Source organism: Stegostoma tigrinum, chromosome 3 (assembly GCF_030684315.1).
Source record: "Stegostoma tigrinum isolate sSteTig4 chromosome 3, sSteTig4.hap1, whole genome shotgun sequence".
NCBI classification, from domain to species: Eukaryota; Metazoa; Chordata; class Chondrichthyes; order Orectolobiformes; family Stegostomatidae; genus Stegostoma; species Stegostoma tigrinum.
In genome coordinates, this window is record NC_081356.1 from 76,487,791 (window position 1) to 76,631,969 (window position 144,179).

Genomic DNA, 144,179 nt, shown 5'->3' on the forward strand with positions numbered 1-144,179 from the left:
CTGTGAGAGTGTAGGCACCTCAACCAAGCCATGGTTTTATTTCAGTTCCAACATACATATCTCTGGAAAGGATAGCAACCATTACCGAAAGAAAAGCTGTTTCTTTCCAATTCCAACCTCCTTCTTTGCTGCCTTTACTTAAGACCAACTTAAGACCAAGTACTGGATTTGACTTGCCTGATTAGTTTCACAGCGTGTAACTCATGCAGTTATGAAGGGTTAGAAAATTAGAACATTTATTGGACTAAGCAGGTTGAACATTTTAGAAACAAATAAAATTTCTTTCTCGCAGATGCTTCTGATACTTGATTCAGGACTGTAAGAAACTCTGAAACTTTATTCGGTAGCTATTGTTTTTTGTTATTCAGAATATACCATGCTATTTCACCACATGAGGTCTCATGCTGTAAGTCAAAACCCGATCAAACTGAACTGTAGAATGCTGGTCAAATCAAGCTGGTTTCCATGATTCTAGGTTTCTTTATTACAATGATACAGGCTGGTTTGACTTCATACTTTAAAAAGAATCTGTTAAACAGATCACCAACTTGAAAGACACACCAAAACCAAAAGTACAGAATAAAGAAGTGCCACATGTTTGATGGTGCAAACACTTACAATCTCCTGCTTTAATTTGCAGAGGTTCGTGGGTAGATCCTTTGGTGGTCTGAAGCTTCAAACGATAAATCATTATCATCATTACCACCAGAAATGGGAAATTGGAGATTATGCAGTTTGGGCTGGTGATGTCATCATTTTAAAGCTTTTAATGGTTGACCCAGTGGTCTTTGAAGATCAGTGGTTCAGATGGAATGATTTCTCCCATCTTAGGCTTTGTCAATCATATCCAACTCAACCGTGGGAATCGCAACAAATTCCAGTGAGCAGTGGAAAGTTTGACCAATTTTACAAGAATGGCGTATCAGCAAAGCTCCATTGAGGATATCTCTCAGTTTGACTAGTCATTTTTAACTTTATCACTGTCAGTCCTGGAACTGATGGAGTGTCATTTGCAAATTTATTTGAAAACTGTCAAATATTAACCAAAGGTTTTACCATTTTCACAGGGTCATGATGCTCTGCAATCTTATGCAACAGTGAACAAAGGACCATTATTTCACCAATGATCCTTTGTCTATGTCAGGCCATAAATACTTGCAAACACTTCTTTTAATCTGACATAAAAAGACGCCTAAAAGCACAACTAGACGTGTTTGTTAAATAAAGGCTAAAAAGGGGGTTTAGAATTGTTAGTAGAATAATTCATTCAAAGCTTTTATAGAATTTGCTAATTTGTGATATTATTTCAATTTAATAAAAAAACTGCATTCTAAAATGGTTTTAGTTGCTATTAAAAAGGCTACAAATTGTCTCTCATCCTACCTTTAAGAGTGCGTCTTGCCTGGATACGATAGTGCATATCAGCCCAAACAGTAAATGTTTACCTTGGAAAGGACTGGAATGTTATAACTGAGCCTAATCTTGTCACTCAAGATCGATACACATGCATACTTTTTAGTTAGGATCACTGAGCAGTAATCAGACAGAAATCCTGGTCAACATTTCTCGATTCTAGAGGTAATATGCAGCTCTTTAGTTGCTACGTCCACTGAGATCAGCTAACTGAAACCAGGCATAGGACCTGGAGCCTTCCTGTTCTTACTTAATTCCACAATGGGCAATACACTAATCAACTGGCCATCAAAGTTGCTGAGTCCAGGAGGTGCAAGTTTGCTTTTGGTTCCTATAATCTTCAACATACATGATTCATGTTTTACTTTGCATGTGAAGATTTAAATCCTCCGAGGCTCAAGCATCATGTCTGTGAGCAAAGCCTTTAGCTTTACTCCACCTGAATAGCCACTCATAATTTTTTCTTTGTTCTTTTAAGGGAAGTGGGTGTTGCTGGCATGGTCAGTAATTTTTGCCCATCCTTAATTGCCCTGGAACTGAGTGGTTAAACTATTTCAACGGTTAGTTAAAAGTCAACCATATTGCTGTAGACCAAGCCAGGTTAGAACACCAGATTTCCTTCCTTAAAGACATTCACAAAGCAAATTTGCTTTTTATGACCATTGATGATGGTTTCAAAGTCATTGTTACTGAGTTTAGGTCTTAATTCCAGCTTTTATTGTTTGAATTTAAACTCCACCAGCTGACATGATGGGATTTGAGCTCACACCCTCAGACCTGGAGACGCTGAAGAGCCACATAACCATTTCAGTACCATTTCTACTGCTCCCTCCATCTCAACCCCACAACACCACCAGTGTGACATAACAGTTGCAGCAGTAAAACTGAAACTTTCAAAAATAAATACTTGCCATCCCATCAATAGTCTCCTGGATTCGATGGCCCTTCGTCCTACATTGTTTATACCAACCAACAAACACCAAGCTACACTGACCCCATTTAACTGCATTTAGGAATGCTGATTGCTTTACTGGTGTCTAATTTTGTGAATGGTGATACCCTCTGGTATCAAGTCATTATTCCTGTACTAGCCTTAACATAAGGATGCAATTTTGATATTCCTTGGAAATCGTTAAACAGCTGGCCTTAATTTTCTTTTCTACTGAAGTTTATCTCTCTCAGATACTGCGCCATACTGACATTGGACTCTACCATCCTTCCTGAAACTTGCCACACATCCTTAGAGAGCAATTGCAGCATCTAGATTCGGTTCTGCTGTATTACCAACATTTATCTTCCTCTTGTTTGTTCCTGATAGATGCAAGGGGGCTCTCAAAGTATGACTTGCAAAAAACAGAAACTTTCTGATCTTTAATTATTATCAGTTAATCAGCAGAAACTACTGCACATCTCCAGCTTCTTCCAATGACCTTTCAGTCTTGAAAATTGTGTGCGTTGTCACTGCATCGAAGCATCTTGTTTCTGTCATTTACATCCAACTGAATTTGACAACAATCTGAGAATTCTGATGACATATCCCCAAAAAAATTTCCCACAGGTCTCAAAAAACATGTATGCATTGTAAGATATGGTACACACAAAGTGCTTAATGCTAAGGGGCATACCCCCAGATTAGTGACCGTGCTTTCAGGATAAATACAAATGTACTGTCTGAAACATCCATACATTAATCACAGCTTGTAGCCATTACACTTATCTTTACTGACCTTGCAGGGTCATTAAACTTCATTCTAGTCATCAAGAGGTTGCTACTCATTTTGCCACTTCTTTCATATGGAACTAGAAACTCTGAGCACTCAGACCCAACATTGCATCTCCAACTTCCACCCTGTATTAATTTTCAGTTAAGAGGATATTCTTGACTTGTTCATGTTGGAACAAAGCCTTTATTTTACAATGCACTAATTTGAGTTTACAAAACTGCTTCATATGCTGAAGCTCCACCCCCATAAAGGCTTCCTTATTCACATATTTTCTGAACATCTTAGGCACAGTGTTCATTGCTTGGGCACTGGATTTTGATCCAGTCACTAATAAGCTGACCTTGTGGTGGGCCATTTCCAGGGTCAGTGGCAGAAACATTTACCACGCATTAAGTCCTCCTTTCTCTACGATACTTCTGGCAGCAGATCATGAAAATTGGAATGTTAGAGCCCAATAACTAACCAATTGAGCCATCAGTGCAGGATCCCAAAAAAAATGTCCCATTGTTAAAGGCTGGATTTTGGCTGCATTCCTCAAAGGGCTGAAGCGCTAGGGAAATACAAAGCATTCTTTTATATATATTGCAGAGTTTTTCAAATTAAATGGTTTTTTTCCTAAATTTAAGCAGCGTTGAAAGCAGCTATTGTAAAATGTTGTGATTTGTATTTGTCAGGGGAGAAACATCAATCAAATGTAAGAGTAATATGCATTTAGGATAAAAGAGACACATTAGATTTAATGTTTCAAAACATTTTTTCAAGGAATCTGCTGCGCACTCACATTTAGTACCATGCTTGAAAGTCTGATTTGTGCATTTATAACACAATTTGTGGATTTACCATTTCATGGTGCAATATAAAAGAAGTAGAACCAGCTTCTGGCAACAAAAGACCAGTTCAAGTTTTCCTCAAGCTGCCAAAATCAGGGCAGTCCCAATGGCAAACATAAATAGCGCTGGTTACTGATAGAAACATAGGAACAAGATCAGTTTATTCAGCCCCTTGAATATGCTCAACAGCTGAACTCAATCAGTTAAATATACATATAAATATGAACTAGATATATGCCTCAACTCCATTGCTCCATAGTACCATTGCCCAGAAATAATCAAGTTATAAATCTTGGATATTTAAATTGACTCTGTGGCCACAGGCTTGGTGGACAGAGCACTCCACATTATTATTGCACTTTGTGTGAAAATGTGTTTGTTGATACTGCATTTTACTGGCCCAATGCTATTTTAATTGTGGATCCTTGTTCTGGATTCTTGACCAAAGGAAATAGCTGATCCACATCTGCTTATTGAGGGATTGAGAGCCAGAGGGCAACAATTTCGGGTGATTGGCAAAAGAAGTAACTGCGGCATAAGGGGAATAAAATTTTCCATGGTGCATTCATTGATTTTTTAAAGCTGGTAATCTGCAGGTAAATCTTTCATTCCAATACGATATTTCTAGCAAGGTGTAGATCAAACTGTAGATACAGATCTGGGGCACTGGTTTCAGTCTTTTTGATAACATATTCATTTCAGTTCAGACGGCTATACTTTATTGCTGTTATCATGAACTGTCGCCAACTGTTATCAGGTGATCACTGCAGTCATCTTCAGTCACATGTATCTTTTTTAAAGCCATTTTAGTCCATGAAAGTATTAAAAATCAGATGACAGAAGTTGAAAATTCATTGTGTATTTTTAGCACTACCATAACACTTTCCCCATGAAAAGTTCTCTAAGATTCCTTTATTTTGTACATTGTAAAATCTATACACTGCTTATTATTTTAAACAAAAATAATCATTGGCAGAATTTTATGGATTTCACATTAAACTATAAATTATTTAGTCAGACTTCATCATTTGAATTCTATTTGCTGAACCATCAGTGACACAATAACAATACAATCCTTACTAAAGACTGTACAATTTTCTAAGAATGACATATTTTCAAAATCTCCAACCATTGCCATTGTTAAATGATATTAATGTTAACACTGCATAAAGTGTTATGATTATACTTTGATTTCTTGACTAACCTGATCTGACATCACTTATAATCTGACCTTCATAATGCAATATGTTCAAGCTCATTTATGCACTCAAATGGATGGCAGTGCAAGCAATACCTACCTCACCAGTGAGTTAATGCCAGATCTATTTTGAACAAATGCAATCATACTGGGGAAGCAGGGATGACAGTGCTAATCAAATCCCCCTTTTTTCTCCCTTATTACCTCATCTGACGGTAAGCTTTCCATCTGGATTGGGAGTTTCCCTGCTTCAATTTTATCTTGGCAAAATAGTCAATCACTAGTGAGTGGATTGATTCTTTTACCATAACTAGGACATTCCAAATTTCTCATTATTCTGAAGACATTAATTGGGTTCAATTCATATCATTTTGTCCAAATTAATTCCTGATGTTTATTGCGTTAGCCTAACTAGCACTAGGAACACTGCAATTACAGCAACATATTTAGGGTGGGAGACTAATTAGCTGGGTTTTCCATATCTGATTGGCCAAGCAAGATATTTCTCAGAGATAATGGGAACTGCAGATGCTGGAGAATCCAAGATAACAAAGTGTGGAGCTGAATGAACACAGCAGGCCAAGCGGCATCTTAGGAGCACAAAAGCTCCTTTTGTGCTCCTAAGGTGCTGCTCGGCCTGCTGTGTTCATCCAGCTCCACACTTTGTTATCCAAGATGTTTCTCATCCTCCATGGTCACACATTAATGCTACTTTTCCACAGTCATTTTTACAGTTCACCTTCTTGGGGGCCATTGTGTTAGAACCATTCTCATTATTATATTATTAAATTCTGTTTATTAACAACTAATTAGGCATACTCTTGAGTGCAGCTCCTAATGAACTGACACAGCATTTGAACTCAAAGAACCTGATTTAACAGAGTAAGAATGATGGGCACTAATTTGCAGTTACTCAGATTTTAGTGAAAACTCAGCTATGTTTGAACACTTAGTTGTGGAAACTGTAGAGATCCACCCAAGATTGACTATACCACTAAACTAAAACAGAGCACGTGCAGATGCTGGAAATCTGAATCAAAACCAGAAATTGCTGGAGAAACTCATCATTCTGGCAGCATCTGTGGGGCAAAAACAGAGTTAACGCCTTGTGTCCAGTGACGACTGGACATTAACTCTGCTTTCTCTGCATAATTGCTGCCAGACCTGCTGAGTTTCTCCAGCAACTTCTGTTCTTGTTGACTATACCATCACAGACCTCAGAAATGAAAGAGAGAATATTGGAGGGAATGTAGCTATAATAACAGCACCGTGTGATAAAATCACAGATTTAGTACAGTGAAATCAGATCAGCTGAAGTGATCAAAATTAAATAAAGGCTGAGTCCACAAAATCTTAGTCCATCACCAGTTTTAAGCCAGTATTTGTTCCACATAATTCGCAGATATGTCAATCTAGAAAACTGCTCAATAGCTTCAAAGTACTAGCTCACCTTCCACTAAAAGCTAACAATTTAACAAGTCTGATAATGAATCATGAAAGAAATATTTGCAATTATAGCCTTTTTCACAACCATCTGATGTCTTAAACTTCTTTATAGCCAATGAAGCACTGTTGCAGTACAGAGGCCAACATAGCAGCCAATTTGCACAAAGCAGCCTCCCCACAAGCTGCAATGTGTCAATGGATGGATAGTATGTTTTTGTGACGTTGAGTGAAGGACTAAATGGGAAATTAGAGACAAGCCTCCAACTCTTTCTAAGGTAGTATCACATGATATCTTACGCCCATCCCAGAGAGCACACAGGGGCTGTGTTCTTATCCAAGAGGCATCACCTTGAAAAGTTGTACACTGAACTGTCAGCCTTGATTTTTGACTTAAACCTTGGTATGGAACATGAACCCGGAATCGTATGATTCATTAAAAAGCGTGTTACCAATGAAACTAGAGTTGACAATACAGAAGTAAATACTTTATATTGGCTTTAAAACTTAAAGTATAGGTTTATTCAACAGTATTTCATATGCTGAAGGTAAATAAATGGAAGGACATGAAAATTTGAAACAGAAAGACAAATGCTGAAGATATAAAACCAGCAACTTTTTTTAATGAGTACATTGGCATGCTTGAATAGAAAGTTATAGATTTTAACTTTCTAGCTCAGTCTTATGCAGTCCTGTTTTACAACATGGGTGAAATTATTAAGTTGTGAAAAGTAAAATCAAAGTGCGTCATTCAGATTTTCAATCAACTTAAGAAAATATATAATGAATGCAATAGTCACTCATGACATACAAGCTTTTCTGGGTATTCTATCTTAACGTAATGAAGAGACTTGTACACTGTGAGCGTCTCTCAAATGATTTCATCTGACCTCCTTGGTTATGGTAGGAGCACTCACTGCAGCAGGTTCAGGGATGGGGTGTGGTGGTGGTGGTTTGGGAAGGCAGACATATTGCAATCCCCAAAAAGTCTTCAATGGCAAAACAGGCAAGGAAGACAGTGTTACATCAAGTGCAAAGACTGTAGGGGCCAATTGGGACCTGTTGTAGTTTAATACGTCTCTGGAATCTGATCAGCAGTTGACAAGGTCTCCCTGTTAAAAAAAAGCAATGCACAGGCTACTAAAGGGCCCATTTCCCAAGTCCTATGGTGTTGGAGGATTGGCAATGGCTGTAAACCAAGGAATCCCTCATTAATAATCTGCACACAGTCATTCTGCATAAAGGTTATTGTGCGTATTGGGACAAACGTGTTTCTGGGTAGCAGCAAGTGTTTCATAAAGCTGTGTCATGCTTTCAGTCCCAGCCTTTCATTCATGAAGCAAAACAAATCCACTAAGCCCAATTCTGCCCTGTGTGTCCAAAGATTTTTAGCTCAAAAATGAGCCTGTTCAGTTAGGTGTAGATGCTCAGTAGGAACCGTGATATCGTCCTCTAATTCAAGAGTGACTGCAAATGTCCAAAATCAAACAGAGAATTGCAGGTGCTGGAGATTTGAATCAAAGCCAGAAGTTGCTGGAGAAACTCAGCAGGTCTCAGAAACTCAGGCTGCAACTTGGAAAGAGAAAACAAAGTTATTGTTTCCAGTCCAGTGACCCTTGGGCAAAACTCAAGGTATCCAACCATCTTGTCCAGTTAACCAACCTGTTCTGTCTCCTCTTATAACATTCCTTTTTCTGGATCCAAGGTTAATGTTTAAGCCACACTCCATTTTAACTTGCTTAAATATCTAGGCTAGCATCTGTCTGCAGTACCAAAAGTTCTACCTCTTCTCTGATTTTTTTTACCATCGTTATATTCCCTGACTCTCAGACATCCATTCCCCCTTCCTTCTGACTGCGCCATTCAGTTTTATTTTCCCTTCAGTGTCAACCTTGCACTAAGCGTGGAACTAACCGATTTCCTCCTTGGGAATTTGCCTACAGTTTAGAATCATACAGTGCAGAAGGAGGACGTTCGACATGCACTGAACCTAGAAAAGAGCATCCCATCCGGAACCGATAGCGCACATCCCTGTAGCTCCACATTTACCATGACTAATCCACCCAAACTGCACATCCCTGGATACTACGGGACATTTTTACCCTGCCAAACCCGCTTAATCTGCACATCTTTGGACAGTGGGAGGACCCGGCGGAAACCCTGGCAAACACGGGGAGAAAGTGCAAACACTGTGAAGCAGCAATGTTAACCACTGAGTCATTATTGCCACCCTTACAATGGAAAAAAATCATTAACAGCAACAGTCGGGGTTATTGAGGTTCTGATTTGTGGAGGGGTTTTGTTTTGGCAGCAAATACTGATATACATCGTATGCATTCTGGGTTAAGTAACGACCCACGTGCATAATTGAATGATATCTTACATGTAAATACGTATTATTTATTGTACACGTGGAATGAATGTTTCATTCATGCTCAAAGCACAAAAGGGTCGTGGTTGAGACATTGAAAGTATGGATTTTTGTGGTGGAAGAAAGCCGCTATTGCGTTGTTTGGTATGTGCAGGTTTATTTGAATTTTTAAACTGGCCCCAAATTAAATATCGCCTGACAACAAGGATCCAGCTCCAATTAGACCACCACGGATACTGCCGGACGTGTCTGTTATTTTCCCCAGGTCAATTTCTTATTACATACTTGGAATAGGTAAGACTTGAACCTAGACCTCCTGATTTTAAAGTAGGGACACTTACCACTGCGCTATCTTATTGTACTTTATTCGCAGTAGTTCTGCAGCCATTAATTTGGCCCAGTTACCCCGGAAAACCGGGTGAGGGACCTGCAGCAATTTCAAAGGTAGTTCGCCAGAATAATTGGTTTGCAGCGACCGGAAGAAGGCGAAAACTGTGGTGTAGTTAAAATGAAACAATCCTTTCCTCTCTATAAATGTGCTTTATTGAACAAAATAATGTAACTTCGGATCTGGAATTCGAGTTTTTTTTGCGCGCTTCTCTACTTCTTCAGACTTCGTCGTCTTTCCATCTTTCTCTATTTGTACGTTTTTTTATGAAGCAGTTCGCAGGTCATTTCATATCGGTGGTCTTTCAATCACTTATTGCCTCTGCTAATTATCCCCAACCCCCTCTCCTATTTCAACCCTTTTTGAAATGCTTGTTGATGCCTGATAAAGCGTCTACATCCAAACTGCCAATTAAAACAAAAAAAACAGGCAGAAACAAGTTAGTGACATGATTTCTATTTACAGTTTGTTGTTTTTCTCCCTGCAGCGTTTTGTTTTTATGTCGAATTTCCAGCATTTGAACGGGATTTTTAAAAAGTTCTTTTTTGCAGATTTTTATTTAGAGGAGTAGCTGGATGCAAGTAAAATGTTTTAATTCGGAAAATTCAAAAAAAAAGCTCAGGTAGCGCAAAATATGCAAATCAAATGGAAAGAGGGGCAAGAGTGGAACTTAGAATAGAAAGGTTTCTTCTGTCGCTGTGAGCGAGAGTTTGTTTTTGAGTCGACCAAAATGTAACGTTTTGTTCTGCTATTTAAGAAGAGACATGTACCTTGTATTGTTTACAAACATTAATAGGTGACATCTCCGCCAACCTAACTGTTTCAAAATGGGTTGCCTCAAAGTAAGCCTAGGCAGGGAGTCATTTTCCAAAGTGTCAATGGACTTTCAAGGGATCTGTTTAATCACTTCCCGGGAAGTGAGCATTTCATTCTCCAAACGCCTCCATAAATGTTTCAGAGGATCTAGAACCCGGTCTGGGCTGCGACTGGCGGACTGGTTGCCGTGTGCGAACGTCCCGATCCGGTCCATAGGAAGGAATCCAGTCCTGGATTTGAGTGCCGTCTCCTTCCAAATCGGATAGCCAGTGACAGCTGGAGTTGGAAGGCAAGGATGAGGGGGAAGGAGTGGGGCAGCCGCTCAGCACACAGCCTGCCTGCCCTCCACAGCTCCAATTAAGATGATTCGGAGCGTGTGTGTCCAAGCCCGTGTTCGCCTGCTGTGACAGGATACCGGACGAGGAACTGGAGACTTATAACCTTCCCCAACAGCCCGGAGAAGAGAGCGGCTGCGACTTGACCTAAGTCCGCCCGCTTTGGTAATCGGGTCGAAATTGACGAAGCTTTCCCGAGTGGATTTCCGGGGGGGGTTTGGAGGGGGATCTGTTATTTTTGTTTTGGAGCAGCAGAAGTTCCCCATGCTGTCGGTCTGGTTGGGGCGAACAACCGTGATACTGTTCCCCCCTTGTCAAGACAAGGCATCTGCATCCTCAGAGCGCCTGACAGGCACTGTGTGTGTGGATCACATTGGCCAGAGCCAGCCTTAAATGGATTACTAATGAGGCAGCAGTGCCGCTGGTTCGACTCCCCAAACCTAGAAGGTAGAGTGCTGTACTGTTCCTTCCAGAGATACTAGCCTCTTTTTGTTTCTGTATGTTGCGAGCACCGGTTCTTTGTTATTTTGTGTGTGCCTTACCATGAGATTTGTTCAACTAATTGTTCCCCTCTCACCAGTGATCATACCCACGGGGAGCCGCGTGTATATTGTCGCTGGGGCTGATAGCTCTGTTGAGATTCTGATCCTCAGCCCCTGACAGTAGGCTCCAGAGAATTGGTGCTAACTGTCTACTGGTGTTAAATATCGCCTTTGGATTTATGTTTGTTCTTGTTAAATGCTGAGTCCAGTCTTAATATTATTTCCTCCTAGAATAAATCAATTTTCTATCTGGTACTTAACGATCGTGCACAAAGCACTATGCTTTTTTTTTAAAAAAGCAAAATCTAATGGTTGGCTACTTGTCAATTGCTAAACTTGCCTTCAAAATTCTCGCGACCTCGTTTTGTTTCTTTTGAACAGTGATTATTAAAAGACAGTATTTTTGAACGCCGGAGCGTACGAATATATTTTCCTATTTGCCAAGACTTGATAATACTAGTTAGGAGCCCGATTGTGTTTACAAAAGGGCTTGGACAGGCGGAGTAGGTGAGGATCCAGGATTTCGAAGCAAGCGTCCAGATTTGTACAGTGTGTGGACCGCTGGCTTCGCTCCGTTCTCTGGGAGTGGACGCGGGGATGTAGCATTGCTACATTATATGTATGAAGGGGAGAGGAACTTCTTTGAGTATTTAAAAACAAACGAGAGCGTAAGTTTGCAAATTCTCCACGTGTTGTATTTTTTTTGGTCTGGTCTGACAGTAGCTTAGTTGGAGATATTAAATGCCCGGAAACAGGAGGGTCCCTTGTGTGAGCGGACGGGGAAAGAGAGCGAGTGAAAGTTTGGTCGTTCAGTTGCTATTGCAATGTGTGCGACTAGCTGTGCACGTCAAGTGTCGGGCAGTCTTTCTCTGAGCTGGGGGTGGATCTGAAGCGCGGAGCATGGGGTCAGGCCAGGGGTTAGTGCCCAACAGCTGCTTTTGCATCCAAAATACTGTGTGGAATAACATCACAGGTACCGAGCAAATTTTAATGGGGAGGGGCTGCGGAGGGGACGTTCCTTTTGGCTTCCACTGTCTGTTGTGAAGTGTTGGCGGGGGCGGCGGGGTGGGGAGGAGGTAAACAAACCTGTTTCAAGAAATACTTGATCCGCATGTTGATAAAATAATCTGAAGCGTGCGGCGGGTAGGATACCTTGACTGCAGTGGAAGTTATCTCCAGAGACAGCCTTCGCACAGCCAGCGTCAGAATTAAGCTGACCTGAGTTGGTGCATATTCTGATATTTGAGTATCATTATGTGCAGGGGAAGGTTAAGTGAATCTGGTAGTCAACAATGACCAACCACAAAACAAAATCAGAGTGGAAGAATGTGCCCTGTCAAAATTGGGTCTGTGTACGTGTGGATTCTACAGTCTTGAGTTCTGGCTCAGCTAGGGATCTTCATCTATTAATCATGGAAGCTACTTTATTTATTCAGTTTCCATAGTTTCAAAGCCTCAGATAGTGTTTTGGTGTCTTGGGAATGGCTCGAAATACAGTTGGGCCACATGTTCACAGCCTTTCTGGCAGCAATCTGGACCTTTTTCATTGTTTTTAAATTAAAGAAGCTTCAGTGTTTCAGGGGCCTTTTTCCTTTTATCTTTGCCTCTGTGTTGAACTTTGGGTGAGGAGACTTGACTCTCGTTTGCTAAACTGCTGCTGGTTCGTTTAGGCAGCAGAAACATTTTATTTATCAAATGACACATGTAGAGTAAAATGATGGGCTCTCCAATCAGCATTGAGTATTTGAAGAAGCCAGTCATGATTTCATGATTATTCATCAGCAGATGCTGTGTTTTCTCATTACAACCTTATGCCGGAAACAGATATTCCATATGGATGTGTCTGGCACTTAGAAGTGTTAACCCAGCTTTTTGAGCAAACTGCTCAGTGGCTTTCCCATAGGCCACGACTGAGTGACAGACTGGCTCATTTTGTTAAGCAGAGCCTCGTCCATGTCTGAGGATGTTGGTGTTTGTATACATGAGGGTGTGTTTATGTATAAGTTCCACACCCTTATGTTCTTGTCTCAATGCTGGTGCAGGAATCATGACTGCCCTTTCAGAAAAGGGTTGTGTGATCGTGGGAGGTGCGATCAGCATTCTATTCCCCTACCCATGTTGTGCCAAAGGGATGGGGCTTGCTGGTCCTTCCAGTTTTCCCTCTTTGGCCCTCTTTTTGTTCAGTGCTCCATCTGGTGGCCTGACCAAGAATTGGCGCTAACGCTGAGGCCGGCTGAGTTCAAATCTCAGTCGAGACGACGATACAAGGTGGGACTCTTTGATACTGCGATTCGTGCATTGTACCATTTTGAGCTATCACGTTACTATGGAGAGGAATGTGTTAACCAAGCCCAGTATTGTTCTAATATATTCGGTTGCAGTGGTGTAATAAAATGCATCCTTGCAATCCTTTCATTGAGATGTGCTTGAAGAGAAAAAAAATTGTGATGTTGTGATCCGATATGAGTGAAACGTTACGGGATCAAAGGCTGGCCATGCTCACGGGGGTTGCGTACATAAACCTGACTGTCGAATGCTCCTGATTCTGCACTGAAAGTGCTCGGGCTGCTGTTGAATATAGCAGGGCAGACAAGAATGTTGCTATTGTATCATCAAAAAGTAAGTTGAGCTTCTCTGTAGCTGTTGTGTTACTTTTGTTGAACGATTTCTTCGCTCGCAATCATAGAGCTATTTCGTAAGCTCTAATTACCGGATGCATCTTTATTTTACTCTGCACTTGACTGTAGTTCGGTTCTGTTGTGTTCCTTGCAGCAACAGTATTCGGTCGTAAATATATCTGCAAATGTCAGGTTGTTTGTGATTTCTTTGGTTTGATCAAAATATATATCTATAGAGTTTTAAAATGCAAATATTTCTTGGGTATGTCGGCGTTCTTAAGGAAGAACTTTAGGTCTAATATTTTGCAATCTTCTGACAAGCAGCATACTTTCACGGCCCTTTATTGGATTGGTCTCCGTACACCCCACATTATCGTCTTTAGTGGATTGTGTATTTCTTTATCATTGATTATACAAATCTTGTTGATTTTGTTTGCTTGTTGAGTAATATTTGCAAGAGTACTGCTGACTGCCTATACTGCACCCCGAGAGTGAGAACTGGGTAAAGAGCCATCTGTAAACATTTTAATAAGGCTGCAAAAACTGTTTGAGCCTAGTGATTAAAGGTTGGCGACACCATCTCTGAGGGTATGTGTGAGAATGAATGGCTGATGTCAATATATGTTCTGTTTGACAGCTTTTTTTCTTTTGATGCTTTATTTACAAGTAACATTGACATTGCAGCATATGGTCTAATATTAGAACAGTTTATTTGACAAGTGGCATTGTGGAATCATAGAATCCCTGCAGTGTGGAAGCAGAACATTCAGCCTATCAAGCGCACACCAACCATCCAAAGAACATGACATCCAGACCCACCAATCTATCCCTTATAACCCTGCATTTCCCAACACTAATCCACCCAGCCTGCACATCCCTGGACAATTTCGCATGGCCAATCCACCTAACCTACACATCTTTGGACTGAGGGAGGAAACCCACGCATGCATAGGGAGAACGTGCAAACTCCACACAGATAGTTGCCCAAGTCTGGAATCAAACCCAGGTCCCTGGCGCTATGAGGCAGCAATGCTAACCACTGAACCACCATGTGGTTAATGTACCTTTTTTTTATTGTGTACCTTGTTTTGAATAAATCAACTTTTGGCTTCTCTTCCAAGCAATACTAGGAAGACAAGATTTAGTCAAAGCTTCTATGACTCTGCCTGTACTTTGTTCATTTGGTAAATGCTGATTTTTGGCTCCGGATAACTTTTAATCAAATGCAAGCATGTTAAGTCAGATTTACCAAACATGAACAGGCAGAATCCTTAGCAGCAGAGCAAAGCTTTTTAACATCCCTACTGAGTGAGAATTTTAATCACATAATGAACTAGAACCAATTCATTGGCAAGATGAAAGAATTCACCCCATCTGTGTGTAAGATGCTGCAAAGTCATGGTGCAAGAAATCTTAAAACACATATTTGAAAATGCTATACACTTGAATTGGTATTGCAAATGCTGTAACTAACAAACCCATCTATCACAGTGGGAAAAAATACAGATCTCACATGATTAGAGGAAAAATAATTTTCCAACAAATTATAAAATCAGTCTTGTAGACTTGCAGAAGTAAAAAATCTAAATGCGGTCATCCAAGACAACAGCAAATAATGAATGTCATTATCAGTTTTTGCAGCATTTTTATTGTGTTGTCAATTTTTAAACGTATCTGCCAAATAAATCAACCCACTAATAACATTGAATTACAAATGCTTGCTTTGGATTTTCTTGAAGCATGCCGAAACACACATTGTCCCAGCCACACAATATGGAAGTAGCAATCAAGTGTTCAAGAAAAGAGGCATAAACCTTGACTTTTAACAAGTTATGGCTTTCATGACCAGATAAAACACGCAACAGCTGAGATGATATTTCACTTCAAACAGTGCAAAGCACATATAGCTTTCTGAATAAATTCAGGTGTACAGTCTTTGAAGATGTAAAAGTTAGTTGCCTAATTGAAACTCAATTATTAGCCCTAGGCTGAGGAGATTTAGTGTAGTGGCTGCAATTGGGTTCAATTTCTGAGCAGGGAAGAAAATAATTGTGAAAGAGTTCATTGTACATGATCATGGAGTGAGACTGGATAAGAGTTCAGTTGTAAGGACTTCCATGGCCAAATACCATAACCAATTCTTGATGTCAGGGTTGAATTTGAATAATGGTTACAGAGCAACTTGATTTGTAATAGTGCAAGTATCCAATCAATGTCCTTTGGCATTTGGGAAAGTGAGATAGAATATATAAGGGCAGCAAGCACATTCTTGTGGTGCATTGATAATGAGGCAAAAGGCCTTGTTTCAAGTCCTACCTGCTCCAAAGGCATGTCATAACCTGGACAGGTTGTTCAAAAAGTGAATCTGTAAGGGCAGCAAGGAATTCTTTTCAATAGTTTTCTCTGTCTGTTACGGGCACTTAATCAGTGCAGTTCTGAATGAAAATTACAAACCTTGCAAAAATCTGTGGTATAAAAGCTGGGAAAAATCCTTTGTTAATTATAAAGACAATGGCTTGTAGTTTTCAACAAAAAAATCAGATCCACGGCTTGCTGTGAAAAATACTTGTCAAGGATATGTTTCAGGTTACTAGTGAATAAGGAAATTTCTCAATGGGTGCCATTCACACTAAAGATGTCAATTACACTTGTAACTGTTAATCAAAAGTATAGACCTTGAGAATTGGAGCCATAAAGGAAAAGAAGGCTGCCTGAATTCTGCTAGCTTAGTGGACATACTACCCTCTAATGTCTGAATGTATGCATTGCATCTTGTTGTGGGAACACTTGGCAGCAAAGGGTAGTGTGATAAAAGGTTGTAGATGTTGATTCTATCCAAACTCCTTAAATCAATAAAATCAATTACATTACAAGAATAATGAGGATTCATTGCGCATGAGCTGCAGAACGGCTGTCCTGTTAACCTACATAAATCACTCAATTCAGGCAAGTAATTTAATGGTGCGCTGGGATGTTTCATTGTGAAATGTGTTGTATAAAAGTCATTTCAGTGTTGTGAATGAACACTTGCTACGTTGACAGATTGACACGAACTTCTGATTCCAATCACAAAAATTACTTGTCGCAATTTCTTTTAAATATTATCAATTACCAAAATGCAAGTACCCTGAAAATGGTTACAGTATTGGACTAATACTGTGATTAATGTTTTCATCCTTGCTCAAACCTAACTATTTTGTTTCCTTATCATGGTGGTGGGCGCTATTTGGGTGGTTTTTGTTCACCTTTTATGGCTACAATAATTTTCTCAATTGACTGTAGATATCGATAGCAGGCAATGATCATTGTGGCAGTAGGGGCAACCCTATCACAGCTGATACCAAGCAGGCTCTCACTCAGTGGCCTTCACAGTAAAACAACTGGATGACAATCATGTGTGGAACCTTGGTTACTCACATCTGCAACTCACACCCATATCACCACTACAGCCAGCAGACTGTCAATTTGAACATGCCAGTCACCACACTGACGAGATAAGAAAATTAACTGCATGATAGTTTCTGAATATGGGGCAATCCTGATCTCTCTGACACAGTGGAATAGCAGCAGAAAATCTATCCATGAAGCCACGTGGGAAGTTTATTTGAAAAAAAAATCCCTCCTTTTGTGCTACCACCAAAGACTAACTACAGCCCCTTTGGGATTCTGATACAGCATTGATAAGAGCTGGCAAATAAATATGGGGTGGGGTTGCAACCACAGTAGTGTTGCTGAGTGACAGCAGCCCAGGTTGATTCTAAGGGGCTTGGAAAAACATTCCTGCTCTTCTTGCTTTCTCAGAAACAAAACAAAGCCAATTTTTCCAGACCTCTGTAGCAGGTATCCTTTAGAATCATCATGTGCATGGCACACATTCCAGTTCCAATCTAAAATGGAAGTCATTGCGCTTGAACCCAGCATATCAGAAAGGATTTGTCATCTGAAACAAACAGATGCTTTAGCAGCTCAACATGTTAGTACCAGGCAAAGCAAATTGAAATTGACCCCATATTGTTTTAAGGCCAGAGCTTGCAGGCAACTGAAAAAAGGTGTTACCTTTGACAGACTGAGAAGGTCCAGCATTGAAAACATATAGGACTTGTAGTGAGTCTTGCAGGACACGTTTCTATTGACACAAGCATGTTTTTTTTAAGTCCGCATATAATCCGTCAAATTCAACAAAGCTTTAGCTTGCTACCAATTTGCAACATCTGCAAAACTATAAATAAGAAGTTTGATTACTTTACTCAAGCACTTGAACAGTGCTCTTACACCTGCAGCGCTAGCCTCTTTAAAATAGAGTAGTTAACGGCAATCAAAAAATCTAGCACTCAATGTCAGTTTGTAATATTGCAGGCAAATATCCTAGTTTTGCAGTCAAATCATTCTGATTGAATCATTGTAAAAGACTTAGCTTCAGAGTTCACGCAGAGAGAACTGTGTCAGGTCCATACTGACGGGTTAAAAGTAAATTCATTCAGACAATTGGCACATTCTGTGAAGTGTGGCACTTATAGAGTTAAGAGATTGTTGTCATTACAAAGGCTGGTATTGCTGTCTTGTCATAAACCTGTCAATTATTGAATGACAGAAGTCACTGAAAAGGAACGCAGAGTTTGTAATTAATTCTATCTGCACACTTATCTGTGGTTTCTGAGGTGGTGCTTCACCCCTCCAGTATAGTAGTTCACACTGGGTCTGGATATTAAATGCTGATCTGAATTTTGATTTGGTATCAAATTGAAATGGACTTGCTCAGAATTCAAACATTAGAAAATTTACATTAAGATAATTTTGCCCCTTAATCCATTGAAAGCATTCCCTCATACATACACAATTTTCCTAATTGATCACATCAATGATACCCATACTAATAGCACTAAAACATCAAATGCTTACTGCATATTTTCTTATGTCAGAAACTTCTGATCTTGAGTGTTAGCAAGTCTTTTTTTCAAGGAAACTTGTCTTACAAATGATCATTTAATGATCAGTGGTTATGTGGCATCTGTGGGGTTGTGGAGAAGAAATCTTTATCCACTAGTTCATTGTGGCTGATTTTGCTTTGGTGATTTTCTCCAGAAAAGTTTTTTCTCACTAACCATGTGCACTGACTGTGTTTTTATTGGGTAGATGTCAGGAAGGAAGCAGCAAGGAATCTAAAAATCGGAGTCAACAGCCTGATTATGACCTGAATTTTAAATGAAACTAACGTTCATTTCTAGTAATCATTTGGGATTTGAAGCTATGTTGAGAGCTACTTCAAAGAAACATGCAATTGCCCCAGCTGAACAGCCCAGGCTAAACAAAGGTTTCATGAATTGGTGAAGAATAGAAATGGTTCAAATATTGGTTATATAAGGATATATGAAACATGAAATGATTGTATTCAAGTTGATAAGATTTGATGGAAATAAACAATAAGGCAGTGAGCATCTGTGGAGAGTGATGCTACCTGATATTCTATTTTCCAATTTTTTTTCAATTCAGATTTACACCATGCACACTGTTCTTATGTTTTTTAAGGCCTGCATTGTGTGTAAAACTTTATTTATATCTTTCTGCAGATGTAACCTTTTGTCGATTTAGACAGATTTATGTTTGTGCATTTGTTGTAGTGAAATTGTGTTCCTTGTAAATGCTTTTGATTTTTCTATAATGGACAAATGGAGCAAACCTTCCCCTTCTGTAACTAGGGAAATGCTTGTACACTAGGTCTGTACTCACAAACTGCACTAGATGCCCAAAGTTGATGCAGTGTCTCACATTTTTTCCCTAATGTGTGGATGTTAATTCCTAGCAGACACTTTTTAAAAAAAAAATTAATTAATTTGATGCCTTGTGGAGGTGTCTATTACTTGTTGTGGACATCATTGCAGGGCTGGTATTTAAGGTGCATCTTGTTGATTGTCAACAATGAAACTACAGTGTAGAGCGGCGGAGGGAATAAATGCTGAAAAGTGGTGATGGGGTACCAAGCCAATGGGCTGCTTTGGCCTGGATGGTTTCAATCATTGAGTGTTGTTGGAGGGGCACTCATCAACACACGGAAGGTATTCCATTACACTCCAGACTTCTGCCTTGTTGACAGTGGACAGGTTTTGAGCAGGCAGGAGGTAGGTTACTCACAATTGAATTCCCATCCCCCGACCTGCTGTTGTAGCCACAGAATTTAAGATTGTTCTAATTTAGTTTTTGGTCAGTGGTGATCCTAGAAAGTTGTAAGTGACGGTTTCAGTGATGACAATGCCATTGAATGCCAAAGGAAGTAATTAGATTGTTTCTAATTTGGTCATTATCTGCCTCTTGTGTGGTATAAAAGTAATTTGTGACTTAGTGCAAGCCTGAATATTTTCTAGTACCTGCTTATGTAAGAAGGTGCAGCTTGATTATCATGAGTTTTCTGCACCATGTGTGCTCAACTGTTTCTTGGTATAGAGTTCATTTTGAATGGGTTTCTGTGATTGTAGTGATCTCGGGAGTAGGCTGAGTTGGAATCATATACTTGATTGAAAATAGTTGCAAATTTTCTAGTCCTTTTATATACATACTGGTTTCTGCCATGATTGAGGATGTGAAGTTTGTGGAAACATCTTCCATCAATTGTTTAACTGCCCACCAGCAATAATGGTAGAATGTGAAAGGAATATAGAGTTTTGAGGTGATCTGTTATCGAGTCATACAGCCTGGAAACAGACCCTTTAGTCCAACTCATCCACACCAACCAGACATCCCAATCTGACGTAGTCCCATTTGCCTGCATTTTGCCGTTATCTTTCTAAACCCTTCCTATTCATGGGCCAATCCAGATGCCTTTTTAAATGTTGTAATAGTACCCACCTCCACTTGCTCTGGTGGCTCGTTTCGTACGCACATCACATGGAAAAAGTTACCCCTCAGATCCTTTTTTAAATCTTTCCCCTTTTGTGTTGACTGATCCCCTTATTTAAGGAGGGATGTAAAAGCGTTGGAAACAGTTCAGGGAAGATTTACTTGATCAATATCTGGAGTGAGCATGTTTGCCTTATGAGGATGGATTGGACAGGCTCAACTTGTATCCACTGGAGTTTAGAAGAGTCAGAGGCAACATGATTGTGGTGGAACTAGATCAGTCGCTATGTTACTGAAAGTATGAGCAGGCTCCAAGAGGCAATGGATTACTCCTTGTAATTTGTATGATTATCACTGGCAAGTCCCTCAAGACATTTCCAGTGTCCTATACAATTGTGACAAATTCTACGTGCACTTACAAAGTAATCATTTTGTAACAAAAGCTAATTTTTTTTACTTTCTTAGTGGCTTGTTAACTTGAAGGCGAGAGACCCCTCTGAATGCAACCACTTCCCTTTCTCTCAGCGTACTCTCTGCATTATACTTCTCCTACCAAAGTGTTACTTCACGTGCTGCTTTATTCTGCCGTTTTTTTTGTTGTAACAAGCACCCCCAGCCCTCAATCCCTGATACTGAGCCAGTCTCGGTGATCGACTTGGAATCCCCACTGCACATTCTACACTCCAGTACCCCACCCCAACCACTGACAGCACTCGATGAAATGCTGTAAGATTTGGGCATTGTGGACCCTGGGGATTGGAAAGGGTTGCAGTCATGACGCTGCCACGTCCTGTGTTGAGCTGCTTAACCCCACTGTCACTATCTATACTTCAGCTCTGCGAATCTCCCGCGGGGTAAGGGGGGTTGGTTATAGTGCTGTTCACAGCGCGTCTGCAAATGAAAACGGGCGATTATAAAGTATCGAATCCCGCCTTCCAGGGAGAGAAGTCCAGTCGTTGTTTTCTCAAGGCGCCCGAGTGCTGAGCAGAATTTGACTAGGAAATGTTTCTCAGGGGCCTTTTCATATGGTAATTTCCGAGGGGAAGATGCTGCTGGTTTCTAAACACCCAGCCTGTTTCATCTGGTCCAAGTTGTCAGTCTGGGTGCGGGGTGGCAGTGTTTGCAATGGGAGGGTCTCCCTGGGAAGACAGCACTTGTTCGGGATGGTTTAAAAACGTGCTTGGTTTGCAGCACTGAGCGCTACCGCTTCCTTTGTTTGCTCGGGAGGCTTTCTTTGAACGTGAATAGCACCAAAGTCCCAAAGCTGCCAAGATTGAAAGCAGCGCTGGAAGGTCGCAGTTCGCCACCAAGAACAAAACTAAATGCTGTGACTGATTCACTCACTCCTTGAGACGGCAGCGGATTAAGTCGTAGCTCTGTGCCTTTGGGATCTGCTTGCTATCAGTAATAAGCTCGAGAGTGCACCTCCTCAACCCTGTTTACACAATTTTGTTTGCGCAGTAAGGAAATCAAATAAATATTCGTGTTTCGTAAAAATCTTGCTTCCGCTCTTTCATCAGTGCGGTGTAAACTGTAGAACAATGAGCAAACTGCTGGCTGCAAACTGCGGCTTCACTGCACCCGCTTGACTCCATCCCTATTCACTGTCCGCAAAAACAAAACCTTTTGCAGAATTGCCTCATTAAAAATCAGGGCCTGGGATGGTGTCAACAGTTAAATCGACGAGGTGACCTTGACTGGGTCTGTTTTTGCAAATACTCTGCCTATTTGAATTGCTTTCATCTGGTGAAACTACAGCAGGAAGGGGGATGAGAGGGAATAAATTCTGTGGATTTTTGAAACAAACTATCTGAGTGTGTAGATCGTCGATTTTTTTCTCTTTAATCATCCACTTTCTCCCTCCATGTTTCCTAATTCATTGTGAATGCATTGCCAATTCTGAAAACTTACTGGAGGACGACTGGAATTTGTGAAATTGATTTGAAATTGGGCAAGTGTCAGGGACGGGGACAGAGAAGTACGGCTCTGTGATAAATCCATCTGAAGTCTCGGCTATTCTGTCGCCGTGAATCCTAGGTTAGGACATTTGCAATAATTCCGTGTAGCAAATGTTCCCACCAGTGGACTCTGAAGCCACGGTGACATTGGATATGCGTCGGTACAAGGCTAACAAACCGTTCACGCTCCCAACCATTCTACCACTTCGTATATTATCTGTAGTTTCATGTTCAGTGTTAAACGCATTGAATCGATAGCAAATACAAATCTAAAACAAACTAAGCTCATCTGCTCTTGGGGAATGCAGCCTGCAAGTGGAACTACTTTTTTTTTCTGGATCAAACGAGATTGACTTCTTGCTTACACAAAACTTAATAGTGATAAAACTGTCTGAGTTACTTATGACAACGGTAGATTTTGAGGTTTGAATGCCTTCAGTTCGTACATCTTTTGAAAGCATCAAATCATCGTTATAGCTTAATTGGAATTCCTGTTAAATCATTAAAGACAACACATATGAGAATGTCGTAGCAATACCTTCTACTGCTACACATTCACGTTTCCAGTATTGGAAAGAGTATCTGGTTATGAAGTTTTTATTTTTGTCAGTTATAACAAAACGAAGCAATCCTCCAAAAGGTATTGAAGGAGAGCTTTAAAAAACCATCGTTCTTGATTTTTCTTTGAGTCCCGATCACTCGTCTGTAACGGGCTGAATCGATTAACGTAGATCCAGCTGTCCCTATCGATTTATGACAGGAACAGCGCTAAACATCTGCAAGGCTGTAGTCCCGTCAAGCCCAATAACTCCTTATATATCTTTGCAGAGCTCCACCTGACTCTGTCATGAATAATGAGTATTTCAGTCTGGCAGCTAAGTGCATTCTGCAAGTGTATCACATGGCGTGGAAGAAAAAGACAGGAAAAGATAAAGCAACGTTGCTGATAATTATATACGAAAGTGTATTTATGGAACCCCTCTCCATCAATGAGGTGCCCAACTGAGTAATGTGGAGGCTTTCTTTGCAAATTGTTAGGTATTCGTGACTTAGATATTCATTCATGTGTAAGTTGGACTTGGACTTCCTTAGAGCTCTGTACTTAAGAATAGTTACTGGGTAGCGACAGAAACATACATAATTATTGCTTCTCTGATTTTTAAAAAAAAACTCGCATTAAATGTTAGTTTTTTTTATTTTCAATTTCTCTCTGGGGTGATGAGATTGAAGGAGAAGAATTGAAATTATAGTTACTGGAGCTCCTGTTCAAAACATCAGTTGCTATCATGTTAGACGTTGTCCTTTTTTCATCATTCTTACATGTGATTTAATAACCCAGAACTCTGAAAAGTACTTTGCAGCCAACAAATACTTATTGTAATACAGCCAGAGTGTAGAAAAAATGCAGCACAAAGGTTGCAAGTGGTGACTGAGGCAAGGAATGAGTTTTTTTTAAAGAATGATAGTTCAGCAAGAGGGCTGTAGTCCAGTACATTACTGCACTGGGCAGCCTGCTTTGACAAAAAAAAGAGGTCAAATTATTTAAAAGCTGCCTGAGCAGGTAGCCAGGTCTGGACTTTAACATTTTGTCTGAAAGATAACACCTCTGACAGTTCAGCTCCCCTTTTTATCTCACTAGTGCCAAACTAGATTCTGTGCCCACATTTTGAGTGGCTTCTGAAATGACAGCCCACTGATCCAATTTGTGAAGTAGTTGAATGTACTATAGTGGGATTTCCCCAAAGGCTCAAGAGTTGAAAGTCCCCAGCAGTGAGATCTTTACTGAGGTGAGGGGGGTGGGAAGGATGCTCGTAGTCTGATGTTGTGCATGGCTCATTGCGTGACGTGTGCAAAATCCCTTAAAACCCAAAGTTGCTAAGTCACTCATGTTCATTTTCATCAGACTGATTTTTGAAATGAGATTAGATTAGATTAGATTCCCTACAGTGTGGAAACAGGCCCTACGGCCCAACAAGTCCACACCGCCCATTGCAGCATCCCACCCAGACCAATCCCCCTATAACCCACACACCCCTGAACACTATGAGCAATTTAGCATGGCCGATCCACCTAGCCCGCACATCTTTGGACTGTGGGAGGAAACCGGAGCACCCGGAGGAAACCCACGCAGACACGGGGAGAATGTGCAAACTCCACACAAGCAGTCGCCCGAGGGTGGAATCAAACCCGGGTCCCTGGCGCTGTGAGGCTGCAGTGCTAACCGCTGAGCCACCGTGCTGTATTGCTCAGTATTGATTTTGTAAAGCTATTTTGTAAACTCTGGAATTTGGCTGACAAGACAGGGAAAATGTGCTTGTGTTTCCAAGAAAACTATGACAGTTGCTTACCGTTTCTGTGTTTGCTGACCATTATTGAAGGCTCTAAGTGTGTTTCATGTAGCCTCTGAGGGAGGTCTTATGGTGCCAGTGATTATGCCTCTGCCTCTGAACCAGTAGTTCTGAATTTGAGTCCCATTCAAGGACTTGATGGCGGCTAACAGCTTGAGTATAATCTTGTAAATCCTCACCACAGGTGCCAAGATCAGGAGAGATTCATTGTCAGCCATGTCACAGAAGTTGGAACCCCTACCATCACCTTGTCATAGCTTCATGCTGCAACTTGCATGTAAAACTGCATGTCTGCTACTAGTTCAATTGCTGGGACCTTGCACATGGAGTTGGTCAACACAGTTGACTGGTCAGCCAATGTGGATCAGAATAGTATCAGAGATAATGGGAACTGCAGATGCTGGAGATTCCAAGATAATAAAATGTGAGGCTGGATGAACACAGCAGGCCAAGCAGCATCTCAGGAGCACAAAAGCTGATGTTTCGGGCCTAGACCCTTCATCAGAGAGCCTCTCTGATGAAGGGTCTAGGCCCGAAACGTCAGCTTTTGTGCTCCTGAGATGCTGCTTGGCCTGCTGTGTTCATCCAGCCTCACATTTTATTATCTTGGATCAGAATAGTGTTCAGTTAGATGTTTGTCCCAGCTTCGGTGGATTCAGGACTTGCCTCCTTGCCCTGTTTATGGGGGTCACCTCAGCACGGTGGGTTGGACCTACTTTTAGATCTAGAACACAGTATGAATTAGTAAACAAACAGTAAGCATTCACAAAACTTTTCTGCAACAGCTTTTGAGAGTGTAGTTAACTTTGGTCGCTTGTTTCATTACATGAGTAGTTTTGTACCTATAAACCAGATCAATTACAATGATTGCCCTTGTGCAGTGAGAGAAAATGTTATTTTTTAAAATTATATTAACAGCAGCAATACATTGGCACACTCATGCTCGTTCTGTCTCTGGTCTTCAATGAAATTGTGAGGAACTTTGGGTGCAGTCCATTAAGTTGCATAATGTCGTCATTTTGAGTCACGGGTTTGCATGCTCTGAAGCCAGGGACGTGAGGGATATTTGTGCCTTCGGGACTGGAAATACAAGAGAGAATTTGCGACCATGATAGACTCATAGCTTTGACCAGTCTATGAGCCTATTAACAAGTGCTGATATTTCCTAACATTGCTATTGGAAGCCAGACTGTCATTCTGATATTGGCTTGAGGGACATATTTCTAATCAGAAAACTGTGTAAAGGACTGCTGTCGTTTTATACTGCTTTGCATTGAACACTTGTTAAAAGATTGCTATTAACAAGTAGGTACCTGAGATCAATGACAAGAGAGAAGCCAGGCAATAAGCTTCCTTTTTCCAATTAGTTACTCTGGTGGTCAGAGTAAGATTGGGTTGACATTTTCCTGTAAGTTTTGAGTGGACTGCTATAATGGTTGATAACTATTATTTAATTTTGAAATACTATTTACTAGATTCACTGGTTAATTTATTTTAACAGCTGGCATTTGCTCGAATATTTTCTCACTAGTGTTATTGGCTTGTTATGGTGAACTGAATTTTGTGTGATCACGCAGTCTGATGTGGAGCAGGTCATAGAGAAACAGCTGAATCATGCTGAGCACCCTTGGCTTATTTGATGGCACCATCTGGCTTATCAGTTTCAGCCTGGATTATCTCCCTCTGATATTCCCATTTAATGTCACAGTTTATGTGAATAGACACTGCAATATAATGATACACCTCAATTGTTATTATACATAGAGCCTCTCAAATTGTTCTATATGTAATATACACATTTGAAACAGGCACATTCACTTATTGAAAATATGTAGATTTTTATGTCATATTTTAGAAATCAGAGTTGCAGAATTGTTGTAGTGTGTAAGGAGACCATTCAGCTCATCATATGGGGCAACATGGTGGCTCATTGGTTAGCACAGCCTCACAGGGCCAGGGACCCAGGTTCATTTCCACCCTCAAGTGACTGACTGTCTGTGGAATTTGCACATTCTTCCTGTGTCTGCATAGGTTTCCTTGGGGTGCTCTGGTTTCCTCTCACAGTCCAAAGAGGTGGATTAGCCATGGGAAGTGCAGGGATAGGGTAGGGAGATGGGTCTGTGTGGGATGCTGTTCAGAGGGTTTGTGTGGACTTGAAGAGCTGAATGACCTGCTTCCACACTTCAGGGATTCTATGATTTCTATCATTATCTGTACTGGGTCTCCAATGAGCATTATGACATGGCACCACCTTCCCTATCCCGTACATTATTTCTAGTCAGATACAATACCAGGTAGGGCAATCTAGATCCTAACTTGCTTTGTGAAAAAGTTGAAGACTTACATCCAAAGCTTTTAATTAAAGAGAATGACTATAAGTGTTAACTTAATTCTTTATTGGAAAACTGATCTCAAATATCAAGTTGGTCAAACTATTAATTTCTGGAATTAGAACAATTGATCTGTTAGGACATGTTCAAGATTGCTTTTTAGTTTGTTCTGTTTTTATATTCAAACCTTCTTTTTCAATACAGGGTGCTTTGGCAGAATGGTGACTTCATCTAGGCAAAGGAGTTTTCCTCTTCCTGTCTGTATCATCCATCTCCGACTGTTAACCAGTTCTGTTCTATCATTGTATTTATAACAATCACTTTTTGGGACAAGTCAGCCTGTGTGTCCTGCACCTGCTGTTGTGGCCAACAGTTGCCAATGCTTGTCCAGAAGATAGGGAACAAATTGGAGTGACGGGCCTCCCTGCCGTTTGACCCAACACCATCTGTTTGAAGGAAGGAGAATTTCATTGCCAACTATAACAAACTACATATTGTTGTCTTCCTTTTCTGGAAAATGTGTCTTAAAGTCCTAAAGTCCAATCAATCCTATTTATTATCTCTTGAGTAAATTCACTTGCACTTTTAATTCACAGCAAGTTAATCTACAGCAACCAGAAGCTGATCCTCTCAACTAAGTAAAACAGTCTGACAGAACAGTACAAAACTAGAAACAAAGGTATTGGGGTCTAGGCCCAAAACGTCAGCTTTTGTGCTCCTGAGATGCTGCTTGGCCTGCTGTGTTCATCCAGCTCCACACTTTGTTATCTTGGATTCTCCAGCACCTGCAGTTCCCATTATCACTAACACAAAGGTATTTCTAGTTCTTTATCTCTAATGGGTCAAGCAGCATCTGTGGAGGAAGAAACAACATTCAGTTTAAGAACATTTACTCAGTGGTTTTAGATATAAAATTTTGATAGACTTACTGGTGCTTCTCTGTTGATCTGGCCTCACCCCCGCGTATACCTATGTTTTTCTGGATTTTCTTTGAACAAAGCATTTACATTTCGGTTCTTGCTTTCAAATTTCCAGCATCTAGAATATTTTGCAAAATTACTGCAGATTATCAAAGTACCTGAATTATAGCAGTTGACTATTTTTGTCAAAGTAGAAGAGAGTAACATTTAGGTTTGTAAGGGATGTATTTGAAGGGTTGTTTGTATGTGCCTGCTTATGGAAATTTTTCACAGTGCACTGTTTAAAGCGGAACAGTCTTAGCTTCTGTCACTGAACAAATGACACAAGATGCCCTCAAATTTTCCAAATACTTCATATTTTCCTCACAGAATCCCTACATTGTGGAAGCAGGCCATTTGGCCCAACAAGTCCACACCAACCTCTGAAGAGCATCCTACCTAGATCCGACCCCCTTACCCTCTGCCTGGAACCCTGCATTTCCTATGGCTAATCCACCTGACCTGCACATCCTTGAACAATCTGGGCCAGTTAGCATGGTCAATCCATCTGAACACCTTTGGACTGTGGGAGGAAATGAGAGCACTGGGGGAAACCCACACATAAACAGAGAGAATGTGCAAAAACCTTATTTTACGAATTTAAGCAGACTGCGATAGCACAAGTGACGTGTTCCAAAAATCTCTTCATGATTGCAATACAAATGATTCATATTTAATGTTATGATAAAATACCTAATATGTTAGAAACTAACAAATAGTAGATTGAAATGGATCATTGTTTAGTTATTGTTGAACAGTTTCTCATGAATGAGAATGGAAAAAATTATCTGGAACTGTACCAGATTGGCCATCCATTCTATATGATACCTGATATGTAATTTCATTAATATCAATGGAATTGAACATCAACTATTGTCTAAAGGCCAACTGAATCAATACTGTTTCATCTCATTTTCTAAGGCAAATTCCTATTCCAGCCTTTTCAAGTAAAACTAATTTTTTGGATACTGGCTGTCTACTTGTTTAATTTTTGCAATGGATGTAAATTAAGTACGTATCTCTAAAAGCTGATCTTTAAACAATTAATTATCTGATGCTGAAATTGCTGCATTGACAGTTCTCGACAAAAAAATAAATCACTATGCAATTAATTGTGAGAAAGCCACTCAGGCGAACATCTGAATGGATCAGAAATTTTACACAATGAAAAGGACCAGAAAATTAATTGATGTGCTTTAATTCTATGTGTGGATCAGCTTTATATTCCTACGGAATAACTGCAATGTATTTTCACAATGCACTTTAACACTGCCGCTTCATGGAGATCGTGGCACTAATACCATGTGAGTAAAGGAAAGATCAGATCAGAAATCCTGTGTTCCATGGGTGGTATTATTCCACTCCTCAGTGCAGTAGAAACGAGGTCATTTGCAATTATGTTAATAAATTGCAGACAGTCCAGAAATGCCATGTTTCGGTAATGAGGACATAATGTCAGCACTGTTTCCTACAGACCGCTGAAGCTTTTATTGTTGATACAGTGATGTGTGTTGGTATATCCCTGGTTCAGTCTGAACAGGAATACTTTAGAAGTAAGCATATATTGTGGATTAGGACAATGTGCCTGGCTTTGTACGGCATTATAGTAAAAACAGTGTTGCTTCGAAGTTATCTTACAGTTCTGCATTTTACCCCACAGCTAGCAAAAACTGCTTATTTGGTTATTGTGCCTTTGCAGAGTACATGTACTGCAATGCATCAGAACACACATGTTTAAAGTCTCCTTCTGATAGATTCACTCAATGGCATAAATGCAACCAAGCTTCAAAAATCGCACCCTTGAAGATCTGGTAAAGTGTGGCTGCCAGTTTTTGTGAGAAGCTTGTCTTGCTGATTTTCGCTAACTTGCTGTAGCAGAGCCCAATTCTGGCTCACCGTTTGAAAGAAAACGCAGAACAATCAAACCAAATCAAATTGGGGCACAATCAGAAAATACCTTATGACTAGTAATTCTTCTGATAGCATTGATCCTTACTTAAGAATATAAATCTGTGAAAAGAGCCTGTTAAATGACAGAAGCAAAGTTGATATATTGAAAACATTTAAGTGTTTTCTACAGATTCCTGAATTTGGATTTTTGCTCTGTCTTAGAGGATTAATAAAACTTTGAACTCATTGGAATCTTGCTCTTAATGTCCAGCAAAGTTGGGAATTCTTATATTCTTCTAATTGCTTAGCAAATTGCCTTTTGCTCCACTTAAAGGACATCTCCGAGAATGCTGCTTGGCAATTCTTGCTTAGAAACACAGAATGGAATAGCATCAAAATAGATGTGCGATGTTGTCATGATGAAAGAATGTTGAACTACCCCCGTCAATCAAACGATCACTAAATTTAATTTGTTGAAAGCAATGCTTCTTGTATTTTCCCTATCTTATGGAGCAAACATTTAGAAAATATAAGACACAGGGAAGCTGTTATTTCTATTTTTATGGCTGTCATAGTGTTAGTTGTTTAAATGCAGAATCAAAGGAAATAAAGAGCTATATTTATGTTGTATTTTTGATGACCAGTGGATTACGTAGGATGTGTGGCACTGATCAGACATACAGCCCAGCTGTTCATGCTAGTGTTTATCTTCCACTTGAGCCTTCTCATTGTGATCCTCTACTCTCTTTTCTCTCCTATGCTTGTCAGGTTTCTCTTTATCTGTGCACGGCGCACATCAGCTATAAGACCATAAGGTATCAGAGGGGAATTAGGTCTTTCGGCCCATTGAGACTGCTGCACCGTTCAATCGTGGCTGATATGTTTCTTAAGCCCACTCGTCTGCCTTCTCCCAATAACTCTTGATCCTCTTACTAATCAAGAACTGGGCTGTATTTGTTTTAAATACACTCAATGACTTGGCCTCCACTGCCTCTGTAGCAAGGAGTTCCACAGATTCACCACCCTCTGTCTGAAGAAGTTCCTCCTCATCTCAGTTCTAAACCGTTGTCCCTTCACTCTGCCCATGGGTGCTAACCACACCCTTTAGTAGTGAGGTCCACATTCTCGCCACTCTTGAGGTAAATGTGTTTATGTCCTTTATTATCACTTACCCAAAAAATTTGGGTTTTTTAAATCCTAAATTTAGTATATATGGGTTTGTTTTTGTGTTTGGAGTTAACAATTAGTTTTTTAGAGAGAAAAAAATGACAATATCCATTATTCCTAGCAAGAGAACTGCCCAAAATTCCTAGAAAATGACGTGGAGGGTTTGGGGGAGAACAGTCGCAGATTAGGTCCAGTCACGAATCAGAGCAAGTTTGCTACTGCCATCCCACGGGAGTGAGAGAAACAAATTTGAGACAACATTTCTGTAATCACACATACTACACTTCTCTTGCTCCCCCAGTCATAGGATGTTTCTTACTCTCATGTGAAAATGCAAGTGAGAACCAGACTGTCATTGAAGGGGCAGCCAAGAATAAAAATTTCCGCAGTGAGTGTATCACTGTATTGCTGGTTGGTTAGGCATGGGGTGCAGGATGCTGCAAGAATGCAGAGAGAAGGAGGCTGAAAGTATATTAGGGGAAAAGGGGGAGACTGCAAGTGGTTGGGGAGGAAGAAGGAGCCTGCAAGTATGTGGGGATGGGGGAAGGGGGTGGCTACAAAGGAGAGAAAACTGTTTTCCACTAATCGAGAAATAAATATTCAATTTACTGGGAGCCAGGAAAGCTTAAGGCAAAGAATTTCATGAAAATGGACGTAGAATCTCTGGCTTAAGGCTGCATAAGTTCAGGAACTCCTAAAATGTATTAGGTGGAATTACAGTGAACATTGTGTCAAATCCTAAATTTAAATCTGAGACTAAGATCTAAGATATAATAAAAAGCCTAGTAATAGACATGTTTAAATGTTTCAGCTTTGTACATATATGTTGGAAACATATTAGCTGTGACCTTGCTACTTTGGCGAAGTTACATTTGGAGTGATCACATCTGTGTGTGGAAGTGTTTGATAATTATCTTGAAAAAAGCTTTTGTTGCTAACCTATGCCAGTTGTCTTGGGCCAAATAAGTACAGAGCTGTCTCAAACATTAATGCTTTGTTTGGGTAGCTGTGGCTTTACAGTTAATGTAGGGTTTATAATTGTGGTTATTTGTTTATAATACTGAATTCTGCTCTCTATGTGTTCAGATACCCCATATGTCAACTTGAATAGAAAAGGTATTATTAGCTGAACCATAATATGAGTTAATAGAATAAAAAATTGCCCACAGTAAACCAAAAGGTAGACACTGGAGAATTGATCAAAGAATTTTCTTATTGATTTCTTGTAGATTTCAGAATAAACATCGCTATGATGCTGGGGATAACTTCCTTGCTCTCTTTCAAAATAATGTAATCAGATCTTTTATGACATTTAGGAAGGGAAGAAAACAAGTGAAAGAAGGTGGGGTAGCATAATGAGTAAAACAGTTGAATTCACTCGTGAGGCGCAATATTGGTTTCGAAAATCATGATGTGGAACTATTTGGGTGGCAATTGAAACACCAAGGGGCAATAAAGAGTTGTTGGGGTTTGTCTATACGCCCCCAAACAGTATTGGAAATGTAAGAGAAGCCATTAAACAAGAAATTAAAGATGCACACAGTAAGATTGCTTTAATTTATGTATAGATTGGACAAACCGAACTCACAATGGTATTGTGGTAGAAGATTTTCTGGAATGATAGTGTTTTTTAAATCAAAACCTTGAAGAAGCAACCAGGGAGCAGGTGATTCCAGATTGGATACAGTGCAAAGAGACAGGATTAATTAACAGTTTGTTGTGTGGGGTCCCTTGGGAAAGAGCAACCATTATATGACAGAATTCTTCATTAAGTGAAGTAGTTGAATCCAAAACCAGGGTCCTGAATTTAAATAAAGGAAACTATTGAGGGATAAGGCATAAATTAACACAAAATGGTAGATTGGGGAACAATACTGAAGGGGTTGACAGTGAATAGTCAATGGTTCATATTTAAAGAAAATGTGTATGAATTACAGTGTTCATTCCTGTCTGGTACAAAATAAGAAGAAATATAGTTTCTGAAAGAAATTTGTGATAGTGTTAGATCCAAAGTGGATGCATATAAAATTGTCAAACTAGCAGCAACCCTGACGATTTGGAGCATTTTAGACTCTTCATGAAAAATGGGAAAAAAATTTGTGATCAAAAGTCGGGGAAATAAAGTACAAGAGTAAAATTGTAGGGAATGTAGAAACTGACCATAATAGCTTCTATAAATATCTGAAAAGAAAATGATAAGGACAAAGGAATAGTCAGATGCTAGGATAAAATAGTGGAAAACAAAGAAGTGACAGAAGAATTGAACATCTACATTGGTTCTATCTTGACCAAATGGGTGCACACAATATCCCAAAAATGTTAGGATACCAAAGATCCAATGAGGAGACAGAATTCAAGGAAATTGGTATTAGCAAAACCAAATGGCGCTGTGAAAATTAATTGAATTAAAGGTTGGCAAATTATCAGGGCCTGACAATCTACATCACACAGTACTAAAGCAACTGGCTGTTGGAAATGTTGGATACATTAGTGGTCACCTACCAAAAGTTCTAGAGATTCTGGAGTGGTTTCTACAGGGTGGAACATGGTAAATAATAACACAGTATTTAGAAAGGGAGAGAGTGGGGGGAGAAAAGAAGGAATTTTAGACCAGTCAGCCTAATATGAGTGTTGAAGAAAATGCTGGAGTCTGTTATAAAAGATGCAATCACCAAACGTTTGGAAAACATTAATAGGATTGGATAAAACTAGTACGGGCGTGTGAAAGGCTGCTCATGCTTAACTAAACTGCTGGAGTTTTTTTTCTTGAGATGCAACAAATAGAATAGACAAGGGAGAACCAGAAGATGTGGTGTATTTGTATTTTCAGAAGGCTTTTGATAACATCCCTCATAAACTGTTAGTGGGCCAAATTAAAGTACATTGAATGGAGATAATGTATAGCGTATATTGAGAACTGGTTGACAGACAGGAAATAGAGTGACAATAAATGGGCCATTTTTGGGGTGGCAGGCAGTGATCAGGTTGGTACCACAGCTGAGGCCCAAGCACTGTTGGCTGTTCACAAAAATATAGATGTCATGGATGAGGAAGCCAAATAGAACATTTCCATGTTTGCTGGTGGCATGAAGCTGGGTGGGATTGTGAGTTTTGAAGAGGATGCAAGATTATTTTAGACCAGTTGAGTGAGTGGGCTAACACACAGCAGATGCAGTTTCATGTGGCTAAATGTGAAATTATACACTTCAGTATGAAAAGCAGGAAGGAGGTATATTATTTAGAAGTTAATATATTAGATATACAAAGGGATCTGGGTGTCCTTCTCTACCAATCAATGAAAGTAGACAGGCAGGAGCAGCAAGCAATTAGGAAGGCAAATAATTTGTTAGCCTTGATTACAAGAGGATTTGCATTCAGAAGTAGGCATGTCTTACTACAGTTGTACAGGGTCTTCGTAAGACCCCACCTGGAGTATTGTGTGCAGTTTTGGTCTACCTACCTAATGAATAATACACTTGCCATAGAGAAAGTGTAGTGGAGGTTTACTAGGTTGATACCAGGGATAGCAGTAATGCCAAAAGAGGAGAGATTGGTTTGATTGTGTTATATTCAATATGGCTTAGAAGGATGAGGGGATCTAATTGAAACATACAAAATTCTAACAGGACTGAATAGCCTAAATGCAAGGAGGGTGTTTTTCCCTGGTTGAGGAGTCTAGAATCAGGGGTTACATTTCCAGGATGCAAGGTCGGCCATTTAGGACTGAGATGAGGTAATGTTCTTAATTCAAATGGTAGTGAAGCTGTGGAATTCTCCTCCATCAAAGGCTGTGGAGGTGATGGAGGATCAGCCATGGTCCTATTGAATGGCAGAGCAGGCTGAAGGGCTTACCACTGCTCCCTGTTCCTGTTTCTGAGGAGTGGGCAGGGCCTCTGGAAAGGCACTGTCTCCACACTGCCATGCTCCCTCATTACTGAATGTCAGCCTTGTTGTTTGTGCTCAAGTCTGGAATCTGACTTGAACTGTCTGACTCAGAGGCAAGAAATCTGCCAACACTATGCCTGAGACCTCAGTCTATGCCTAATTTCCATGTTCCTGTCCATTCTCCATGTCTTTTTGATAGTTTTATTTCCCCTTTTCAAATTCAGACGTAGTTTCCTTTTGAAGTGGTCACAATGACAAACGGTTCTAGGTCCATTTGTTCTCTGTAGGGTGAAAAGAATCCAAACTTATCCATTCATTTTCCTCATTCAGAGCCCCTGTCACCTTTCTACTAATCAGTGTCTTCATTCCAATAAACAAATTCCAATTTTTAATTGTTCTTTTTCAGACGGCAAATTTATTAGTCCAGGTGTATTTTTGGTGGATTTAGCTGTAAACTTGCCACAACACTAACACCCTTCCTATGTTCGTGTTCAGAATAGCGCAAAATCACTGATAATGGCGCCAACGTGTTTTTTTCCCCCCACAGTCCTACTTGTTAAAAGAATACTATTTTTTTAAGGCTGTTGACTTGCATCATTGGTTTTAAAAGAAGTAGCTGCAAAAACGGTGATTGTGTTGGTTGTAATTTTCCAAAATTCTGAATGAAGTAGAATACCATAAATGAAACAACTTGGTTCAAGAAAGGAGGTAGGTAGAGGACAGGTAACTGTAGGACAGTTAGCCTTACATCTGCCATCTATAAGAATGCTAGAATCTATTATTAAGGAAGCAGTAGTATACAATAAGGATCTGGTTGCATCCACATGGTTTCTTAAGGGTCGCTTTTCACAAATTTATTGGAGCTCTTTCAAGGATGCAAAAGCACCAAGAGTAAAGGGAAGCCAGTAATGGCATGTATTTAGATTTCCAAAAGGTGCCAATGAAAGGTTATTGCACAAAATAAGATCTTGTGGTGTTGAAGTACTAAATTGGCATGGGAACAGAATTGAGTAGCAGGAAACAGACTTAGAATAAATGGATCATTTTCAGGTTGGCCAATTGTAACTAGTGGGTTGCCACAACGAGCAGTGTTGGCGTCTCAACTATTTGCATTTTTTAAAATAGCTTTGAAGAAAATGAACATACTGTAGCCGGTTTTGCTGACTATTCCAAGATGATTAGGACAGCATGTTATGAGAATGATACAAATAGTTTAAGTAAGCAAGCAAAAAATTTGGCAGAGTGGGCAGAACAATATAGGAAACATGAAGTTGTCTATATTGGCAAGTCAGATAGAAAAATAGAATGTTATTTAAATGGAGAGAGAGAGTGCAACAAATTGTGGTACTGTGGTAGAGTGATCTGCATGTCCATGCAGATGAATCTGAAAAAAGTTGGCATGCAGATTCCAAAATGAATTGGGAAGGTGAATAGACCGTTGGTTTTCATTGCAAAGGGATGGCTTAAGAATAAGCAAGCCTTGTTAACAATTGTATGGGAAAACCACACGTAGAGTTCTTTGTACAGTTCTGCTCTCTTTACTTAAGGAGGGATATATTTGTATTGGAAGCAGTTCATTGAAAATTCATTAAGCTGGCTCCTGGGATGAAGGGGTTATCTTTTGAGCAAAAGTTAATCAAGTTGGGAATTTACTCATTGGAGTTTTGAAGGATGAGAGGTGATTTTAGTAAAATAAGTAAGATTCTGTGGTGACCTGACAAGTATATGTGCTGAGAGAATGTTTTTCCTCATGGGGAACCTGGAATGACAGATCACAGTTTAAAAATAAGGGGTCTTCCATTTAACATGGAACTGAGAGTTTCTTCTCTGAGGGCTGTCAATCTTTGGAATTTTTACCCTTATATAGCACGAGAGGGATGTTTTTGAACATGAGCCAAGCAGATTTTGTTTCCTTGTATGTGAGTTGGGTGTTATGGGGGCCAGCAGACAAATGAAGTGGCCACATTCAGGTTAGACATGTCTTATCGAATGGCAGTGCAGGCTAATAGAGCCAAGTGCTCTCAATGCTCTAGTTTCTTCAGATCTTGACTCATTCCAGGCTATTCAGTCCTCTGAAACTGAATTGCAATTGTTCTTCACTGGGATCTTCCTACCCATATCTGTGCTTCAAGAGCATTTTTACCTCCTCTGTCAATTTTTAACTCATGCTGCAGGTGAAGGCCCCTGGAGCAGCTAAAATGGTTTCTGTATGAATGCAGTGCTGAGTTCAACTGGCTGTGCTGAGCCTCCTATGTGAATCACACCCTCTCCTCTTCCTCTCAGGAAGATTTCCAGCTTGTTTAGAATGCTTTGCCTACGTTTTGACCCCACTCTAAAACTCGCAATAAAAACTTGTTGGGATGTAAATAGATAAAAGAGCTCTTATTCATATCTTTGTAGTTTCAGCACTGGAGCGTTGTCCTGGATTCTTGAGCTTTGTCTGGGTTGTAACCCCATTTTTAATGTGGGCAAAGCAGTAAAGCATGCTGTAAAAATAGGTAGAGTATTCCATTCTTCTGGCCAAGGAGGATTTTAAAGTAAGTTTCCTTACCTGAAGCCGCCCTTTGCAAAATTCATGAATTGTAGCCTTGTAGGAGTATATAAAAAAGTGTTTAAAAACCAATTATGACACTAGTGTATGTGTTCATCGCCTGATGGCTTGTTGTATGGACTAGTATGCGGTAAGGGTAATAACTGAGAACAGAATCTAAATATCTCCACACTTCAGGTAATGAAAGGGAAAGGCATTTCTTTCTCTCTCTTTTCCTCTCTTTCACTCACTCTCTTTCGCTCGCTGGCTTTCTCTTTTTTTCTCTTGCGTGTGCCAGTCAGCTACTGCTATAAGGACTCTGGATAAAAATTTCAATCAAGCTGTAAAGCCAAGAATCTCAATTAACTAGGCAACGACCATGTCAAACGCTATCAGTGACATCCACTGCAATATATGTCACAGACTGACCCATAAATCTTTTATTTCTTTTCTATCGTTTTGTACTCCGCTTTTAGTTCTAATCTGTGTGTTGTGTTGCTATTTCTTCTTAAATTTGGTAATTGGTAAATTCACTCCATTTTTGTTAATGCCATAAAGCCTGGTCAAAATTGGTTTGAAGTCATAAATCATATTTTGTGCCTGGAATAATGATATCCATAAGGGAAATTTTTCAAAATTTAATTTGTTGTGCCCAGTTGAAGAGGTTAATGTATCCTTTCTGGAACCTCAACAAATTTGAGAACCTCCTCGAGGCATTAGTTATGACAAAATCAAAATATCATTTGAAGCAATCATGGATGTGCTTGAATTGGAGAATAGGCAGTTTTTAAGAAATAAGAATGTGAAGCAAATCATATCATAGAATCCCTACAGTGTGGGGTCAGGCCGTTTGGCCCAATAAGTCCACACCAACTCTTAGAGCATCCCACCCTGACCCATTTCCCTAATCCACTCATCCCTGACCCCTACAGGCAATTTAGCATGACTAATCCACCTAGCCTACTCAAGTTTTGAACTGTGGGAGGAAACCAGAGTAATCCAACACAGACCCAGGGAGAATGCACAACCTCCACGCAGACAGTTGCCTGAGTGTGAAATTGAACCCAGGTCCTTGGTGCTGTGAGGCAGCAGTGCTAACCACTGAGCCACCGTTTAGATGAAGATGATATGGTAACATGGGAAGCTTGATACTATGGCCAGAGTTTTGCCAGTCTTTTGGCAATCATCTGGTCTATTCTCCTATTTTTAATCTCACTAGCCCATGGCATCAGTAGTAGTCCAGACATTACTACCCTCAAGGATCTACTTTTTAACATCCTGCCTAATTCTCGATATTCTATATGCAGAACCTCATCCTTTTCCCTACCTATGTCGTTGGTACCAATGTATGCAATGACCTGCTGCTGGTCACTTTTCCCTTTCAGAATATTCTGCATCCACTCCTTGATCCTGGCACCAGGGAGGCAATGCACCATTCTGATGTCTCGCTGACAGCCGCAGAAATGTCTGTCGGTGCCCCAGACCCGAGAGTCCCCTATTCCAATCAATCACTTGGAACCTGACATACCCCTCATTACAGTATAGCCAGTCATGGTACCAGAAATCTGGCTGTCAGACCTAAACTCCCCTGAGAAGCCACCCCTCCTCCTTCTGGTATCCAAAACAACATAACTGTTTGAGATGGGGATTGCCACAGGAGACTCCTGCAGTACTTGGCTTCCATTTCTAGCAGACGAACATTGACCTGACTGTATCTGCTGTGTTTCCACCTTCCTGAAACTGCCATCCATCACACCCCATTGCTCTTGTAGACTCCTTATTGCCTCTAACGGCCTTTCGAATCAGTCCATACCTTCTGATAGGATCGGCGACCAAATAGACTTCCTGAAAACATATTCTCCAGGAACATTCAAAATCTTCCTGATCTCAGGATTCACATTTTTGGACCATTTGAATCTCTTAAAAATAAGAAAGGGATGATCATCTTGTGATTGTATTAAAGATCCCTCAGTAATCAGCAGGAAATTGAGAATCAAACATGTAAGATCTCAGATATATTGTAAGAAAAATAACACTGTAATGGTGGGGGATTTTAACTTTTTGAACATAAACTTGGCCTGTCATAGTGTTACGGACTTAGATGCTGAGGGATGGGAGTTACATGCACTTGGAAAGGCAAAGACTGATTAGGGATAGCCAACATGGCTTTGAGCATGCAGAAACATGCCTCACTAACTTAAGTTTTTCGTGGAGGTGACAAAGATTGAAGGTAGACATTGTCCACATGGACTTCAGCAAAGCATTCAATCAAGTTCTACATGGTAGATTGGTTAGTAAGTTTAGATCACGTGGGATCCAGAAGAGCTAGCCAATTGGTTACTAAATTATCTTGAAGATCGGAGACAGAGAGTCGTGGTAGAAGGTTGTTTTCTGGACTGGAGGCCTGTGACCAGTGGTGTGCCACAAGGATCAGTGCTGGGTCTACTGCTTTTCTACATTTATAGTAATCATTGATGTGAATATAGGAGCTATGGTTAGTAAATTTGCAGATGACACTGAAATAGATGGTGTAGTGGACTATGAGGAAGATTATCTCAGGATACAATGGGATCTTGATCAGATGGGCTGGGAAGTGGCAGATGGAGTCTAAATTAGATAAACGTGAAGTGTTACATTTTGGTAAGACAAACCAGGGCAGGACTTATACAGTTAATGGTAGGGCCCTGGGGAGTATTGCCGAACAAAGAGACCTAGTAGTGCAGGTGCATAACTACTCAAAAGTGGAGTCACAAGTAGACAGGGTGCTGAAGAAACAATTTGGCACGCTTGCCTTCATTGATCAGAACATTGAGTAAAGGAGTTGGAATGTCATTGGGGCTGTACAGGACATTGAGGCCACTTTCGGACTGCTTACAATTCTGGTTGCCTATCTATAGGAAGGATGTTGTTAAGTATGAGAGGGTGCAGAAAAAATTTGCAAGGATGTTGCAGGGACTAGAGGGTTTGAGCTGTAGGCATAGGCAGGGGCTATTTTCCCTGGACCATCAGAGACTGAGGGGTGACTTTATAGAGGTTTATAAAACCATGAGGGGCATGGATAGGGTAAGCAGCCAAGGTCTTTCCCTGGGCTGGGTGAGTCCAAAACTAGAGATCATAGGTTTAGGTAAGCAGAGAAAGATGTAAAAAGGACCTGAGGGATAACTTTTTCACGCGGAGGATGGTGCATGGAACGAGATGCCAGCAGAAGTGGTAGACGCTGGTACAATTACAACATTTAAATGGCATCTCGATGAATCTACTAATAGGAAGGGACAAACGCTGTCAAATGGGGCTTGGTCAGATTGGGTTGTCTGGTTGGTGCAGAAGAGTTGGACTGAAGCCTCTGTTTCAGTGCTATAATAATTTGGAAGGATAGAATTGATCAAAAAGTTAAAGTTCTAAATTAGACTGAGACCAATTTTTGAAGGTATTGGATAAGACCTTTTAAAATCTGATTAAGGGAGGCCATTCACAGGCAAAGGCATATTTAAGAATGAGAAACAGAGTGCAGGAGCATTTTAGGAATGACCAAAATCTTCCTATTGTCTTACTGTTTGGCCAACCACAGGAATAGTGATGGACTGACTGAGTTCTTCGTGGCAACTGAGTTACTTAAGTGGTCAATTAACGGCAATTTCCTGCCACTTCCCAGCTTCCTCCAGAGATGAAGGAGGGGTTGCTCCTTTATTTTAGGAACTCCATGGAGGAGCTCTGCCAGTACTGAAACCAACTTTCCCATCACCATTGCCATTACATGGCCATCTAGTCCTCGACATTTTACAACTCTACTCAGCCCTCTTTGAGTAAGTGCTGCCATTGAAGAATGTTCTTCTTGTATCTGTAGCCTCACTAGTGCCAGAGCAAACAGTGCTGCTAGCACTCTGTTTGGCCTTTTCCCCCAGCTGGCAAGACTTCTGCCTTCCCAATAATACTCTTACTGGCCGTCTGTCTGCCTTAGCCCGTTTATGAATGCCGCAAACTGAGTAGAACAGGTGTCTTGTGAAATCTCACAGGACCATTTGCAGTAAAGCTTGCAAACAAAATTGATTGGCTGACTGAGCCTCTGTGGTAGGGCAGGGATATTGGACATCAGTCTAACAGACCATGCTGTAACAGGCAGTTTGCTATTTAGGGTGTAGTTATTAAAAGTGTTGTGTAGGTCAGAAGAGGGTTGGTTCAATTTAAACATTCATTTGTGCTTCAAAGTTGTGCTAACCCCTGGAGCAATGTTGGCGCAGTGGATAATGCTGATGTGTGTGACAGGTTTACAGTATTGTATTGTAATGCTTTTAGCCTCCAGATACAACATTAGACCTTGTCAGATTTCTTTCAGTTCCAACTAGCTTATCATTTATAGCAAAAGATCTCACTGCAGCTTCCTATTATCTGTATGTTAGGATAACAATAACTCCCTAGCCCTAATAGTGTCATTCAAAAGTGCCAGAGATCAAACTACAAATGATTGCTTTTAATTCCTTAAAAACCCACTTTGTAAAAACATTTTTATAATTGCCAAAGATGCCAAAGTGCAGCTCTCATCTGTTTCAACTTAATTTGTTTCAAATTCATTGAACTTTCTGAAACGATTGAGATAAGAGCAAAATATATCGAAAGCATGGCGCTGCCAAAAGATGGTAACAAAGGAGGCATTATCTGTTATTTCTGCCTCTAAAAAGTGAGGATTAACCCTTGCGTGATTGTTCTATATTTCTTTTTGCTTTTGAATGGCTTCTGTGGTGACAGATTGGTACACTGCTTTGTTATATTGCAGAGAAAGGTGTTAATCTGCTTGCCTATGTAGAAGCACCTCAGATTGGCTTATTGAATGCAATACTTATGTAAAAGCCCAACATTCTAGATGCTGTGCTGTATCACTGCCAGCAGATCTAAGTATTAAATGATGAGTGATGCAGTGGAAGCACTATTAAGTTATTCTGCCTGGTACTTGCAGCAGCTTGAAGTGGGACAGATTATAAATACTAAACTGTCTGGAATACAGGTTGAGAATTATGTCGTTGAGCCTTCATTTGTTAAATGAGAACTGAACCAAACCACAGGTAGGTCCCTGTTTCTGCATTTAGCTTATGCTGTGCTCTATCTGGAGCCCTGCCAGTTGTCTTCTCTGTCTCCGGGTCAGAGACTCTTCTCTTGATCATTATTCAGCAGCTCCTGCTGAATGGTGTGTGTGTGTGTGTGTGTGTGTGTGTGTGTGTGTGTGTGGCTATTGGATAAGACAATATTGAGTTTGGTAGTTGATGCATCTATAGTTCAATTATCATAATTTGTAATGCAGGGAAGGCAGCATCTGGAGAAACTTCTGCGGCGCATTGCATATAAATTTAAGGTCGGGGCAGTGGAAGAGGAGTCACCATCTGAGAGGACTGTTAAAACTGAAATTACACTGTAAAACGAAGATTTAAACTACAACATATGACAGTGGAATTTTAATGAGAATAATTCATCAGCTGTGGAATACACACAGCCTCTGTTGTCTAATTTCTTCTGTGGCGTCTCCTACTGAGCACTGTTGCAGCCCTTTCCTTCCATTGACCTCCTCCAGGCTTACATGAATGCTCTGAACTTTAAAATTCTGCAGATTATTTAGTCCTTGTCCTCACCCCACATTTTTTCAAGCCAACAGTCGTTCATACAATCTTTGTCCTGAAAGCTGAGCTTTAGCATTTTTATTTTGGTAATTTAAAGTTGAAATTGCAATGAAGGAGAAAGACCAGCAACAACCTTACCCAGCCTTCTATTTCCCTTTTAAATGCAATGAGTTTTACTTGTTGGGAAGGTTTGAAAGAAAATACATCCTGTGGATATGGAATACGAGAGTAATTACTTGGCTAAACAGATATTTGGAAAGAGGTTGTTTTAAACTGGACAGAGTGAGAGCGAGATTGGTTTTGAAAGTCGCAGTAGTACTAATAATCCACCTTAGCTTCTGAAATGGTTTATGATGAAAGTTCTGTTGATGCTTTAATTTGAAGAGAGATAGTTCCTGATGCACGTCGTTTCTCCCTTCACTTGTAAGGTTTCTTCTATCAGCTTATATAATATTACCGTTGCATGAGTCCATAGTGATAACTTGTAATTAGCTAACACCTTTTTAGTGTCGTAAATATCCCAAGATGTTTCACTCCAGAAAAACAAATACAGAGCAATAGTAAGCAGCAGAGGATAGATGGCAAAAAGTGCAATCAGAAAGAAATGGTAAGGCAGGCCTACTAGATTTAGAGAGAACACAGCAGTACAGCTGATACAAATGAATTAAAATTTTCACTTACGGATTGGAATAGAAGAGTTTTGCAAACAGAAGTTGGTGCAAAGTGAGATGCAGGCTGCAAAGTTTTGGAAAAGTCAGATCTGTAGTCAGTGAAGGTAGGCAAGGATTTGTGCTGCTCATGTGCTGAGTGTAGCAGCGAAGTAAACATTTGTTTTGATGAACAAGATATACGGTTTGAAGGTCAGCTGCAAAAAAGAGAACATGGCAAGTTTTTTAAAGCATCTGTTCTGACCTGACCGAGCAACTGGAAAGAAAGATGGCACTAAACAATAATATAGGATTTCGCTGCGGGGTCGATTTTGTGATGACCTCAGCCTTCCCAATAATCATTTATATGGTGTTCTGGCTCTCTCACAACTTGGTCAAATAATGTGACAACGGGATTTATTTCCTCATGTAATTGTAATTTCTACAGGGTTTTTACCATGAGAGCCATGTTTTAACATTTTTTGAGTAGTTATAATTCAAGGGAAGAACCAGTGACCCCCATCTTTCCTTGCACTTTCCTTTTGAAAACAGCACAAGTTGATAGCCTTAGAAAGCCACTAATTATACAAACAAAGCAAAAGTTCTGATGAAATTGGAAATAAAATATACTAACGTTACTAAGTTTTTTTGAGCAGAATTCATTTGCAGATAATGTTATGTTCCCTAAAATGACAGAATTATCATTTATGTGCAAACATTTCCTCAATTTGAATACATGAAATTTTGTCACAGAAGGCAGTAACTCAGCCCATTGAAGCTAACCTAATCCCATTTCTCTCCCCCGTTCTCTTGTACTTTCTACCTCTTCATACCAGACATTCCTTTAAACCTGATGCAGTTCCAGTAGTAGTTTGTGTTCCATGATTTCGAGCCCATCATTAACAGATAGCCCTTGTCACATAGCAGCCATGTTTTGGATTTGCCATGTAGGCTCAAATTCAGCTGGCAACAGGACTGAGACAGAGTAAAGGCATTATGGCTACTGCCAGGATATCAGATTGACTTGAACAATATGCTGCTTATAGCCACACCAGTTGGTTGTTTCAGAAGCAAAATTTTTTTTGATTCTCATATGTGGCAGAGTTCATACACAGTGTTGTTGGTGGGTATGCTGTTAATTTATATAAATGACTTAGATGAATGGATGGAAGGTACGCTTGTTAAATTAGCTTATGTTACAAAGATATGTCGGAAGGTAAGTTGAATACGCCTATCAGGAGACTCCAAAGAATTATAGATTCTGAGTGAGCAGAGATATGGCAAATGGTATTTAAAGTGGGGGAAAAAACCTGTAGTGAGAGATGCAGAGTTAATGTTTTGAGTCTCGTGACCCTTCATCAGAACTCCATTAAACCCTTCATCAGTTCTGACGAAGGGTCACTCGACTCAAAATGTTAACTGTGCATCTCTGTGCATATGCTGACAGATGTGCTGAGTTTCTCGGTACTTTGTGCTGTAACTGAAATGTTGCCACTGTTTCAGCAGTTGAGAAAGAATTACGGAAACTGTAAAGAATTACACCACTGTTACTTCTGCAGCCTTTGACCACACAGTAATCCTGCCCAGAGGTTTTAGTTATAGCTATAGTAGGTATTAAACTGAGAATCTCATTACTGAAGGTACACGTCTCTCACTTTATTCCTCATGGAGGTTTAGATAAAAAACTTGCTCACTGAGCTTTCTCAGTGGGCATCTCCTTCTCAGCTCATCTGCACTCCTTCCTTAGCCCTGTTGCAGCAGCTGACCTTGCTCTCCCTGGCTTCTGTTCATTCTCCGTGCTGTATTCCAAGTGGATGCCCATTATTTCATCACTGTCTGAAAACAACTTGTTAATCCTGAATGACCAGAGACAACACTTTACTTGCAACTTAGAAACAATGAGAGATGGTACCAAACACTTAAAGTGTAGCAGTATCAAGGGGACAAAAAAAATCAATTTGCCTCTAGTCTGTAAATCCTTGATTTCTTTCAGTAGTGTAGGTGTGAAGAGCTTTCTGCTGCTGAACATGGATTCAGCAATGTGAGGATAAGAGAGGTCATTGGTTGGAGTGTTGAGCACCAATGTGGCACTACTGGATTCAGATTACTATTGCACAACATCTGGTGCACATTTGTGGTGTGCACACTGCTCACTCCCTTCAATATCTGGCACCTGGCACTATTCACTTTATGACTATATGCAAACGCTATGAATGATAATTTAAAGCTCAAAGGTCATTCACCAAAACAAACTAAGTGTCAATAAGATAATAAAATGTGAGGCTGGATGAACACAGCAGGCCAAGCAGCATCTCAGGAGCACAAAAGCTCCAAGATAATAAAATGTGAGGCTGGATGAACACAGCAGGCCAAGCAGCATCTCAGGAGCACAAAAGCTGACGTTTCGGGCCTAGACCCTTCATCAGAGAGGGGGATGGGGAGAGGGAACTGGAATAAATAGGGAGAGAGGGGGAGGCGGACCGAAGATGGAGAGAAAAGAAGATAGGGGAGAGGAGAGTATAGGTGGGGAGGTAGGGAGGGGATAGGTCAGTCCAGGGAAGACGGACAGGTCAAGGAGGTGGGATGAGGTTAGTAGGTAGCTGGGGGTGCGGCTTGGGGTGGGAGGAAGGGATGGGTGAGAGGAAGAACCGGTTAGGGAGGCAGAGACAGGTTGGACTGGTTTTGGGATGCAGTGGGTTTCTTATAGCCTACTATGTATCAAGTGGTACAGTCGTGTATAGAAGTAATTTTTGTTTCCTTGTGTGTAGCTATTATATTGAATAAACCTAGTGACAGTAATTCATCCCCTTTTGAATCCTCACAGAAACCATCTGCGAAAGGTAAATGTAGAAACCTCAAATAGCCTTATTCCTTTATCCTATTTATAGGTCATTTATAGAACGAATTGTATTCTGACCTGTCATGAAAAGCTATCAGATTTTGACCAAAACTGTCGAATTTTATTAGGGAGCTGAAGAGGGGCCATCTCTTCACTGTCTCATAAACTTCTTATTTTTAATTAGTAAACTGACTCAAGGCACATCACAGGAACACCACCAAATAAAATTTGACACAGCCACAAAAGGAAATTTTTTGTCAAATTACCAAAAGGCTTGGCCGTGAAGCTAAATTTGAATGTGTCTTGAAGGAGGAAAGGAAAATAATGAAGCGGAGAAGTTACGGAAGAGAAATGTTTAAGATTTCAATAACAGAAAGCTTTCTCTCCAGTGGTGTAGCACATAAAATCAGGGATCTTCATGAGGCCAGAGGACAGATGTGCGTGGTGTAGGGTTGGAAGACATTACTCTGTGTCTATTACTGGTCAACTAGCAGCAATTTAATATTCAGGAATTTTCAAAACAGGGCTGTGCTGTTGACAATGACTGGTTGTCTTTTATTTAGTTGTTTGAAGCAGAACGTCCTGGGTTCAGTAAAACAAAGAAATGCAGATGCTGGAGATGTGAAACAAACAAAGTAAAAATTGCTGGAGAAACTCTGGTCTGACATCATCTGGAGAAAAAAATAGTTAATGCTTCGAGTTTTGTACCCCTTTGCGGGCTCAAGCTCCCACAGAGAGCCATAAATTTGTGAAAGTATCAAGCAATAAAGAACACATTGTACCTTATAGTTCCAATGCATTAAGTAGTGAGAGAGAGCATCTTTGGAACAAACTGAGATATACTGTCCATCTTATGAGTGGAATATATATTTTTAAAAATCCAAGGACCTATCCTAAAACAAAGGAGTGTTCTTCTGGCATCCAAGCTAATACTTACATCAAAAATCTTTCCTCATCAACAAGTTGAAGAGCACATGGAATTTTAGCCCATCATTATTATAATTTTGTAGCATTAAGTTTATATGTTTGGCAAGAAAATGAACTATTGAAACTCAGTTAGTACGTGAGTGTGTAGTAGGTGCGGAGGAATTTGTAGAAAAATCTATTTGTACGCTTACCTGCATAAGATATTGGAGCCAGCTGGTGATGATATGCAGCCATCACTTTCCCAGTATTCCTGCTATCAGCTTCTACAAAGGTCATTTCCAACCTTCAGATGTCTGCACCAAGCAAAATTCTACAGTTAACAAGGTTTTAATTTAGCAATGCAATTGCATGCAAATGCCAGTTACAGGCATCTATTATTTTGTCCTGTTTATTTCTTTACAAAGCCATGCTGTCCTCCTTTGCTTCCTGTATGGGCACAGTCGGAAGAATAAAACAACAATAAACAGAAGTTGAACCATTTCTGAGTGGGTACAAGCATTCATTTGGAAAAAGAGTGTAGGATATGCAGACAGAGTCTACACAATCTTTTTCAAGACCAAGAAACATTAGATTTGGGCATGAGAAGAGGAGTTGAGGCAGATCTGTGCCAAGTGAGGAGTTTCTTGGGACGTAGAGTTTAGAACATGTAATAGGGTGGCACAGAGGCTCCATGGTTAGCACTGCTGCCTCAGTGCCAGAGTCTTGACTTTGATTCCACCCTCTGGCAACTTGTCTGTCTGGAGTTTGCATGATCTCCCTGTGTCTGCGTGAGTTTCCTCCTTATGCTCTGGTTTCCTCTCGTAGTCCAAAGATATGCAGTTTAGGTGGATTGACCATGTTCAACAACTCATAGTGTCCAGGGGTGTGCAAGATAGGTGGATTAACCATGGGAAATACAGGGTTGATGGAATAAGGTAGGGGTGTGGGTCTGGGTGGGAAGTTCTTCGCAGGGTTGGAGTGGACTCAATGGGCTGAATGGCCTGCTTCCACACTGTAGTGATTCACAGTCCAAGTCAGATTTGTGCAAGTTAACATGTGACTGCCAATTTTTTTTACAACACTTGCTTAATGAACTTGGGAAGGCCTTGTTCACATTATTAACCACTGACTGCACTGGACTGAGGTCAGCTATGGTTGTCATTTGCAGAAAGTATCAAATCTGTTCTCTTTACAATCGTCCTTTCAATTGCAGGAGGTCATATGACAGCAATTGAGCTGTACTTGCATATATTGGCTTAAGATAATAGAGCTGCCACTACATCAGACGTCAGTGCATCGTTAGCACCTTTTAGTATCAAACCGTGGAGGTTGCAATCCCTGTCAGAGAAGCATTTGGACAGGCTCTTGTGCTGATTCAAGAGTCATCCCAATGCAGATGGGTAGGTATTATGTGCAGACATCATCCTGGACTGTACAGTTCTCAACCATTGTTCACAGCCTGAATGCATAATAAGTTAAGCTTTGAATATGTTGCAGTGTCGGCTTTGGATATAACATTGTACAGTCCCAGAAGAATGTGAATTAAACTGTATTTCTGAATTGTTGATTAAAAGTCAGCACAAAAGAGCATTTGAACAGATTTCTTGAGCCAATTAATGTCAGCAAGACAGTGACACTAAGTTTGTAGCCTCTGGTCCATTTATCTCCTTCCTTTTTGTTTCTGCTCTTCCTGTTTGATTTATTTTCCAGTTATGTGAATGGTTTGGTAAAATATCTGCTGAGTGATTCTGAGAGCAACATGGAATTTGTGGACACGCAATTTTCCAATTTCTGTCCTTCTCAGTAGCAATGGTTGACCTGGACACCGAGCAATTTTGGAATGGAGGTTATCATCTTTCCCGCTCACTTTTCTCTTTTCATCTTGGTTTCCCTCATTCTTTCTCTCTTGCTACCTACTGGCCTCTGAACAGTGGGTGCACATGTAAGATGCAATATAATACTACGTTTGATCCTGATGTTTCGTAATCATAGTTTCAGTTCAATAGTGGATGCAAAATTGACAGCTACTTTTCCCCTTTTTTGACAGGCTTAAGTGAAAGTAAGAGGTGAGCTAGCTGTGCTACTATGAAGCCTGAGGCCTTGCTGCTATATTTTTCGCTACTACATTTTGCTGGGGCTGGTTTCCCTGAAGACTCTGAGCCAATCAGTATTGCACATGGCAACTGTAAGTTTTCAAGTAAAATTTTGTTATAAGCTAACTTTAGCTGTAGATATGAAAGATCAATGGGAAATGATGCATTTGCCTGGAACTAGTTAAAAACACAGAAAAATATGAAATGTAATTTCCTCCCAAGCAAGAATTTTTAGCTTGCAATGGAATTAGTTTCCCTGCTGACTTGTAACAAGGATTACAGGAATGAGTGCATGTGAAATCTGCTGTGATATTACTTCACTGCCTTGGGGTACAAGAATTGATGAACTAAATGTAGGAATTGTAATTCACAAGATCATTGGGTTAGTGTGGTTACATTTTTTTTCTGTCTTTAACAGATACAAAACAATATCCGGTATTTTTGGGCCACAAACCTGGACGAAACAACACACTAAGACATAGGCTGGACATTCAGCTGATTGTGAAAATGAATCGAACACTCTACATTGCTGCTAGGTACGTTTTATTTCACTAACTTGTCAAACCATGAATCCAATTTACTGATTAGTTCGAAGAAAATTGCTCTAACTGCTTATATAAGGGAATTACTTGAAGTAAAACGATTGCGTTGCATTGTTAGGCAGTGGGATTTTACTGGGAGAGTGCTTGCAGCGAGAGAAGGTAGTTTTGTGTCCTTTTGAAGGTTACAGGGTGAGCCTCTGATCTCAGAGTCATTCTAGTGCTTTTTATATCCATACACACAGATGCATATGCAGAAGTGTAGGTCAACTGAGCCTATTTTCCCATTCAGGTAGCTTGTGGTTGATACATGTCTCAACTCCATTCAGGTTTGTATTTGACAGAAGGTCGGCTGGACACTGGATTGTGAATGATATCAAAGTTAAGTTTTGCTGCCAGCTTTAAATTGTTGCTTGTTGTTCCTACATTTGCAATTCTGGACAATGGAGGTATATTTTGACCTCCTGTGGTGTTAAAGAGGTGATGGAAAATTTGCAGCCTATTTTATATCACTCTAATGAAGTCAGTACAGCTAACAAATGAAAGATGTTAAACAAGCGATTATTCCACTGACATCAATTTCCTGCTGTTGCTTTAAATCAAAACCAACTTTGTGAGGTTGTGTTCATATTTCATTGATATTTTAATATATCTATGAACATTCTGCTTTCGTTACATATTTTAACTTAAGTATATTGTGACAAACTATTTTTAATTTGCTGTGTGGCTGCAACCTAAAACTAAAATAACTGTATTTTCGTGCCAGTGATTTCACGCAATTTTTGCTTCCCCAGTTCGCAAATCAGATGATAGTGTGAAGCATGTCACCATGCCATTCCCTCACACTCCTCCCAAGAAATGTTCTGTCATTTTTGTGGTGCTTGCATGGATATCTGTGCAGTCGAGTTAAACCAGAGGGGAAGTCATACAGCAGAGGATCATTGTGTGTGTCGACGCGAGTGTGCAACTTATGGGGAGCACTGCTGCCCAGATATAAATTCAAGCCTGTGAAGATTCTGTCCATTTAAATACGGATGCAATGCTGTTTTTACACTTGCACTAATGTGGGGGGATCACATGCGGAAAGTAGAAGGTCATGTTTGCACAAGGGGCATTCATTTACTGCTGAGTTAAAATTGTGAAGCTAAATTCAATTTGGGAGCTGGACACTGCAAAAGAGAAGTTATTTGAATTGTGGGATCTGCCATTACTGTGTTAGCGTTGGATGGCAAAAAGGTATATCAAGAAGAAAATAAGGAAAAATAAGATGAGTAATTTATTTTATGTCAATTGATGGTAATGAGATTTAGGCACTGATCTGCCACTGTTCTAAAAGATGTTCCTTTTCATATTAAATTTAATGTGTTTGGCTGTTCAATGCTTATTTACAAATCTACTCAAGAACCTTATTTACAGAACTTTAGAAGTAACTGCTTTAAAGCAAAGATGATCTGTTGAGCATTTTCTGCCATGAATACAAAAAAGGAAGTTAGCATTCTTGGAGAAAGGAACCTGCTTTTTTTTTCATAGTAATAGTATGATCAGCATGTAGATGTTGTTTGACATAATTCAAAATGTTGATCTGTTTAAAAAGCATGTTTTGCAAACAAGCATTTATTAAGATGGTGCATTTTACACATGCCATAGGTTTGGTTGTCTGATAATACCAGTAGTAGGCGACTACTGTCAGAACACAAATGTTCAGAAATCAAATTAATCTCCAGTGCACTGTGCATCTGAAATATTAAGACACAGGTCAATCATCTTCAAGTATCATTTTTTAAACACCCAGATGATCCCATAGTTGTCTTTTAATGTTGTGTGCATTTTATCTACAAAGGGTTAGATGAAAAATGTGCTTATTGGAATAATTGTTTAAGAACAGCTATGTTATTCTAAATGGAAATCATAAACCAGAGACATGAGCCGCACTGCCCATTTCCTGCAAACCCACCCCCAACCCCTGGAATTTGCTGAAGTACCAGGCCCCTTTGTATCAATGAGGCGATTCTTCATGGATGGAAGGAGCAGGAACATTTGACAATTTCCTCTTCTGTTTTCTGCTGTCTCTCCCTGTTCCAACCACTGATCCAGTTCAGAATGCTGAAGACAATTTTAACAACTTTACTGTCAGCAGAACTAAGACTTTTGGATCTTGTGCGTGCACATTGTATAAACCAGAACTTTTTATTGTTTTTTGTGAAAAACAATACTGTGGTCCCTTGGAAATAGTTGCACTTTATCTATTTTCCATTGCTTAGTTCCATATAAAGATGGTAGCACTACAGTTGAGATTATACGATTAATTGCTGTGCTATATAAATACCAATTTGAATAATTGGCTGTACTGATCAGATCTTTTAAAATACAGAAGTGTCTGGTTGCAGTGACAGTAACATATTAGAATGCCCATGACCAAATGCATTTCTAAATTACAACCGTTGGACTACAGTAAGAGTTTGTGCAGAGATCCATTTAATGGCATCCAAATGGAAAGTAAAGCAATTATTTTAGCTGCTCTGGATAACTATTTTTCCCCTCCTAGGCAATATTTATGCCTGTTCTGCTATCATAGAGGGAATGTGTGCGGTAGAATTTAAAAATAGCATTGCACCTGGCATGCTAATGGGCCTCCTTGTTGGAGGATTGGTGGGTAGTTGTAAAGAAAGTGCCGTTCTCAGCAATCTATAAGCAATTTGACATTTCACAAAAGACGCTTAGCAAAGACAATAGACTATTTGTCTGTCTATGGTTTTGAATGAGTAGATGAAATGTATTAGACTCTTAAGCATGAGTTTAACATTGTCAACGTTGCAGTTTTATTTGAACATTTTCACCAAAGAAATGTGCCAATTTGAGCATGTCCTTGTCAAGTATAAGCAGTGTTTTGTTTATTGCTTAAAGTCAGATGATATCATCTCTAGGAAGGTTTCAAGTTAAGGGTATATGCAAGGGTGAATTTTAAAAATGCACAGCCAGGGGTTTTAGATTTACTGTTCATCTTCCTTTCAGCTTTGGTGTCCAATGTCCACCTCTCCATATACAGTTACATGAAGGAGATCTAGTTGTACTTGTCAGTGTTGTATAATGGAAAGACTGGTGTGCTGTAGGTGTGAGAAGTTGCATCTCTGGCAATTCTGCATTGATGTGCAGCCATATACTGGCTGTCCTTTTTCTTGTGATCTTAGCAGCAAAGGCTACGTTCAAACTTCAGTGCTGAATGCCAAAACCTTCAGGTACTCTCTAACGTGTGTAGAGTTTCTAATTTACCTAATGAGCAAATATAGATCTCTTGATGGTAACTTGAAAGAAGAGTGGAATACATTTTAATCCAACATAAATGAGAGAGACACAGTGCATCCAATAAATCATTAAGGGTGCAAGGATCTTAATTATTTTACCTGTAAAATGTAAAACTGCACACTTTAGGACTTTTAATTTGATGTGTTAAATGTCATAACTACTAAATTATTATAACAGTGTTTTCATTTTTTTCTCTATTAAAAGTTTATATCAATATTTCTGAAAGTATTGACACTTTATGAACTTTCAATACACTGTGCCTTTTACTGTCTAGACCACATGCTCATTCTCACTACTGAGCCTGAATGGTGAACATTGGTAGCCACTTTGACCATGGGGAAAGATTTGGGTGGGCAGACGTCACAGCTGAAACTGATCCTTTCCTCACCTGACATTCATATATGTAGGCTTCTGACTGGAATCGCTGCCCTGTGAGCAGGGCCGGGAATGTCACTCAGGATCAGGGATCAAATCTGGGCCCACTTCTGTTCAGCATGGTGCAGTTATTCATTGGATAAACTGAGCTTTTGGGAAACCAGTTTGCTACCTTTTTTATGAATAATCTATTGACAAAGTCTTTTTGAATGTATTTATAATAGTTGTATTATTACGTGGTGAGGCATTTCAAATTGAATGATTTGCTACTCTTGGCTTGCTGTCTGTTGAATACGATAAGATTCTGCAGACTATGGTTAAAGCCTGAAATGAACATGTAGATTCTTCTATTTATAGAGACCATATTTACACTGTTGAAATGGATACATCCTTCACTGAGCAGATTAATTTTAACAAAGTAAGTAGCTTGTGTTTTCTTTGTTTCTGTGACTATGCTGTCTCAGTTTAAACATGAAGCCCCATATGCAGAATCCAGATAAGGCTCGAGTACTATGAATTGAACTAGGGGCAGTAAAGCAAAGGTTAGGTGGAGCAACTAAAGTTTTCAGTATTAGCAAATTTTAGGTAGATCCTATCTGTTAAGACCAAGATCAGATGAATGCACCAGGTCTATTCGAGTTCCATTCCCCCACTGGTCACAGCTTTTTTTTTAATGTAACCAGTGGTGATACAGCTAGCGATGGCAGATTTTAGACTGCATCTGATTTAGCTTTTAGAAACAATTGAGTCAGCTTCCTTCAGTCAACAAAGAATAACAAGTTTATTCCAAATATAATTTAAACAAACATACAAAGATCATTGACCAAACAAAATTGTTTAAACTGTGCCAAGTTAGATATAACTTACATATTCCAACATTACAAAAAGCGAGACAAATACAGCAGCAGATGAGCTATAGACAAACACCCCACATCAAATAACCAATGCAATCTGGACAAATCCCATGGATTCTTCAGCAGTCCCCCTAAGATGTTAGTGACACTCTGGTTCATCAGTTGTCATTGAAACGCCACAAGATTTTTTCTGTTGATTTAGCCTTGCAAACAAGGTGTTCTGTCATGGACTGTCCCATAAATTGCTTGCATTCGGTGGTTCACTTTCATTTCCTGGGACTATGCTATGCTTGGATTCTTGCGTTCCAGCTCTTAGACTTAGGGACAACTCCAGATTTTCATAAACCATGAACACCACCACGCTGACTCCTCACTTCCTGCATACCGTCTCCATGTTCCATCTGTGCCAAATCATGCCAGCTAATTCCTGTCACCAAGACCCTGTAGCCCCAAAGCCAATTTAATGTCAACCCATGCCTCTGCATTCACCACACTTTGCTCTTGTACTGTTTCTGCCAATTCATCTTCTCTCTCCCGTACACAGAACTCATGTTGAGATGATGCAAAATAAATTTCTTAAGTTTTGATTACTTCAGAAAACATTATGATTAAAAAGAAACACTTTTGCTAATTTTTAACTTCCCTCAACAACTTGATCCCTTATTTTTAAAATTAAAGACAAGCATTTTTAATCATTGCTTCACTCTAAAAAAACCTTAAGCATTCAATCCAGCTGTGAACTGACTGGCACCCCATTGTGAAAATAGGCTGAGATCTGTCATACAGTGCTAATGATATCCATCAGGCTTATGATACTCGACAGAATGTAATAGCAAGCACTGACTTGTTCTTCGTTTCTTGCAGCAAGTTTCCTTTTATCAAATTTGTAAAGTCTACATTTAAATACCAACAGCTTGATCACCCCAATTGCTGAATGGTTTCCATGACTGTTTAACAGAGAAATACATTTATCCTCTTCTTTATGTACATTCATGCCCACTTTTCACAATCCCAAAGGACACATGACCTTTCCCAAAGTTGTCTCTGAACCATTCAAAAGGATATGTTACAACTTCAAATGGGTTTTCTTCACAGAGCTCCAGGAGCATTAGACCTTCTCCAGAAAGATCTAAAACCCACAAGTTACGTTTTGGATATTGAAGTTTCAAAAAATGCATTTGAGGGCAGCTGCATGTTCACCTGCTTCCATGAGCAGTGAATGTACAAAGTACAACCCATTCCTGTCTCCTTAACAACCCCCGACCCACCCAGGCCCATAGGTGGGACTCCCAGCATGAGGTCTACAGCACCATTTTGGCTAAGCCAGGAATGCCCTACTTCATTCCAAAAATTCACGTCCTGGTTACTTGCAGCAATACCAAAGGACTTCTGTTCATCATGATTCAAGAAAAACATGTCAGGTGGTACTGAACAAAATGGATGTTTTCATGGTGTTTTATGTTCAGTGTTACCCTTGTAACACAGCAGCTTATAAACTGAATTGATGCAATGTTTTCTGTGGTGGTAACTGATAAGATGTGTGAGATGCCCACCTTCTAACAAGCTGGTTCTTTTCATCACAGAAGTTAACATGGCGATCTAAACAAGCTGACATAGACATATGCAGAATGAAGGGAAAACATAAGGTAAGCAGGTATTATTTCCCTAATGGATGCCTCTTCAGCGTAAGACTTGCTGTGTCAGTTATCATATGTTACAATCTCTGACCTTTGGTTTTGTCATTAATGTGATTCATTGGCTTTATCAGTTATCTCCTAATGAGTTCCCCAGCTGATGGCTTGATTTGTTACTGTGGTGAATCCTTAGAGGCAGAAAATATCATTTTGTTGGCTCTGCTATGAGGCCGTTTTTAGTGGCACAGCTTCCAATAGTATTTGTGTAATGAAACATTTGTACTGTAAAATTATTATAACATAGCAATGCTTTTTTTGGTTGACTTAGGATGAATGTCACAATTTCATTAAATTGCTTCTGAAAAGAAACGACGACACCTTATTCGTCTGTGGGACAAATGCTTTCAACCCATCGTGCAGAAACTATAAGGTATGTTTCTCGAAATGCTTTCTAAGTGGGGTAATTCAGCACTTTCAGTATTATGCTAGGAGACAACATCAGATGATCATAGTCATAATATTGTTCATTTTTTGAATTTCATATTTATAATCAGTTGCTTATTCCCATTTTTTTCAAACAAGGCTACGTACTAAGTATAAAAGTTTTGATCAACTGACTTGGAGCTCTAACCTGGAGCCAAATGAAGCTAAAGATTTGCACTCTTTTATTTTGTGTTTAAAAGGGGAAACAGGCTGGCTGTAATTTTCAGCAGTGTTGCATACAATTGCTTGTGTTTTTAAAATAGATCTCTCCAGACAACCAGTTGAAAGATACATTATTCAAGTTGTTTCATCCAGATTATGGGTCTTCAGATGACAAGATGAACAAATGTTTAAAACCAAGTCATTAATTCAAACTCATGTAAGACTTGTATAAAGTGAGAGTGTTGTCAAAGACAATATTCATAGCAACATAAATAGATGAAAGAGGTGTCAAAGTGAAGGAGATGGCTTCACACTTGTATTTCCAGTTCAGATTTACAATAGAGCAATGTGGTCAACTGGTTACTTACTGTCTGTAATATTTGTTTAGTTTGGGATTAGGTCGGCATGGACTGGTTGGATGGTGGTGCCTGGTTATGTGCTGTATGAATCTATGATGGCTGTTATCTTGAACCAGCTTACTTCTAAAATAAGTCTCTCTTCTTATTACCACCACCTATCCATAAGTAGATTGCAATTTTATTTTAACTCCCTTTGTTTAACAGTTGGGTGTACATCTTTCATATCCTCCTTTTGTGCGTTCTGATTTTGTGAAGACTGAAATAGCACCATAGTGAAAGTTAAAAACAGCACAAATAGGATTTGTTTCACGGCCTCATGCAATTGGGGATTTAGGATAGAGGAAGACAACAGGACTGCAGTGATTCCAAAAGGCACTCACCCATCACCTCCCAATGGCAAATAGGATAAGCAACAAATGCCGGCCTTGCCAATAAAGCTGAAATGTCAAGCTCAATTTTTAAAACATCCTCTAAACCCTCCTTATGTATTTATCCAGGCTTTTAATCAAAATATAACAGCTGATCAGGATATTTAGGAGGGCATTTTTGGTATGTGTATTTATAAATGGAGATCTGTGTGGAGGACCTGGACAGTCCTGTACTTAAAAGCAGTTGTCAACCACGGTTTGTTGTTTGTTCTGCCAGACATGATATCAGATGCTTAACTAGACCATAACATAAATGTTAACACTGTCAGGGCTTTAAATGAGTTTACACTTGCCCATAAGAATGATCTAAGGACAAAAGGAACAACTTGGCATAAAACCGTTTTTTAAAAACCCAGAATGTCTGTCTGAGATTGAGCTGAGGCTTAAAAGAAAGGAAGAATTTGCAGGTTATATTTGACTGCACCAGTTAGAAATTGGATTTTGCATTTAGTGGCCTTAAATATTATTTATCAGTTTGCTTCTTCAAAAACTGGAGATACTGTAATTTTTACCAAATTTTAATTCTTGTATTTCCCTGAGTTGATTGTCTAAAGGACAGTATAAATGAAATCAGAAGGATCACCGAGTCAAACAGAACGTATGCAGACTCTTCAATTCAACCAAACCATGCCAAACATAATCCAAAAATAAACTAGTTCCACCTGCCTGCTCTTGGCCCATATTTCTCCAAACGTCTCCTATTCATGTACTTATCCAAATGTCTTTTAAACGTTGTAATTGTATCCACACACACCACTTCCTGAGGAAGTTCATTCCTCAGGACCAGCAGACCACCCTCTGCATAAAAACAAATTTGCTTTTCATGTTTTTTTAAATCTCTCTCCATTCTCCTTAAATGTGTGCCCTCTAGTCTTGAAATCCCCCTTTCTTATTGCCATTTAGCAGTATTGAAACTGGAGAGAGAACATATCTTGAACAGTTGACTTTTTCTTGTGGGTTCAGTGCTTCTGTGTTCACTCAAAAAACTGTATTTTTTAACTTTGTATGATGAATGTGTAAATAAAAATGAGTCCAGACACAGTTTTGGAATTTTTTTGAAGGATCGTTTTCAGAATTAATCATAGTGATGAGATGAACCTGAGACATAAGCATATGAAAGTAGCTATACTTGATGCTGTGCGGATAACACAGATATGAACAAAAGATTTTTCTGGAAAAAAGAATGGAACAAACAGTAATTTCATTATTAATGGAAGGACTATTGAAGCAGAATGACCAGCTTTCCTCTAAAGTCAACAGGGTCCCATCCTTGTGTTCAGTTCATTTATGATGAGTAATGGGACTCCCTAACTTGGTAATGACTGATCAATGATCCTGATAAAGACAGTGGGTAATGTTAAGCGGCGTGTTTACTTATCCCAATGTAACATGAGATTCCTGATTATATTAATAATTGAAGCTGGTTTACGATGAGATTACTTGAGTAATTCTACACTTGAATCACAAACTAAGTCAGTGCAGGTACAGCAGAATTTGCACAGTATTTTCGCTCATGTTAACAACTACAAAAAAGATAGGAAGTTCTGTAAGAATTTGTGTTGTATGCAACAGCCGTCGCAGCACAATTCCAGCTTTGTGTTTGGAAATCAGAAGTACAATTTCAGAATTTGCAAATTACCAAATTGGAAGCAATCATTAATACAGAGAAGGACAAAATGCAAGAAGACATCAACAAACCTGCAGAACAGTTATATTATTGGCAAATTAACTTTAATTATGATAAAAATGAGGTTTTACAGTTCTGGCAGGAAGATTGAGGAGGCCAGATATGCCTTTAGAAAACAAAATCAAATGTCTTAATAAGTTAGAGAGCCAAGGAATCCTGATTTGCAGATGTATAAATCATTAAAAATTCCACTGTTGTTTATTAGGATCATCAAAAACAAAATCAGACATAGGACAGGGGATCACTTCTGGTAGGAAACAGTTTTAAAAGCAACAAGGTTACATGAAATTTGTTCAGAAAATTGGTTAGGTTACACCATTCCCGTCTTCAAAGTGTACAAGAAGAATATAGAAGCACTGCAGAGAATGCTAAAAATATCTACAAAAATTTATGTCAAAACTGGGAAGTTATACTTGTCAGGAAAGAAACAGGAAGACCAAGAGCTGGCCTAAGTGTTTTATGATAATGGAAGGGTAGAGTAGAGAAAATGTTTTCAGTAGCAATGGAGACCAGAATTAGATGCCATTAATATGGGTAAGTAACTAATAAATCCAATAGGAAACGGAAGATAAAATTCTGTATGGAGTTGTTAGAACAATGTTTTTCGATTAGGTTTTTCTGAAACCCAAGAGTTCCATCAACATCCCCCAAAGTTCCATGGCGTTTTTGAGGTCATTTGTGAATAGAACCAAATCTTTCACAATTGCAACAATATTGTTCTTCTGTTAAATGCCGAACAATTATTCGAATTGTTTGTGCTTACATTCATTCATGCAATAGTGTACTACTTTGTTTTAATTTTTGTATATATTTATCTGGTGAGAGATAGGTATCAGCTCAGTTGGCTGGGTCGCTGGTTTGCAGTGCAGAGTGGTGCCAACAGCACAGGTTCAATTCCCGCACCAGTTAATGTTACCATGAAGGTCCCACTTTCACAACTTCTCCCCTCACCTGAGATATGATGGCCCTCAGGTTGAACCAAGACCAGTCAGCTCTCTCTGATGAGAGAACAGCTTCAAAATTCAATGGGTCTACTTTTATATCGTGAGAGAGGAGGGTTAGGGATGCTCAGAATTTCAGAATATATTATTGGGTTCCTTAACTCAATAGTTTCCACCCTACTCTTTATCATGTGGAAATGGCTACTGCGAGATAATCGAGGAACTAGCATAAATACATTGAAGAGGAAGCTAGATTAGCATAACGAAGCAAAAAAAATGGACACAGATATCAAGCAATATATTTATGGGGGCTGAATGAGAATAAATGAAATTTATGAGCTGATTGAATTATGCAATTAATGCTACATATCAATTGAAATAAAATAGTCCATCATTATAATGCTAAATCCAGATAAATGATAACTAACAGATCAGGAAGCCTACAGACAAATTCTGATTTAAGAATTACTGATTCAGACTTCCCGGCGAGAAGCATGGGGCCAGATCAGGTGGAAGGGTGAAAACAGTGTCCAGTGTGTCCTTTTTTTCCTCCTCCATTGCTTGAGAAGCTGTGCAGTAACAATTCTCCTTTGTGACAAGATAGTGACAATAGTCTGGACCGTCCACAAGATGCACTACAGAAAGTCACCCAGGCTTTTTCGACATCACTTCCCAAATCTATGACCGTTGTTATCCAGAAGGACGCGGCCAGGAGCTATGACAAAATACCACTACCTGCAAGTTGCCCTCCAAGTCACATACCATTATGACCTATATCACCATTCCTAGAACTTCCTTCCAAAGAGGACTGTGTGTGTGTGTGAGAGAGAGAGTTAATGTTATTGAAGCCATATGAAGTACAGAGTGTGATGGCTAGTAGAACTGGAAAAGTTATTACCCAGCAGGAGCAGTCAGATGGGTGACTGTCAGCAAAGGTAAGGAGGTAGTTCAAAAGTCTCCTGTGGTTATTCCTCTATTGAATAGATATTCAGTTTATGGAACAGTTAGAGGGGATAGTCTGTCTGAGGAAAATGGAAGGGCCAGTCAGTTATTGTCACTTGGAATATGCCTTACATTAGGTAGCGTTTGACAAGATTTAATAGAATTATTGTTATAGGGAACTCCCCTACCAGGGTACAGACAGGCGATTCTGTGGCAGTGAGTGTAAATTTAGGATGATTTGTGGTTTTCCTGGTGCTAGAATTAAGGACATTTCTAAACAATTCAAGTGCATTGTTAAAAGTGAGATTGAGAAGCCAGAAATTATTGCACACATTGGTAGGAATGACATTTTCAGGGAAGAGATTAAAGCAGTACAGAATGAATTTAAGAGGTTAGGGAGAAGCTTACAAGTTAAAACCTTTTTCAGTAGCAATTACTGGTTTCCTTCCAATACCAAACTCAAATGAAGGAGGGGACAAAAAGAGATAAGGAGATAAATCAATCGCTGAAGAGCTGGTGTATTGTTCAGGGTTTATTGACAATTGGAATGTCTTTTTGGATAGAAAAGACCTGTTCAAAAAGGATGGCGCTAACTTAAACTGGAAAGGGACCAATATCTTATCAGGGAGATTTGCTCATTCTATCAAGGGAGACTTTATACTGATAAAGAAGCTGAGTGGAGAAATTTGAAGCAGCAGTGTAAATAGAAAGATTGATGGAGTAGGTTCTGAATGTGAGGAGAGCACGCCAATTAGAAAAGGAAGACAAGAGAACCAGAGTATGTGGTAACTCTGAAGAACTAAATTGCATTTATTTCAATACAAGGGGCCTTACAGGTAAGGCTGATGAACACATGGCATTAAGAACATGGGGCTGGGATGTTATAGCTATTACAAAAAAAAATTGGCTGAGAGATGGATGCTCAATGTTCCAGGCTTTAGATGCCATCGGAAGGATAAAATAGGAGGCAAGAAAGGAGTTAGTGTGGTGTTTTTGATTTAGTAATGCATTGAATGCTGCACCTAGGGAAGATATTTCTGAAAAATTATCCAGTGAAAATATAGGGTAGAAATTACCAATAAGAAAGGAAAGATCACTTTGATGGGCTTGTACTGCAGGCCTCCCAGTCGTGAGAGATAAATTGAGAAACAAATATATAGGGAGATCTCAGATATGTGTAACCATAATAAAGTTGTAATAATGGGGGATTTTAATTCTCCAAATATCGACTAGGTCTATCAGAGTTTTAAAGGTTTGGAATGTGAAGAATTTGTCAAATGTGCTCAAGAAAAATTTCTTTATCCATGTGTGGATGCTCCTACTGGCGAAGGAGTAAAACTAGACCTTCTTTTGGGCAATAAGACAGGGCAGGTGACTGAAGTAGAAGTGGGGGACTACTTTGGGTCTAGTGATCATAATTCTAGCTTCAAAATGATTGTGGACAAGAATAAACCCTCCATAAAAGCTGAAGTTTTAATTAGAGTAAGGCAAATTTATTGGTATGAGACAAGAACTTCCAAAAGTTGATTGGAGGAAACTGCTTGCAGTGAAACGATGTCTGATAAGTAGGAGGCATTCAAGAGTGTGAAGATGAGAGTTCAGAGGCATTATGTTCCTGTTAGAATGAAGGCTAAGGCTGGTAGGATTAAGGAACAATGGTTGAATAAATATATTGAGGTTATAGTCAAGAATAAAAGAGAATCTTTTTTTCATCATAGACAACTTGGTTCAAATGAATCTCTTGATCAATATAAAGAGTATAGGGGCATTCCTATGAGAGAAGTCAGGAAGGCAAAGAGGGGATATGAGATAACATTGGCAGATAAGGTTAAGGACTGGTTGGACCGAAGGGTCTGTTTGCATGCTGTATGACTTTGTGACCAAACACCCTGCAGCAGCTGAAGGCAGCTCACCTTCGCCACATCAAGGACAGTTAGGGATGGATAATAATTGCTGTCTTAGCCAGCAATGCCCACATTGCAGAAATGAATATGAAAAATAATTATTGGGGAGTTGGCAAAGGGAGCTACAACTGAGAGTATGAAGTGTATTATTGACGAAGGTTAATGCTGAGTGGTGCCTTTTGACCTGTCTCATGCCAAGCACCATAAAAAAGTCAGACTTTTGACATTTCTATACTGGCAAGCTGCAGAATCTAACCTTTTTTTCAGCATAGCAAATTGCAGAAAGAACTGGAGTGAAGCCATGGTAATTCAATTACCATTATTGGTTTAATTTTCCAAGATTACCTTAGGAAAGAGACATCTGGCAGCCAGTGTCATCTTCATCTGAAGAGAACAGCAGACAATCTTTATAATCTCATTGGTTTACCAGCTGTTAAGGCTTGATGCCGAGGAGCAGCCCCAGCACATGGTCTCTTCAGCTTGGCTTGAATTTTGTTTTCCGGCTCCTATATGCAGTGTAACCCAAACAGGTTTTCTGTTTCACATGACAAGCAGGTCTCACATTAATCAGAGTTACCTGATCTAATGGAATGAAAGTCAGTACCAAAGCTCTTTGGCTAAGCTTACCACACAAACTGCCTTGTTCCTGATTATTCCGACTCCATTACATTCCAACATTACTGTTTAATCATTCCTTTACATTCAATAATATGTCAGAGTTTAGAAACTCATCCAAAGCATGACTACAGTTGAGTGCTCATTTTAAGTGTCACATCTTATTTTTTGGGCGTAGTTTACCACTGGCATACAGGTTTTTGTTAATGATTTCCCCATCTGCTTTCTATCTACGATGCAAGGAATATCAATGACCACACCTGTTGATGTGACATTCCACATTTAGAAATCATGTAAACTCTGGAAAAGTTAATTCGTCGATTATACATCCATAATGAATGTTTTAGTAGTTATTTTGTTCTGCACCATTACTAATACCTTAGAAATGTCTCAGACTGTCCAGCAGACTGTAATTATATCTGCCTGCACTTCAGAACTTGCCTGTATTCTCGCTTGCATAGATGCAACAAGATACATAGCCAAGTTTACAGCCAAACAGCGCACCATTATGGAAATATCTCTAATATTTTTGTGCTTTATATAAACTACACAGGGATTAGAATATTCATACATAAATTTCCACATTTACGTACTTCAAAATGGAATTAAAAGGGAATACTTGCATTTACTACAGCATCTTCCATACCCATAACAGATCCCAAACCTTCTGCTTATCTTGGATGGCCACTGTGGTAACCTAGAGAAAGGTACGAGTGAATTTGTGTACAGCAAGGACCTGTTAACAACAATGAAATTAAAGACTGAATGGCCTTGTTTTAGTAGTACCGTGTATTTGAAGGAGGAATGGTCTGTTTCTCTCTTCAGTTATTGCCTGACATGCTGAACTTTTCCAGCATTCACGTTTGTTTCAGACTTTCTGCATTGGTATTTTACTTTCATTTGTTTGAAAGGTAAATGTTTATTGGCAAAGGGACAAAACATGCCTCCTGTCCTTTGAACATTACCATGTGATCATTTAAGACCACCCAAGAGGGCAGGTGCAGTTTTTGTTCAGCTTTTGTTAAAGATAGTAACTCTGACTCTCGAGCCGACTTGGTACTGAACGGGAACATCAGCCTTTGTTCTGTACCTGATTCTCTGAAGTGGAGTTTGAACTCTCACCTTTCTAATACCGAGTCAAGAGACCTACCACTGAGCCAAGGCTACTGCAGACAAAAGTTTCTTTTTGTTACCTGCTGCTGCAGCAGTGGTTTTGTTTTTAATTTTATTTTCTCTTTCTCTTCTTTAGAAGACATGGCTTCTTATGGGGACAATGCTCCATGACTTTGCCTACTGTCGAGTACCACACTCCAATTGACTATTCTTTGAACCTGCTCAGTGGTTGCCAGCAGGTTATTTTTATCTGACAAAACCTGACAGACCAAGCCTCATGATGTATTTAGAAATATGCCCTGTCCGTCAGGGGAAACACTGGATATATTAAGAAGTAAAATGCATGGCCCATTTCTTTCCCTTTGCCTGTAAAAATAGACATCATTTCTCGGAGTTGTGCATCAATTGAGGGCATCTAATGTACAAGAGCTCAGGGAGCAAATGTGTAGGCTATTACAATGCGAGCTGTATATTAAATCTTAACCTTTGGGAATGTTATCAGTACCATTCATTTTAACAAGGCAAATTTCAAAAGCTACAAGGAAGATTGGTAGTTAGAATGTTGCAGCTACTGGAGGAACAACAGTGGAAATAGAAATATTATGAGATGTTTGCCACATTTCCTGATAACATTGTTTCCTACTATCGTCCAACCATTAATGTAACAAGGACAAATTTGCAAACTATTTTAGAGACATTAACACAATATATTAGCACAAGTTTATTAACTAAGTAATTTTATGTCAAATGTTATGCTGTGTGTAGTTTTTAAAATTCCTTTTAAAAAGAAAAGCAGCCTATAAACTTATTCTCAAGTCTCATATTTGTTTGCAATTGGATTATACTTGAAGGTGCTTCTCTTTTGAACTTATTTTGGGAATGGCAATTCCTTACTCACTATTTTAGCTCAACATTTTACCGCTTAGATACATATCTAGTCATTTACACGCTCATGTTACAACACCGTAATTTCATGTTTTCTTTCATCGCTGGTGTCTTTCCTTTTAACGTAGTCTGTTTAATTTAATCCCTTTCTTCATATGTGTAAAGACACCTTTTAAAGATTCGTACAATTCCTTTTGGGGAAACAACGGTCATAGAGAACGGATGTTGATGCATTCTTACAGTATTCCTTGTTATCTTTAAAGAATGAAAATCATGGGGCATGTACTCCCTCTCGTCACAACTCAGTTCCTGCTAGGTGTACTGGATTGTAGAACCATCCCTTTACATTTTGTTTTGAAGTGAACACCTTGGTAAGGAGGAATAGTATCAGAGATAATGGGAACTGCAGATGCTGGAGAATTCCAAGATAATAAAATATGAGGCTGGATGAACACAGCAGGCCAAGCAGCATCTCAGGAGCACAAAAGCTGACGTTTCGGGCCTAGACCCTTCATGATAATGAAGGGTCTAGGCCCGAAACATCAGCTTTTGTGCTCCTGAGATGCTGCTTGGCCTGCTGTGTTCATCCAGCCTCACATTTTATTACCTTGGTAAGGTGGCCTTGGTAAGGACAATACAATAATAACTCTGTTCTTAGACAAAATGATTGACTACTTGTCCAAAGTTGTGAACATGAATCCTTCCCATGTGTTTCAGCTGGATACCCTCGATATCTTTGGAGATGACAACATCAGTGGAATGGCAAGGTGTCCTTATGATCCAAAGCATGCAAACGTTGCACTTTTTGCTGGTAAGCATTTGTCTGGAATTTGTGATGCATTCAGTGGGCAAAGTGTAATTTAATTAAATATACAGTCAGAAATGATCGATTATTCCTATTGCCTTACCTTCCACTGCCCCATTGGCACAAAAAAGCAGTGTTTTCTGAATGTGAAGCAGTGTGTTGTCCTAATAACATTTTGTCACCACTACTGCGGCTCTTAACTTGGAAGATTGACAATGAGGAAGTCCAAATTTTGGTCACTGTGTTTAGGACAGGTTATCTGTCAGCAATATCTAAAATTCAAAATGCATCTTTAAATCTGTCAGTGCTGATAATCCACTTAATATCCATAACTACTTTATTCTCTTGTTCATTTCATCATAAAATTCCATTTTTCTGACTGTCCACTCGTGTTCGCTTCTCTTTGCTTTACTATAAACAGCCAAGCTTAAAATTTCATGCTTTCTGTTCACCAAAATTCCTTCCCCAAATCGCATCAACTCTCCACCTGTTTATTCTTTAAAATCTTTTCAAATCCTATTTCTTCAGCCAAGTATTTGGTCATCCCTCCTAATGAGACTTTTTGTGGCTTGGTGCCCATTTTCCACATGCCCATCTGTGAAATGCCTTTTAGAAATAATTTATATTCACAAAGTGCTTTTAAAGCAAGTTGCTTATCTCCATGATTAAAGGGACAAATCTTGCAGACAAATCCCTGTTTTTTTGTTTAAACCCAATTTAGCTTATTTAACATTGTTTTGCTTGTGACCTGTCAAAGTCATTATGGAATCCATGACTTTAAAACCACAGGGAGAGACTTATATTACAAATACAGTGAAGTTAAATATAATGCTAGACTGGTTACATTCATATAATAGCAAAGCTAGATGATGTAGATTTAGATTCAGACAAGCTTTTTGACCAAAAGGCTTTAGGCATTGAAACCCAGAAATTAGAAATCCTAGTGAATATCTACATCTATTGTGTGGGGATCAGGCATGAGCTAGACATGTTTCTCATTTGTGTAGGCCCATTATGAGGTATCCTCTGTCGGTAGAAAGGGTCAGTCACTTTGGTTAATAAGCTCACTGTGAAATGGGGAAGAGTCAGACGCTTCATTTTTTGGTTTGCTAATAGTCTTTAGTGTAGGTAAATATTACATGGTCAGCCAGCCAGATAGGTCCATGAAGAGTTTGCTGCAGTGTCAGAAAACTGCTTCTTTTAATTCAAAGCTGGTCAAAATCAGAAGACTAACCTTAAAAAGGATACTTCAGTGTGTTTGCTAACAGTCAATATGTATGGTTCTCCGTCTTGGAAAGGGTTCTTTAAGTTGTTGGTTGGATCAATCTGAAATATGATTAGATCTGCTACACAAAATATCCAGTTTGGAGCAGAAGGGGATGCAGTTGTCATGTCCCTTGATTATGTAAGTGCCTCCCCAAATTTAAGAAGTATAGGAGCTGTAGGTGAGAAAGCCACCTTGCTATATGCATTTATATATGGGGTAATATCTGTACATTCAGTCAACGAAAGCCACCAGTTTAACTGGGACAAGGTAACCATAGTAGCCCAAGACAAACATAGACATGCACAGAAATTCCTAGAGGCACGGTTCTCAACCCATACTTCATTCAACAAACATATAGAATTGGACCCCATATACAAACCCATACGGATCAAAACCAGAAATGACAGTACTCACCATAACGAAATGGACAGTGTAAATTCCAAGTGGGGTAGAATATCATCACTTCATCAGAGGTTCCACTGATGACGGCACCTAGCATGGTGACAAAACGTCTGAAAGAGAACAAGCCAGCTCAGTGAGCAAGTCAACAACCTCACCCACAACCCCAGCTACAGAATTTAGCCAAAACTTTTGTTGTTCAGTGTTTTGAGATTAATTAGTTCATCATCACAATAAATATGTAATTATTGGGTAGTAGTGTGACTACCGATAAAATGAATAACTCAGCGTTTATCTTAACGTGTTGACCAAAGTACACTATTGTTGGAAAATATGCTTAAGATGTCCCCAAAACTGCTTTGATTCAGTGTCATAACTGGTGTCCTTTCTGGTTTTATCTTGGTTCAATTTGAATGAATTCTAAAGTTCTTGCAGTATATTTCATCAAAATTAAACTTGTTGTTGCTGCATATCTTTTCGTTGTACTCCTTCCAGAAGGCAAGCTTTATTCGGCAACTGTAACAGACTTCCTTGCAATTGATTCTGTTATTTATCGGAGCCTTGGAGACAGTCCAACACTACGGACAGTAAAACACGACTCCAAATGGTTGAAAGGTGAGCAAACAGAGATGATGTTTGACGATATTTTCAAGATTCCAAAACGTCATTATTCCTAACTTCTTAAGATCTCACCATTTCTATTTTCCTTAAACAAGACAGTTCTAGTTTTTTTTTTTATGTGGTTTGGTTTGAGTGAACTCCCAAGTGGTGTCTCTGAAAGGCATACCGCAGGACGTGACAAGGAATATGGAAATATTCCACAGGCTCACTATGAATCATTTCAAATGCTGTCCTTAATCGTGGATTTTTGAAAATCAGTTCCTTCGGTGCAAAATCATTTGGAGAAGATGGATACATACAGCGCAGAAAAGGCCATTCAGCCCATCAAGTCTGCACTGAATATTGTGACGACCCTATGAACATTGCAGTGCGGTGTAAAAGTGGAATAGCCAAGTAATACCCAGTGTCAGTTGGTGTACTCACTTGCCAGAATCTATGCTGAAAATGGTAGGTTGGGGAGGGTGATGGGTGTTTGCCCTCTATTGATAGGTAGCTCCTTAACACAAGTCATATTAAGACTTGCTGACTGGAAAATTCCAGTTGGTTTCCAGGTCTTCTGTGGCAATGAGAGCCCATGCTCCAGAATCAATTGAAACCACCCCCAGCAGCTCTGGCCTCTTTTTTCAATGGCTGTTAAAAGGTACTGAAGTGCTGTGATCCTTTCTGACTGAACCCCCTATGGTACTTCTGTGACAGGGTGATAGGAGCAAAGGTTGAAGTAGAGGCCTCTGCCTGTCCTGAAATAGTCCTTTTGGTTTAATGGAGGCAGGCAGGCACTGAAGCAGGCAGGTTAATACAGTCAGCCCTTCCTATTTACTGGGAAATTGACATCTCAGTCCTCCCACAATTACCCCAACAGCTTCCATCAATAACACCCACAGCCCCTTCCCATTACTCATCATCTTCTCATACACCCATGTCTGTTCACCCAGTATCCATCGTAGACAGAATTCATGGGCTTTATGACAATATTAGGAAGTCATTGAGACGTTCATGTAATTGTCACTATAGCTGATTGCCATTCAAGCTCATTTGGGGGATTTAGAACTTCAATCCTGGAAGGAACTTTTTCTAGCCATCAAAATTAACAAAGAAGCATTCAAAACCAATTTAAGAGGTAATTCTCTTTGAAATTCATAAAGCTATCCATCTAATAGAGTTCATAGTTCCCAAGATAGTTGAATCAGCCTGGGCTGAGTTGAATCCATTAGTGGAGTTTGGAACTCAGCCAAACATTTATAAAAAAATTCCATTGAACAGTTATCAAAAGGGTCTTTTGGAGCTGGAAATGTTAATACTTTTGATATTGTGAAACTCATGGCCATTTAGGCCGCTGCTTTAAAGGTTTACAGTAAAATCACCATAAGGGGCCATAGGGCTGCTCTCTCATTGGAGAGGTACACTTGGTGGTGATTTTAAACTGAAGGTCGCTATGACTCAGGTGAGGTTGAGAAGGCAGGACCTCGATGGTGACCTCAGCCAGTGTGGGAGCTGAACTAGCACTTTGCCATCACTGCATCAAGTTCACAGGTTTCCTGGATAGCTGATCCATGAATCAATGAAAGGATCAGAGCATTTGAAATTAAAATCTGAATCTCAACGCGGTTCAAAATTGCCCTTTATCCACTGAATAAGGTAATTTAATGAACCTGAAGGCTTTGCCGCTTTCAGAATGCTGGTCAGCTTAATAATTACTTCCCTTTCTTAAACAAAGTCCTCTCATCAAGGACATACTTAAAGCTTTGCAATATGACACGTGAGGTTAGCACGTCTTTTTAAACTTAGTTGCCAAAAGAATTCTGATTCCAGAACAGGCTACTCCCATGGTTTGTGACCCCTCTGAGCTGGCCTGAACCAGCTTCAGAAGCTAATCTGAATCCCTCGAAATTGCAGTAAGTCTGAAATTACCACCCGCGCCAAGAAACCATTGGCTTCAGGAATTCTGCATGTGGGTTTGTGACCTACAGTCTTACCCAGTCCTTTATTTACGGACTATTATTTAACATATGCTGCTTTGTTCTGTTTTAGAGCCTTACTTTGTCCAGGCTGTGGATTACGCTGATTATATCTACTTCTTCTTTCGGGAAATAGCTGTCGAATACAACACGATGGGAAAGGTAGAGATCATGCTTTTCTTGAAAAACATGAGGTTATGACAAATAACAGTCGTAATCGTGTGCATTGTAAGGATCTCTTGGGACACCATGATTGCTTTTTGTTCGTGGGGCTTTTCAACAGTGGAGAAATATTTTCATGAACCACCAGTTTACCTGGTGTACATATCAAAGATCCATCCTTAAATGGAAGATTGCTATATGTGTAATGAGCTGGCTGTCTACACCTCTTTTCTGTCTCACTTTCTCCTGAAGATGCTGACTGTTGTTAGGATTTAGTTCCATGTGCTATGTGGCCGTCATGTGCACAAATTTCCGGGGAGGAAGATCTCATTTATTCCAAGAAACCTAATAAAATTGCATTATCATGGAAAAGTGTTGGAATAGAATATGCTGACAACTGTGCAAAGTTTCTGAATAAACAGGAAGGACATTGGTGGGCAGAGGACAAAGTACAAGAAGGAACTGAAGTGATGTGTGTTCATTAAGAAATGATGATAACAGCAAAATTCAGGCAAAGAGGATTGCAGAGCCTGTGAATGTGATATTGTCTTCTTGTTGCCTACTTGTCACAGTCAGTCCTACATAGTTGGCCAGGATTAAGTTAGTCAGGACATGTACTGAAAGCTAAGCAATACATTCCAACATTTTAAAGCTGGGCATGTACTATTTATGAAGTTCCAAAGGGATTTAAAACATCGTACTAAAAAGTCAGCCAGAAGGAATTTCAACATCTTGTTGAGCCTCCATAATAAAAAGGTTTCTATCTATATTGAAACTGTCCTTTATTTTGTCAGCTTCCTTAAAAACCAGTGAATTTAGTTAACTTGAGGACTTGAATGTAAATATGAACCTCAAAGGAACAGATTTGAAATGTGATTAATCGGTGAACGACAAGATGATGTACAACCCCTGAGCTCGTTAACTTAAGAGCCGACATTGCAAAACACGAGTACATCATTTTCTTTTGCCCTAAGGAGTGGTAGTAATTAAGAACTTCCTATTTATTCAAATCCCCCATGTTAAGATAATACCAAGCGAACACCAGTTTAGTCTGATGTTAGATCTAAATCAGGTTATCTTGTTGTATGTTAATTTTTTGCAATGGAAATATCTTTAAGCTCATATGCAAAATTAGAAATATGTTTGGAGAAGGCAATTAATATGGTATGGGTATTGCATTTTTTAAAGAGAATTGCTCCCTTATATTGATTCTGCAGTGTGTTTCAAACAACTGAAGAGCACTGCCTCATTCTATTTTCATCTTCTTCGTTTCTTGAAAGCCCTGACTCCAAGACAAGGTTCAGTTACAGTCCTTCACCTAATTAACAAAACACTGGAAATTGGAACCAACATCCTGAGCAGGAGCAGTGCCCCAGCTATTACCCTGATGGAACATTGTTGACACCAGGACATAGTATCTAGGACAGCCCATTCATCAGTCAGTACTAACAAAGGGAGTCTTAATTTCTAATTGCATTTTACTTCCTTTCTTAGTTTAAAACTGTCCTTTTTAATTACTTATTTTATATGCATAACGTATGTAGTTTATCACCTTCCTAACTGCAAAAGTGACAACTAGTCTTCAAGTTTAGAATTAGAGTGGGTGAGGAAAGCCTACATACTTGTCTGTGAACTTTGATTTTTCCTCAGAGATTTTTATTTCGCTTTCACTTAGCAGTTTCTGTAGTTAAAATTGTTAATTCAATTTGCCTCAAAAGTCAAATTCATAAAAACATCCTTTGGTTGAACATATTTCTGAATTCATGCTGTTCTACAGGAGACTTGGATTTTGTTTATGCAGCATATTCAGGGCACAGACTTCAGCTTTAACTGTGGGAACTGTGTATTGAAGTTCTGAAGTGACTTCTTAAGAGCTAAGGGGACTTTCAAAGCTCTCGCCTTTATTTTGTTTCCAGGTGATTTTCCCAAGAGTTGCCCGGGTCTGTAAAAATGATATGGGAGGCTCTCAGAGAGTACTGGAGAAGCAGTGGACATCATTTGTGAAAGCTCGTCTCAACTGTTCTGTACCTGGAGACTCCCACTTTTACTTCAACATTTTGCAGTCAGTGACAAATGTTGTCCGTATTAGTGGCCGCGATGTTGTTCTAGCAACATTTTCTACTCCTTATAACAGGTAACAGGGTTCTCAAAGTCTTTGAGATGCTAGACTAAAACTATTGGAATTAATATCTTGAAATGACATTGCTTGTTTGAGTTACCAGCACTGAAATCTACTATTTGAGTGTATGTAGGTCAAATGTAATTTTGCGGGGATCCATTATAAAAATTACTCAGTATACCCAGTGATTTGTGTAATATATTTCCTTTTAGGGTACATTATTATTTTTGAAAAATTAATTGTATGCATTTTAGTTTTGATTCTGCAGAATGACTGATATGAATGCATGTCATTTGGTTTCATATTTTGTTTTATAATATTCCTGTGAAGTGCCTTGTGACATTTTATTACACCAAAGGTGGTATACAAATTTAAGTAGTAATTGTTCTTGGTCAAGAGTGCTTTATCTGTGAAGATTTTTCTTGGGTTGCATCAATTGCTACAATGAACAAAGGCAATGCATCTCTTTCCAAGCGTGACTAGAATCTAAAATGTTTAGATAACTTATTGCTGCTTTGTCCTATTCATTTTTAGGACTAACAGCAGTTCATAGTTTCATTCAGAGCAGAAAAGGCCCTTTGACCCATCGAGTCTGCACTTCCATAACTACCATTAAAGTCGTGCGAATCTCAATTTCCTGCATTGTCCCATATCCATGAATATTATGATATATGAAGTGTTCATTCAAATTTTTTTTTAAATGTTGTAAGGTGCCCGGCCTCTTCAACCTTCTCAGGCAGTGCATTCCAGATTCCCATCACCCGCTGACTGAAAAAGATTTTTCCCCAAATCCCCTCAGAATCTCCTGTCCCTTACTTAAAACTTTCCCCTCTCATGATTGACCCCTCGACTAAGGGAACAGCTGCTCTCTATTCACCTTTCCCATATCCATCGTAGTCTTAAACACCTCAATCATGTCCCTTCTCAGCCTTCTCTGCTGTACAGAAAACAAACCGAGCCTGTCTAGTTTCTCCTTATAGCTCAATTTCCCGAGCCCAGGCAACGTCCTGATGAACCTCTTCTCTAGCCCCTCTAGATCTATCACGTTCTCCCTGTAGTGAGGTGACCAGAGCTGCACATAGTAATCCAGCTGTGGCCCAACCAATGCTGTCTACAACTCCCAACATTACGTACTTGCCCTTATACTCTATACCACAACTGATGAAAGAAAGTGTCCATGTGCCTTCTTCACTGTCCTATTCACGTGCTCTGCTGACTTCAAGGATCTGTGAATAATTACCTCGAGATCCCTCTGTTCCACGAAGATATCCATGCATTAAATACTCCCTCATCTTGTTTCTTCTTCTAAAATGCATCACCTCGCACTTATCAGGATTAAATACTATCTGCCATCTGACCAAGATCTGTATCTTACTGTAACTTACAACAATCTTCACCATTAACCAATCATGATGTCATCTACAAATTTGTTTAACATTCCCTCAACATTTTCATCTCCATCATTCATGTATACAACAAACATTAAGGGTCCCAGTACTGACCCCTGTGGTACTCTGCCAGACACTGACCTTCGGTCACTCAAACAGCCTTCCACCATGGCCCTATGTGTCCTGTTACTTAGCCAGTTTCTGATCTGTCTTGCCCAATTCCCCTAAATTCCAAGTGCCTTAACCTTCTTAATCAGTCTCCCATGTAGAACCTCATCAAAGGCTTTGCTGAAATCCCATATAAACAACATCAACCAAATTTTCCTTATCCACACGTTTGATCAGATTTTCAAAAATTGCTAAAAGGTTTGTTAGGTATGACCTCCCTCTGACAAAGCCACACTGACTATCCCTAATTAGGCCATATCTTTCCAAGTGGGCATTAATTCTCTCCTTCAGAGTCTTCTCCAAAAGCTTCCCTACCACTGATGTGAGACTGGCCGGTCTGTAACTTCCTGGTTCATCTCGACCGCCCTGCTTGAAAAGTGGAACTATATAATAGCCATCCTCCTGTCCTCTGGCACTTCACCTGCAGCCAGAGAGGAAATAAAAATTTTGAGCCCCTGCAATTTCATGCCTCGCCCTCCACAATAGCCTGGGATGCAATTCAACGGGGCCAAGGGATTTGTCTCTTTTAGGCCCTGGTAAATCTTTTCTGAACCCTCTCCAATTGAAAATTATCCTTCATATAGCAGACTAGCAAGAACTGCACATAGGACTCCAAAAGAGGCCTCACCAATGTTCTGTACAACCTCAACATGATGTTCTAAGACCTACACTGAATGGCCTTAGCAATGAAGGCAAGCGTGCTAAGTGCCCTTTTAATCACCCTGCCTAAATGTGATGTACATTTCAAAGAATTAACCACCCGAACCTCTAGGTCCCACATTACCCAGAACCCTACCATTAACTTTAAATGTCCTGTCCTTTTTAGCATTTTGGTAAAACAAATCTTTTGCATTATTGGTAGGCTATTGGAGAAAATACAGAGGCACGGGATTGAGGGAGATTTAGCCATTTGGATTAGAAACTGGCCTTTGGTAAGAAGGCAACCAGTGGTGGTTGATGGAAAATATTCAGCCTGGAGTCTGGTTACTCGTGGTGTGCCTCAAGGATCTGTTTTGAGACCAATGCTGTTTGTCATTTGTCTAAATGACTTGGACGCAGGCATTGTTGGATGGGTCAGTAAGTTTGCAGATGACACTAAAGTCGGCGGAGTGGTGGACAGTGTGGAAGAATGTTGCAGGTTGCAGGGAGACTTGGATAAACTGCAGAATTGGGCCGAAAGGTGGCAAATGGAGATTAATACGGATAAATGTGAGGTGATTCACTTTGGGAGGAATAATAGGAAGGCAGAACACCGAGTCAACAGAAAGATTCTTGACAGTGTAGATGAGCAGAGGGATCTTGGTGTCCATGTACATAGATTCCTGAAAACTGCCACCCAGGTTGATCGTGCTGTTCAGAATTCTGATGGTGTTTTAGGTTGCATTGGTAGAGGGATTGAGTTCCGGAAACGTGATGCCATGCTGCAACTCTACAAAACGCTAGTATGGCCTCACTTTGAATATTGCGTGGTCGCTCCATTACAGGAAAGATGTGGAATCGTTGGTACAGGTACAGAGGAGATTTACCAGGATGTTGCCTGGTCTGGAGCGAAGGTCTTATGAAGAAAGGTTGAGGGACTTGGGTCTGTTCTCATTGGAGAGAAGAAGGTTAAGAGGGGATTTAATAGAGACATGCAAGATGATCAGTGGATTAGATAAGGTGGACAGTGAGACTCTTTTTCCAAGGATGATGACTTCAGCTTGTACAAGGGGGCGCAGCTACACATTGAGGGGTGATGGATTTAAGACAGATGTCAGAGGCAGGTTCTTTACTCAGAGAGCGGTAAGGGCATGGAATGCCCTGCCTGCCAATGTAGTTAACTCAGCCACATGAGGGGCATTTAAACAGCCCTTGGATAAGCATGTGGTTGACAATGGGATAGTGTAGGGGAATGGGCTTAGATTTGTTCACAGCCATTTGGATTAGAAACTGGCTTTCGGTAAGAAGACAACCAGTGGTGGTTGATGGAAAATATTCAGCCTGGAGTCTGGTTACTCGTGGTGTGCCTCAAGGATCTGTTTTGAGACCAATGCTGTTTGTCATTTGTTCAACATGGAGGGCCGAAGGGCCTGTTCTGCTCTGTGTTGTTCTATGTTCTATGTTCTATTTAAATTAAACTTCATCTGCCCTTCCTTAGCCCATTGACCCAACTGATCAAGAGCTGTTTGAAATCTTAGATAACCTTCTTCACTGTCCATTATACCACCAATTTTGGTGTTATACAAACTTACTAATCATGTCTCCCAAAATTCCCATCCAAATGACAAAGAATAGCAGACATGGGAAAATCCCTGTGGAACACCACTGGTCACAGGCCTCCAGTCCGAAATACAACTCTCTCACACCATCAAGTGTCTCCTACTGTCATTAAGCCAATTTTGTATCCAATTGGCAAGCTCACCTGAATCCCATTGGATCTAACTTTACTAATAGGTCTGCCATGTGGAACCTTGTCAAAGGCTTTACTAAAGCCAATGTAGACAATGTCTGCTGCTCTGCTTTCATCAGGCCTTTTGATTACTTCCTTAAAAGCTCAATTAACCTTGTGAGACATGATTTCCCATGCATACAGCCATGCTGACTATCCTTAATCAGTCCTTGTCTCTCCAACTGCATGTAAATCCTACCTTTCAGAATCACCTCCAATGACATACCCACCTCTGATGTTAGACTCACCAGTCTATAAATTACAGGCTTTTCTTTACAGCCTTTCTTAAATAAAGGCACAACATTAGCCACCATCCAGTCCTCCCATGCCTCACCTGTGGTGATAGATGATACAAGTATCTTTGCTATGGTCACCACAATTTCCTCCATAACTTTGCACAACGTCCTGGGATATACTTGATCGGGTCCTGGAGATTTATCCATATTTATATTTTCCAAGGCCTCCAGCACTTCCTGTTCTGTAAGGTGAACTGTTTTCAATACATCAATATTTATGTCCCAAATTTCTCTAGCCTCCACTTCTTCCTGCACAGCAAAAATTGACATGAAATATTCATTTAGTATCTCTCCAATCTCCCGAGGTTCAACTCTCAGACTACCTTGTTGGTCTTTAAGGGGCCCTACTCTGTCCCTAGTTGCTCTTAATTTACTTGTAGAATCGCTTTTTGAATTATGCTTAACATTATCTGACAAAGCAATCTCCTATCCCCTTTTCATCCTCCTGATTTCCCATTTTAGAATGTTCCTACACCCTGTATAGTCTTCAAGATTTATTTGAACCCAGTGGTCTATTATCTATTCTGTGACTCTTTCTTATTCTTGACCAGAGCCTCAATATCTTTATTCATCCATTACTCCCTATTCATACCAGTCTTACCCTTCACTCTAACAGGAACATAATGCCTGAACTCACATTATCACACGTTTGAAAGCCTCCCACTTGTCAGTCATCCCTTTTACCTGCGAACAGTCTACTCCAATCAACATTTGAAAGTTCCTGTTTCATACAATTAAAATTTGCCTTACTTCCATTAAAAACTTTAACTTTTGTAGAAAGACTGTCCTTTTCCATAACTATTTTAAAACAAATGGAATTACGATCACTAGTCCCAAAGTGTTCCCCTACTAACACTTCAGTCATTTGCCCTGCCTTATTTCCCAAGAGAAGGTCAAGTTTCGTTCCTTCTCTAGTAGGTACACCTACATAATGGTAAATATGCTGAAGATCATTTTCTTTTCACAAATGTGGTCAGGTGCCGACTGTACTGTTTGTTCATGTCCCACCGTCTCCAAAATGGTCCCACTGATCCAGGAATCTAAAACCCTCCGTTTTACCAAGTGTTAAGCCACGTATTTGTCTGTTCTGTTTTCCTGTTTCTGAACTTGCTAGCACATGGCAGTAGGAGTTATCCAGAGATTACAATTATTGAGGTCCTGCGTTTTAATCTACTTGCTCCCTGAATCCTTGACGCAGTGCCTCATTCCTCACTTTGCCCATATTGGTGGTACCAACATGTACCGTGACCTCTGATTCATAACCCTCTCCTTTCAGGATGGCCTGCCTTCATTCATCTTATTAATGTTTTGTACTCTTAGTTAATTGACCTTCATTTTCTGATTGAGGCAAAGATAAATGAAACTTCAAAAAGGCAGAACAGTTTGTAGGACGAGCAGAGCCCATCACAATGTAAGAACAAATACAGTACTTTAATGTCGTCTGCCCAAGTCTTGCGTTAATATGGGTAGGGGGAAGGGTGGGAGAGAGAGAAAAAAGCCTTGAGCTGTTTAAAAGATCATTGTGGAGTACTGTAGATTGTTAGGAAGAGAACAGGAAGCCAACTTCACACAATGTGTTTTGCCGATTGATTTATTGCATGCCTTTTGAGTGAACAGTGCTTTTCTGGTAAATGTCTCATTGCAGCATCCCTGGATCAGCAGTCTGTGCATATGATATGGAGGACATTGCCACTGTTTTTACTGGCCGATTCAAAGAGCAGAAGTCCTCCGAATCCACATGGACACCAGTCCCTGAAGACAGAGTTCCTAAGCCAAGGTATATCGACTGACTTAAAAAAAAATTATCCAAGTAAATTCTTTTAAAAGCAGCTCGAAATAAAAGCAGTAATAACGCGAGGCTTTCTCATTTTCCACTTGAATGAATTAATAATGTGAACGTGAGTATTTCATTTTGCAGAAAATATAATTCAGTAAGCAACTGATTCTCATCACGATGTGTTTTTTGAATAGATATTAAAGCAGTTGAAGGGACAGCAGGTTTGCACTCAAGATATTTGCACAAAATTTAAAGATTAGATCTGCAGACTTGTTCACTCTTTTGGCTCTTCGAATAAGTTTTTTGCAGTGAGTGACTTCTCTCCAAATTGTTTTTGATTGGATTCCCACACCAGATGCTGCAAGTTATCGACTTTCATCAATATTCAGAGACATTGTTTTGGTGCAGAGTTGAGCTGCTCTTGTGACTTTCTTTATTCCATTTAAGGTTGGCCGTGTTAGCCAGATTGATTTGACTTTGGAAGTAAAGTTTGAGAGAGTATTCTTGTGCAGCACAAAGCATTTGTTTCAGTTGCCTTTGATAAGTACATTGCTGACAATGCAAGACCAAGTTTTTTTTCTTCATCTGTTTTTCCAGCATAAATGAAAACCAAGCGTGTAATGAGATATTTCAGTAGATGGGTGAGATAATATGAATTCAAATTATGTACAAAAATTTTGTTGCTACCACTTGACTGCTGAGATCAGCCAGATTGTAGCCTCTGATCTGATACCGCTGTGTATATCATCGATGGGAATTGCATTGCTTTGGAGCTAAGCTTTGCTCTATTATTTATTGTCCTACTTGTTGAGCAGCGCTGTATATACAGCTGACTAAAATTTATTGAAACTCAGCTGACACAGCATGGTAGACAAGACAGAAGTTCAGTTCATGTTCCCTCGGTTAAAATTAGACAGGGAGCTACCTCAATTGTTATGTCTGTGACAGCATCAAGAAAAGAAATATATTCTGCATTGTGGCATTTATGACTTGAGGTTGTCAAATATTCCTTTCAGCCAGCAGAGCACTTAGAGTATAGTCATTGTTCTAGTATGGGGAATGCAGCAGCCAACTTGTGCACAACAAGACCCCGTGAGTTAAGTAACCATGCAGTCTGCTTTTTAATGCTCTTGATTTAAGGAATAAAGTATTACCTAGGGAAGTGATGAGTTGACATCGGACTATCCTCAAGTTCTAATAGTATTGTAGAAAAATATTAGCCAGTATAACAAAGGTAAAGTACGGATAAACATGTAAATCAGAGTGCAAAAATATGATGGGGATAATGTGGGCACAGATTCTTAGGGCACTTGTCTAAATTCCTCTTCGTGGTGTTTTTTTTAAAGAGGTGTTTAACTTAAAGCAGGCTGATGGTTAATAGAGGAAAGGATTGATACAGTTCTATGGAGCATACATTGGTATTCCACAGCATTTTTTAAGTAACCAGCCTCTTACTTCTCAGCTTTGTATGTATAGAAGGCCAGTAATTATGATTCACAATGGGAATAATCTGTTTACTTTAATAAATTATTAAGAGACAATGATAACCCAAATAAACATTTTGAGAAGGACATGGGATACATAGTAGATGGAAGTTCAGTAACTGTTCACATGAAACTCTTTGGATTATATATCTTTTAACCACACAGCCCCCCTAGTGTGAATTAGTTGAGCAATTGGTATGGATCCAAGTGTGACAGAAGAAAGCTGTCTTCAAGTCCCATTGAAAATTAAAACATCTAAAGGAAATGCACAGTTTATTGGAAAGGCACACTGTTTAATTTCTTGTACACTAATCTCAGAATGCCTTCATAATCTTGTAAAATCTTTTACTAAGCACTTTTTTGAGAAGCTGATACACCTGGCATTTTTTCCCCTCTTTAACAATCTTTATGTTTGTTCTTCTGCACAGGCCTGGCTCTTGTGCAGGTTCAGTATTACTGGAAAGATTTGGGACTTCCAACGGATTCCCGGATGACACGCTCAACTTCATTAAAACGCACCCTCTCTTGGATGAAGCTGTACCATCCATTGATAATCGGCCATGGTTTTTGAGGACTGTGGTCAGGTTAGTGGTCACTTGTGTTTGGTCTTTACTTAAAAATATACTGCTGTATTTCGCTATTGGCCAGTTCTGGCATTGTTCCCCAAATTATAAAAAAGAATGAGTTTGAATACTTAAAGAATTTTTTGCTCAAAAAGACGCTTGCACTCATCGGAACATTTCTTAAGAATACCAATTTAAGGGAAAAACCAACATTTGGACTGCTTGAGAGGAGAGTGCTGATTAAAGCTATGTGTATTAATTCTCAGGTCTGTGTTCTTTACCGACAGTCCTTGTACATACATCATGTCTGTTTCATATCATTAGCCACTCACTGGTTAATATCTCAGGGCACTGTTGAGACCAATTAGAGTTAATCTGCCTGGTTTAAAATTTAAACAAAGGTTGACAGTTAATTGCCAACCATTGTTAATCAGTGCGATTTCCATGACATTGCTTCTACCAATCTGAGTCTGTTTGCTGACCATTCAACACTGTTTTCATGCAGTATAAATATTGCTTTTCTTCTTGAACTGGTACTCTTGCAGATTGCCCCTGAAGAATACAAGATGAAAATTTCAACAGAATATATTCTGAGCAATACTCAAGTTATGTATAACCGCACAACCATTCCCCATGCTGTTGACTGTCACCTTGTCAGCCTGCCCAAACTGTTACTGTCCGTGCAAAGATGGGGCATTATCATCTACAGTCAGCTCCACTGAAAATGGATGGACATCCACTGATCAGGCTTCACCCACTGGGGTACCATTTTATAAGAGCCGTAGGACAGGCAAAAGCAAGACAGAAATTTGAGGAATGCACAAGTGTCATTAGTTGGCATGTACATGCAAAATGTTATGGCTTAATTAATAGATTTGGTTTGGAATGTTAATGACGTGGCAGCTTTTGTTACTGTATTGTGGCCAAGCTGATATTGTGATGGCCAGTAGTAGAGTGAAGGGAAATCTTTGGTGAATGGGGAATTAGGGTTTGGGACATTGAGTTTTTCATGGAGATCCGAATCAGAAAGAGTCTAGGTTATTTAGTTTATCTCTTCCTGCCCTCTTTCATCTTCTCATGCATTAAAAACCAGCCAAAGGAAACATATGAATAGTTTAATGGGCAAGGCACAGTGTTTAATTTCCTTCACACCACGTCTCAGAATGCTGTCATAATCTTGTAAATGTTTACCAGGTACCTTTTATTGTGAAGCTGATGCTTCTGACTGCTTTTTCTCTCTTTACCAGTCCTCATATTTATTGTTTGCACAGGCTTGGCTCTTGTGCATGTTCGTTATTACTGGAAGGATTTGGAGCTTCCAGCTGCTGAGTTGATGGCAAGTACCATGCTTACACGATGATGCATTATATAAAGCCTAGCAGACCACCATGAACCTTAAATCCTGCTCTGTGGGATATAGCAAAGCTACTCCAGAGTGCCCCAGCCAACACAAGTAATGTTGCTGCATTCCAGTGGTCTGCTGCATCACATTTCTTGTGGCACTGTAGCTTTTGTCGTATGCATGGGGTTCCACAGCGAAGTCATCGGCTAGATGGTCAACAAATTGCTCTCAGTCACCATTTCCAGTACGTCACTACTGCCCTGGAGAGAAATTTTGTCTGCTTGCTTGGCCTGTTTTCTGAAAGGACAAAATCTACTAAGCTCTCAATAGTTGATGGTAAATTCCAAAATAGCAAAATTAGTTCAAGTTCCAGCTGAAAATGGTTAGGTACATAAACATTTGTCAGTACTGTCATCTTTACAGTCACTAACCTTGCCGTCCTTACGCTGTATTTGTGGTTCCAGCTTCAAGCAGCTTGCCTAATAAAAGTATAGGCTTTTCACATAGTGTCCTTTGCCAACGTTCAGGTGGGAAAATTGCTGACTGAACACCCTGGGTGGATATAATCTGTGATGATACTATGGCTTTAAGAGGTATATTTTGTCCTGGTTTTTTTTTCTTGAAGAAATGCTGAGATAGAGGTAAAGAGCATTCTGCTGAAAACTAATAAAGTAAACAGCTTGTGAGGCTTTTTTTAAAAAAGAAGTTGGAACAATAGAAGTGGCCTGAATGGGTGGGATCAAGCTCTCAGAACCAAGATTTTTAGATGTAAATGTCATCAGCGGCTGGGGTCTTGAAGCTAGAAGTGGAATTTCTTATTCCTCTCTCTATTACCGTTAAAAGCAGGGGTTCTTTTTCCTGCTGCAGAATTGCATGGGAGACAATCTATTTTACTGAATTTGCCTTTGCAAGTGTGTTTTTATGGGATATTGCTGCTTTGGAACAGTTAGTAATAGTTGAGTGATATATCATTTTGGTTAAGCATTTTGATAAAGGCACAGTTAAGCCAATTTTTTAAAAATTTCATCCATATTTTAACTGTAGTGTGAAAATGGAGTATGTTTTGCTTAAAGTCAAGTAGTTTGACCAATCGAATTGCATCTGGAACACAACACCTTCTATCTACCTTTACAATAAGAAAAGGTTAGGGGCTGGGCTATCTTAATATATTTTGAGGTGGTTTGGCCTGGTCCATAACAGCTGAGAGATCTCCTCATGTTCACACGTTTAGGAGCTTGCCCTCCTGTTTGAGGCCTTTTCTACATGATGCAGTATTCAAAAAGCCATTCCTAATAGTGTACTGAAGACTAAAGCCAGCAATATTTCCTCCTGCACCCCTTACACCAAGCCGTGTAGACATTTGAAACTTAACACTGATATAGAATGCAGTAAATGCCTGTATTGTTCTAGTAACTTCCAAACTAGATCAAACAGCAGCAAATCTGCGAGTGTTTGATGATGCCGTTCAGTATTGGTAGTAGAGACACCTTCTTACTACTGAACGTTAGCTGGAACACTTCACTACAAATTGGCAGCGAGGGTGTCAGTTCAGCATTGCACACTGATTAAAATCTGATCTGTCTGACCTGCATTTTAATGGTGGGTATTGAGTCCACACACAACACCATCCTGACCAAGATAATGCCTCATGCGATTCAATCCAAAATTTCACATCAATTAACCCATCTTCCTTTAAGAGTCTCAGTGAACTGAGATTTACTTCTGAAATTTTAATTTATTAAAAAGGCATTCTCTTCTGGCTGAGAACACAGATACTGGTTTCAGTTGACTTGTGTGAGCTACTGTTCATTGGTAGCAGTGTGGTTGCTGGGGAAATGTTTATTTAGTGCGTGACTTTCTGTAGCATTTGGTTGAAGGCAGCACAGCTGTTTAGAATTTAACAGTGAATGCACTGTTATGCCCATATATATTTATATAGAGAGAGAGCAGTTCTGTAAAAAATCATATTTTGTGGGTTAAACAATGCAGCCCTTGATATAGATGTATTCGGAACTTGTGAGGAAAAGCTCTCTTTTAAGTTCTGTTGGCCTGCCAGTGTAGGTGAACAAAAGGGAGCTTGTCTGTTTCTTGAAAAATCCTGCATGTTTCAATTAAATAGGAACTAACTCTGGTTAAAGAGTGAACTTGATAGTTTATATATAAGCATACGTTCTCTATTAGACTGTGAAGAAATCCTGGTTTCACCATTTCACAATTGAAAAAAAGACTTAAACTTGAGATGGTATGACATTTTTTTTGAAAGTAGAAGTTCACTTTCAATGATTCATAAAGCTGTATTCACAATTCAGGAGGGTCTGATAGTAAATGAAATGAAATGTGATCATTTAGTTTCTTTTCAACAGGTATCGATTGACCAAAATCGCTGTGGATAATGCTGCAGGTCCCTACCAAAATTACACTGTGGTGTTCCTCGGGTCAGAGAAAGGAATCATCTTGAAGTTTCTGGCCAAAGCAAACATGGGCTCCATAAATGACAGCATCTTTCTGGAGGAGATTAATATCTACAATACAGAAAAGTAGGTCCATCGTAAGTTCAGAGATAATGGGAACTGCAGATGCTGGAGAATTCCAAGATAATAAAATGTGAGGCTGGATGAACACAGCAGGCCAAGCAGCATCTCAGGAGCACAAAAGCTGACGTTTCGGGCCTAGACCCTTCATCAGAGAGGGGGTTGGGGAGAGGGAACTGGAATAAATAGGGAGAGAGGGGGAGGCGGACTGAAGATGGAGAGTAAAGAAGATAGGTGGAGAAAGTATAGGTGGGGAGGTAGGGAGGGGATAGGTCAGTCCAGGGAAGACGGACAGGTCAAGGAGGTGGGATGAGGTTAGTAGGTAGATGGGGGTGCGGCTTGGGGTGGGAGGAAGGGATGGGTGAGAGGAAGAACCGGTTAGGGAGGCAGAGACAGGTTGGACTGGTTTTGGGATGCAGTGGGTAGGGGGGAAGAGCTGGGCTGGTTGTGTGGTGCAGTGGGAGGAGGGGACGAACTGGGCTGGTTTAGGGATGCAGTAGGGGAAGGGGAGATTTTGAAATTGGTGAAGTCCACATTGATACCATATGGCTGCAGGGTTCCCAGGCGGAATATGAGTTGCTGTTCCTGCAACCTTCGGGTGGCATCATTGTGGCAGTGCAGGAGGCCCATGATGGACATGTCATCTAGAGAATGGGAGGGGGTGTGGAAATGGTTCGCGAATGGGAGGTGCAGGTGTTTGTTGCGAACTGAGCGGAGGTGTTCTGCGAGGCGGTCCCCAAGCCTCCGCTTGGTTTCCCCAATGTAGAGGAAGCCACACCGGGTACAGTGGATGCAGTATACCACATTGGCAGATGTGCACCCGGCACCTTCCCCTACAACCGCAGGAAATGCTACACTTGTCCCCACACCTCCTCCCTCACCCCTATCCCGAGCCCCAAGATGACATTCCACATCAAGCAGAGGTTCACCTGCACGTCTGCCAATGTGGTATACTGCATCCACTGCACCCGGTGCGGCTTCCTTTACATTGGGGAAACCAAGCGGAGGCTTGGGGACCGCTTTGCAGAACACCTCCGTTCAGTTCGCAACAAACAACTGCACCTCCCAGTCGCGAACCATTTCCACACCCCCTCCCATTCTCTAGATGACATGTCCATCATGGGCCTCCTGCACTGCCACAATGATGCCACCCGAAGGTTGCAGGAACAGCAACTCATATTCCGCCTGGGAACCCTGCAGCCATATGGTATCAATGTGGACTTCACCAATTTCAAAATCTCCCCTTCCCCTACTGCATCCCTAAACCAGCCCAGTTCGTCCCCTCCCCCCACTGCACCACACAACCAGCCCAGCTCTTCCCCCCCACCCACCGCATCCCAAAACCAGTCCAACCTGTCTCTGCCTCCCTAACCGGTTCTTCCTCTCACCCATCCCTTCCTCCCACCCCAAGCCGCACCCCCATCTACCTACTAACCTCATCCCACCTCCTTGACCTGTCCGTCTTCCCTGGACTGACCTATCCCCTCCCTACCTCCCCACCTATACTCTCTCCACCTATCTTCTTTACTCTCCATCTTCGGTCCGCCTCCCCCTCTCTCCCTATTTATTCCAGTTCCCTCTCCCATCCCCCTCTCTGATGAAGGGTCTAGGCCCGAAACGTCAGCTTTTGTGCTCCTGAGATGCTGCTTGGCCTGCTGTGTTCATCCAGCCTCACATTTTACCATCATAAGTTCACACTTGATTGATTTGAAGCAGAAAGATTTTAAAGCCTTGCACTTGAATAAGATCTGCAAGTAAATTCAGGGTCACATTCTTTGTACGGCACTCGTGTCGCACAATATTTTAATGGGAGTGTTACTGAGGGTCTTGTAAATAAATAAAAATCAGGGATTTATTTTGTTACAAGCATTCTCAAATCAATTTGAACAAGCAGTTATGCTTAGATAACCAGAAGCTCCGAAGCTTTTACTGATTTTTATCCTTTTCTTGAGGTCTTTCTCTCTCTCTTTCTTTTGTCTTCTCCTTTTCTCCTCTGTCCACTCACTCTCTCTGTCCCTCTCTCTCTCTCTTTCTCTCTCTGTCAAAATACCATGCTACCAGCAAATGTAGAGACAATGATCCGAAACATTGCCTGAACTTCCTATTCCTTTCCATTGGACTCGGACTGATTCTTGGCAGTATCATTGAGGAGATCTCCCACTGAGCTGGGGATGAGGAATGGGAGGTAAGGTAGTTAAGGCCTTCCTCCCAGTAGGGCCACACAGACCTGATGGTCATCCTTACACCCACTTTTTGAACGGGTACCCTGAGTTCGTTTCAAGGCTTTCATCTTTTCATCCAAATAGGAAAGATGACCACGTTGATAAAATAGCCTTAGTCACATTAGACAAAGGCAACTTTTACAGTGGAAACGGGAAATCAAACATTTCATATACCTTACCTGTTAAATCAAACTGAAATATCTTACAGTTTTATTAATAACTCCTGTAATGGCATTGCAGTTGAATACAATGCTTACTGTGACAGTAGCCATTCATATTATTAAGCTACCAAATTCACTATCTGATATGTGACAAAATAACTAATTCCAGTTGAGACGATGGATTATTGTTAATTTCACTCCTTGGACGTGGCAAATGCACATAGCCAAGACTCCTGCTCCTTGGGGAATGTGTAATAGTATAGGTATTGGCTGAACGGTTATAATCCAACAGGTTTACTTGAAATCGCAAGCTTTCGGAGTGCTGCTTCTTTGTCAGCTGAAGTGGTGTGTGACTTTTGACCTTGTTCACCCTTTGAAGATTGATTAGGCTGTGACACTCAATGACCAGGAATGTAAATGAATGAATACCCTCTGTGAGTAGAGAACTAGAGTGTTATATTTTTCCCAGATGTTTAAAATTATCACACTCTTGCACTCAATGAAGTTCCTGCAGTTCTGTATGTGGCTGATGGATTGATGCATTGTTACATAGCACATGACAGCAATCCAACAGTCAATATTATACCCAGAATATTTATTCACATTAACAATTAGTTGCTAGTTCCTTAAGAATGTTGTTGCAATGTAACAAGAAGTGCTGCTGGCACCCAGGAAAGTATAACCATGCACAGCTAAGTGCAGATGGGATGTGGTAATGATGCAAATTGTGGTAAACCATGTTTTAAAGTCTGTAATCCTTCTACCAATAAATGTAACAGTTTGTGCCAAGTAGTGCATGAATGCTTGTAACACTTTGTCGTTATTCTAGCAGTGCTACTTCAAAGGTACTTGGTGGAAAAATTGGACAGTGAGTGACAAATTAAATCACAATTGCTGTAGGGTGCAATTCTCCTTGTGTAAACGTTGTGCTTTGTGTTAGGTGCAGTGTTGATGGGGTGGAAGACAGACGAATTGTGGGGATGGAACTTGACAAGCCCAGCAACTCTCTCTTTGTGGCATTCTCCACTTGTGTCGTGAGGGTCCCTTTTGCTCGATGTGAACGTCACAGCAAATGCAAAAAGTGAGTTGCGGATTTTCCATTGTTGTGTTTGTTTTGAAAAATTTGTGCGCAGTTAAAATTTGAAGCACTGCAAAGGCAAGGCAAAATTGTCAAGGTGAAGTTATTTAAGGAAGGAAAGGTAGTATTTCTGTTTTGCAATTTGTATAAATGGTGACCACGATATACACTGGAAGTTTTGTTTTCTTCCTTCTGTAGGGCATGTGTTGCTTCTCGAGACCCCTACTGTGGGTGGCTGAAGGAGGGCTTATGTGCACAGCTATCACCTGCAACTAAGTAAGTGATCCTTTTTTTAAATCAAAAGAAATGGTGAATGGATGAATTGACTGGAGAAATAAAGCAAATAAAAGTTAGAGTGGCCACTTGAGCACAAGGCCAAGCCTCTTAGCAATTGTTCACTGTCACCAGAGTTCTCCTGGGGAGCTCAGTATCCTTTGGGGATAGTGGGTAGCCTTGAAGATCAAACTCGGAATGATGAGGCTGCAATTTACATTTTGTTCTTCATGGTACAGTGCAAAAAGTACTTTTTATTATGTGGGGTGTCTGCCCTCTCAGTGTTTCTTCTTCTCTTGGGTTTCTTTAAACCGTCTCAAGGTATTCCTGCTGTTGAAAAGGTTGCTATGAGGTGGTCTGGTGGCAATTTGCATTCTCATTTTTACACCCATGAGTGGGCAAGTAGTGTTTTTTCCATTATATATGCAAACATAGAAGGGCTTTGGCAAACTGGAAGCCCACAGACACGCATCCACATCTGATCACCAAACTTTACACAATTAAAAATTAAGGAAAAATTTCTGTATTTATGTAATTGGTCTAAATGACAACAGTATCTTCTAACTGTGAATAAGAGGAGCAACCAAGCATTCCTTATCCAACTATTCAATGCCATTGCAAAGTTATCAATCTTTTGATTATAAATGAATTGTGTTTCTTAACCCATATCAGAGATAGATAAGAACAACAAATATATTTAGGAATGTGGCTGTGTCCAGTTTTGAGAATTCAGTTGGGTGTAGAGGCCATCTCCTCATACTTGAATGCTGAGGCCTGATTTGGGCTTTGAGATTAATCTATATTAAGCTGATCAATTGCAAACTGTAAAGATCAAGTTATATATATAAAGAGCCTAATGTCTTTTTCACATGGACACTGCTTAGGATTTCAGTAGTGTGGGCAGTATACTTCTGTTTATCATGAATATGCATATTCTGACTAGTTGCTACTGACATGGAAACTACTTGGCATCCTAAAATTGAGTGCTGTGAGACCAAAGTTTTCGTCAAGTGGATCAAAATCCAATATATCATGGGGATTTTTCTGCTTTTCTCATGTTAGCCAAATTGATCAATTTTTCCAGGTACATCACAAATCAATGGCTTAATTCTAGCCTTGACTTTAAGCCAATACTTTGGGTCATCTTCACTGAAAACCTCTCCTGTCTATGTTCCAATTTTTTCTGAGTGTTATGGCAAGGAATAGAATTTTTCTGTAGAATTTGGAGACAGACCACTATTCAACAAACTGCAGAAAAATGACTGAGGGTACTCCTGCCAGGGTGATGATGTGTGTTTTATTTAAGAATGTTATGAACCAAGGAATTGTTTTTTAAAAAATCAATAATACAGAGTTTCTGCAATGTATCACCTTGCTAACCCTACATTAGAGCTTGAAATTAGGGTGAGGGTAAGGTTTAATCACAGGTAAGGACCCTGGCTGAAAGCTCCTGGACTACATGATGCCCTCTCTAGGTTAAAGTTTGGGAGCAGAATTTTGCTGTTAACTTTTGCTGGTTAGGTGATCTTAACTGAGGCTAAGGTCAGAGGTTATCCCGAGAATTTGTTTTGCCGGTGTTCCACCGTAGGACAATATCAACCAAACCATCAATTGAACTCGATGTTACAAAGTTTAATGTGCTGCTATCATTTTTATCATTTACAACAGTAACATGTGTCTCTCTTTTATGTAGGTCATCATTTGATCAAGACATTGAGCGTGGCAACACAGATGGTCTGGGAGATTGCCAGAGTAAGTTTATCTGTATGGTGTCACTGCAGAAATATAATTTCAAGAGAATAGTATTAATGGCATTGTTCATTGTAAGTGGTGTAGAAGTATCTTGATGAGCGGAATGTAATCTTTGAAGATTATTCACTCATTTTCACAAGCCTATACTTGACACTTAACACATTAGTACTTGATGCCATGTACTAACTTAAATGTTTCCTTTGTTATCCAGTGGGCAACACGGGAATGTGTATGGTTAATTCTGACTTATGAGTACCCCTCGAAGAAGTCACTCATTTTGTGCAAATTATTAGACATTTGTCTAACAGGGAAAGTATACTAGACCTTAATAGGATTATAAATACTACCCTCGATTAACCTAGACTGCTTGGGAATATCTTCCATATAAATAAATGATTAACCTTCTCATTGTAAATTGGAGAAAATTTTTTTAGCAATCTTTTCAAGGAGTTAGGTATGGAGGAGTACATGGCATAGAAAGGATTTCAATGCAGTCTGTTCTGTACATATCAGACTCCAAGATAATAAAATGTGAGGCTGGTTGAACACAGCAGGCCAAGCAGCATCTCAGGAACACAAAAGCTGACGTTTCGGGCCTGGACCCTTCATCAGATGAAGGGTCCAGGCCCGAAACGTCAGCTTTTGTGCTCCTGAGATGCTGCTTGGCCTGCTGTGTTCATCCAGCCTCACATTTTATTTTCTTGGAATTCTCCAGCATCTGCAGTTCCCATTATCTCTGATATCAGACTCCAATATTTGTCTTAAACTTTCTGGTCCATGCATAAAGGGTCAACATTTACAATTATAATATTATAAATAGATATAGATCTTAACTTTCATAAAAAAAATATATTGACTAGGCAAAATGGTTCTGGCAAAATGAAAGGAGTCAGTATGGCTTCAAGAAATATATTTGTATATAACAGGCGATGCCTTCTGTATAGTACAATAGAATTATAGAATCCCTACAGTGTGGAAGCAGGCCATTTGGCCCATTGGATCCATACTGACCCTCTGAAGAGCACACGACCCAGACCCAAAATGCTACCCTATCCCTGTAACATGCAGTTACCATGGCTAATCCACCTAGCCTGCATATCCCTGGCCACTATGGAAAATTTGGCGTGGCTAATCTGCCTAACTTGCACATTTTTGGGCTGTTGTAGGAACTACTGTGACCTTTTCCACTTGTTTGGTCTGGCTTATTACATTCCCTGTTACTTTTGGAATGCCTCACGTAACATGGTGAAGTTTATAAATTTAATTGAATATCCTAATTATTCTGTACAATTTTATTAATTTTGTAAAACAGACTTTACAAATATTAGCAAATATTATGTAATGCTGAATCAGCTTATTGTGGCAAAGTTAATTGACATGTTTCCCTTCTTATTTTGTTGCAGACTCCTTTGTAGCCCTGAATGGTAAGCATGCATGAATCTGTTGTTTGATTAATTGGTGACCATAGCGGTCAATTCATGCTGCACCCTTTCCAACTCCCCCTGTGTTTTATCAATGGCATTTACTTTCAGGATGTTTTATTACTGTTATCGTTCATTCCCCTACCTTCTTTTGAGGCTTTTTATTTCATTCACACCGTTGTTTTCTTCTTAGACTTTTCAACCACCCCACAAGGTCATGAAATGTCTCGTGATACAATACATGGTCAGTGTTTTTTTTTAAACACAATTTTATTGACTTTATTCTGGAATGCATTTACTTTAACCTTGACGTAATCTATCCACTAATATAAATCATTTAGCTGTTTGTTATTTGTTTCTTTGTCTTTTGTATTCAAGATTTTCAGTTAACTGTTTTGTAGACACTAGCTTGATATTAAACCCAAGGTTTTACTGATTAGACCAATTATCATGCCCAATGATAAGAGATTGCCCTTCATTGACAATAAATAGGACTATTTAGTCTAACACGCAGCATGCATTCATGGTCATGCTGATTATAAGGTATCCTCCAATCCACAATATTGGACCCTTCCTTGTTTGTGACTCCATTTTTAAGTTTCTGAAATGATTGTATCATCAAGCATGGATTTCTCTGATGAAAAACATACTGTAGAATCCTGGAAAATGCTTTTTGATTGTTCCAGACATTAATGAAACAACTGAAGTGGAGCCATACGTTTTGCCTGTCCATGCTGTTCAGATTGAAATATACTAAGACTAAATTTCATTACCTCTCCTCTATCCAGTTGTTCTCTTCCATGTCTCCCCCTGCCTTGTCCTGTCCTGAAAGCACAAATTTTTGCTCAGGGGTGAGTCTAGGCAATTCACAGGCTCTTCAGTTATGGAGAATGTCAAAGACAGTTCGTTGCTGTCCTCCCCTGACATTCACAGACGTGGTATTCTTTAGAAGAGGCTGCTGAATAATTATCAGGGACAGGAATCCTACCTTTTCATCCATCTACTGTCCTCCCCAACACACTGGCACCAAGGCAAATTGCAGCACCAGAATTAATGACCATTAACTGAGCAAAGGACAGTGAGATCCATAGATGGTAGGGCTCAATAGCACATCATGTGGTGAATTTGTCTGCCTGAGCTGATAAATTTCAATCAATCATGCATTTCTTGACTGTTCTATTATTTTTGGAGCATCCTTTTAAATTCTAGACAGATTTCTGCATAGGTAAAATCATCACTTTGTACAAGTGCTTCTTTCAGATTCGTTTACATTTTACAATTGGAGCAGATGAAAAAGAGTCAAATATGGACAAATTCTCATAATGTTAGAGGATTCAGCTCCAATCTCAAAATATTGATTGAGTGTTAAAGGCAGATTAACTGTGATAATTAACCATCTTTTCCTTGACTTCTCATAGTAATTTTATGCTATGACAAAGGAGAATTTATGCATGCCTAATAGTTTAATAAGCACGATCCCATTGCTGAAAATTACAGCAGAAAACATTTCACACAATTGACTGTTACGTGCCATTTTCCAAGATATTTGTTTCCCCAGAATAATTCTTATCTTAAAATGAAGTATTAACAATGGAAGCTGTTCCACTCACCCCAATTCTTTCTATAAATGCACCCTTGGGTTACACTAATAAGATTGGCTACTAAAGCAATACACCCTGTCACGATTGATGGTGAGTAATGAAGTCCTCCTGTCATAGTGATCTTTCAGCCCATAGCGTCAAGCAAAATAAATCCCTTTTAATGATTAAATCTTGCAGACTGAAGGACAAATGTGTGACAGAATCATAGTTAACAATCCTTAATGTAAGCAGTCCTCCGTCTTTGGAGAGAACTTTAATTGCTGTTATAGTTATGCCGAGTTTCTGTCACACAGATGCAGTGTGCTGCAGGCTGGATAGGAGTTGTCAATGTTGGTAATTCTCAGCGTGGTTTAAATATGAAAGGGCAAACGTAGATTTACTTCACTCATTGTAAAATGAAAAGACAATTGAGTTGTGTTGGAACAGATGTTCCATTTGCTGACTTAACAAAAATTCAGATTCTTAGTCTGATTAGAATAGAATGACCTTGACTGTGTTTATAATAATGACAGGCCACTTCAGTTCTGCCTTTTCCACTACCACCCCTCCTACAGCAATTAAGGAGGGTTATGATGCCCATGGGCGGATGCTGGATCAGAAGAATGTTGTTGTCTCCTCAGAAAGCATAGACCCGTACGTGGCCAATCCTCCACACAATCACCATGATACCAACGGTAAGGCCTTGAAAACACTTCTATCCTGTGGTGGGGGTAAACGCAGTGTAACTGCTTCCAGCAAAATACAACTAATTGACATCTTTTCAAAAGACAAAATACGGATTTAATTGGTTCTTGGTGTCACTCCCAAATATTTCTAACCAGGCAGTTCACCCATACAAGTTTCTTTTTCTTGGATGTAGAACACCCTGTTCTTGAACTTGCATGAGCGAAGTTTCAACACCTCTATTATTTAATCGATTGTAAAAAATGAAATGGAAGTTTATTAAGCTTCTTTTAAAATGTTTTTAAAAATAGATTACTCTCTACCGCCTGCTGCAAAACTTAACATTTTCCAGCTAAGCCCAGTATTTGCTTTTAGGCAATCGAAGATGCACAAGTTGTTGTGACATGATTTTTACGTCTAATTTTTTTCCTCATCTTTGCTCCCCATCCTTTCTTAACTGTGGCTGAGCTGAGAGAGAGAAACGTTAATGTTTATACCTCAATCGTTCTCAAATTTGGCACTGGAGCACTCAATGTTGAATCTGGATGATCAAAGTAGGGAAAAGTGCTGAAATCATCAATGATATGCTCAACACTTTTATAATTGTCCTTCTTTAAATTAAAAGTAATTTTTTTTTAATCCAAGTTGATTGATTTATTACCGTAGTCTGTGATGTACATTAAAGCTGAGTGTGTATCTGTAGTAAGTTTGTGGTTTCATCAAAATGTTCAAATTCAGCATAAACAGAATGGTGATAAAAGCGAGTTGTTATATATCTTAAAAATATAATGAAATAAAAACATGATCTTCAAGTTTATAATGAGATCTCAACCAGCCATATTGAAAACTAACCTCAGGGTAGACAACACAAAGCAAAGTTTAGTTTTGATTTACGGCAGCTGTTAGTCATTTTAACACTCAATATTAGAGTAATAAAGTTTAAAAACTACAAACAATAACTTGTACAAATAGAGTTACTCTGGTACCTGCTTGAGTCTGTTTTAGTGAGTTGGCAAAAGAAGTGCCTTTAGAAAACTAAAATAATATACAAGAAGGCTGAGTAGAATTGGAAGTAACAATTGACCAAGTTAATAAAAGAATAAAAAGTAACTCTGTACTCAAACCTGAAATTAGATGTTTGATTCCCAATCTTTCCTTTAGCACCTGATCTTAATTGAGAAAGTTTGGTGCGGCTGAATCAACCTCAACATCACAGGCTAAATAGGGTGAAAATCTTTCATCAGAACCCTGTGTGGGAGCTATAGGCAAGGATGATACTTGGTGCCTTAACTTGCACGTAAAAAAATAGCACTTGGGCTGTGCCTCAACAAGATCACCATCAGTCAGTGTGGAAGCAAAGGATGCTATTTTGTTTATAAATTAAGAAAATTTTCTCCCACCGGTAGGATTTATTAATACAAGATCCTAATCCAAGTTGAGTTCCTTTCAAAGTTTTCAGTTCACTCAACTTTAATTCTCTTCATGTACTGTAATGATTAGTATTGAGAATGGCAGTGACCCTAGAGCCTTATTAGCACCTAAGAAGGTCAAATTAATGTTTGGTGCTCTGTGGGGCATCATTATAATTCATACCGGCAGTGCTGGAAGCAGTTTACCTCTAATGAACAACAATGGTAGCAGAGGTGACTGCATGGATCTGACATTCTGGTGTGTGGGTGTGCTTTTAATATACTAAATGATCTGAAAAGCTTGGTATTGACTGCATTTAATGGTTGTTATGATTTTTATTGGAAAATGGATTGGTTTATTTGTTTATTTCTTCATTTTTTTTGTTGTTATTGTGGTGTGGTTCTTTTCTGTTGGCACTTGAGAATTCTGTTCAATTTATTTTGCAGAATGCCACATGGGGTTCTTCAATGTCAGAACTTCATGTTTCTTAGTTTGCTGAGTTGCTTACTGTTACTGTTTTGTTCACAAAATTTGCACTTGCTGTCACGCTTAAGTATTGCTGTATCTAATCACCTGCTTTCTGTGTTACACCCTGGCTTCTTAGATGTTGCACCTACATGATCAGCCTCCTTTGAATTGTGTTTTTTTTAATTGAATTCCCCTTGTTGCAATATTAATGGAATAACCTGGCAATTCATGTGGGTGAGGCATGATATGTGTGCAGCAGCTTCTGATATTTAATATACTCTGGAATATTTTCAAAGCAGTTTCAAAAAGAACAATCCCTTTCTTTTCAAACACAGCAATTTCGCTGGCTGTTTTTCATTTCTGGTTTATAAAATAAAATGTTTCAGAGTATGCTTCTCTCTGCCTTATTTTTGTGTGCTAAGCTAACGGTATGACTAGCCGTTGCATAAAATGAATTTAACCCTCCAGTCAAACCTTCCCTTCTGCTGCCATTGTATTGAAGACTTCCCTCCCACTGAACATTTCATCTCCTTGTATGAAATGTTCCAAGGCCTTACAATCTGTAGTTTGATTCATTACTAACAACAGAAGCAGTGGGGAAAACAATCACTCAACAGTACTGTAGAATGAAAAACTCTCCTTGTTTTTCCCTTTAGGAATTGACCCTTCCTTCTTTCTCCTTGTGGTTTATGCCTGCATGTCCTTGTGACCCTTGATTAGTAGCTTATGATATCTTTCAATTGCCTGGGTCAAGGATAGCCCCTCAATTCTGTTCCCACTTATCTCAGCTGCCAGATGTCTGGAACTGCTGCAGTCGCTGTCTAGGTGATACGAATATTATAGTTTGTGGAGACAATGTTTAGAATTGCTAGTTTACCAGATTAACTCAGAATTTCTTTTACACTTGCAACTTTTATCTATGTGTCCCTCCATTATCATTAAAGGATTGAACATTTACATTTCCAGATAAAGTTTGCAATTGCAAAGTTGTGCATTATTTTCATCATATTTCAGCTTGAGTTCTGTCCTATCTGCGTTTTGAATTGTATTGCTAAGCCATCTGTACTTTATTATTCAGACAGACAAAAGAAACTATTTCTTGCCACAGACATTGCTTCATCTTGTGTTCAATATTACTATCTCTCGTGATCTTGGAGGTTGGTGAGAGTCTGGACAAAGTTTAAAACCTCTCCTGTCTTCATATTGAGAGCTGTGTTTTTGGGAACAAAAATCTTATGTTCACTTTATAGTCAGCGCTGTTAGCTGGACAGTTTTTGGAGGACAAAATTTGTTCATCTTTTGGTATATTCAGTAGAGTCAAATAATATGCCTTTCTGACCATTTTGGGCTTTTTAATCTCACAAGGATCAAATATAATAAATTTTCGTTCACTAGATGTGCGTGTTGTTTAAGGCACATGCTTAATCATTGTGTGCATATCCTTGGGTGACATATTAATCACAGTTGTCAACATGTATTAATATGAAGAAGTTTAACAAAAGTACATTATTGTTTTACAGTCTCAGGTCATTCATTACAATTATTGCAGGTTGTCACCAGAGCACTGCTTTCTGAGTCAATGTGTTTATGATCAGTGACTCCACTGTCATTTGCTAGGAAATACCAGAGTGTGCACTTTGCCTACCTGCTTTTGTTTTTTTTTATTGAATATGAAGTTAATGGAGGTTATGAGGATGGATATAGGATGGCACCAACCCTATATTAGCTACATGGTTGGGGCTGGCATGTCTGTCTGCCTCTTCAGGAAGTAATTTATTCCTCTAAGTGCCTTTTCTTGTACTATGTTGTTTTAAAAATTGTGACTTCATGCCTGACAAATAATCTGTGCTCAGTGGCTGACACTAAGATGGAGTGGGGCCACATGGCTTCAGATCTTTTTGACCTTCCTCAGTAAAATCAACATTAGCCTGTTCATCATTCTGTAACTTGGTGTTTAATGGATTGCAGATTTTATTGAATAAAACTATCAGTGATTTAGGTGTTTGCTTCAAAAAAAATCTGTAAAATGTGAAAGGCACGTTTTAGCTGCTGGGTAGGAGAAAGAAACATTTGACTGCCGGCAAGGAGAAAGTTGAACTTTGGTTGCACGTGTTAGGCAAAAGGTCAGGATTGGATAGCCAAGCTTCTCTTCACACACCTTCCCCTCGCGACACCAGCGAACAACTCTCCAATTCCTCCCCCCGCCTCCTCCACAAACATTCTCACCCCACAGCCAACTTTCACTTTGGGTTTAGAAAGCACTGTTCTAATGGCAGAGCTTGTCGGTTTGAAAGATACTAGAACATAGAACAGTACAGTACAGGTCCTTCATCCCATGATGCTGTGCTGGCCTATTATCCTACTAAGATCAATCTACCCTGCGTTCCCTACATTTTACTATCCTCCATATGTCTATCCAAGAGTCGTTTAAAAGTTTCGAAAGCATCTGACTCCACTACCACTGCTGACAGCACATTCCACACGCCTACCACTCTCTGTGTGAAGAACCTACCTCTGACATCTCTCCTATACCTTCCTCCAATCACCCTAAAATTATGCCCCTCATAATAGCCGTTTCCGCCCTGGGAAATAGTCTCTGACTGTCCACTGTATCTATGCCTCTCATCATCTTGTAAACCTCTTATTAAGTCATCTCTCATCCTTCTTTGCTCCAGTGAAAATATGTTCTATTCTTGGAGCATTGGTAAGTTGCTAGAATGCATCTTCAGATAGTGCCACCGTGTGTAAACAGATTTGGGTGTGAATATTGAAGGTAGTGGATGGGTTGCTGATTAAATGAGCTGCTTTACCCTGTACAGCATTGAGCTTCTTTTGTGTTGTTGGAGCCACACCCATCCAAGCAGTTGGAAAGTTTTCCGTCACATTCCTGACATGCACTTTGTAGTTAGTGAACGGGCTTTGGGAAGTCAGGGGGTGAGTTACTGAAAAGTTTGTAACCTCAACTTCCTTTTTAACCCCAGTAATTTATGGTGGGTGTCCTGTTGGTTTCTGGGCAAAGGTGTTTTGGTGTCTGGGGAGTTCAGTGGGGATACTGTTGAACAACAAATGGGTGGAATCTCTCTCTCTGAAGGTACTTTTTGCCTGGCGCTCATATGGCATGAATATTAACACGCTGTTTCTGCACAAGCTTGCATGTTGTCCAGCTTAGGTTGCATGCAGCCGAAGTCTGTTTCTGTTTCTGAGGAGTTGGAAACGGTACCACACTCTGCAATAATCAGTCATTGTTCCCATTTCTGACTTTGTTTGGAAGGAAAGATCATTGAGGCAGCTGAAGGTAATTTGGCCCAGGCCAATATCCTGGGGAACCCCAGCAATTAATGCACTGGGAATGAGGTGTTTACTAGCAAACAGACAAAATAACAGCAGAAGGAGACGATATTTCAAGCCTGCAGCACCATTCAGTTAGAGCAAGGCTGATTAGTTTGTTTTAAATTCCACATTTACAGCAGTCTACGGTAACCTGTGAATTTTTTTCCCCTCCCAAAGAAGAATCTACCTAATAAGGACATAAAATATTCTTTAGACAGAGAGTTCCACAGTCACAAATCTCTTAGAAAATATTTCTCATCATTTCTGTCCTAAAAGGCTGACCCCGTAACTTCATAATAGTGCCCTCCAGTTTATTGACCTCCAGCAAGCACAGGCAGATTTCGTTATGCTGGGCATGATTCCAACCAATGGAAATCATCTGCTTTCCATTGACTTCAGCTATTATAGAAATCCACAGGCCAAACCCTGGTCAAATACTGAAAGAAAATGGAATGTCACGGAATCCTGAGCAGTCTGGTAGCATGTGTGGAGACAGAAAAAGAGTTAATGATTTCAGGTGACCTTTCATTAGAGGACTGTCACCCTCCCCTCATTCTCAATGATGGCTAAGCAAGTCCTGGCAGAAAAACTTGCAACCATCTCCAGCCAGAACTGGGGAGCACTGCATATTAAAACTGAAACTTCCACTATTCTGATGACACAAGTAGTTGAGATGACAAACCAGGAAGGCCCAGGGCTTAAACTCCATCTTATAAGTAGGGCAGCACGATGTCTCATTGGTAGCACTGCTGCCTCACAGCGCCAGTTTCACCCTCGGGCGACTGTCTGTGTGGAACTTGCACATTCTCCTCGTGTCTGCGTGGGTTTTCACCAGGTGCTCCGGTTTCCTCCCACAGTCCAAAGATAGGTAAGTTAAATGGATTGGCCATGCTAAATTGCCCAAAGGGTCCAAGAATGTGCAGGCTAGGTAGGTAGCAATGGAAAATGCAGGATAACTGGGATAGGGTGGGGGCCTAGCTGGAATGCTGTTTGGAAGGTCAGTGTGGGCTTAATGGGCCAAATGGCCTGCTTCCACACTGTAGAGTTCTGTGTAAGTATAGCCAATGCACCATTAAAAGCAAGCTCTGTAATGCCTCCAAATGTATATTTAGTAAAAACGTTTCGTTAGAACTAAGACTTCATTTCTCAATTGAGTTGAGTCTTGAGTTGGGAGGTCACCTCGCTGCCACAGGCTGTGTGATGTTTGTTTTGTAGTAACATTTCCTTTCTTAAATTAAAGATGTTTTTCAATGTAATTGAGATCCAGATTATTGTTTCACTGGATGGGAAGCGGTGTGGGTTGGCAGTGGGGGAGGTTTGGTAGAATGAGCTGGGAGTCTGGAGGGTCCAGAATAAGTGTTACTGAACAATCAGGACACAGAGTGGGTCATTTTGAATTGAGATGAGGAGAAATGTCTTCACTCAGAAGGCAGTAAATCTGGAATTCTGGACCACAGAAAGCTTGGAGGCTGATTCACTGAATATATTTAAGAAGAAAGAAGTAGATTTCTAGCAGCTAAAGATGTTTAGGGTTATGGGAATTGAGTGGGAAAATGACACTGAGATAAACAACCAGTCTACAATCATGGTTGAATGACAGAGTGGGCTTGATCAGCCAAAAGGCCTTGTCCCTGCTATTTCTGTTTCTATTTATATGCATAGAATAATTTATGAAAGTTGCTTTACAGTATTAAAACAAATTAGTTTGCAGGAAACAAATGGACGTTGGAAACCTCTTTCCCGTTTTGAAAATTTGGAGCAGTTATTTATGGCATAACGTATACACAGTCAATTTTCATATCATGGCGATTCCCTTTTTGTCAGTCAACAGTCATTAGCAAACAAACTTGCAAATAAAGCCCTAAAGATATCTAGTTTCCCAAGATTCAGTTATGGTGCTGCTTCACTTAAAAGCATTGTTTTAACTTTGTTTGTGACTCCTTTATTCATCGGCAAGGTTCAACAGTTTTGATAAATCATTTGACCAGATAATTTGTACAAATCATCCATTCAAGAATCTGTGAACTGACATTGCATTTTGTTGACGGAAGTTGAGAACTGTATTGATTTTGATTTTAGACTCATTTTGAATTTACAATGACAGTGAAGTGCCTGCTGATATCGTTTTACCTGCTGCAAGCGACAACTCCTGGTTCTGCTCTGTGATCTCTATCATTTTGGTCCTTCTTTGCATGCATGCATGCCAATTCCAGTTAATCTTAATATCACAGAAATGCATGTCCTCTTATATGCAAGATTTCAAACTCAATATGAAATCCCTGTGCCCTGAGTGCATCCATAACTAGAAGTGCCGAGACTCTTCACATACAAAACAACACATTATACAAAAAGCTATCCTCCCCCCAGCATTAACCATAGCAGACCAAAAGAACAAAGTCAGGAATGCTTTTCCTCTGCCATCTCCTCTCCTCTCTTTCCTTAATGCCGGCGTTTTCTTATTCTTCCATATCACCATCCCTCACTGAGACCTTACAAACAAAGAACAAAGAAAATTACTGCACAGGAACAGGCCCTTTGGGCCTCCAAGCCTGCGCTGATCCAGATCCTCTGTCTAAATCTGTCACCTATTTTCCAATGCTCTGTATCCCTCCGCTCCCTGCCCATTCAAGTATCTATCTAGATAGATCTTAAATGACGCTATCGTGCCCGCCACTACCACCGCTGGCAACACGTTCCAGGTACCCACCACCCTCTGCGTAAAGAACTTCCCATGCATGTCTCCCTTAAACTTTTCCCCTCTCACCTTGAAATCATGACCCCTAGTAATTGAGTCCCCCAATCTGGGAAAAAGCTTCTTGCCATCCACCCTGTCTATACCTGTCATGTCAATCAGGTCCCTCCTCAACTTCCATCTTTCCAATGTAAATAATTCTAATCTACTCAACCTGTCTTCATAGCTAGCACCCTCCATTCCAGGCAACATCCTGGTGAAGCTCCTCTGCACCCTCTCCAAATTATCCACAACCTGTTTGTAAAATGGCGACCAGAACTGTACGTAAAATGGGTAAGATTTGTCCTTCACAATCCCTAGAGAAGTGATTGATGCAAGATGCCCACTCTGCTCCCAACTTGGCAATAATTTGCCCTAGTTCTTCAGCCCCAAGAGTATTGAAAGACTGGAGCCATACAGTTTGTTATGTCCCATGTTAAGTGTGCCAAACAAATTTCAGCTTCCAATGAAACCCAACCACAAATGTAATCAACTTTTGTTTTTAATTCAAGTAGGTGATTTGTGGGCTGGATTTAGCTGATAGACTACCTGTTGGGCTCGGTTAAATAGAACATAGAACAGCACAGCACAGAACAGGCCCTTCAGCCCACGATGTTGTGCCGACCATTGATCCTCATGTATGCACCCTCAAATTTCTGTGACCATATGCATGTCCAGCAGTCTCTTAATTGTCCCCAATGACGTTGCTTCCACAACTGCTGCTGGCAATGCATTCCATGCTCTCACAACTCTCTGTGTAAAGAACCCGCCTCTGACATCCCCTCTATACTTTCCTCCAACCAGCTTAAAACTATGACCCCTTGTGCTAGCCATTTCTGCCCTGGGAAATAGTCTCTGGCTATCAACTCTATCTATGCCTCTCGTTATCTTGTATACCTCAATTAGATCCCCTCTCCTCCTCCTTTCCTCCAATGAAAAAAGTCCGAGCTCAGTCAACCTCTGTTCATAAGATAAGCCCTCCAGTCCAGGCAGCATCCTGGTAAACCTCCTCTGAACCCTCTCCAAAGCATCCACAACTTTCCTATAATAGGGCGACCAGAACTGGACGCAGTATTCTAAGTGCGGTCTAACCAAAGTTTTATAGAGCTGCAACAAGATCTCACGACTCTTAAACTCAATTCCCCTGTTAATGAAAGCCAAAACACCATATGCTTTCTTAACAACCCTGTCCACTTGGGTGGCCATTTTAAGGGATCTATGTATCTGCACACCAAGATCCCTCTGTTCCTCCACACTGCCAAGAATCCTATCCTTAATCCTGTACTCAGCTTTCAAATTCGACCTTCCAAAATGCATCACCTCGCATTTATCCAGGTTGAACTCCATCTGCCACCTCTCAGCCCATCTCTGCATCCTGTCAATGTCCCGCTGCAGCCTACAACAGCCCTCTATACCGTCAATGACACCTCCAACCTTTGTGTCGTCTGCAAACTTGCTGACCCATCCTTCAATCCCCTCATCCAAGTCATTAATAAAAATTACAAACAGTAGAGGCCCAAGGACAGACCCCTGTGGAACACCACTCACCACTGACTTCCAGGCAGAATATTTTCCTTCTACTACCACTCGCTGTCTTCTGTTGGCCACCCAATTCTGTATCCGACAGCTAAGTTCCCCTGTATCCCATTCCTCCTGACCTTCTGAATGAGCCTACCATGGGGAACCTTATCAAATGCCTTGCTGAAGTCCATATACACCACATCCACAGCTCGACCCTCATCAACTTTTCTAGTCACATCCTCAAAGAACTCGATAAGGTTTGTGAGGCATGACCTGTCCCTCACAAAGCCGTGTTGACTGCATTTAATCAAGCCATGCTCTTCCAGATGGTCATAGATCCTATCCCTCAGAATCCTTTCTAACACCTTGCAGACGACAGATGTGAGACTTAAATGACTGAATTTTTCCCCCTATCAGTACATTCCTTCTTTATGGTTTACTTAACAGTCAGTATTTAATGTGGAAGTGGAGCTTAAGATGAGTAAAGATTGGAAAGGTGGTTTCCTGTCAGAGAAGAAGGTTAAGAGATGATATTTCAGAATGATGGGAGGTCCCAACAGTATAGATATGGAGACAATAAGACATAGGAGTATAAATAGGGTATTCAACTACTCGAATATCATGGCTGATCTGATGGTCTTCAACTCCACTTTTGTGACTTTTCCCAAAAACCCTTGATTCCTTTACTGATTTAAAAATCTGTTTCAGCCTTGACTATCCTTAATGTCCCAGCCTCAATTGCCCACTGCAGTAAAAAAATTCCATAGACTCACTAACCTCTGAGGTTATGTTTTCTGGTCCTAGAATCTCCCACAATGCGAAGCAACCTCTCAACATCTGTTCTGTCAGGTCCCTAAGAATTTTACATGTTTTAATAAGGTCACTCCTCATCCTTATAAACTCCAATAAGTACAGGGCTAACCTATTCAACATCTCCTCACAGGAAGATCCCTCCATACCCAGGATCAACTGAGTGAAACCTTTCTGGACTGCCTCCAATACCAGTATATCTTTCCTGAGATAAAGGGTTCAGAACGGTTCACATATTCCAACTGACTTATACCTTGTTTAGTTTTCACAAAACCTCCCAATTTGTAAATTCCATTCCCTTTAAAATAAAAGCCAAAATTCCATTTACTTTCTCAATTATCTGCTGAACTTTTATTAATCACAAAAAAACTAACATACAGGAGGACCTCCAAATCCTTGTGTTTCAGCTCTCTGCAGATTTTCCCTTGTACATAATATTCAACTCTCCCTCTTCTTACTAAAATGAATGATCTCACATTTTCTTACGTTATATTTCATCTGCCAAGATTTCTAATATCCACTTAACCTATTTGTTCCCCACTGCTGGCTGTGTCACCTACCTAACAATCTACTTCTGCCATCTGCAAACATTTTGATGGTACATTCACATCCCTCATCCAAATTATTGATATATTTTGTAAATAATTGTGACCCCATATTGATTCCTATGGGACTCCACTCGTTACATATCGCCATTCCGAAAATGCCCAAAATCCCAACACTGTTATTTTCTCTTAGCCAAACCTATATCCATGCTAATGTACCATCCCAACACCATGGGTTGTTAGCTTATGAAGTAGCTTTGTGTCAAACATTGTGTCAAAAGTTTCAGAAATACAAATATATTGCATGTACTGGCTTCCCTTTATCTATTCTGTTTGTTACCATCTCAAAGTATTCCATTAAATTTGTCACGATTGACTTCTCTTCTTGATGAAGCCATGCTGACTCTGCTTGATTTAAATTGTGTATTTCTCAATGCCCTTCTGCTCTCAGTTATGAAAGAATCAAGAACCAGTTTGTGCAGGCCTGAAGAATTTTGGGAAAAGGCACAAATGCAAAGTGAGGAATAAAAATGTTTTTATTCAGGTTCGGGTTTGAAATCCACTGCCTGGAGTTGTGGTGGTGGCAGGCTCAAATCATGCAATCAAGAGGGTGTTGGATGATATGGGAAAGGCTTTAACACTAAGGTAAAATGCACGGACCTCCCTGCCCTTCCCTAGCCTACACCTCCAGCACCGCATAATCACATATCCAATACACCTGCCCCCAAAAAACTACGCCCAACCACCCTTTGGCTCTTCCTTCTCCTTTTGTCAGCCTGCTCCCAGTCGTGGTCTACAAATCTGTTAATCTTCTTAACCATGGTCCTGCTATTATGTCCTTGTTTGTGATTATCATTCACTTTGCAAAAATATAGCAGCAGCATGTCATTAGTACCTTGCTCTGTGGATAGCCTTGGCAAATAAATACACCTGAGCAACTTCTTTGATGAAAGGTGGAAATTAAGAAATGCCAAAGAAGTTGGACAACAAATGCTTGGCTTAGTCTACTGCACTGTTTTGAGATTTTTAAAAGCTCAGGCTGAGGGAAGAAGACGGCTGTTCAGGAAGAAGTTTGCATGCGCGGTAGGAGGGGTTTGGAAAGATATGGGGCTAACAGAGGCTAATAGTGGAATGTACAGTACATGCTTAGAATTAGGGATGTAAATATATAGGGAGATGGAGCATCAGAATGTTTGGAGAAGGTCACAAAGATGGAAAGGTTTTGAAATTTTTGGAAGAGAAAGTAGTTAATGAAGTTTGTGTTTGGAATAGCATATTATCCCAAATCTGAATAAATTGAGAATTTGTGTATCCTAGAGCTTCGGAGGCTAGCAAGAAGAATGTTGGAGAAATTATGAAGCAACAATAACTTGGATAACTGCTTTTGTGAATTGGCAGCTCTCCAGAATTGGAAGCAGGCAGATGTGAGATCGGAACCTCTGGTTGCCACTGAGTTTCCTTTCTCCCCACAGATTGTCAAATTGCAGCAATGTGAATTGAGTCTCTCTGTGACAAAACTGTATGTTTTTCCCTGCCCTGAAAAGATGACTCATACTAAATAACACTCTAAAATACAACTAGTTATCCAACACCTTGCTCAAGTGATCAATCTCCAACTGTAAGCCATTACAGAATATGTCAGCAGCCAAGCTGATTCTGTTCAGGTCTGCATACACTTCAGCAGAAAAAGGCATTCAATACTATCATTGATTTAAACCCTGACTGATGTTTCTAATGTCTCACAAGTCTAGAAACAGCAACACTATTTCCAGTGTTGAGTTGGGGTCTGCTAACTCAGCACATACTAGCTTGTTCTGTAAAACAAGTTACCTTGGCCATCCATTTACTCATTAAATCAACAGGGAATTGGTGACCAGATATTCATATGGATTCAGAATTTAATTTTTAATTTTTCTTCTGTGCACTTACCTCAATTGCATAAAAAGCTTTTCAGGATAGAGGAGACTTTGCATTGCTGGACCAGATAACTGACTTTCGTGGTCATTCAAAATGGTATGTATGTATGCCATAATAAAACTCCTGATTTTACAGTCAACAATTGTCCTGAATGGTGAAGATCATGCATTATTTTACAGGTTGCAGTGTCATGTATACATTAAAGTTAATGAAGATCTCTGTGTTTAGAAGGGGATAGAAATTATTTTTCTGTTAACTGAATTCTTCCACTATCTAATGTTTCAGGAGTAATCCGCGAAAGTTACCTCAAAGGTCACGACCAGCTTGTTCCAGTTACCCTCTTGGCTATTGCGGTTATTCTCGCCTTCGTCATGGGGGCAGTTTTCTCAGGAATAATCGTTTACTGCATATGTGACCACCGACGCAGAGACATTGACGTCGGACAAAGCAAAGAGAAGGACCTGCCTCGTTCTCGCAGGGGTTCCATGACCAGCGTCACAAAACTCGGTGGTTTGTTTGATGGTCAGACTAAGGAGCCAAAACCAGAAGCGCTGCTAACTCCTCTGATGCATAACGGTAAAATAGTGACTCCAAACGGCACAACAAAGATGCTGATCAAAGCTGACCAGCATCACTTGGACCTGACAGCTCTGCCCACTCCAGAGTCAACGCCAACTCTGCAGCAGAAACGGAAGCTCAGCCGTGGGAGCAGCCAATGGGAAAGGAACCAGAATCTAATCAATGCCTGCACAAAAGATCTGGCATCCATGGGATCACCAGTGATCCCCATGGATCTTCCTCTTCATGCTTCTCCTAACCACATCCCAAGTGTTGTGGTCCTCCCAACTACTCAACAGAGTTTTCAGCACGAATACGGAGATCAAGGAATCAGAGCAATGGAACAAATTACCATTGAAGATCAGAATGCAACTCTGGAATATCGGAGCATGAAAAGCCCATGTCACGGATTAGTGGCAAACTTAGATCAGGTGCCACCTAAAGTTCCTCAGAGGGAAGCCTCACTTGGATCCAGTAACACTGGGTTGCCCCAGAATGCTCTGGGCAAGCGACTGGATGTTCCTTCTCCTTCATATGCGATGGAATATAAGAGAAATTATCCCAGCAATTCATTGCAAAGAAATCCTCAATCATCAGCATTCAAACGAAATCACAATACTAACTCATCTAACTCCTCCCACCTTTCTAGGAACCAGAGTTTTAACAGAGGAGAGAATCCTCCTCCCGCACCACAAAGAGTAGACTCTATGTTAGTGAACGCAGGTCAGCCCCAGACACAGGCTGTAACCGTGTCCAGAAGATCTAGCATCACTGCACCATACAACTCTTTGCCAAGATCTGGGATCAAACGCACACCCTCCATAAAACCAGATGTTCCACCAAAACCCACGTTTGTTCCCCTTTCGACTCCTACCAAGCCAAATGACACATGCACATAATCACAGTGGGAGGCATAAAATTATATAGACCCTGCGTCTTGAGTCAGTGCTTTCAACTGCAACACTAGATTTGTGTTTTTTTTTAAAGGAAAGCTGTTGTTAAGCTGAGGATATTTCTTTCCCATCTCCCTGGAAAAAGAAATGGGTGGAATATTTTCTTCTGACTGCTGCAGCTACTGAACTCAGCATTTGAAGACAGGATGAGCTATTGAACTTCTGTTTGAGGGGGTTAATGATTGATGCACATGAACAGGTTGGTGGGGTGATGAGCCAAAAGCACAAGACTGTGGCAAACGTGTAATTGTCTCCTTGACTCTACAGCATATAACTCTGTAGGGAGATGAGTTTAAAAACAAAGCACTGAAGAAGGTGACTCAGACTTAACATTAGCTGAAGTTTACGGTTTGCAAATACTGTGAATTGCCTCTCAGTGTTACATCCGCTTAAGCAGCAGATATCTGCCATTTAGGCAGGGCTTTGGCCTCTGTCTCTGCTATTGTCCTTCTTGTAATGATTAATGTGACTATTAACACTAATAGCTCCTGGTATTTATTATTTAAGTGCTATTTCGAAACATGACTGATTCCTTCAAATGAATTTATGGATATCTCTTTAAAAAGAATCAGAAAGAAGTCTAAAATGTAATGTTTGTAATTATTTAAGGCAAGTCAATTAACTGGAGACATTTGATGCTTTTTTAAGAAAAGGTAACAGTCCACTAACAGTATGGAGGTGGAAAACTGAGCTCAGTGTTTCTACTCAGCTGCTGACAGGGTTATCAATGTGCTTGGGATGGGGAAGAAGAAAAGAAAAAAGAAAGGGATATTTATTTTATTGTGGAAGGTTCTTTTCATGATCCATGACAAACTGAGAGGAGGGAGTGAATCAATGAAAATATTCAGATTTGTTCCTTTTGAGGTTTAGGAGAGGAAGGGAACAAAACTCGATTAGCATAGACATAAGTGGAATCGCTATCAATTATGAAGAGGATGTATGCGGTTTAAACAGTCCTGTTAATTTTGTCAGTAATTGATATTTGAAATGCAGGCACTAGCACATCATGTGCTCGCCAACTCAATTTTGCACATGGCACAGCAAATGATAGTAAATGGATGGAGTGTGCTGAAAAACAAGCTGTTACCATGCATAAATCATACTCCTGCTACGCTGACTCTAACTGGTAATACATCTGTGACAAATCTCTTCTTCCATGTGTAAATTTGTGCCTTACAACATCAGTTGTGTAAATTTCTAGATAGTAATCTGCAAAGTTTTTGCCCCTTTTTGAAAAAATAAGTTTCTGCTAAATGTTGGTGCCCATTTGGAGTAAGTGCTGTCTGAAAGAATACAGGCTCTGACACCTCAATGTCCAGAGAAATCGAATTTCATTCATCATCCTATAGTCGTGCCAATCCTGACCACCTAACACCATGTACTTGCAGAAGATTTGAAACTGGTCTAAAATTCTGTGGGAGTGTTTCCTTTCATTTTTACTTTATTTCAGCTGTAATATGACATGTTCCCATTGGCTAATCCAGAAAGACAGATGTGCTTTAATAACGTTTTTACTTGTGACTGGTGGGCAATTGCTATGATATCCAATTGGCTAGTGCCTCAATTGAAGGCACCAATAAACCGACATTGTAAATGTTATTGGATTGGCAAAGCAGTCTTAGAGCAGGCTGGTTCCTGCTGGAATAACACTGCTATAATATGTGTAGCCAGGAGGATAGTGAAAATCTTTTGGCACAACTGTTTCTAATTATTGTTTTACTGTTACGTTTTTCAGTTTATAATGCACGCTGAATAGTGTTTTTACTTGTTAAATATTGTAGAAATAAGGTTTTTATCGATTGAGCTGTTATGAATTTTCTTTTTTTTTTATTTTTTTACTGACTTGTTTTTGCAGTTTTTTCCTCCTCAATTGGACACTTATTTGCAAGCTGGGTGGTAGCTGGAAAATTCCAGAAGGAACTAGACCAAAGTTTGTAACAAGGGTGCATACATATTCTACTTTTGTCTCCTCCATTTCATTACTTCATGAAGTCAACTAGCATCGATGCATTCCTTCTGGACAGTTGTTCTATAAAATTAATTGTGCATGTTTCCAACAAATTATATGTTGGCTGTTTTCATGCCTTATTTTTCAATGTTCATGTCGTGCGATTGTTTGTAAGTTATGTCTGAGTGCAATTTTAATACGTCGTTTGGGTTTTAACTTGAGAAATTCACCAGTACTTTTTTATTCAAAAAGAAGTCCTGATATGTTCACACTGAAAGATCAACAAAGTATTCATGAAAATTGAATTGATACAAAATGTAATGCCCTGAGATGATTGAATAGTAGTACTGCTGTTTTGTCCCTTCATTTTTGACAGTTTCTTTGTGGATCCTTCTTTGCCCCTTTGCGTGCCTTTGAAGCTCACCCTTGATATACACTCTTAGATACAACAGTCAGATACTGGTTGTGTAATATGTAAAATATTGTGATGTTGACACAATCACTTTCCCTCAGCTCCACATCCCTAACATTCAATTCACAACTCCAATGTATGTTGTAAAAAAGACTCTTTAATTATTACATAATGTAATAAAACAGACTGTTCTGCTGTAGTTTTATTGGTTGGAACGTTGCGATTCTTCTCCAGCCCTGGAACTTACTGGGATCTTACACTGATTTCTGATTTATTCCATCCTGTGGAGTGTGCTTAATCTGTTACAATACATCTGTATTCCATTAACTTTGAACTGCTGTGTAGGGTGATGGAACAGTTCCCCATTTTGCCTCATAAGTGGTCCAGCTGTGGAATATAAATCTTTTTAAACAGAAATACTAATACCTTAACATACAACCTCAAGTATCAAACAGTGCAGTATTCTCTTTTTCCATTTCTTCCGACTAATCCTTTTACTTCTGTTTGAGTAACATTACTTTTTTGGTATTGAATTGTGCAAGTTTCATATTGTGGACTTGCACTGTCCCATTCAGCCACTGAGAGCCTGAGTTAGAATAACGCCAGGGTAAAATGAGATACTTGTCACTCCCTGAGATCCATTTTATTCTTTGACTATATTGCTTGTTTTCATATCAGGATGAATTTGAGTGGACTCAATAAGGGTTGATATATTCATAATCAGGATGTTCACTGCCAGTAGTAATATATTTCAACTTGTTTTCCTTTTGGCAAATATCTGCTGCTTTAATAAGTGGCAAATGTCAAATTGAGCAGGAAGTGCAATATTAATATTGTCTTTCTACCCTCAGTATACAAGTAGAGAACATAAATAGCATGAAGAACACCAGGTGGTGTGACTATACTACCTTGTCTTGCTGTTATGCACCAAGACACGTTGTCAATCTGATTGTAGTGGCCTTATCACTTCATGTTAGCAAAAGGGTCATTGGATTATGGGGTATTGTTGGAATCAAGTGTAAAATTTGTGTGGATGTACCTGAGGTCACAAGAATTTGGAATTTAGGCCCATTTGATCTTGTGATTGTAGAATACCAATTTTGCCCAGTAGCTAGTTATTAATTCAGTTTTAGTGGCCCATCTTCAGCAACCCTTCCTGGAAGTCTGATCCAGCGGCAGCTCGTGACCTGTAAAGTACAGGAAGAGAGACTGCTTCAGTGAAGAAAATGATTCAATGGAAAAAAAAAGCATCAAAACGGCAAGTGCTGTAGAGTCATTATGGAACAGAGAAGTTTGTTTTATTCCTCGAGACAACACCTACTGTCAGTAATTTCCCTTCAAGATCCTTTGTTCAAATGAGAATAATCCAAACTTCTCCAAACTAACCTTATAGGTACGTTCCTTCATCCCTGAATTCTGCTAAATCTCCTCTGCTCTTTGTCAGGGGCATTCACATTCTTTCTGACATGTAGTGAAAAGAAACCTGAATGCAGTGCTCCAGTTATGGTCTAATCGCAGGTTGATAAAAATCCAGCACAACATCACTGTTTTTGGACTGATTTCCTTTGGTCTTCATAAATGGAGGCATTAAGGGTGGCAGAATCAAGGAACATTAATAGACATAACCGATATCTAACCAAATGGCAGCACAGAGTCAAGAAGCTAATCTACAGTATCTATCAGATTATCATGGCATTACCCATGGTGAGAAAGAAGCATTATAAACTGAGGTAACATCAAGGCATGTTATCAGGGATGGCAGTTCCTTTAGATTGGAGAGATGTGGGAGTGTATCCAATGTTATGTTGAGATTGAAAAAATAGATGCATGTTCAAAAAAAAATCAAGCAGTAATTATGGATGAATTCAATCTTCATCTTGTTTGGGTTAATCACATTGGAAAGGGTTGCTATGACAACAGATTCATTGAGTGCATGAGGGCTAGTTTCTTATCGCAATATATCGTGGAGCCAACTACTAGGTAATGAGTCAAGTTTAATAAACAACCTCCTTGTGATAGAATACCTAGGAAGTAGTGATCATAAGATAGAATTTGCTATTCAATTCAAGAGTGAGAAGCTTGGGTCAGAAACAGCAGTGTTTAACTTAAAGGGAATTACAATCAAATGAGGATAAAGTTAAAGTGGACTGAGCAGATAGATCAGGTTGAATGTAAGCAAGCAGTGACAAACATTTAAGGAGGTAATTTATGACTCTCAACAAAAATACATCCCACTAAGGAGATGTATTCTACCCCATGGTTAATGAAAAAAGTTAAGGACAGTATAAAATTGAAAAGCATATGAGGAGATCAAAGTCAGCGATACTGAATACTGGTATAAATGCAGCATGCAGCAAAGCAGGATTAAAAAGATAATAAAGACAGAGAAAATAAGCCACAAACTAGTGAGGAGTATAAAATTTGACAATAAGAGCTAATTAAAATATAGGAAAAGAGAAGCCAATGTGAACATAAGTCCCTTAGAAAATAAATTTGGGGAGACAGTTATGGGGAACAAAGAAATGGCAGGGGAGTCAGATATTTTGTGTTAGCCTTCACACTGGAAGGTACTTCAAACATCCAATTAATGCTAAAGAATACAAGGGAGGAATTAAGTACCATCACCAAAGTTTGATTAGACAAACCATTAGTATTAAAGGCAGATAAGCTCACTTGCCCTGATAGCTTGCATTCTAGGATCCCAAAAGAGGTAGCTACTCATAGTGGTTGATTTGGTTGTAATCTTCCAAAAATTGTTGGAGTCTGCAGAAATGCCAGACGATTGGAAAACTGCCAATATGATACCAGTAATAAAAATGGGAGGCAGGCAAAAAGCAGAAACTGTAGACCAATTAGCCTAACATCTATAGTTGGAATAATATTGGGATCAATTATTAAGGAAGCAATAGCAGGACATTTGGGAAATCATAATCTAATCAAACAGAGTGAGCATAGCTTCATGTAATCATGTCTGACTAATTTGGTGACGTTTTTCGAGGAAGTCTTAACCAGAGTGGATAAAAGGAATCAGTGGACGTATTTAGACTTCTGGAAGGCATTCAAAAAGTCACATCAAAGAGCGTTGACAGAAGACAAGAGCCTGCTATGTTGAAGGTAGTGTATTGGTATGGATAGAGAATTGGCCAATGGGCAGGGAACAGTGAATGGGTATGAAGGTTCTTTTTCAGGTTGGTGGCTAGTCACCAGAAAGCTTCTTTAGGGATCCATGCTGGCATTACAACTGTTTATAAAGTATATTAGTGACTTGGAGGAAGGGAATGGATGTACTGTAGCCACATTTACAGATAACACAAAAAGTAGATGGAAAGGCAGGCCGGGAGACTGTTACAAACAGTTTATAGAGAGCAATTTTGAAAGCTTAAGTGGGCAAAATGTGGCAAATGGAACATAATGTGGGACAATGTGAAATTGTTCAGTTCGGAAAGGAGAACAGAGGACTATTATTTAAGTGGAGAGAAAATGCAAGAAAGTTGCACACGAAAGAACTTGAGAGTAGAGATAACAGGAACTGCAGATGCTGGAGAATCCAAGATAACAGAGCTGGATGACCACAGCAGGCCAAGCAGCAACTTAGGAGCACAAAAGCTGACGTTTCGGGCCTAGACCCTTCATCAGAAATACTTATGCATGAAATGCAGAAAGCTAGCATACAGGTGCAGCAGGTAATCAGAAAAGCAAATGGAATGTTGGCCCTTATTTCAAGGGAGTTGAAGTATAAGAGTAGGGAAGCCTTACTGCAACTGTACAAGTTGCAGGTGAGATCAGAATTGGAGCACTGTGAGCAGCTTTAGTCCCTTTATTTAAGGAAAGACATCATTTCGTTGGAGACAGTTCAGAGAATTTTCATCAGGTTGATCCCTGCTGTGGAGGGATTGTCTCATGACAAAGGCTAAAGAGCTGAAGTTTGGAAGAATGAGAGGTGACCTCATTAAACCAAATACAATTCTCAAGGGACTTAACAGGCTAAATAATGAGAGGATATCACCCCTCACAGGAGAGTCTAGGACCAGAGGACATAGCCTCAATAAAAGGACACTAAGACTGAGATGAGGAGAAATTTCTCAGAGTTGTGATTCTTTGAAACTCCTTGTCACGGAAAGCTGTCGGATGCTGAGGCTTTGTGTATATTTAAGGCTGAGATAGATAGATAGATTCTTCATCAAGAGTTATGGGGAATGTACAGGAAGTCGGAAGTGAGAATGTCAGATCAGCCATGACCCTATTGAATGGTGGTGCAGGCTCGAGGGGCTGAAAGGCCCACTTCTGTTCCTATTTCTTATTCTCCATCACGGGTAAGGAAAGCTGCTGCTGACTATCACCTACTGCAACCCAAACCCTCCTTCGTACTTCCACTGCACCCCAGCCTGATTGGTGAATCAGTGCTCCTCCATATTAAAAAACAGTTGGAGCAAATACAGAGGGTGGCAAGGCACATTGTATACTCTGGTTGGGGAACTTCATGATAAATCATTGAGAGTGTCTTGATAGCGCCACTACTGGCCAAGCTGACCAAAGCCTGAAGAATATAGCTGCTAGACTTGGCCTGTAGCAGGAGTGATAAGGGATCTAACAAGAGGGGAAATAAAATCTACCACACTCTCACCATTCTCCCTGTTTCTGATGTGCCTGTCTGAATGTATCAGTAAAGAGTGACCACTACATAATCTTGTGAAAATGAAGTCCCATCTTCACATTGAGAATATCCTCCATTGTGTTGTGTGGCACTACAACCATGGGTTAGATATCAAGCACCTAGCAACTCACTTGACCATCCACGTGGTGCTGTGTGCCATCATCAGCAATAGAAGTGTACTTCCAACAAAACCTGTGATTCATTACCCAGTGTACTCCCCCGCCACATACCAATACAGGATCAATCCTCATTCAGTAAACAGTGCAGAAGGGATTGCGGGTAACAGCAGCAAACATACTTGAAAATGAGTCAAAATGGTGAACGTACAAAACAGGAATACTTGTGTATCAGGCAGCATGCAAATAGAGCCAAGCAATCTGGAAACCAACAGATCCGGGCTGAGCTTTGTAGCCCTACCACGTGTCATGGATGGTTGTGCACAGTTAAACAACTATCCCGTCCGCAATGATGGTGGAGCCCGGCATCTCAGTTCAAAAGGTAAATCTTAAGCATTTGCAACAATCTTCAGCTAGACAGGCCGAGTGGAGAATCCACCTCAGCGTCCTCCAGCAACTTCCAGTATCACAAAACCCCTAACTTCAGCCAATTTGATTCACTCCATGAGATAAAGAAATAGTTGAAGATACTGGGACCTCATAGGCCATGAAACATTTCAGCAATAGTATTGAAGACCATATCCCTAGCTAGGCTGTTCCAGTTTGACTACTTACCCAACAAAATGGAAAATTACCCAGGTATATCCTGCATATAGAAAGCAGGACTAACCCAACTGTCTAGTTGTGACTGTCTGTCTACGAGCAATCATCAGTAAGGCCACAGAATGGGTCATCAAAGATGCGATCAAGCTGCACATGCAAGAAAATAACCACTGATACCCAGTTTAGCATCTGCCAGGGCCACTCAACTCCTGACCTCAACATAGCCTTGGTTCAAACATGGATCAAAAGAGCTGAATTTCTGAGGGGAAGTAAGCAGTAAAGAGCTCTAGGAAACAAGTCACTGGGACCATGCGACGTAGCAGTAGAAGTAGGCTATTCAGCCCCATGTGCTTTCTAGACTATTCAATATGACCATGGTGAATCTGAATCCTCAATTCCACTTTCCTGTCTTTTCTTCATTGATCTTGATTCCCTTGCTGATTAAAAATCTGTCTCAGCCCTGACTATATTTAATGACACAACTTCTCTAGCCCCTTGTAAAGAGTCCACATATTGGCTCCCTTTAAAATTCCTTCACAGAATTGCCCTAACTGAGAGGTCTCTTACTGTTAAGATGATACTCTCTGGCTCTAGGCTCTGCCACGAGGGGAGAGAACTTTTCCTGAACTGAAGTACCAAAACCCTTAAGATTCTTGTATGTCTCAAAAAGGTCACCTTTTATTCTTCTAAACTCCAATGAGTACAGGTCCAAACTACTCAACCTCCTATGTCACTTCCTCCAGACTTGGATCAACCGAATGAAGCCTCTCTGGACTGTCCCCAGTGCCTTAGAAAGGGGAACAGAACTGTTCACCATATTCTTGGTATGGTCTAAACAGTGCTTTGTACTGTTTTAGACAGACTTCCCCACTTTTATACTCCATTCTCCATGAAACACAGGTCAACTTACCTTTTGCCCTCTCAATTATGTGCTAAACTTGTATGCTTTTAGTGATTTCTGGACGAGGAGTCTGAAATACCTCAGTGCAATACCAAACAGAGTGCTGGAGAAACTCAGCAGATCTGGCAGCATCTGTGGGGAGAAAAACAGAGTTAATGTTATGAGTCTGATCTTGTTACTTCAGAATTGATTTGGGGTCTGAGGAATAGTTACGTCAGGCTCAAAATGCTAACTCTGTCTCTGTCTCCACATTTGCTATCAGGCCTGCTGAGTTTCTCCAGTCCAGCAAAATCTATTTGTTTCAGATTTCCAGCATTGTTCTTTAATTTCTCTCTACAATAGAGTTCTGCGTTCTTTCTCCATTTAAATAACATTCAGCTCTTTTGTTCTTCCTGCTCAAGTGTGCAGCTCACATTTTCCCCCAATTTTCCATCTAACAACTCTTAATCTATCTTGTGCTGATCTTTTTTTCCAAAACAAAAAGCCTTCCCAGTCTTCTGGTTTACCACTAACATTTGGCATGTTGATGTTCATTTTTCCTTCAATTTGACAGTATCCCAGTTAACCATGGTTGACTTATCCCCTTCCTAGAATCTTCATTTCTCACTGGAATTTTTCTTTCTGTGAACTATGACCTATTTTCTCAGATGTCTGCCATTATTGCTCAATGATCTATGCTGCTAAACCCCTTCCACAGTCCTCATCTGCTAGCTTTGCTCTCATTCCTTTGCACTTACCCTTATTTAAGTTTAGCACATATTTTGCAACCCAGGTTTCTTTCTTTCAGACTAAATATTAAATGCTACTAATTTGTGGTCAATTTATGGGAGAACATTTCGATGATTCTGAGATAACTTCTTAAATCTGCTTTATTACTCATAATTGAATGCAAAATAATCCAAAATTAATGGTTCCATTACATATTGTTCCAAAATACACTCTGTATATTCTTCCATTTCCACTTCCCCTCCCATTCTTTAGATGACATGTCCATCATGGGCCTCCTGCAGTGCCACAATGATGCCACCCGAAGGTTGCAGGAACAGCAACTCATATTCCGCCTGGGAACCCTGCAGCCTAATGGTATCAATGTGGACTTCACCAGTTTCAAAATCTCCCCTTCCCCAACTGCATCCCTAAACCAGCCCAGTTCGTCCCCTCCCCCCACTGCACCACACAACCAGCCCAGCTCTTCCCCTCCACCCACTGCATCCCAAAACCAGTCCAACCTGTCTCTGCCTCCCTAACCTGTTCTTCCTCTCACCCATCCCTTCCTCCCACCCCAAGCCACACCCCCATCTACCTACTAACCTCATCCCACCTCCTTGACCTGTCCGTCTTCCCTGGACTGACCAATCCCCTCCCTACCTCCCCACCTATACTCTCTCCACCTATCTTCTTTTCTCATCCATCTTCGGTTCGCCTCCCCCTCTCTTCCTATTTATTCCAGAACCCTCACCCCATCCCCCTCTCTGATGAAGGGTCTGGGAGCGAAACGTCAGCTTTTGTGCTCCTGAGATGCTGCTGGGCCTGCTGTGTTCATCCAGCCTCACATTTTATTATCCTGTATATTCTTCCTGTTGGCTTTTTCTGCCTATCTGCCTTTTCTAATTGACATGGACAATAAATTCATTCATATTTTAACGTGGTGCCTTTTGTACAAGCCTTCGCTCTGTTCTGATCTACTAATTTGGGAAAATTCTCTACCGGTTGGTGTGATGTCTAGCACAGAGGAAGATGGCTGTCATTGTCATAGGTCAATCATCTGTACTCCAAAAAATCTCTGTAGAAGATCCTCAGGATAGTGTCCCTGGCCCAACCAACTTCAGCTACCTCATTAAAGACCTTTCCTCCATCTTAAGGTCACAAGTGGGGAACATTGACTAACGATTGGTAATGTTTAATTCCATTTTCAGCCCATCAGATATTACAGCAGTCCACATATACATTTTGCAAAACCATGGCAATAACCAAGCTTGACTGATGAGTGGTGCCACTTGAGCATAATGCAATGACCATTACCAACAAGAATCTAACCATTGTTCAGTGGTATTACCATTGCAGAAACATCCACTACCCATATCCTTCAGGCTACCATTGACTAGAAAATGAAACATACAGCCATGTTCATACTGTGGTTACAAAAGTTCAGTGGCTCGGAATTCTGTAACGAATAGCTTTCGTCCTAATGCCTATCCACTATATACAAGGCACAAGTCAGGAGTGTGGTGGAGTATTCTCACCATGGCTGGGCAAGTACAGCACCATCAATACTCAAGAGCCTCACCACCTTCAGAACAAAGCAGCCCACTAGAGCGGCACCCCAGCCACTAACTTCAGCATTACTCCTTTCACCACAGGTGCGCAGTGTTGGTACTGTGTACCGTCTATCAGATATAGTGCAGTAACTTACCAAGACTCCTCTGACAGCACCTTCTAAATGTGCGACCACTACCACCTGGATGGACAAATGCAGTGGATGCATGGAAACACCACTAGCTGCAATTTCCCCTCCATGCCAGTCCTGAGTTAGAACTACATCACTGCCCCTTCATTGTGGCTGGGTCAAAATCCTGAAACTGACTTCCTAACGGCACAGTGCACCAGGACTGCAGCAGGTAACCAGAACTTTTTACTGGGAAATTAAGGAAAGGCAATAAATGCTGGTTAAACCAATGTTGCATGTATCTTCTGAACAAATTGTTAAAAAAAAGCCGTGTGAAGATGTTAATGTGACTTAGGAGAATGAAACCCAAAGCCACTGTTGTCCCTTGTGAAATTTCGACTTGAATTCCCCACCAGGTACCTGGTGTAGTCACTTTTGTAGTCACTTTTACAGCCTGAAGCTACCCCCTTTCCTGTATTTATGTGGCTGCATTCAAGCATCTCAGCAAACATTTCCTGTTTGAAATGAATGGGCAGTAAATAAAAAGCTGTGTGCAAAAATTTCCTGATTTAGCAGAAAGTAGTCTACAGAGTTTTCCCATTTGACTGGACTTAAATGTGTTTCCGTAAAGTAAAATGAGATTGTAAAATGCACGAAGATTTGATGTTTATGGAGGCTTTGTAATCCTTAAGCCTCAACAATAGTTCAGGAAAGTTTTATTTATTGAAATTTCAACTGTGATGTGTAACAAATCTGCTCTCCATGAATAATTTCCTTGGTTCCCCCTTTCTGTCAACAGCTTTCCTGCAGATATCAGACTTACGAACAGACCTCTCATATATTAGAAACTAAAATAGAGATTGCTAGAAACGCTCAGCAGGTGCTGCAGTGTCTGTGAAGAGAAATCAGAGTTAACGTTTGGGATCCAGTGACCCTTCCTTGAAACCCGAGTTCTGATGAAGGGTCACTGGACCCAAAATGTTAACCCTTGATTTCTCTTCACAGGTGCTACCAGACCGCTAAACTTTTCCAGCATTCTGTATCTTTGTTTCCAATTTACAGCATTTGTATTTCTTTTGGTTCTCATATTATAGTTGATCTTTCTCTGTACCTTGTCTATAGCTATAACACTATTTTCTGCATTCTGTTACATTACCCTGACGTACTTACATGAGGTATGATTTGTCTAGTTAGCATACAAAGGCAAAACTTTTCACTATATCTCAGTGCATGTAATAATTCAATCAAAATTGAGTACATACTCTTCAAAGTAACAACCTCACAGTAAATATACGAACAAAAATCAAGGCTCCCAACAGATTTAAGAACAGCTTCTTCCCCACTGTTATGAAACTTATGAATGGGCTTCCCATATATTAGAGTTAATCTTTGTCTTCACCTTCTTTGTAGTTGTAACACTATATTCTGCATTCTGATTACCCTGGTTAGCATGAAAAATAATACTTGTCTCAGTGAATGATAATAATTAATCAAATCAAATCCAAAAAGAAACTAATAAACAGCAGCACATGTGATCATGCTGTACATTAACTTTAAATTGATTAAATGTGAGATAAATCTTAGGCATTTAAAACTGCTTTTTAAAAAAAAACACTGAAGAAAATTCTGAAATCCTGACAGATTCTATTTTTCTCCATTTCTCAACGATCTCATTTCTTATATGTATAGTAAACTGAAAATTTAGAGCGTGACTTTAACCTTGAAAAAAAATCTTCGCTGGAAGTATTTAAGTATTAGCTGTTGACATAAGCTGTGAAAAAAATTGTGATGACAAGTGAAGGCTGTGGACAGGATCTGTGTGCATGCACAATATTTTGGTGTATTTTTGAAGATATGTTGAAAAGGGTAGTGGTAAAATGTAGTGACCTGCTTACTAGTCAGAAGATTAATCATAAAGCATGTAAGCAATTTAAAATATGCCAAATAAAAGGAAAAGTAAATCGAAATTAAGTGTGAAATAACGAAGATAATTGAAAATACAAAATTCAGAATAAAAAAAATTTAAAATATTGCTAAGTTTTTAGCAAGTAGAATATGAAATGTCTGAATTTCCTCCAGACCATAAAATGATAGAACTGCTTTGGAGTAATGGAGGCTGGTGATATTTCAGAATTCATTAAAAATATTGAGATTACTAATCAAAAGGGTAGTTAAAAGGAATGAATAATAACAGAATAAACCACAAAGCAGGGAAGAAACCTCTTTGAAGTTTGTTAAACAAACATCTATTATTGGACAACTGGAAATAGTCCAATAAATAATCTGAAGTACAGCCCTGGAAGTTTTTAGCTTTTAGCCTAACAAATGCAGTTGCAAAGATATTAGTTTGATAAAGGAATAATCAAGTTAGCCTTCTTTTAAAAAAAAGAGCAGTTCAAGAGCAAAGCTAATAGTTTAAAATCAACATGTATTTATGGATGGCAGTACATTCTTAATGAGTTTATTGGAATTCTGTTTGGTATTAACGTCAATGTTGTATACCCTTTGACTTTCAGAAATAACCTGTTAATTAACTTCACAAGCCTTTTGGGAAACCAAATGGTCTCAATAAACCAGAATAGTAATTTGGAAATTACAGTGATCAGTGGTAGTAGTTCAAATTGTAAGTGTACTATATTGTGATCTGTCCTGTTGCCAATGCATTTTTAGTATTTCCATACCTTGCTTTGAAGCAATTTGTGCACATCTCGCATTTACCACACAAAGGTAACACTTAGTACCTAGAATCTAAGTTTAGAAGAAAACTGATATTGAGTGACATTGACTAATATATGAAAGAATGATGGGGAGATGCTGGTGTTGGACTGGGGTGGACAAAGTCAGAAGCCACACTACCCCAGGTTATAATCCAACAGGTTTGTCTAAAATCACAAGCTCCTTCATAAGGTGCAATCAGGAGCATCTTCACATGACACAGGAGTCACGCTCCAAAAGTTCGTGATTTCAAATAAACCTGTTAGACTATCAACTGGTGTTCTGTGAATTCTGACTATATGAAAGAAAATGTTATTCAATGGAATCAAAAGGAATATTGAGCTATAATCATGGATAAACCAGTAGATACTTGCAGTGAAGAAAACTTAGTAACCTTCAAAATGGAATTGTCCATTGTCCCATATGGAGTACACATTCTCACCAAATTTCAGAGTTTAGACACAATTGGCAGTTCCTTTAATTGATTACCTCAGATATATTACTGGAATTTAAAGTGATACATCATACCAATGTAGACTATTAGTAAGACCTTCCAAGGCTCATCTAGGAAAATCGAGTTCAGTGGACCATGTGTGCAGCTTTACAGTATTTCAAACAGAGAAAGTGAAAGGTAGCGTTGTTCATTGACAGGTTTATTGTACAAGTAGCTCATCCTGTTCTGGTTCCCATCTTCACTCAGCTCTCAATTGTAGTGTCAAGTAGCTGCTAGAATACCACATTGGCCACACACCAGAAGTTCACTTCATTGGATGGGCTAAACCAGGTGAGGGCAGTTGTCAGGCCTCCTGACTTCCTCATCTTGGGAATTTCTCTGTCCTGATAAACAGCAGACTGGATGTATGATACCAAGCTAAAGTCTAAAACACTTGAAAGCAGATCAGTCTTGAAAAGTGAGGCTGATTATGTGCAACTCTTCTCACAATATAATCCAATGCACATGCATATCATGCCCATCTTTCAATGTTTTGCAATCCATTATCTGCCTTGCACAGGTCCTGTGGAAATGTGCATGTGATGAAGCAGCAGGTCTGGGAACTTGTAGTAGTGAATGTGCATGCAGGCAGCTCAGGCCATGGCATTTTTTTTTTTAAAAAAGGAAAATCAGGTCATTTCTCACTGGAAGAATTCACTGGAAGAAAGCAGCAGTGGTTCTCAGCCTGGGAATACATGTCTGCCAAACTGAAAAATTAATAGAGTGATGGACATGCCTAGTCAGCAGCATGAACCGTGTACCAGCCTCTTGACTAGAGGCACAATGTTCACTTTCACTTGAGCTGCATTGGAAAGACACTGCTCATCTGCACTGGGATGCCAAGGATTCACATTATATTCAAACTGGAATTAGGTTTATTGTCACATGTACTCAGGTACAGAAGTACAGGGGCACAGTGAAGAGTTTACAATGTTGATCTACATGGTGTCATCTTGAGTATAAAGAACCTAGGTACGATTCTTAAATTCAGAATAGAGAAATAGAAAAAATGTTACATTACCATTTCTGAAGAAGGGCCCCAACCTAAAATATCAACTTTATTGCTCCCCTGATGCTACTTGACCTGCTGTATTCCTCCAGCTCCACACCGTGTCACAGTTATACATAGTACAAGTTAGAAAAATAACAAATAGTTAAAACGAGACACATTACAGTCTTTCTATAAAGGGCCTGCAGTAGATCAACACAGGAGGCATCCGCAGGTGGTCTGACCAGACTCGAAAGCAGCTGACCACACCAGCCCATACCCACCCCCCTAACAACCGACGCCATTCCGGTCCAGGCACATGACCATCCTGCTCCACTCCCTGCCTCCTGCCCATGCTCTGACGATGTCACCATCTCTCTAAGGTTAAAAAAAGCACTAAAAATAGAGAAGAGAGAAGAAGGATGAGAAAGTAAAAAGAAAAAGCAGACGAAATGGATGCTCCCTGGGCTGATTAACCCGGATGCTCTCTACCCCGCCATTTTGAATTTTAAGTTAGTCATAATTGATTTGCACTGGTCATGTGTCCACTGCACTTGACACTCGCTTACCTAAGCAAATCTTGTAGGCAGAGCTTGATTCTGGGGTGTGTTTTTGTGGTGGTCGAAGGAAGCACCACAATGACACTCTGAAGGAGTTTTAATATCACCTTAGTCGGAGAGCTCACTCAGGATGCTGTACCTGACACCAACAAATAAAAAATGGCATTGTCTCTTTTTGAAAACAAGTTCCTATCAGAGGCCAATTGAAATCACAAAGAGAGGAAATCCTAAATCAGCGGCTCATCCAAAATACACAAGGAATCTATCTTGTTTGTAGAAAAACATAGCAAGTACATTTCAGCCTTAACAGTGACCTGCACACCTACCAGGACCCTATCAAACACTTAGATGGTGAACATGGTCACCTTCGCTTAGGAGGGCTGTTTGGTAACTGTAATGAGCAGATTGCCTCTTTATAAATGAAACCAGGCAAGAAAATGTCTCTGAAAAATCTGACTCAAGGTTTTCACTCCAAGGTTGCCGCACAAAAGAGGCCTCTAGGTGAAGATAAACGTGTAGTAGTGCTTTACCAATACATCCTGCAATGTGTATGCAATTTAACCAAAGGATATTTGCACAAGGTGTTTAAGTCAATGACCGGAATAACCCCTTTAAGTGTATACTGTTTCAAAATAAGATTTATGAGCAAGAAGAGTACAGGCCATCTAGTCTCCAGCTTGCTGTTATCTGTGTAATAAACTCCTCCGACTTTGTATCATTCCATTCCCTGCAGAGTCCGGTGTAATTACATTCCATCTCAAAAACTTCAATTGAATTAACATATACTGTATGGTTAATGCAGGAGGAAAGGAGAAGAGACAATCTATTGAAAATGGGACCAGTTTAACAAAAAAGCTAGAAGACTTAAGAAAAGTTGTTTATTGTGGAAGTTAACTATTTGGAATGTGTTATTCCAATGCACTAGATAGACATTTTAAATGCTTTACAGTTCTTTGATTGAACACCCTAATTGAACAACTTTTCAGTAAACCACAGCCTGGCTACATGAACTGACAACAGATAAGGAAACTCATTTGATGGAAGTAATGCACAATGTATACAGTCCGCTTTCTTCATCAAATTGCCTCCTCTTAACCAATTGAGCTCAATTTGAGGGTTGCCTTTTTAGTGCAATCTTGAGAGTGAGGATTTAAATCCCCAAAGGTTTTCAGTTCTCAGTAAAATTATAGCAATTTGGAATAGAGCCGACATCAAAATTTATCATTCTGAAACTTGGAGCAGCATTTGAACCATTTTGCTAAATATTTCTAACATTCATCATTGAATTTTCTTGAAGGATACTGCTGGAACTGGTCCTACTGAAGCTAGAGGCCCTCTGATATGTAATATCTCTGGCTAATTCTGAACTGTAAAATCCGCACAGTACTGTGTTTTTGGAAAAGGGAATTAATAGGCGTTCCATCTTTGTGCCCGAAGATTCCCAACAGAGAAGATTGAGACACATCATTTGGACCATGCAGGTCTGCATATTTGCTTATCAATCACCAAAGAATTCAGCTGCCAGAAGCTCCCATCACTCATGTTACTTAAGAACCAATAATCCATTTGGAAGGTAAAATAACTTAGGCTATTGCCAAGCTCCTACAAGTATGCTTAAGAGTTTTTAGAGTTAATATGATAAGTTGGTGGATTTGATAAAGAGGGCTGCTGTATATTCACAGCAAAGGGAGAGGATCCATTGATTTTTCACACAAAGGCTGTAATAGGTATGCAAGCAGCAATTCCAGTGAGTCTGGCTCTGCAGACATAAAGGTGTTGAAACGAGCACTATATCATGTTTCTTCTCATCAAGTCTTGGAACTCCCTAAAAGCTCTGTGGATGTACCCAACCACCATGGACTCCAGCTATTCATGAAAACAGTTCAGCATCAACTTCTCCAGGGTAGTTAGGGTTGAGCAATCAATAATGTCCACATCCCACAAACAATTGTATTTTTTGGAAACACTTATGGTGAGGATAGAGACATCTCTGTAGAAAATCCTTTGCCAATTTGAGCAGGTGGCCTGTGTGAAAGGCTAACCAATGCACCCAGCATCTCAGTGCCCATCTTCATCAGCATTCTCTTCTCGAATCCAACGGAGCAGAATTTCAGTGTGACCTTGGCCCTCATGAGCTGGATAAAAACTGTTCTTTCCCCTTGGCCTGGCTACAGTCTACACATTCTCACTGAGTTGCACAAATTACTACTTGCAGTTTCCATATCTATAGTAATCTCACAGATACATGCAGCACCATTATCTGTGTTGGTGATTGCGTATCATCTTCATCAATGCCATGCTATTCCATCTCCTCCGTCTTGGCTTGCTGTAAATGGGCAGACAGTAGTTCTTGGGTTTCCGAAAGCCGAAAATCAAAAAGCAGAAGGTATTTGAGAGAGAAGGGGGCTGGGTGGTAAGCAAACAGGTCCGTGGTCACATTATCTTTAGTGTGCTTATCATAAGACGATACAATATGGATTAACCATGAGTTGAGAAGCTTTATGTACTGTCATTGCCAATGTTCTTCACGATATCAGTACAATGGGCATCATGATGTGGAGTACCATTTCCCCTGCAAAATCGCCCTGTTTCCCATTGCTGCTTCTCTACTCCTAGCACCTCTGGCCATGTTAACTTGTAAGAGAGAAGACAAAACGGTAGTGATTGTGTTACATCATATGTGGGTGATACACCTGTGACAGTTGTATGTGTGAAGTTATGTAGATAAAGGGGTGGATGAGAAGTTAGCATCGTTAACATTTCTGAGAGACAGAGTATCTCAATGTTAGCCTTGAGACCTGAGTTCCAGGGACAGTGATGAGTGTAGGAATGGGGGTACAGAGTATTGAGTGTTATGAGGGTGGTGGGGCAGTGGAAGAATTAATTTACTTGTTCACCAGCGTGTGGTCATTAAATGCATTGTAGCGCACTGTTAGGTCCTGGGACAAACCACCCTTTGTCACATGTTCCTAATCACTTTGGAGGGTGATCTCTGTAGTATTCTCGAATCAGAGAATCCCTACAGTGTGGAAAGAGGCTATTCAGCCCATAGAGTCTGCACCAGCCCCGTGAAGAGCACACCACCCAGATCCAGTACCCAACCCTATCCCATAACTACGCATTTACCATGGCTAATCCATCTAGCCTGCACATCCCTAGACAACACAGGGCAACTTAGCATGGCCAGTCCACCTATCCTGCGCTACTTTGGACTGTGGGAGGAAAATAGAACACTCAGCAGAAACCCACACAGTCCTGGGAAAATTGTGCAAACTCCATACAGTCGATCACCCAAGGCTAGATTTGAATCCAGGTCCCTGGCGCTGGGAAGCAGCAATGCTAACCATTGAGCTACTGTGCTACCTCTAGAACCCTTGCACCCAAAAAATGACCCCACTCTTCCTTTTCACCTCTGTAACTAAAGCCTCCATCTCTGCATCTGCAAAGCAGAAAATCCATCTCTTCTGGGTTCTCCAGTTGTGCAGCGCCTGTCCGCAACTTGTGTCGCTGCAGGCAGCCATTTACAGTTATCCTTAATTGACCATACCTCTGTGTTAAGAGGAGAAGCCTGATGAAGGAGGCCAGATGAATGAGTGTTACTTGGCCCACTGCTGAATTCTGAGGCAGCCAGCATAACGGAGCTTAGTTGGATCAACATTACTATCAAATAAATGTGTGCTTCCCCCCCACTGGCCCCAACCAAAACACAGTCCCCTCGCACCCCACCATCCCGTTTCACCCCATTACAATGAATTTTTGTTCTCGGACTCTTCCAGTCTCAAAACAAGTGATTTTTAAAAAAATTTCTGACTCAGACATTGGGAGCAGAGTGGCAGAATGGCTAAAGTGAATTTGGTGAATGGATTGCTCCTGTCTCATTCTGTGATTTTTTTTTAATGCTAGCATCTACCTAGGCAACGGTGTATCTGCATTGGGATCATCACTCAGATAAGGTCCTGTTACAATTTTAACTGCCTATTGGATGAGGTGTCTTTTGCAGACACTGCTGCCTCGAAAATCCTGAGAAGTTACCAGTGTGACTTCAATATGATAAATGAAAAATACACCATTTTGGATTGTTAAGGAACAGGAGTGCTCCCATAAATAGAAATTTGGGGGATGCAGCTGACCTTCCTCATGTGAATTCCTTTCAAAATCATCATACCATCCAGTCTTTATGGTTTAAAGATGTTTGCACAGTCATTGAACTTAAAGGCTGTCGAGTCCCCAGGACCTGATTGTCTGCATCCTAGTCTTGAAGAAGTGATAGCACAGATAGCAGATGTATCTGCTATATTCTTCCAAAATTCCTTAGATTCTGGAAAGGTTCCAGCAGACTGCAAAATGAAAAAATGACACTTTTGATTCAGGAACGGAGAAATGTTTTTAAAAAAATGCAAAACGAAATGAAAATATCCTGAAATCCATCATAGGGAAGTTCCTAGAAGCTTTTATTAAGGACTTAAAAATCACAAGATGACCAGGCAAAGCCTAGGCTATGTGAAAATGAAATGATGTTGGACTAACCTTTTCAAAATTTTTGTATTAACATTCCCGGTAGACAGGGGAATCCAGTAGCTGTGGTGTTCTTCGATTTCCAAAAGGCATTTGAGAAGCTGCCACATTGAAGCTTGTTACATAATGTTAGAACACATGGTTTGAGGGTAACATTCATATAGATGAAGGACATATTTAGCTAACAGGAAGCAGAAAGTAAGAATAAGTTAGTTTTCAGGTTTGTAAACTTTAACTACTGGTGTGCCACAAGGGAGCATATCAATTATTTATATGGGGGGGAATGAATGTACAATTGCTAAATTTCTTAATGACACCAATTTAGGTAGGAAACTAAGTTGCCAGGATGATATAGAGAGTCTGAAAAGGTATATAGATGGTAGTTGATCCCATTGCAGTTACCAAATTATGTTGAGTATAGAGAACACGTGTTGAATTTTACCAAAGCTTGGCCAATTTCAGCGAGCTTCACGGAGGGTTTCTTTCAATGAGTTCTATTGAGTTATCTCAAGCAGAACATAGAGACACAGAATCATAAAACCATACAGGACTTTCCCACACTAGACCCTTAGCCACAAACGTTATGACACTTAAGAGTTCACCCAGGGAGTTTTTAAAAGTTGTGAGATTTCCCATCTCAACTATTCCTCCAGGCAGTGTGTTTCAGACGCTCAGCACCCTCAGGGTGAAAATGTTTTTCCTCAAATCCCCTCTAAACTTCCTGCCTTTAACTTTAAATGATGCCTCCTCATTCTCCACAGTTCACATCATAATGTATCCAATGCACCTCCGTGACAATCAACTTGCCCTGTCTTGTACTGAATGGCAGCAGAAGCATTTGCTACTGCTGGGACCTTCTGGGATTTCGGTGTTTTATTTAAAAGCCTGTTGTGCATCAGGTCAATTGCTGCCAGCCACAAATAGCATTTCACAGTAGCTGTAGTTCGAGGGAAATGGAAATGAACAACTTCTTAGTGTCCATAGGTAATACGGATAACACATCATTGGAAATAGAAACTCACATTTGTAAATGTATGGCTACTTTATCACCTGTCTAATTGTCATTGTAACTGCAGCTTCGAGAATCAAACTACACAGGCTGGCCATCCTTAGTACCATGTAATCATAGAACCCTGCCTAAGGGTGCACGACTCTTTCCCTTATCTCAGCATAGTATAACATCTTGTCATTGTTCAATATAGGAGCATCATATGTTGGAAAGCCTTCAGCAGTTGAATGTATTCACTGTTGTTGAACAACAGGAAACATAAAGAGAAAAACAAACACAATAAAAGCAGCATTTGCTTCTGGGGAGAAACAAAGCCTGCTTGCTTTTTAGGCAAGAAAAAAAATTTCAATGAATAATGACTGTACCAAATTCAGATTTATTGGATGTCGGTGTCAAATAAGGTTTGTCTGACTTGTTGCACCTGACACTGCACTGCTGTATCATGGTGAGAGTGATGTTCCTCCTGCTTAATGTCCCTTATCTTCCTCCTTGGAAATCTGTTGTGAATCTCCCAACTCTCCCTCAGATGCTATCTTGCCTGCTCCAGTTGTGAGGAGCACCATCTGTAATGATTATCTGGACTATATTGCTAGGACTCCCAGGCTGATCTAGGCATCCGAACCTCATCATCAGGAGGCCTATCATCAGCTTCACAATGGCTCTGGTGGAAGAATGGGCTGCATTGCACCTAGGTTTAGCCTCAGTCGGGAACTTGTGTGAAAGAATCATCCATGTTTGCAGAGGGTAACGCTAGATTCCCAGTAATACCCTTGCAAGACATCTGACCCATGAAATGAAGCAGGAACCTAAGAGGTGCATATCGGCATCATGGCCATTTTCAGGGTACCTGGCATAAATTTCTAACTTGTGCTGCTCATAAAGACTGTTCTTTTTTTGAAATGAAAAAAACGATGTTTAAAAAAAATGATATTTGAAAAATTGCCTGTAGTTTTGAAAGCAATAATTTGATTCGCATACCAGGCATTGCATAAACAACTGTGGTAATGTGAACTGCAGATGCTGGAGAACCCAAGAAAACAAAGTGTGGAGCAGGATGAACACAGCAGGCCAAGCAGCATCTCAGGAGCACCAAAGCTGATGTTTCAGCCTAGACCCTTCCTCTCTGATGAAGGGTCTAGGCCTGAAACGTCAGCTTTTGTGCTCCTGAGATGCTGCTTGGCCTGCTGTGTTCATCCAGCTCCACACTTTGTTATAATGCATAAACAACTGTTTGGATAAGAAGCAATCAGAGTTTTATCAGTAAAGATTGTATCTCTCAGCAACCAGTGGAAGCATTCAGAGAAAGATGACTGAAGCAATATTCTGGTCAGCAGAAAGATTATAAAGATCGTTTCAACAGCAGAACCTGGGAACATAGGCTTCTGAATTATTTTTCTCGTTCTTCCCCTGTGTCCATAACCTGCTTGTCTCTGTAAAGGGGTATTTATAAGGGATTAGAATATTAATTAGTGGTATTATATGGTGATAGATTATAACTGTAGCTAGCATTTAAATACTTATATCACAATTCTTGTTTCATACAAGAACTTGGTCCATGTTGCTGTTAACCAGGTCTGAAAGTCATATAAGTGGAGAAACTATGAAATCTTTAACTTTTGTGACAACACTGAGATTTCCAGTATGATACCCAGTGAGTTGTAGCCTCCTGATGATCACATTTGACTTGTACATTGATACAATAGAATCCTTTTCTGTTCGTGATGCCAGTCACATTATGATCTGGCAGTCACAACACAACATGTGTACAGTATATTGATAATAAAATGTGAGGCTGGATGAACGCAGCAGGCCCAGCAGCATCTCAGGAGCACAAAAGCTGACGTTTCAGGCCTAGACCCTTCATCAGAGAGGGGGATGGGGTGAGGGTTCTGGAACAAATAGGGAGAGAGGGGGAGGCGGACCGAAGATGGAGAGAAAAGAAGATAGGTGGAGAGGAGAGTATAGGTGGGGAGGTGCGGAGGGGATAGGTCAGTCCAGGGAAGACGGACAGGTCAAGGAGGTGGGATGAGGTTAGTAGGTAGGAGATGGAGGTGCGCCTTGGGGTGGGAGGAAGGGATGGGTGAGAGGAAGAACAGGTTAGGGAGGCAGAGACAGGTTGGACTGGTTTTGGGATGCAGTGGGTGGAGGGGAAGAGCTGGGCTGGTTGTGTGGTGCAGTGGGGGGAGGGGATGAACTGGGCTGGTTTTGGGATGCGGTGGGGGAAGGGGAGATTTTGAAGCTGGTGAAGTCCACATTGATACCATTAGGCTGCAGGGTTCCCAGGCGGAATATGAGTTGCTGTTCCTGCAACCTTCGGGTGGCATCATTGTGGCACTGCAGGAGGCCCATGATGGACATGTCATCTAGAGAATGGGAGGGGGAGTGGAAATGGTTTGCGACTGGGAGGTGCAGTTGTTTACCATTTCCACTCCCCCTCCCATTCTTTAGATGACATGTCCATCATGGGCCTCCTGCACTGCCACAATGATGCCACCCGAAGGTTGCAGGAACAGCAACTCATATTCCGCCTGGGAACCCTGCAGCCTAATGGTATCAATGTGGACTTCACCAGTTTCAAAATCTCCCCTTCCCCCACTGCATCCCTAAACCTGCCCAGTTCGTCCCCTCCCCCCACTGCACCACACAACCAGCCCAGCTCTTCCCCTCCACCCACTGCATCCCAAAACCAGTCCAACCTGTCTCTGCCTCCCTAACCTGTTCTTCCTCTCACCCATCCCTTCCTCCCACCCCAAGCCACACCCCTATCTACCTACTAACCTCATCCCACCTCCTTGACCTGTCCGTCTTCCCTGGACTGACCAATCCCCTCCCTACCTCCCCACCTAAACTCTCTCCACCTATCTTCTTTTCTCTCCATCTTCGGTCCGCCTCCCCCTCTCTCCCTATTTATTCCAGAACCCTCACCCCATCCCCCTCTCTGATGAAGGGTCTAGGCCCGAAACGTCAGCTTTTGTGCTCCTGAGATGCTGCTGGGCCTGCTGTGTTCATCCAGCCTCACACTTTATTATCATGGATTCTCCAGCATCTGCAGTTCCCATTATCACATGTGTACAGTATAGATTCCCCTCTGCCTCAGGCAAGCCAGCTGTGCTGGTGAAGCCTACTGTCTAATAACTTTGTTATGGGGAAACGAAATGAAGTGTTGTGATCTGTCACAAATTGCCTCAATAACACCCTTGATAACTTCAAGGAATACAGATTGAGAGATCCCAGAGGGTTCTCAGTGAATCCTTGGAAGTAGCCAAACATTTAGCATAGTTGTCACTTCGTTGACCTCTACGACAGGCACACACCTTCATGTCTCAGGTTCTGCTGCCATAGATGACATTGTTCCATACCCTGCTCATCTGGAGACTGTTGCAGCAGGGCTCACAAACTCTGGGCTTCCTGTACCTCCTCTTGTGTCACATTTGATCCTTCTTAATTTCTCAGCCTTCGTTGCATTGCGGTCACTGTGGTGACTTGCTGGATCCATTGGTCTTGGTTCTGTGGGGAATAAGAGGAACAGAACAGCTCTTCAGTAATGTCAATAGCCAGCATTCGCATCATATACAAATGAGAGTTTAGCATAGTCCTCGATACAATGGGGCATGGAGGAGTCTGACAAGGAGACCTGTGGAATGCCTGTGCATTGATCTTTGACATGATGGACCTGAATATAATGTGTGTGACAGAATCATTTAGCTGCTACAGTGCATAAGGTGGCCATCAATCCATCGCCTGCACTGACACTTTTGTGCATTTTAACTTCGTGCAAACCTCTGCCTTTTCTCCCCAAGTCTGCAGATCATTTCTATAAAATGCACATTCAATGCCCTCTTGAATTTTTCAATTCAACCTCCTTCCAACACACTTCCAGACAATGCATTCCAGATCGTAAATACTCACTGTGTAAAAAGACTATTTTTCACCTTGCAACTTCTTCTCCAGCAAAACATGTCCTCTACATTTCAATCAATTTAGAGCATAGAGTTATAGGGCTGTACAGCATGGAAACAGACCCTTTAGTCCAACTCGTCCATGTGGACCAAATATCCTAAATTAATTTCATCCTATTTGCCAGCATTTGGCCCATATCCCTCTTGAACCTTTCCTATTCATGTACCCAGACAGGTGCCTTTTAAATGTTGTAATTGTACCAGATGCCAACACTTCCTCTGGCAACTCATTCCATATACGCACCACAGTCTGCATTAAAAAGTTGCATCCTAGGTCCCTTTTAACTCTTTACCCTTTCAGTTTAAACCTATGCCCTCTAGTTTTGGACTTGCTCACCCCAGGCTAAAGACTTTGGCTACTCACCCTATCCATGCCCCTCATGATTGTATAAACTTCTATAACGTCACCCCTCAGCCTGCAATGCTGCGGGGAAAATAGACCCAGCCTATTCAGCCTCTCCTTATAACTCAAACCTGCCAATCCTGGCAACATCCTTGTGAACATTTTCTGAACACTTTTGAGTTTCACAACTTCTTTCCTACAGCATCAAGACCAGAATTGCACACAGTATTTGAAAAGTGGCCTCACCAATGTCCTATAAAGCTGCAAAGTGATCTCCCAACTGCTTTTTTGAATGCATTGACCAATAAAGGCAAACATACCAAATACCGTTTTCACTCTCCTGTCTACCTATGACTCCACTTTCAAGGTACTATGAACCTGCATCCCAAGGCCTCTTTGTTCAGCAACACTCCCCAGGACCTTACTATTAAGTGTATAAGTCCTCCCCTGGTTTGCCTTTCCAAAATGCAGCACCTCCCATTGATCTAATTTAAACTTCTCCTTAATCCGCCACTCCTCGGCTCAGTGGCCTATGTGATCATGGTCCCTTGGATGCTGAGATATCTTTCTTACTGTCCTCTAGGCCTCCAATTATGGTGTAATGTGCAAACTTACTAACCATACCTCCTACGTTCATATCTGAATCATTAACATAAATGGTGAAAAGCAGTGAACCCAACATCGATCCTTGTGGCACACCACTGGTCACAGGCCTCTGGCCTGAAAAGGAACCGTCCACCATCACCTCTTGTCTTCTCCCTTCGAAGCAGTTCTGCATCCAAATGGCTAGTTCCACCTTTGTTCTTCACAATTTAACCTTGCTAACCAGTCTACCGTGAGGAACCTTGTCGAATGCCTTACTGAAGTCCATATAAATCACCTCAACTGCTCTGCCCTATCAACCCCCTTTGTTACTCCTTCAAAAAAAAACTCAATTGAGTTGGTGAGACATGACTTCACACTCACAAAGCCAGGTTGACTATCACTAATCAGTCCTTGCCTTTCCAGATACATGTAAATCTTGTCCCTCAGGATTCTCTCCAACAAAAGGCTCACCAATCTCTAGTTCCCTGATTTTAGCTCACCACCTTTCCTAAATAGTGGCACCACATTAGCCAACCTTCAGTCTTCTGGTACCTCCCCTGTGGCTATCAATGGTACAAATATCTCAGCAAGGGACCCAGCAATCACTTCCCTAACTTCCCACAGAGTTCTAACGTACACCTGATCACGTCCTGGGGATTGCTCCATTTTTATGTGTTTTAAAAAGCCCAGCACCTCCTCCTCCGGAATATGGATATTTTTCGAGATGTCGCTATGTTTTCAGGCAGATATCATTTTACCCTACCACACAGATCTCTCAGCAATTTAAAAATATCTATCAGATCTCCCTTTAGCTTCTCCTCATCGAGGAAAATAGTCCGAACTTCTTCAATCTTACCTCACAACTGAAGTGTTTCATCCCTTGAACCACTGTCATAACCCTTTGCAGCACTTTCCAATATAGTTACATCTCTCTGATAATTTGGTGACTAGACCTATACACAATACTTCAGTTCAGGCCTAACCAGTGCCTTTTTCAACCTATCTTCCTTCCTCTTGTACTCTATGCGCCTTTTAATGAGGCTGAGAAGACTATTTAGAAATAGCTCTCTCTAACTGTCTGGTCACCTTTACTGAGTTATGCACGTTTTCACCTGGTCTCTCTACTCCTGCACACTCCTTAGATTGGTATTCATTATTTTATGTTGTCTCTCCATGTTCTTCATACCAAAATCTCTCACCTCCCACTAGTCCATGTTGAACTTCATCTGCAACTGATCTACCCACTGCACCAAAGTGTCAATATCCTTTTGAAGTTCTGTACTATACTCAGTGTACAATTCTGTCAAATTTGTGCCATCTGCAAACTTTGGCATTGTCTCTTGCAAGATCTAGATCTATCAGTCCGATGTTTTATCAACTTTAAGTACCAATAGTTTGTGCAAAGCCTCTTCCTTATCAATTTCAAATCCCTCTTGTCACCATGACCTGGACAGCCTCTTCCTCACAGGTAAAGATAGATGCAAAGTACTTGTCTAACACTTCATCCTTACCTCTTTCACATGCTGCACAAATACAGTAGGAGATTGAAAGTCTGATAAGAGTACTAAAACCTTGCTTCTTCCCCCAATCCCTAACACCAATGACCAAAATTAGGCAGCTTTAAATGTAAGATCATGTTGCTAAATACTTTTTCTTCTTTATTCATTCACAGGATGAGGTCATTGTTGCTAGGCAGCATTCATTGCCCACCCCTAATTGCCCAGAGGGTAAGTTAAGAGTCAACCACGCTGTTGTGGGTCTGGAGTCACATGTAGGCCAGACCAGATAAGGATAGCAGTTTTCTTCCCTAAAAGACGTTAGTGAACTAAATGGGTTTTTCCAACAATCAGCAATGGCTACATGGTCAACATTAGAGTGTTAATTCCAAACATTTTATTGAATTCAAATTCCAACATCTGCCGTGGTGGGATTCAAACCCAGGTCCCCAGAACATGAGGTGGGTCTCTGGATTAACAGTCCAGATAACACCACTACACCATTGCCTCCCCTTTTTAATTGCTGCACTGTGGCAGCTAAGTGATTCTGTCGCACACATTAGACTCAGGCCCATCATGTCAAAAATCAATGCACAGGCATTTCGTAGCTCTCCTTGTCAGAATCCTCCATGCCCCACTTCATCGAGGGCTAATTCAAGGTATTTAGTTATGAGCCTTGAGTCGTACTTATGAATTTAGCCAATGGCTGAGAATGATAAGGTCACCTGTGATTACTTCTGCTTCACAGAGATGATAATGAATTTGTAATGGCCTTTGGTCCATATTGCTTGTGGTCACGATTTGAATCCCACATTGTCGATCATGGCATGTGTTTCACATGTAGGATTCTATGATTTCAAATGACTTTAATCTGTACTACGTAAGTGCCTCCTTAATGTAATTGTCCCTTGAAGGGCCTCACATCACTCAAGTACAGCCCAGGTCCCGAGACATGGAAAAACACTTTTTTATTCATTTGTGAGACTTGGGCATCATTGACATGCTATCATTTATTTCTAGTTGCCCTTGAGAAGGTGGTGGTGAGCTGCCTTCTTGAACCGCTGCAGTCCATTTGTTGTGGATTAACCCGCAATGCTGTTAGGGAGGGAATTCCAGGCTTCTGACCCAGCAACAGTGAAGGAAGGGTGACATATTTCAAAGTCAGGATCGTGAGTGGCTTGTACAGAAACTTGCAGGTGATAGTGTTTCCATATGTCTGCTGCCCTTGTCTTTCTAGATGGAAGTGGTTGTGGGTTTGGAAGTGCTGAATCGTTGGTGAATTCTTGCAGTGCATCTTGTAGATAGTACACACTGCTGCCACTGGGTTTTGGTGATGGAGAGATTGGATGTTCGTGGATGTAATGCCAATCAAGAGGGCTGCTTTGTCCTGAATGGTGTCAGGCTTCTTGTGTGTTGTTGGAGCTGCACTCATCTTGGCAAATGGGGTGTATTTCATCACACTCCTGACTTGTGTATTGTAGATGGTGGACAGGCTTTGGGGAGTCAGGATGTGAGTTTCTGAAGAAGGGTCTAGGCCTGAAACTACAGCTTTCCTGTTCCTCTGATGCTGCTTGGTCTGCTGTGTTCTTCCAGCTCTGCACCTTGTTATCTCTACTTACCCATACTATCCTTTGACCTGCTCTTGTAGCCACTATGTTTATGTGGTGAGTCGAGTTGACTTTCTGCGCAACGGTAACCCCAAGGATGTTGATAGAGGGGGTTCAGTGATGGTAACACCATTGAATGTCAAGGGTGGTAGTTAGATTGTTTCTTATAGGAGATTGTCATTGCCTGGCATTTGTGTGACATAAATGTTACCTGCCACTTTTCAGCATAAGACTGGATATTGTCCAGATATTGTTGCATCTGAACATGGACTGCTTCAGTATCTGAGGAGTCACGAATGGGACTGAACATTTCACAATCACTGGCAAACATGCCCACTTCTGACCTTATGATGGAGGGAAGGCCATTGATGAAGCAGCTGAAGATGGCTGGGGTGAGAGACCCAAGGAACTCCTGTAGAGATGTCCTGGAGCTGGGCTGACTGACTTCCAACTACCACAACCATTTTCTGATGTGTCAGGTATGACTCCAACCACTGGAGAGTTTGGCCCATGATACCCTTTGATTCCAGTGTTGCCAGGGCACCTTGATGCCACACTGGGTTGAATGTGGCCTTGTTATCTAAGGCTGTCACTCTGACATCACCTCTGGAATTCAGCTCTTTTATCTATGTTTGAACCAAGGCTATAATGAGGTCAGGAACTGAGTGACCCTGGCGGAACCCAAACTGGGCATCACTGAGCAGGTTGTTTCTGAGCAGGTGCTGCTTGATAGCACTGTTAATGACACCTTCCATCACTTTACTGATGATTGAGAGTAGACTGATGGGACAATAATTGGCCGGGTTGGATTTGTCTTCCTTTTTATGCGCAGGTCACCTCTGGATAATTTTCCACATTGGTAGATGGAGTGTTGAACTGTACTGGAACAATTTGACTAGGGGAACAGCAAGTTCTGGAGCACAAGTCTTCAGTACTGTTGCTGGAATGTTGTTAGGGCCCATAGGCTTTACAGCATTCAATACCTCCTGCCATTTCGTGATATCATGTGGAGTGAATCAAATTGGTTGAAGACTGGTATCTGTAATACTGGTGACCACTGGAGTAGGCTGAGATGGCTTGTCCAATTGGGACTTCTGGCTGAAGTTTTCTGCGAATGCTTCAGCCTTATGTTTTGCATAGACGCGCTGAGCTCTTCCATCACTGAAGATGGGAATATTTGTGGACCCTCCTTCTCCAGTGAGCTGTTTAATTGTCCACCACCATTCACAACAAAGTGGCACAACTAATCCATTTGGTGTGGGATTGTTTAGCACCAGCTACCACCTGGAGGCGTATAGTGTTTGGCACACAGGTAGCACTGTTTTGTAGCTTCACTAGGTTGACACCTCATTTTCAGATATAGCTAGTGTTGCTCCTGGCATGCTTTCCTGCACCCTCCATTGAACCAGAGTAGATCCCCGAGCCTAATAGTAGTTGTTGAGTGAGGGTAATGCCTGCTCATGAGGTTGCAGATTGTTTGAACACAAATCTGGTTCTGCTGATTGTCTATGGCATGGATGCCCAGTCTTGAGTTGCTAGATTTGTTCAAAGTCTGTACCATTTAGCACGGTGATTGTGCCAGGCAACACAATGGAGGTTATTCTCAATGTGAACATGGAACATAAAACGTAGAACATTACAGCACAGTACAGGCCCTTTGGCCCTTGATGTTGCGCTGACGTGTGAAACCAATCTGAAGCCCATCTAACCTTCACCATTCCATTATTATCCATATGTTTATCCAATGACCATTTAAATACCCTTAAAAGGAGGGACTTCATCTCCAAAAGGACTGTGAGATGGTCACTTTTGCGGATACTGTCATGGACAGATGCACCTACAGCTGGTAGAAAAATAAGGGCCAAGTCCAGTACGTTTGCTCCTCTTGTTGATTCCTTCACCACCTGCTGCAGATCCAGACTAGCAGTTATGTCCTTTAGGACCCAACCAGCTCAATTAGTAATACTGCTACTGAGCCACTCTTGATAGTGGGCAGTGAAATCCCCGACCCAGAGTACATTTTGTGCCCTAGCCACCCTCAATGCTTCCTCCAAGTGTTGTTCAACCTCGAGCAGTGCTTATTCACCTGCTGAGAGAGAACAGGATGTGGTAATCAGTAGGAGGTTTCTTTGCCCATGTTTAACTTGAAGCCATGAGATTTCATGGGGTCTGGAACCAATGTTAAAGAATCCGAGGGCAACTCCCTCCCCACTATTTGCCTGTGCCACTTCTGCTGGGTCTGTCCTGTCAGCGGGACAAGACATATCCAGGGATGGTGATAGTGGTGTCTGGGATATGTGAGACCAATCAATTTTGGCTTCAGCTCCCAGATATCAGTAAGGAGGACATTGGCAGGATCAGCAGGGCTGTTGCTGCCGTAGTCTTTTCTTGTGCCGTGTTGTCTGTTTGGCTTCTCCACCCATTCTGAATATGGTGGCAGCCAGTTTTTCTCTCTATTGTGCATTTGTGACCCAGAGGAAGATGGAAAACAACACAAGTTATGGTTTGAATATATAGATTCAACCTATTAGACTAGGTGATTCCAAAACCTTTATGTTTCCTTCTTCCTTGTACTACCTGTTGACCTCATCAGAACTGACCAAACCCAACTGTTTCACTTTAGCCTTCATTGCCCAACAGTATGCTGTAAGCACTGGCTCTACATCTTAGTCATACCAACCACTGTGATACACTCTGCTTCCCACCTCCCCTCAGGCCAAAGCTAGGATGAGGGTGACCATCAATGACCTCTCTTCACGCAGCAACCCATGTCTACAAATGCACTGATATACCTCACCTTTGTAAATTGCATTGCCTCCCTCCCTCTCGTATCCCCAAAATATACTGCCTTCAATTTTCCAACCATTGTGGTCCCTGGTAACCCACCTTCATTTTTAGTGAACAGACCTCGAGACTATGCCCCAAACCATTGACTGACTTGAAATACCAGTCTGACTAATGGCTGACCAGACATGTGATTAATCTTTGTGTAGCCTCCTGGCCGAGGTGTCACTAAACCCCTGACTGGTTGCACTGAAACTGCAAAACTGACCATGGCCCACTCGTTAGACTAGTGATACGGAACCTCTCATCCTGGCTTTGGCCTGAAGGCAGGTGGGGAGCAGAGTGTATCACAATGGTTGGAATGATTAAGATGTAGGCCTGGTGCTTACAGGGTGGCTTATTGACCACATCCAAGCCTCTTGATAGATATTAGAATGCTGCTTTTAACCAACTGTGGAAGGACCCTGAGTAATGACAGACTCTCTTGACTTGACCAAGGACTGCTCCCCAAAGACTTGAGACGTCTCCAATAGTTAAAGTACTTGCAGTAGGTTTCCTGTGTAAGCAACTGGCACATGGTGTTGGTATGAGACTGCCATTACACACTGCTGTATAGCAACATGTCCACCCCATTGGATGACTACTGCTAATATCCCTAGCATATTGCCTGGCTTTGTGTCTACACTAAAGGCAAGGCAAGATGGAAGCTCTGTAATTGTTTAAGTTCTGAATGAGTCAGCAAAATACAAAAAGACAAGGCATCTCAGACATTCTCTGAGGATCCAAGAACATGTGAGATGAAGTGAATGAGCACTAAGAAGATTCAGAAACAGCCATGAGGTACATGCTACTACAGCCCATGAGATGGGCCCTGTACCAGCACAAAAGGTGGCCAGGTCGCAGCATTATATTGAATGGTCGCAGCATTATATTGAATGGTGTCAGTGTACTCCAAAGTGCAGAACTGAAATGGAGAACAGTATTTCCAATGAGTTGGAGATTCACCATGAAATTGTGATGAAATGCTGAAGCTGGAGCTTTGTCTGATGACAATGCCCATGTACAAATGGTTACTACCCGTGGAGAGTGCCCTCAGATGTTGGTGAATAATCGCCAAGGTGGAGACCTAGAGGAACAAGTGGCACCAGGCACTCGGTGTGACTTTCATGTTGAAAACTGTGGCTGTTTAGTTCCTCTGCCATGTGGGAGAATAGCAAACTATATATAAACAAGGCGAGAAGAGATAAAATTGAGATGTTAACGTTGCATATGGACTTGTCATTGTTCACTGATGAGATTCTCTTCTGACCACTCAAACCTTGGGTGTAAAACCAGGCATTTTTCCCTTGAAATTGGGAATCTCAATTTTCTAATTTTCCCATACTTTCCCAATGACTTACCATTGCGCACACCATTTGAGAACTGGGAGAACACTGCCCTATGCAAAGTATTAAAAAACAGTGAAAGAAACTTTTTCACACAGCAAATATCAGACAAGGTGCCACAATGACAGTGACCTACATCTGAAAGGGTGATGTGGAGAAGAGAAAAAAATCCCTGAAGCAGATTTTTACATTAAATGTCTTCTGTTTGGGTTCAATTAAATTTTGCAGTAGGAATGGTGCCTTGTGTAGGTTCACAGAAACTTTGACTTTTAAAATAACCCCACAAAACATGGTTTTCCATGTATTTTGCCTTTGCTGATCCTTTTTAAATTTTAGAATGTGCATGTTATTGGCAAAACTGACATTTATTGTTAACGTCTCATTGTCCTTTTACATTTCTAAGAGCAGTTAAGAGTGGGTTTGGAGTCAGTTCCTGACTCGCTATAGGAAGGACAGCAGATTTCTTTATGAATGAATTGAGCAAGCTGGCTAAATTTCATAAAAATCAATAACTTCGCAGTCACATTTTTATATTTAGCTTCAAATTCTACATTTTTTGACTGATTTCAAATTTTCTTACTGCTACAGTGAAATTTAAACCTAGTTTGAACCTGGTAAATTAGTCCAGAACGCAACCAGTTTACCCCTTAACCACAAGGCAGAAATGATTGACCTCTGTTTCATGTGCTCATGCTGAAGGTGATCTTGCCTGTGTACACAAGCTGGTGCAGATGATAGAGGGACACTGGGTCACCTTTTGTTGGCTTTAATCATATCATGTAAAAGTACCATGCGAAGCAGGTGAACACCTTGATTAAGGACTGTATTTTTCTGGACAAATGAATAGAGGTAGGCTAAACTCATTTATATCTATCTTGGGATCTAATTAATAGAGACTTCTTTCACACTTTAAACTTGCTGGTAAAGTCATTGCAATCTCACATGGTAAAGATAACATTCAGATTTCCATTATTTCCTAAATGTAATAGAATGTTGTTTACCTGGGTTTGTACACCAAATGCATTAAGCACTCCGTCTAAGTAGAACGTAAACTCTGCGGACTGCTCTGCAAACTTAATGCAGTTCAGTGGACACAATTCCTTATCATTTGAAAAGCTTCAATGCTTTCTCCTGGTGTTTTTAATGTACATATATTCATGCTGCCTGAATTTAAATCATAACTACCTGCTGTGCAGAAGATGTATATCAATACAATAGTTGCACTTTAAAGGCCCACATGCTGCATAGCATTTTTAACAGATTTAAAATGGGACCATAAAACCCATGTGAAACATGGTGTGTCCTAATGATTGCATCTGGTACTCAAAAGCCTTCTGCACAGTTTTCAGGAAATCCAATTAAATGCGCAGTAATTTGCTACAAATAAACATTACACAAAACTTCCCCAGGGAGTTTGTTTAAATAAATCAATAGGCATCATGATAAGCCAGCTTCTGGGGCTCAGCAAAACAATTACATAGGCATTGTTGTAAAAATATTTAACACTGCTAATGAGAGGCCCGGCAGACCTGTTAGCTTCTCATTTATTGGTCATCGCTAATTCCTGGAATGTAATTAGGCAAACTTGGTTTAGCAACATTAACACTGTCAGAGACTATATGTCATTGATATAATGTATGATCCTTACAAATTAATCAGGGAAAGGCACTGTCTTTTGTCTCTCAGCTAGTATTCAGTATATCTTGAACAGACCCACTCATGATATCATTACTATACAACAGAATGTGATCTTTTGGCACAGTGGTTAGCACTTCTGCCTCACTGTACCAGGGACCCAGGTTCAATTCCAATCTTGTGTGAGTGTGTGTTGTTGGCACCTTCTCCCTGTGCCTGTGTAAGTTTCCTTCTCGTGCTCCGATTTTCTCCAACAGCCCAAACATGTCCAGGTTTCATATTGGCTATGTTAAATTGCTTGGTGGTATGCAGGCTAGGTAGGTTAATTTTGGTCAATGTGAGGTTACAGGGATAGGGTAGGATGCTCAGAGGATAAGTGCAGGCTTGATGGGCAGAATGGCCTCTACCAGCACTGTAGGGGTTCTATGGTATCAAGGTCTTAATCTGTCTCCAACTGAGAGATGTCACCTGCCCC

General features: G+C 40.4%; 1 protein-coding gene across 14 annotated transcripts; it reads left to right on the forward strand.

Annotated features, from left to right (window-relative positions):
• The first annotated feature begins 9,105 nt into the window (after positions 1–9,105).
• LOC125450934 (semaphorin-6A-like) lies at positions 9,106–111,233 on the forward strand. 14 transcript variants are annotated; one of them, XM_048527393.2, is made up of 20 exons: positions 9,106–9,123; positions 49,622–49,759; positions 50,086–50,203; positions 54,242–54,302; positions 56,322–56,384; positions 56,701–56,802; positions 66,609–66,702; positions 68,858–68,977; positions 71,012–71,100; positions 73,017–73,234; positions 79,145–79,276; positions 81,189–81,344; positions 85,029–85,202; positions 88,520–88,660; positions 88,856–88,933; positions 90,624–90,682; positions 92,086–92,106; positions 92,297–92,347; positions 94,217–94,378; positions 107,385–111,233. In XM_048527393.2, exons 2-20 carry the CDS (start codon positions 49,660–49,662, stop codon positions 108,554–108,556), a joined length of 3,111 nt encoding a protein of 1,036 aa, XP_048383350.1. In that variant the 5' UTR covers positions 9,106–9,123; positions 49,622–49,659; the 3' UTR covers positions 108,557–111,233. The 14 variants fall into 14 exon arrangements, with proteins under 14 accessions (XP_048383350.1, XP_048383348.1, XP_048383344.1 ...); XM_048527391.2 differs by lacking the exon at positions 9,106–9,123 and adding an exon at positions 9,179–9,273; XM_048527387.2 differs by lacking the exon at positions 9,106–9,123 and adding an exon at positions 10,434–10,965.
• Positions 111,234–144,179: the final 32,946 nt, after the last annotated feature.

Excerpts from the sequence above, each read along its gene's own strand:
- LOC125450934 (XM_048527393.2), top strand. The coding sequence starts at position 49,660 with ATGAAGCCTGAGGCCTTGCTGCTATATTTTTCGCTACTACATTTTGCT. Across the intron at positions 79,277-81,188 it reads GACAGAGTTCCTAAGCCAAG|GCCTGGCTCTTGTGCAGGTT; the intron begins GTATATCGACTG and ends TCTTCTGCACAG. Across the intron at positions 88,661-88,855 it reads CGTCACAGCAAATGCAAAAA|GGCATGTGTTGCTTCTCGAG; the intron begins GTGAGTTGCGGA and ends TTCCTTCTGTAG.